Here is a 143,031-nt window from a genome sequence, read left to right as displayed (position 1 = left end):
GTGTTCATCGCAGCACTGTTTATAAGAGCCAGAACATGGAAGCAACCTAGATGTCCATTGGCAGATGAATGGATAAGAAAGCTGTGGTACATATACACAGTGGAATATTCAGTTCAGTTCAGTTCAGTTCAGTCACTCAGTCGCATCCGACTCTTTGCGATCCCATGAATTGCAGCACGCCAGGCCTCCCTGTTCATCACCAACTCCTGGAGTTCACTCAAACTCACGTCCATCGAGTCGGTGATGCCATCCAGCCATCTCATCCTCTGTCATCCCCTTCTCCTCCTGCCCCCAATCCCTCCCAGCATCAGAGTCTTTTCCAATGAGTCAACTCTTCGCATGAGGTGGCCCAAGTACTGGAGTTTCAGCTTTAGCGTCATTCCTTCCAAAGAAATCCCAGGGCTGATCTCCTTGCAGTCCAAGGGACTCTCAAGAGTCTTCTCCAACACCACATTTCAAAAGCATCAATTCTTCGGCGCTCATCTTTCTTCACAGTCCAACTCTCGCATCCATACATGACCACTTACTCAGCCATTAAAAAGAATACATTTGAATCAGTTCTAATGAGGTGGATGAATCTGGAGCCTGTTATACAGAGTGAAGTAAGTCAGAGAAACACCAAAATACTATACTAATGCACAAAAATGGAATTTAGAAAGATGGTAACAATGACCCTATATTTGAGACAACAAAAGAGACACAGATGTATAGAACAGTCTTTTGGACTCTATGGGAGAAGGTGAGGGTGGAATGATTTGAGAGAAAAGCATTGAAACATGTATATTATCATATGTGAAACAGATCGCCAGTCCAGGTTCGATGCATGAGACAGGGTGCTCAGGGCTGGTGCACTGGGATGACCCTGAGGGATGGGATGGGGAGGGAGGTGGGAGGGGGTTCAGGATGGGGAACACATGTACACCCATGGCTGATTCATGTCAATGTATGGCAAAACCCACTACAATATTGTAAAGTAATTAGCCTCCAATTAAAATAAATAAATTTTAAAAAAAGAAAGAAAAAAAAGAAAAAACCCAGACAACCTGATTTAAAAATAGGGAAAAGAACTGAATAGGCATTTTTCTAAAGAAGACATATAGATGGCCAACAGGCACATGAAAATATATTGAATATCACTAATCATCAGAGGAATGCAAATCAAAACCACAAAGAGATATCATCTCGCATCGGTCAGAATGGTGATCATCAAAAAGACCACAAGTAACAAACGTTGGCGAGGCTGTAGAGAAAGAGGAACCCTCATACACCGTTGGTATGAATGTAAATTGGTGCGGCAACTGTGGAAAGCAGTATGAAGATTTCTCAAAAAACTAAAAATAGAACTGCCATGTGATCCAGCAGTTGCACTGTTGGGTATATATCTGAAAAAAACAAAACCACTAATTTGAAATGATACATGAACCCCAATATTAACAGCAGCATTATTTATAATTGCCAAATATGGAAGCAACCTCAGTGTCCATCAAAACATGAATAGATAAAGAAGATGTGACACACACACACACTGGAATACTACTCAGCCAAAAAAAAAAGAATAAAATTCTCCTATATCCAACAACATGAATGGATTTGGAAGGTATTATGCTAAATGAAATAAATCAGACAAAGAAAGACAAATACTCCGTAACATTACTTATATGTGAAATCTAAAAATATATATAAAACAAACTAGTGAATATAACAAAACAGAAACAGACTCATAGATATGGAAATTAAACTAATGGTTACCGGTGGAGGAAGAAGTGTGGGGCAAGATAGGGGTAGGGGATTAAGAGGTAGAAGCTACCATGTATGAAGTAAATAAGCTACAAGAATATATTGTACAACACAGAGAATATAGTCAATATTTCATAACTATAAATGGAATATAACCTTTAAAATTATAAATCAATGTGATGTACACCTGAAACATATGATATTATTTATCAACTATACCTCAATAAAAAGTTTTATGACTATAGCTTTTATTTTAGCTCACCCATTTTGACTTCATTTTTTAAATGTATGGTGTAGATAAGGGCCTAAAATTATCTTCTTGCTTGTGAATCTCTAGTTGTCCTAGCTCTATTTGTTGAAAAAACTGTCATTTCCACACTGAATTGCTTTGGCACCTTCGTCAGAAATATATTGACCATTATATAAGGGTTCATTTATGGACTTCATTCTGTTCCATTGATCTATATTTCTATCTTTATGTTATTATCATACTGTCAATAGCTGTGACTTTATAGTAAGTTTTTGAAATATGGAAATGAAAATTCTCCCATTGACTCTTTTTCACCATTGTTTTGGCTATACTGGATCCTTTGCATTTTCATATACATTTCAGGGTAAGCTTATTAATTTCCAAAAAAATAAAAAAGGCTGGTGGGCTTTTTTTGGGGGTTTTGTTTTGGCCACGCCTAGCGGACATGACTGGAGTGACTTAGCAGCAGCAGCAGCAGCAGCAGTGGCATACAGGATCTTAGTTCCCCAACCAGGGATTTGAACCCACCCCCATCCCCCCTGCAGTAGAAGCATTGAGTCTTAACTACTAGACCACCAGAGAAGTCCTGGACTTTTTATAGGGATTTCATTTTATTGATTTCAATTTATAGATCAATTTGGTAAGAATTCCCATCTTTCATGACATGGAATGTCTCTTAACTTATGTAGATCTTCAACTTCTCTCAACAATATTTTTTATAGTTTTTTGTGTAAATTTATTTCTAAATATTTTATTCTTTTTGATGCTTTTGTGAATAGAATTATCTTTCTTTTTTATTTTCACATTTTCATTGCTTGTGTATAGAATTGCAATTCATTTTTTTTTTTTTTTAGTTTTTATCTCACATCCTTACTGAACTCATTAGTCTCATAGGTTTTTTGTGGCTTTCATTCAACTTTTTATATTAATGATTGTTATCTGCCAAAAAAGCCACTTTTACTTCTTCCTTTCCAATCTGGATGCTTTTTATTTCTTTTTCCTTGATTGATTACCCTGGCATAGAATCTCCAGTACAGTATTTAATGTAAGTGACAGGAGTGGGCATCCTTGACTTGTTTCTAATCATAGAGAGCATTCACTCTTTCATTGTTGATGCTAAGATGATGTTATGATGTGAGCTATAGACTTTGCTCATCTCCTTTATCAGTTTGACAAATTTACTTCCTATTCTTTGTTGATAATTTAAAAGAATTGTGGTAAACTATACATAAGATAGAATTTACCATTTTAACCATTTTTAAGTGTATGTATGGATGTGAGAGTAAAGAAAGCTGAGCACTGAAGAATTGATGCTTTTGAACTGTGGTGTTGGAGAACACTCTTGAGAGTCCCTTGGACTGCAAGGAGATCAAACCAGTCAATCCTAAAGGAAATCAGTCCTGAATATTCATTGGAAGGACTGATGCTGAAGCTGAAACTTCAATACTTTGGCCACCTGATAAGAAGAACTGACTGATTGGAAAAGACCCTGATGCTGGGAAAGATTGAAGGCAGGAGGAGAAGGGGACAACAGAGAATGAGATGGTTGGATGGCATCACTGACTCGGTGGACATGAGTTTGAGCAAACTCTGGGAGATGGTGAAGGACAGGGAAGCCTGGCGTGCTGCAGTCCATGGGGTCATAAAGAGTTGGACATGACTGACTGACTGAACTGAACTGAGAGGGTATACTTCACTGGCATTAAGTACATTCACATTGTCATGCAGTCATCATCACCATCTGGCTCCAGAACTTTTTCCTCTTCCCAAACTGAAACTCTGTAAACAGTAACTCCCCACTTCGCCTCCCCGAGCCCCTGACAACCACTATTCTATTGATAGTTTCTATCTCTGGACTTTGATTATTCTAGGTCCCTCATATAAGTGGAATCATTTATGTGTCCTTTTGTGATTGGCTATTTCACTTAGCATAGTATCTTCAAAGTTAATTCATATTGCAGCATGTGTCAGGATTTCCTTCCTTTATAAGACTGAATCATATTCCATTGTGTGTATATAGCACGTTTTATTTATCCATTCATCTGTTGATGTATACTTGGTTTGCTTGCCCCCTGTCAGTCCATTCAGGATGCTGTAACAAAATACCACAGACTAGGTAGCTTATAAACAACAGACATTTCTTTCTCACGTTTCTGGAGGCTAGAGGTCCAACATTAAGGTGCCAGTATGTCCAGGTGAAGGCCCTCTTCCTGGTGACAACTGGAACCTTTTCTCTGGGTCCTCATATGGTGGAAGGAACTAAGGATCACTGTGGGATCTCTTTTATTTTTTTTTAGTGTTTCATTTGATATTTATTAGATAAAAAGATCTCAGGACTTGGTCTTTTGAGTATTGAATACAGAAGTCAATTTCTCTTCTCAAACTTTAAGTCAAACAGTAGAGAGGGAGGTTCAAAATACACAGTAATATTCCGGGAAAGCAGCTCTCTGGAAGTAATCCTGCCTTTTAGCAATTGCAGATTTCTCTGGTATAAATACTCCTGCTGCTGCTGCTAAGTCGCATCAGTCGTGTCCGACTCTGTGTGACCCCATAGACAGCAGCCCACCAGGCTCCCCCGTCCCTGGGATTCTCCTGGAATCCACTGGAGTGGGTTGCCATTTCCTTCTCCATTGCGTGAAAGTGAAAAGTGAAAGTGAAGTCGCTCAGCTGCGTCCGACTCGTAGCTACCCCATGGACTGCAGCCTACCAGGCTCCTCCACCCATGGGATTTTCCAGGCAAGAGTACTGGAGTGGCTTGCCATTGCCTTCTCCATGGGATCTCTTTTATAAAAGCACTGATATCACTCATGAGGGCTCCACCTTCATGAACTAATCATCTCCCAAATACTCATCTACTAATAAATTAATATGAATGGGGGAGGCGATGGACTCAGCCATTCAGCCCACAGCACCGCCTTTAGGCTATTGTGAATAATGCTTGAATATGGGTGTACAAATATCTGTTGGAGTCCTTGCTTTCAATTCTTCTGGATATATACACAGAGGTGGAATTGCTGGATTGTATGGTAAACCTACGTTTGATTTTTTTTGAGGAACTGCCATATCATTTTTCACAGCAGCTGCACCAGTTTACATTCCCACCAACAATGACATAGTAGAAAGTTCTAATTTCTCTAAATCCTTGCCAACACTCTATTTTCTTTTCCTTCCTTCCCTCCTCTTCCTCCTTCCCTCCCTCCCTCTCTTCTTTTCTTCTTCTCCTGCTTCCCCTGACCTTCTTCTTCTTCTCTCTCTTTCTTTCCCTTTTTCTTTTTCTCCTAAGTGCCATCCCAGTCAGTATCACATTGTTCTGTGCCTGGGTCTTCATTTATAAAGGCAACTGAATGGTGGCACAGAGAGAACAATGCCATTGAAGGAAAAGTTTAATATTACTTACAGTTCCTCTAGAAACAAGAAACAATAGTCCTCTGCCTTAATCATCCCAGGGCTGGATACTAAGCAACTAGAAATCACCACTATAGTTTGGAACCCACCAAAATTATTCAAACTAGCCAATTGGAAACTGTTTTCCCTCCCCTGTCTTGCCTTTCCCTCAGAAATCCCAATAAAGGCTGTGGCTGAAGTCTATCCCTCCCTCAACACTCAGACACCTTTATAAATTAAGACTTTGGCAGAGAACCATTGGTGCAGTGTGCAAGGTGACTCAGCGTTCATTGGAGGGGGATTGCCTTTAGACTGCTCTTGGTTTACTAACTGGATGGGAAGCCTGGTGGGCTGCCGTCTATGGGTCGCACAGAGTCGGACACGACTGAAGCGACTTAGCAGCAGCAGCAGAGTCCTTCCCAGGTGGCGCTAGTGGTAAAGAATCTGCCTGCAATGCAGGAGATGCAAGAGACAAGGGTTTGATCCCTGGGTCGGGAAGATCCCCTGGTGAAGGGAATGGCAACTCACTCTGGTATTCTTGACTGGAGAACCCCATGGACAGAGGAGCCTGGCAGGCTACCATCCATGGGGTCGCAAAGAATCAGACGCGACTGAGCATACACACACTGAGTACTGCCTGGGAAGGCATGGCTGGCTGTTGGCACACTGGCACTCTGGCTGCCACTGCTTCATGCCGTATCTGCTGTATGCTGCCATGACCCACCAACTAAATCTAAGAGGATCTCAAAGGCCTCTACGGTACTCCTCACTTAGTTTCAGGTGCTGAAGTTTCCATTGGTTGTTGCCAAAATTCCATATTTGTCATCTTACCTTGGACAGCTGGGTCCACTGAGTCAAACCTGGTTTCCCTGGTTTGACATACCTAAGTCCTGGGCAGTGACATTGGGGGTGATTAGGATCACTGGCTAATTTAGAAGATCTAGCTCCCTGCCCAAGGGAGTGAAGAAAGGCTTCCTCTGATGAGACCGTGTTGGGTGTCACTCTGATCCATTGACCCAACAGGGCTGAAGTCAGCAGTGGGCTGAAGTCTTCCCTCCCAATAAGTGAGTAGACTCTAGGCGTTGGTCCCTGGTACACTTTACAGATGTACTGGCAGTACAGCTCAGGGTTCCTTTTCACAGCAAACCATGGTATATGTGTATAGTTGCTTCAGTTGTGTCTGACTCTTTGCAACCCTAGGGACCCTACCCCACCAATCTCCTCTGTCCATGGTGATTCTCCAGGTAAGAATACTGCAGTTGGTTGCCATGCCCTCCTCTAGAGGATCTTCCCAACCCAGGGATTGAACCCGCGTCTCTTACACCTCCTGCATTGGCCGGGAGGTTCCTTACCGCTAGCATACCTGGGAAGCCCCAAACCTTAAAGTTCATTTCAAAGGCAAATCCTTTTGTTGTTGCTTGCTTTGCTGCTGTCATATTTGTTCTTCAACTAAGTGGGATTTAAGAAATCCATCCTTGGAGACCAGTGGCTCAATGTTTGATTTAAAAAAGGGGATATGAAGGAAAAGGGGCACTTTAATCCCACTCCCTATAAAACACATGAGGAGGAGATGGTAAATGTCCAGGTCCATGTGCTTGGGCTGTTTATGGATATGCTGAATCTCCTCTTTATAACAAAACCACCACAAAACAAAACACTGAAAAGGTAAAGCTGAGGTCACCATTGCTGTCCTAGATGTCACCCCTTTGAGGTGGGGTACCCTAGGAAGAGAGGCCACTACTCACAGCAGAGGCTACTGGGGATCCCCAAAGAGCTTATCAGGTAAATGTCCAGAAGAGAAAAAAGAAGGGGAGAGGTTTAGCTGCCTATAAATTCTACAGACCATTCTAAAAAAAAAAAAAGTCCAGTGGGGATACAGGTGGTCCCAGGGAGTGGTTGCTTAAATACAAGGGGTCCCCTTTTTCTCCCCTCTTTCTCTCTTCTCAGTTGGAAGCAAAAACTAGACTGTAGCTTTGGTTGGGTGGCGACAAGCCTAAAACAGAAGAGAGAAAAAAGATAAAGATAAAAGACTGCTGCTTTAGGTGGCTACAATCCCGAGGGAAAATAAAGGGGAACTTTAAACCTTATGTACTGAGCAAATGCCAGTTCTAACAAGCATAATGCTAGTCCTAGATTACTTATTGATTTTGAAACAAATCCCTAGCTAGACACAGGAGGAGAAAATAGAAGGTAATTAAATTAGGTAAACATAATATTTTAATATCAATAGATAATATATGAATTGTGGATATATAAAATATATAGCTAAATTAAAACCAAATCCCACAATTTGACCCAATTGGAAATTTGCAATGTATACATTAAAGAATTTATGTAGCAAAATGATAGAAACAATGCTGATTGGCTTTTGTGCCTCTATAGCCTTGGTTCTAAATTAAGTTTAACATTTGCTAAAATACATCAATTGACAAGAACTTTTATGAACTTAATCCAGATGGGGCTTAAATTACAGTTGTGCCTGGGGATCCCAGTAAATTTACACATTGTGTCCCCTAAAAATCTAAAGAAGGTAACTAAATATAAAATGAAGAAAAAATGGGTATACCTCACTCTAATCGTAGCCTTGGCTAAATTTCCAGTCACAATATCTATTGCCCTGAAATATTCTATATTGGGCATAGATGCTCGATGGAACATAATAAATTCAAACTAAAGTAAGTCTTTGAGAACTTACAATTTGGCTTAATAAAATGGGACCCATGGACCCCCAGATAAAATAACTTGGTTCAATATAAGTTGAAACAAGGAACTCAAGGATTAAAACTTATTATTTAAACTTATTAATGAGAAAAGCTAATTAATAAAGGAGTGGTTATCCCCATTTCTTCTCCCTTTGATAGTGCAATTTTGCCCGTTCTTAAATCTTAAAAAATAAGAGGGGATGTACCTCAAGGTGGATTATCACTACCTTTATGCTGTGGGCCCCTCCACCAAGGACCCCATACAAGTTATCCAATATTATCAAAATCACTGATTGTATTCATTTGACAACTGGGAAATATTTTAAAAAAATATTTTGCTTTAGCTCTGGCTACCATTTTCTGTCCAGTGCCCATTCAACAGCCTCTGAGTGGTCATTTGCCTTTACCCTAAAGGGACATTATACATCTTCTCCAGCCTACCCATGGGGCACCTCAGAAGCTTTGCCATGACATGCAGTCCTTACAGACAAGATCTTAACTACATCCACCTTTCTCCAGGAGCACAGGTATGGCATCCCATTGATAACATGCTCCTCCAGAGTAATTCATTAGACATACTCATTAAGGACATACAAATCCAAATATAAATTTAGCCCTTCTTGGGTTCTAATGACAACATATATCTCATTCACAAATTTTACTCCCAAATGAAAATCAACAGGTACTCCTGTTAATGCCCCCCTGCAAGTGCCTTCACTAAAGGGACTTTGGCAACCTCTTCTAATACCTCCCATCATCTATGCACAACTTGTTTTTTGAGGGGATGTGGTGTCTTAGTTCCCTTACCAGGAATGGAACCCAAGCCCCCCTGCAGTGGAAGTGCGGAGTCTTAACCACTGGACCGCCAAGGAAGTCCTGTCTGTACCATTTCTGATGGTCATAGGTGGCCCAAGGGTTTCTGGTGCAACATACGTGCGTGAAATTGTTTCAGTTGTGTCTGACTCTTTCCAACCCTATGGACGGTAGCATGCCAGGCTCTTCTGGCCATGGGATTCTCCAGGCAAGAATACTGGAGTGGGTTGCCATGCCTACCTCCAGGGGATCTTCCCAACCCAGGGACTGGACTCACATCTCATGTCTCCTACATTGGCAGGCATTACCACTAGCGCCACCTGGGAAGCCCTCTGCTGCAATATACTGCCCCTGAAAAAAAGTGCCTGGCTACCTACCAGGATTTTCTAAAAACAGGTTCTCACAGATCTTGAGCCTGTAACCCTCCATACTCAGTAGCCCATTATGCTTTGAGTCATGGAAACAGCACCTCACCAACTCAGCACAGCTATGGGGGCCTTCTTAATCAAGACGCCACCACACCTGGGCCCTGTGACATGTTCTACTTGCAGGAGGGGATGGGTTCCTCTGTGCTTAGTCCCTTGCCAGATTCCAGGGTGCTAGAGGAAGTCACCCCTCCCCCAGGCCCTTGGCTACCTGGGAAACCCCTTGGGATTAACTGTACAAGCAACAATAGACTATGCAAATAGCCTTGCTAACCATCCTACAAGATGGAAGCTCAATGGAATGTTGCTGTTTTCTGTCCCTTAACCAGAATGGCTCTAAAAAAGGACAGGACTCCCCAAACCACACACTTGGCCAAACTTCAGGCAGCCATTTTAGCACTGGATGCCCTGGCTAGCAAATAGTTCCATCTTTAAATTTATTATAAACTGGTGGACATTGTCTAAAAAGCATATCTGTCAGGCTAAAGAACTCTGCAAAATCTTGCCTCACAGATAGCCAAAATATAAAATCGCATATTTCTCTATATATTCAGTTCAGTTCAGTTCAGTTGCTCAGTCGTGTCTGACTTTTTGTGACCCCATGGAGAAGGCAATGGCACCCCACTCCAGTACTCTTGCCTGGAAACCCCATGGATGGAGGAGCCTTGTAGGCTGCTGTCTATGGGGTCACAAAGAGTTGGACATGACTGAGCGACTTCACTTTCACTTTTCACTTTCACGCATTGGAGAAGGAAATGGCAAACCACTCCAGTGTTCTTGCCTGGAGAATCCTAGGGATGGGGGAGCCTGGTGGACTGCGGTCTATGGGGTCACACAGAGTCAGACACGACTGAAGCGACTTAGCAGCAGCAGCAGCTACAGGACTACAGCACGCCAGGCCTCCCTGTCCATCACCAACTTCCGAAGTTTATTCAAACTCATGTCCATTGAGTCGGTGATGCCATCCAACCATCTCATCCTCAGTTGTCCCCTTCTCCTCCCGCCTTCAATCTCTCCCAGCATCAGGGTATTTTCAAATGGGTCAGCTCTTCTCATCAGGTGGCCAAAGTATTGGAGTTTCAGCTTCAACATCAGTCCTTCCAAAGAAATCTCAGGGCTGATCTCCTTCAGAATGGACTGGTTGGATCTCCCTGCAGTCCAAGGGACTCTCAAGAGTCTTCTCCAACACCACAGTTCAAAAGCATCAATTCTTCGGTGCTCAGCTTTCTTTATAGTCCAACTCTCACATCCATACATGACTACTGGAAAAACCACAGCTTTGACTAGATGGACCTTTGTTGACAAAGTAATGTTTCTGCTTTTTAATATGCTGTCTAGGTTGGTCATAACTTTCCTTCCAAGGTCACAATATAAGGCTTTGCCAAGAGCTCAGTACTCATTATCAACACTATTAATAGTAACCAAGGCACAAATTTCACTACTCAAAATGCACAGTGTTGGGCTCTTGGAAAAAACAATAGAAATTTCATGTCCCTCCTGCAGAGTCAGACATGACTGAGTGACTAAGCACACACACACACATATATATATCATGTACCCTATTTAAATTACACTGCTCACTCTTCTCTAAATATGATATGCATTTCCATTCTTCTGTGTTATTGATTGTGTCTCACAAATATGTAAAAATATCAAATACGCACAGCTTTCTTAAGTGAAAGTATCAGTCGCTCATTCATGTCCAACTATTTGTGACCCTATGGACTGCACCCTGCCAGGCTCCTCTGTCCATGGGATTCTCCAGGCAAGAATACTGGAGTGGGTTACCATGCCCTTCTACAGGGAATCTTCCCAATCTAGGGATTGAACCCAGGTCTTCTGCATCTTCCTGCATTAGCAGGAGGATTCTTTACTACTGCACCACCTGGGAAGCCCACCCCTTAAGATATTTGAATGTTAAACCAACTGGACATTCCTGGGAAAAAAATCTCATTTAGTCATGATGTCATGATGTCATGATGTCATTTAGTCATGATATATCAATACTCCTGATATATTGCTGTGCTTAGTTGCTCAGTCATGTCCAACTCTTTGTGACCCCATGTACTGTAGCCTGCCAGGCTCCTCTGCCCATGGAATTCTCCAGGCAAGAAAACTGGAGTGGGTTGGCGTGCCCTCCTCCAGGGGAATCTTCCCAACCCAGGGATCGAACCCACGTCTCCCATATCGCAGGTGAATTCTTTACCCTGAGCCACCAGGGAATTTGGTTTAATTTTCAAAGGCATTTTCGTCTCTATTCATGAAGGATATTGATGTATAGTTTTCTTTTCCTTTGCTATCTTTGTCTGGCTTTAGTGTGACCTAATATTGGGCTTGTAGAGGGAGTTGGGAAGTGTTCTTTCCTTTTGTACTTTGTAAAATATGGTTATTATTTATCCTTTAAATGTTTGATAGAATTCACTAGTGGACTCATCTGGTTCTTGGGTTTTTCATGTGGAAAGAATTTAAATTACAAATTTAATTCCTTTACCTATTACAATCTTTCAGATTTTCTATTTTTTCTTGAGTCAGTTTTGGTAAATTATGTCTTTCCAGGAATTTGTCCATTTCATCTAAGGTATGTAATTTGCCAGTATAAAGCAGTTAAATAATATTCTCTTATAAACTTTAAAAAAATTTATTTACTTATTTATCTATTTTTGGTTGCACTGGGTCTTTGTTGCTGCGTGTGCGCTTTCTTTAATGGTGGTGAGTAGGAGGCTAGTCTTCATTGAGGGGCACGGGCTTTAGCACTTACAGCATGTGAACTCAATAGTTGTGGTGCAGAGGCCCAGATGCTCTGCGGCGTGTGGAACCTTCCTAGACCAGGGATTGAACCTGTGTCCCCTGCACTGGCAGGCAGACTCCTATCCACTGTACCACCAGGGATGTCTGTCCATCTTATAAACTGTTTATTGCTGTAGAGTCAGTTGTGATATCTGCTTCTTCCTTCTTGATTTTAGGAATTTAAGTCTTTTTATCTTCATTGTCTATCTAGCTAAAGGTATACCAACTTTGTTGGTCTCAAAGAACTAACTTTTGTTTTCATTAATTTCTCTCTACTGTTTTTCCATTTTCTACTTTATTGATTTCTGCTGGAATTTTATTATTCTTATCTTTTAAGAAGCATATTTATATATTCTTATTATTTTTTGGCTGTGCTGGGTCTTTGTTTGGGTGTGCGAATCCTCTCCAGTTGTAGTGCATGGGCTTCTCACTGCAGTGGTCTCTCTTGCTGTGGAGCACAGGCTCCAGGGAGCCTGACTTCAGTTCTTGCCACACATGAGCTCAGCAGTTGCAGTTTGTGGGCTCTAGAGCATGGGCTCAGCCCCATTGCCCTGTGGCATGTGGGATCTCCCCTGATCAGGGATTGAACCAGTATCCCCTGCATTACAAGGCAGACTCAACCACTTGACCACCAGGGAAGCCCCTATTATTCCTATCTATGCTGTGGATCACAACAAACTGGAAAATTCTTCAAGAGATGGGAATACCAGACCACCTGACCTGCCTCTTGAGAAACCTGTATGCAGGTCAGGAAGCAACAGTTAGAACTGGACATGGAACAACAGACTGGTTCCAAATAGGAAAAGGAGTACGTCAAGGCTGTATATTGTCACCCTGCTTATTTAACTTCTATGCAGAGTACATCATGAGAAACGCTGGGCTGGAAGAAGCACAAGCTGGAATCAAGATTGCCAGGAGAAATATCAATAACCTCAGATATGCAGATGACACCACCCTTATGGCAGAAAGTGAAGAGGAACTAAAAAGCCTCTTGATGAAGGTGAAAGAGGAGAGTGAAAAAGTTGGCTTAAAGCTCAACATTCAGAAAACGAAGATCATGGCATCTGGTCCCATCACTTCATGGGAAATAGATGGGAAAACAGTGGAAACAGCGGCAGACTTTATTTTGGGGGCTCCAAAATCACTGCGGATGGTGATTGCAGCCATGAAATTAAAAGACACTTACTCCTTGGAAGGAAAGTTATGACCAACCTAGATAGCATATTCAAAAGCAGAGACATTACTTTGCCAACAAAGGTCCGTCTAGTCAAGGCTATGGTTTTTCCAGTGGTCATGTATGGATGTGAGAGTTGGACTATGAAGAAAGCTGAGTGCTGAAGAATTGATGCTTTTGAACTGTGGTGTTGGAGAAGATTCTTGAGAGTCCCTTGGACTGCAAGGAGATCCAACCAGTCCATCCTAAAGGAGGTCGGTCCTGGGTGTTCATTGGAAGGACTGATGCTAAACCTCAAACTCTAATACTTTGGCCACCTCATACGAAGAGTTGACTCATTGGAAAAGACCCTGATGGTGGGAAGGATTGAGGGCAGGAGGAGAAGGGGACGACAGAGGATGAGATGGCTGGGTGGCATCACCGACTCGATGGACGTGAGTCTGAGTAAACTCTGGGAGTTGGTGATGGACAGGGAGGCCTGGTGTGCTGCGATTCATGGGGTCGCAAAGAGTCGGACACGACTGAGCGACTGAACTGAACTCAGCTGATGCCTGCCTTATGTTTAGTTTGCTCTACATTTTTCTAGATTCTTAAGGTGAAAACTTAGCCATTTTAGTTTCCATTGTTTATTCTACGTGTTGAATTATTTTTTAGTGGTTGCTCTGGGTTTCCCTTGTGGCTCAGCTGGTAAAGAATCTGCCTGCAATGTGGGAGACCTCGGTTCAATCCCTGGGTTGAGAATATGCCCTGGAGAAGGGAAAGGCTACCCGGTCCAGTATTCTGACCTGGAGAATTCCATGGACTGTATAGTCCATGGGGTCTCAAAGAGTTGGACACGAATGAATGACTTTCACTGAGGATTGTGGTAGATATTTTAAAACAATGCCCTTCACATTGATGCTAATTTATTTCTCGTAGTGTATTGAAACTTTGCTCTAACATTGCTCCCTTTCCTCTGCCCTCCTTTGTGCTATTATTGTTATATACACTACATCTTATATATTCTCAACACTATTTTTTTAGGCCCTAACCTGGCCACCTTCACCCCCTACAGCTAAACTTGGGCCCCTGGCTCTCCCTGCCACTAATTCATGAACAATGTTTTAATAATATTGGTTCATGCAGATATCTTTTAAATCAGTTTTGAGAAGGAAATAAAAACATATTTGTATTTTGTTTTCCTATGTAATTAACATTGAAGTGAAAGTTGATCAGTTGTGTCCGACTCTTTGTGACCCCATGGACTATTCAGTCCATGGAGTTCTCCAAGCAAGAATACTGGAGTGAGTAGCCTTTCCCTTCTCCAGGGGATCTTCCTAACCCAGGGATCGAACCCAGGTCTCCCGCTTTGCAGGTGGATTCTTTACCAGCTGAGCCACAAGGGAAACCCTAATTAACATTGCTTATGCTTAGTCACTTCAGTCGTGTCTGACTCTCTGAGACCCCATGGACCATGGCCCACCAGGCTCCTCTGTCCATGGGATTCTCCAGGCAAGAATCCTAGAGTGGGTTGCCATTTGTCGCTCTATTTCTTTGTGGGGACTCCAGTTACAATTCCTCTTCAGCCTGATCAAGCAAGTCTGATAGCAATTTGTTTTCTTAGGCTTTTTTTCCCCTCTGTCTTTGTTTGTGGGGCTTTTTGATTTTTAAAGGTTATTTTTCTGCATATAGAATTATTTTTTAAATAACAGAATTATTGAGACATCAATCATATTCCATATGATTAACCCATTTAAATTGTACAGTTCAATGGTTTTTAGCAGTATATTCACAGAGTTGTGCAGTCATCACCACAATCAATTTTAGAAATTTTCATCATTTGAGAGAGAAACCCTGTACCCTTTGCAGTCACTCTTCATCCTCTCAGTGATTCTACCAGCCCCAGGCAACAGCTCATCTCCTTTCTGTCTTTATGGATTTGCCTCTTCTGGACATTTTATGTAAATGGAATTATGCAATGTGTGGTATTTTTTGTGACTGGCTTCTTTCACTTAAGATATTGCTTTCAAGGTTTGTCCATGTCATAGCATATACCAGTACTTCATTTCTTTATACTGTTGAATGATATTCCATTGTTTGACTATACTACATTTTGTTTATCCAATCATTAATTAGTAGACATTTGAGATGTTTCCACTTTTTGGCTATTATAAATAATACTGCTATAAACATTTGTGGACAAGTTTTTATGTGGTCATATTTTTTTCTCTTGGCTGTATACATAGGAGTGGAATTGCCTGGTCATGTGTTAACTCTATGTTTAACCTTGTGAAGAATTGCCAGACTGTTTTCCAAAGTGGCTGTACCATTTTCCATCTCCACCAGCAATGTATAAGGGCTCCCATTTCTCCATATCCTCACCAAGACAATTATTACCTATCTTTTTGATTATAGCAATATTTGTTTTATAAATGGTATTTCTTCATATTCTGTGATACATATAGATATTTTAGATTTTGAAATATATTAAATATTCTTTTCCTGATTTTTTTGCTTAATGAATTCTGAGCTTAAATACTGATATTAATACACATTTCAGTGTTAAGCCAAAAGGGACCCCAAATTTTCATTTTTTCTCTGATTATTATTGCTATTTTTAATTGAAATATAGTTGACTTACCACATTATATTAGTTTCAGGTGTAGAACACCATGATTCAATATTTTCATAGATTATACTCCCTTTTGTATTTATTACAAAATAATGGCTTTAATTCCCAGTACTGTACAGTATATCCTTGTTGCCTATCTATTTTATGCATAGCAGTTTGTATTTCTTAATCCCATTCCCCTATATTGGCCCCTGCTCTGATTATTGCAGTAAATAACTGCATTTTCTCATAAAACCTCACATGGAAAATTATCTTCAGAAATAGAACTAGATCAAACTTTTCATTTGCTTGTATATTCCTTCTACAGAAAAGAGAGAGAGCTGTTTAACTTGTTCCTTCTTTGTACTGGCTGCTAGAAACCTTAAAACGAGAGTTTTTCTCAATCTTGAATTCTTGCAAAACTTTTATTTTCATCTTTTGTCTTACGAGTGTTGTTTTTATACCTCTAAATTTAGTAAAAACTAACTCACTTTTTTTAAAGTGGTAAAGAAGTTACAAAGAAGTAAATAAATAATTATTTACTAAATATCCTTGACCTGCACAGCAATTACAAGGCAGTAGTTAGAATAAATATTCCCTCCCCATTCTATAAATGATGAAAGTGACTCAATGAAAAGTGATCTACTCAAAGTAAAAGCTTAGAAGTGGCAAAACTTCTAACTTCTGATACCAGAACACAGATCTGAGAGAGTCTCCCATTTCAGTTCTTTATATTATCCCACGAACATCTCATCACTCTGGTTAAGACAGAGACTTAAAAAAAAGATAATTTGTCACATATGAAAGTATTTCAACATAGCTCTTGCAGAGCTAACACTTAAATGTGATAGAGTCCCCATGATAATATGTTCAACTAATACAACCATCACAATGATTGAGATAATTTTAAATGTTCCTCAATCTAATCCCTATAATAGCCTACCTTCCTCTGCATGATATTAATAGAAACAAGCTTGTTAATTCTTCAGTGATGATCTGTAATATTCAGAGTATTAATTTGCTGCTAATGATATGAAAGATAATATAAAACATAAAAATCTAGTATTTGTTTACTAATATAGGTCATAGTGGGCTTCCCAGGTGGCTCAGATGGTAAAGAATCTGTCTGCAATGCAGGAGACCCTGGTTCAATCCCTGGGTTGGGAAGATCCCCTGGAGAAGGAAATGGCAACCCACTCCAGTATTCTTGCCTGGGAAATCCCATGGACAGAGGAGCCTGGCAGGCTATAGTCCATGGGGTCACAAAGAATTGGGCACGACTGAGTGACTAACACATCAGTTCAGTTTCAGTTCAGTTGCTCAGTCATGACCCCATGAAACGCAGCATGCCAGGCCTCTCTGTCCATCACAAACTCCCAGAGTTTACTCAAACTCATGTCCATTGAGTCGGTGATGCCATCCAACCATCTCATCCTCTGTTGTCCCCTTCTCCTCCAGCCTTTAATCTTTCCCAGAATTGGAAATGAGTCAGTTCTTGGCATCGGGTGGCCAAAGTATAGGAGTTTCAGCTTCAGCATCAGTCCTTCCAATGAATATTCAGGACTGATTTCCTCTAGGATGAACTGGTTGGATCTCCTTGCTGTCAATATATAATATTTGTAGTTAGCTTAAGAACGGGGAAATATTTCCAAAAACTCCAATGTGGAATAATTAATAGGAAGTTGCTTTATATTTCACTGCATTGCATTTTAAAGTCATATAAAAGAATTATTTGGCTGTATGAAATTTATGCATTCTTCCTTAAAAAAAAGAAAGTGAACGTCTATAGAGATCGTTATAGAAATGTATTTGGTATTCAATACTGGCAATTCTGAATAGAAAGAATTTAGGTTTTAGGATATCAGGTGAGAACAACATAAGCTAGAAACTATAATTGCCATTGGATGATTTCTGGAAATTTAAAGGCTAACAGTTTCGTTTATTATTAAGTTGGGAGAATAAATTATATTTATGTTGCAGACCTATGTGACAGTTGCAAAAATAGTCTAAACATGAATAAGAGAATTCAATATATTTTCTAAATGCCTTAAAAGAACCTTTTTTCCTATCTTTATTCAATCTCCACTTCTTGAATATTGTGGACAATTGCAAAGTTTGCTCCAAAAAACTAGGCCATCACTATGAATTAATAAACATCCCAAAATGACATATATCACCCACCATATACTAAGTGGCAAGTCCTTGCAGTAGTTGAATAAGCATTCATTTTCTAGAATGGTAAGAAGCCTTTGAAGTTGCATAGTTTGCCTCATTTAATTTACAGGTGTGGAAAATAAAGACTAGGTGAGGAGACTTTCTCAAGTTCTCATAATTTTACAGCAGAAGGGGACTGTGGCTTCCCTGGTGGCTCAGTTGGTAGAGTCTGCCTGCAGTGCAGGAGACCTGGGTTGGATCCCTGGGTCGGGAAGATCCCCTGGAGAAGGAAATGGCAACCCACTCTATTCTTGCCTGGAGAATTCCAGGGACAGAAGAGCCTGGTGGGCTACAGTCCGTAGGGTCACAAAGAAAATAAAGATGAGGTGAAGAGACTTTCCCAAGTTCTCATAAATTTACAGCAGAAGGGGACTATAGCCAAGCTGACTCCTGATTGGAGACTATTTCCACAATACCATGATGCTTCAAGTCAAAGTTGAAAATGCTTTGGGTTTGTAGCTTTACTTAAACCTTGGGTTTTAAAAAATGAGCATGATATAGCCTAAAATAGCACACAGTTTTGATGAACTCACATATTTAAGCCAACAGCCAACTATAAACCAATTATAATAACAATATTAGTATCAGAGTAGATAAAGGATATATTATTAAAATCAAGTGTAAGATAACAGCATTCAGGTTTCCTAGGATATTTTATGAATCACAAACACTGCTACTACATATTTTAGGGTCACTAAAATTACTTTCTAAAATATTTTTTGTAACTAGACTAAATTACTAAGAAAATTTCTTTTAGGCAGACAAAAGAACACACTACTGGAAGAGGAGCTTAAAGAGGTTTAATAGCTCTTTCTCATCTACCTCATTTCTTGAAAAATGTGTTGAACAGTAACTTCACAGTTTGAATATTACAAATGAAAAAAGGGAAGACATAGAGAACTCCATCCAGTTTTGGAATCATGGATTGAGTTTTGGAAGATGATTTGATCTTGTAATCTTTTTTTCTGGGCCTCTCTTGGCATTTACCATCTTCTGATTAGCAGGATTAGATCTCCCTATTTTCACTGGATCCTCTTTCATTCTATGCAGATTCACTGGTTGTCCTTTAGAAGACTGGGGTGAGTCAGAGAGCTGAGACATTTTAGCTAGGTACATACGATGTTCATCCTTCACCTTGCGGTAAGCCTTTGATTCTCGTTCCAGTCTAAGTGCACACTCTCTCACTTGACTTTCAAGCCTCCTTTTTTCTTTTTCTAGCTGTTTAAGTAAGGTACTTAATGATTCCACTGACATCCGTTCATAGACACGAATAGAAGATAGTCTATCTGAAGGATTTCCACGGATTTTTTCCACTTTCTCTCTGAGACTAGCAATTTGCTTTTGTAGGTGATCATTCAGTTCAAGTTGTGCCTCATAACGGGCTTTCCATTCACTGCCTTCATAGTTAGAATTGAGTTTGTCTTCCAGTTCCACTATCTTTTGTCTTAATTCAAGTATTGAGATTTGCACTAAGTCTTTCATATGGATTTCTTCCAGTAACTCCAGTTTAAGGCAGTCAGTGCTCATACCTTCGAATCTGTCACCTCCTCTGTCCCCCATAGTGTCAGCTCAAGAGCTCTCCCACACGGTTCCCTTCAGCAGAGCTTACAGCAGAAGACTTGAAGGGACACTTGGAAGTTGGGGAGGACAAAGTGTTGTCATGAGCTGTTGCTATGGTGAAATGATTCTTAGAATCCTAGGTTGAATTTCTTTCCCTCAGCACTTTGAATATGTCATAAGATTGCCTTCTTGTCTCCACTGTTTCTGATTATAAATCAGCTATTAATTTTATTGTGGTTTCTTTATATAAGGAATATAATTTTCTTCTCGCTGTTTTTGGGCTTCTCTCTTTGGCTTTGGCTTTCAGTAGTTTTTCTATGACCTCTCTAGCTGTAAATATCTTTGACTTTGTGCTACTTGGAATTCATTGAGCTTCTTGAATGTGTAATCTTTGAAATCTGAGAAGTTTTCATCCAATGTTTCTTCAAATACTTTTTATGTTCCTTTTTTTCTCCACTCCTCTTCTGGAACTTCCATTATGCATGAGTGGTGTTCGATGGTATCTCAGTGGCCTTTGAGGTTCTTCAATTTTCTTCATTCTTTTTACTTTCTGTTCGTTAGATTGCTGTTGTTGTTTAGTTACTAAGTTGTGTCCGACTCTTTTGCGAATCTTTTGTGACCCCATGGAGACACAGGTTTGATCCCTGGGTCAGGAAGATCCCCTGGAGGAGGACATAACAACCCACTCCACTCTTCTTGCCTGGGAAATCCCATGGACAGAGGAGCATGGCAGGGTACAGTCCATGGGGTCCCAAAGAGTTGGACATGACTGAACAACTAAACAACAACAGTGACAGCAATTTGAAGTCTTTATGTACTAAATCTATCACCTAGGCCCTCTTAGAGACAATTTATATAAGCTTCCTTTTTTTTTTTTTTTCCGTGTAAGGGCTGCCCCTTGTTTAATTGTTTTTTAATTTTAATTTTTTGTTTTTGTTTAGTGATGTGCTTGGACTAATTATGTAGTGTCTATTTCCCCTGTAGTGTGTGAGAACTGCCATCTGTGCTCAGTTGTTTTTTAGAAATTCTTGTTCTTATTTTTAATTTCTTCTTTCCCTTGTTCTCATTTTTAAGCCTAGATACCTAGAGTTAACCCTTAGGTTACCATAGTTTAGTGGTCAGCCAACTATTGGTCCAAGATCTTGTTTAAACACTTTGAGCCAGTAAGATTGTATATTTGTCAGGTCAAGTTGATTGAGCATGTTGTCCAATCTTCTATATGCTTAACTGTTTTTTATTTGCCTTTTATGCCAATTACTGGGGGAGATGTGTATGAATCTCCCAATCTGATTGTGAATTTTTAAAATTTCTTCTTTTAGTTCTGTTACTTTTTATATATTTTCTGACTCTGTTATTTAGGGTACATATAAATTTAAGATTGCTATCATCTCCTATTGAATCAAATCTTCTGTCATTATGGAAAGTCCCTGTTTATAATGCCAGCTCCCTTAAACTCTATTCTGTCTGATATTCACATAGTTATCCTGATTTGTTGTTTGGATGATATTGTTTTGTTATTTGTTTATTTTTGACCATTTTGAATCATGTCATTTAAAATGTGTTTCTTACAAATAAAATGAAATGTGTTTCTTGCAAGCAGCGTGTGGCTGACTCTTTCATAAACTGAACTATATTTTTAATTGGAATATTAATCCAATTACTATAATTATTGACACATTAAAGTTTATATCTGCCATCCTTCTGTTTCTTTCCTGTCTGTCATATCTATTGTTTCCTTTTTTTCCTTTTCTTATCTACTTTTGGATTTATTAAGTTTCTTTTAAATAAGCTTTTAATTTCGGAATAATTTTAGATTCACAGAAAAGTGGCAAAGTAATACAGAAAGTTTCCATACACCCTTCACTCAGTTTCAAATTCCTGTAATGCTATCATTTATTGAAATTTTTAAAATAACATTGTTAACTAAACTTCAGATGTTGTTCTTATTTCACTAGTTTTTCCATTCATGTTCTTTATCTGCTTCAGGATCCTATCATCACTACCACATTGCATTTAGTTATCCTGTCTTCTTAATCTCCTCTAATTGGTGACAGTTTCTCAGTCTTTGTTTTTCATAACCTTAACAATTTTGAGCAGAATTTGTCATATACTAAGTAAAATATCCTTCAGTTTGGGTTTCTTTAATGTTTTTCTCATGATTAGATTGGGATATTGGGCTTTGGGAAAGAATACCTCAGAGATGAAATGCCTTTCTAATCACATCATATCGAAGGGTACATGTTATCAACATGACTTATCATTGGTCACATTAACCTTGACTAAGGTGGCGCCTGTCAGGTTACTCCACAGTAAAGTTACTATTTTTTCCCCTTCCCATGCTCTATTATTTTAAAGTGAGTCACTAAGCATGATGTGTTTTTTATTATTCTAGTTTCCATCTTTTCAAAGAAGGCAATGGCACCCCACTCCAGTACTCTTGCCTGGAAAATCCCATGGACGGAGGAGCCTGGTGGGCCACAGTCCATGGGGTCGCTAGGAGTCGGACACGACTGAGCGACTTCACTTTCACTTTTCACTTTCATGCATTGGAGAAGGAAATGGCAACCCACTCCAGTGTTCTTGCCTGGAGAATCCCAGGGACGGGGGAGCCTGGTGGGCTGCCGTCTATGGGGTTGCACAGAGTCAGACACGACTGATGTGACGCAGCAGCAGCAGCAGTAATACATTCTTTTTCTTTCTTTTTTTTTTTTTCTTTTATTTTTTTTCTTTTTCTTTTTTCTTTTATTTTTTAACTTTACAATATTGTATTGGTTTTGCCATATATCAACATGAATCCGCCACAGGATGGGGAACACATGTATACATTCTTTTTCTTAACCATTAAATATTTTTCTTCCAGTTTTGTTGAGATATAATGAATACATAGCACTGTATTAGTTTAAAGTGCACAGCATAATGATTTGACATACGTACATCATGAAATGATTATCACAATAAATTTATTGAACATCAATTATCTCATATAGATACAAAATTACAGAATTAGAAAAACACTTTTTTGTGTGTATGATAAGAACTCTGAGGATTCACTGTTAACTAACTTTTGTACATACAGCAATGCTAATTATATTTACCATGTTGACATTACATCCCTAGTGCTTATTTATCTTACAGCTGACAGCTTGTACTTTTTGACTGCCTTTATCCAATTCCTTCTTTCCCCACCCCTTGCCTCTGGTAACCACAAATTTGACTTCTTTTTTCTATGAGTTTGTTTTTGAAGCATAATCGGCCTACTACACTATGTTACTGCCTGTTACACAACATAGTGATTCGCTATTTTGGTACATTTCAAAATGATCACCAAGATAAGTCTAGTTATTGATATGATATGTCACCATACAAGATATTAGTTATTGACTGTATTCCTCACACTGTACATTTCATACCATGACGTTTATTTTGCAGATGGAAGTTTGTACCTCTTAATTTCCATCACCTATTTCTTTTCTCCTCCCATCCCTCTCCCCTCTGGTAACAACTTGTTTGTTCTCTGCATCTATTACTGTTTCTGTTTTGGTATGTTTGTTTATGTATTTTGTTTTTTTAATATTTGACAGATAAGTGAAATTATACAATATTTGTCTTTGTCTGACATTTCCCTTAGCATAATACTCTCTTGTTGTTGTTTAGTTGCTACATCGTGTACAACTCTTTTGCAACCCCATGGATTGCAGCCCACCAGGATCCTCTGTCCATGGGGTTTCCCAGGCCAGAATACTGAAACGGGCTGCCATTTCCGCCTCCAGGGGATCTTGCTGACACAGGGATTGAACCTGCGACTCTTGCATTGGCAGGCAGGTTCTTTACCACTGAGCCAGCAAGGAAGCCCATGATACCCTCTAGGTCCATCCATACTGTTGTAAATGGCAAGGTTTAATTCTTTTCTTGGCTAAGTTACACTCCATTGTGTGTATATATACACCCCACATCTTCTGTATCCATTCATCTATCAATGCACAATTAGGCTGCTTCTGTGTCTTGGCTATTTTAAATAATGCCACAATAAACATAAGGTGCGTACATCTTTCCTAATTAATGTTTTGTCTTCATCAGATAAATACCCAGAAGTGGAATTACTGGATTGTATGATAGTTCTACTTTTAATTTTTTGAGGAATCTCCATACTACTTTCTATAATGGCTTCACCAATTTACATTTCCATCAACAGTGCAAAAGGGTTCCCTTTTCTCCATGACCTTGTCAACACTTGTTACTTGTTGTCTTTTTTGATAAAAGCCATTCTGACAGGTGTGAGGTGTAATTTCTTTGTGATTTTGATTAGCATTTCCCCAATGATTAGTGACGACTTCCCAGGTGGCTCAGTGGTAAAGACTCTGCCTGCCAATGCAGGAGACACAGGTTCGATCCCTAGGTCAGGAAATGGCAACCCATTCCAGTATTCTTGCCTCGGAAATCCCACGGACAGAGGAGCCTGGCGGGCTATAGTCCACGGGGTCACAAAGAGTTGGACATGACTGAAGTGACTGAGTACCCATACACACATGGTGACTGGTGATATTGAGTGTCTTTTCATGTGCTTGCTGGCCATGTGTATGTCTTCTTTGGAAAAATGTTTACTCAGATCCTCTACCTATTTTTCAATCAGGTTGTTTGTTTTTTTTGATGTTGAGTTAGTACATTAACTCTTTGTATGTTTTGGATATTAACCCCTTATCTGATGTATCGTTTGAAAATATCTTCTCCCATTCAGTAGGTGGCCTTTGCTGCTTGATAGTTTCCTTCACTCTGCAAAGATCTTTTAGTTTGATGTAGTCCCATTTGTTTATTTTTGCTTTTGTTTCCCTTGCCTGAGGAAATATATACACACAAAAAAATTACTAAGACTGATGTCAAAGAGCTTACTGCTTTTTTTAAAAGAAGTTTTATGGTTTCAGGTCTTACATTTAAGTGTTAAACTGTTTTGAATTTATTTTTTCATATGATGTGAGAAAGTAGTCCAGTTTGATTCCTTACCACGTAGCTGTCCAGTTTTCCCAATACCAGTTACTGAAGAGGTTGTTTTTTTCCCTATTGTATATTCTTGCCTCCAGTATTGTAGATTAATTGCCCATGTAAGTGTGGGTTCATTTCTGGGCACTGTATTCTATTCCACTGATATTCATGTCTGATTTGTACTAGTATCATACTGCTTTGATGGCTGTAACTGTTGTATAGTTTGAAATCAGGGACCGTCATACCGCCAGTTTTGTTATTCTTTCTTGAAGTTGTTTTGTCTATCCAGGGTAATTTTTGTTTCCATAAACATTTTAGAATTATTTGTTCTGCTTCTGTGAAAAATGTCATTGGTATTTGATAGGGATTACATTGAATCTGTAGGTTGCCTTGGGTAATATGATCATTTTGACAATATTAATTCTTCCAATCTATGAGCACAGTACATCTTTCCATTCATTTGAGTCCTCTTCAGTTTCTTTCATCAGTACCTTATACTTTTCCAAGTACAGTTCTTTTACCTCTTTAGGTAGGTAAAAGATATCGCAGATATCTTATTCTTTTTGATGTAACTGTAAATGGAATTGTTTTATTAATTTCTCTCTCTGATTATTTGTTGTTAGTGTATAGAAATGTCTCAGATTTCTGTGCATTAATTTTGTATCTTGCAACTTTATTAAGTTCATCATGAATTCTAGTAGTTTATTGGTAGCATCTTTAGGATTTCTATGTATAGTATCATGTCATCTGAAGATAGTGACAGTTTTAGTTCTTCTTTCCCAATTTAGGCTCCTTTTATTTCTTTTTCTTGTTTGCTATGGCTAGGCCTTCCAATATTATGTTGAATAAAAGTGATGAAAATGGACATCCTTGTCTTGTTCCTGATCTTAGAGGAAATGCTTTCAGCTTTTCACTGTTGAGTATAATGTTAGCTGTGGGTTGGTCATATATAGCCTTTATTATGCTGAGGTATGTTCTCTCTTCTTTGTTGAGAGTTTTTTTTGTTTGTTTTTAAACTGATTATATTTTATTTTTTTCTGTGCTGGGTCTTTGTTGCTGCACACACTTTTCTCTAATTCTGGACAGCAGGGCCTACTCTCTAGCTGAAGTGTGCAAATTTCTCAGCGCAGTAGTTTCTCTTATTGTGGAGCAGGGCCTGTAGAGCACTCAGGCTTCAGCAGTTACAGCACATGGGCTCAGTAGTTGTGGCTCCCAAGCTGTAGAGCACAGCTTCAATAGTTGTGGGACACAGCCTTAGTTGCTCACGGCATGTAGGATTGTCCCAGATCAGGGATCGAACCTGTGTCTCCTGCACTGGCAGGTGGATTCTTTACCACTGAGCCACCAGGGAGCCCAAGAGAGCTGTTTATTTTTTATTTTTATTTTTTTAAATCATAAATTGATGTTTAATTTTGTTGAAAGCTTTTTCTATATCAAGATGATCATATGATTTTTTTCTTTTAATTTGTTAATACGGTGTATCACATTAATTGATTTATGGATATTAAACCATCCTTGCAGTCCTGGAATAAATTTCAGAATATTTGCATCTATGTTCATCAGTTATATTGGCTTGCAATTTTGTTTTTGTGACACCTTTGGTTTTGGTGTCATATATACATATGAAAAATTTAAATTACTGATTTCTTAAGTTCAAATGCATTTTAACTCCTGCATTTTTACTCCCTCCTCCTGCACCATTTAACATTTTTAATGTCATATCTTACATGTTTGTTGTTTTGTGTATTCCTCAATTATTTGCTGTAGATATAGATGATTTTATTACCTTTGTTTAATACCTTCCTAATACCTTTATACACGGTTGATTTTCTACCTTTAACTATATATTTGCCTTTACCAATGAAATTTTTCCATTCATAATTTTCATGTTTCTAGTGTGGTCTTTTCTTTTTCCTGTAGAAGTCCCTTTAACTTTTCTTATAAAGCTGGTTTGATGATTCTGAACTCTTACATTTGCTTCTCTGACAAATTTTTGATCTCTCCAGCAAGTCTGAATGAAAGCCTTGCCAGGTAGGGTATTCTTGGTTGTAGGCTTTTCCCCTCCATCACTTTAAATATAACATGCCACTCCCTTCTTGCCTGCAGAGTTTCTACTGAAAAGTCAGTCGATAGCCTTGTGAGAGTTCCCTTGTATATAATTTGTGCTTTTTCCTTGCTGTTTTTAATATTCCTTATCTTTAATTTTTTGCCATTTTAATTATACTCTAATTATACTATAGTCTTCTTTGGTTTGATCCTGTTTGGGACTCTCTATGCTTACTGTATTGGGATGTCTCTTTTCTTTCCCAAGTTAAGGAAATTTTTAGTTTATTATGCCTTCGAATATGTTTTCTGCCCCTTTCTTTCTCTCTTCTCTTTTTGGGACCCTTATAATGCAAATAGTAGTATGCTTGATGTTGTCCCAGAAGTCTCTTAAACTGCCCTCATTTCTTTTTATTCTTTATTCTTTTTTCTGTTCAGCATCCATGATTTCCACTACTCTGTCTTCCAGTTTAGTGATCCATACCTCTGTATCATCTAATCTACCATGGATTCCTCCTCCTAGTGTATATTTTATTTCAGTTATTGTATTCTTCATCTCTGTCTCTTCTTTATATTTTATAACACGTTGTCAAAATTTCTAACTTCTCATTCTGTTCATCCAATCTTTTCTTGAATTTTTTAACATCTTTACAATAATTGCTTGAACTCTTTATTGGGTAGATTGCTTATTCCACCACTTAGTTCTTCTGGGGTTTTATCTTGTTCTTTCATTTGGAAAATATTCCCCTGTTGCCTCATTTTGCCTAAGTTGCTGTTTTTATTTCTGTGTATTTGGTAGTTTGTTTATGCTTCCAGACCTTGGATAAGTGACCTTTTGTAGAAGGCGTCCTATGTGTTCTAACAGCACAATCCTCTCTGTTCACCAGAGCTATATGCTCTAGGAATGCCTCTTATATGGGCTGCATGGGTCCTTCTGTTGGGCTGAGCTATACTATTATGCATGGTCTGGTAGATGTGTCTGCCCCCACTCTGGTTAGTTACTGCTGTGCCTGGTGCAAAGGCTTGCTAGCCTTGGGTGGGTGGCATCAGGTCATGAGGTGGCTTTCTGCAGGGCCGCAAGTGTCCTGGATCTAGTGTCAGCCCACTTGTGTGTGGGACCAGATTCCAGAGCAACTGTCTGAGAGGCCCAAGTTGTCCCAGAGCTGGTGTTCAGGCCTTCTGTGGTGGGGCTAGTTCCTGACATGGCAGGCTGCATGGTTGTGGTAGTCTTGAGGCTGATGGCTGATCCTTGGTGGGTGAGATCAGGTCTTAGGTCGAGTGTTGGCCTACTGGTGGGCAAAGCTGGTCCTGGGGTCTCTGGCTGCAAGGCCCAGGTGCCCTGGAGCTGGCATCAGTACAATGGTGGGCAAGACTGAAGCCAGTGTCCTAGGACTAGTGTTAGCTCACTGGAGGGTAGAGTTGGTCCCAGGGTTTCTGGCTGCAGGGTCCTAATGGTCCCAGAGTTGTTTGACCTGCTGGTGGGTGGGGCTAGGCCCAGGAGGTCCTGGAGCTGATGCCTGCCCACTAGTGGGTGAGGCTGGTCCCAAGGCTAGTGCTGGCCCAGTGGTAGGCTGAACTGAATCACAAGTTCTCTGGTTGCAGGGCCCTGGATGTCTCAGGGCTTAGGCTGGTGCACTGGTGTGCAGGGCTGTGTCTGGGTCCTCTGGTGGATGGGACCCTGTCCTGTGGCAGCTGTGGGTTCAGGAGGTCTTAAGCCAGCAGGCCTGCTTGTGGGTGTGGCTATGTCCCTGCCAAGCTAGTTGCTTGGCCTGAGTTGTCCTAGCACTGGGTGCTGACAGGCTGGTAACAAGCTGGAGCGAGGATCCCCAAATGGGTCTTGCCTGCACTAGAGTCCTTATGATAGAATGAGCTCCCCTAAATAGCTTCCATCAATGTCTGTGTCCCCAGGGTGAGCTGCAGCTGCCCCCTGCCTTTTCAGGAGGTGCTCCAAGATCAGCAGGTAGGTCCCACTCAGGCTTCTTTCAAATTACTTCTGCCCTGGGTCCCAGAATCGATGAAATATTGTTTGTGCCCTTTATGAATGAATAGAATCTCTTACTTCCCACAGCCCTCTGGCTCTACTGAAATTAAATTCTGCTTTTCTTCAAAGCAAGATGTTCTGGGGATTGCCTTCTCAGTGCAGGACCCTTGGACTGGGGAGTCCGATGTGGGGCTCAGATCCTTCACTCCTTTAGGAGAACCTCTGCAATTCTTATTATCCTCTATGCTGCATCTCTGCCCCTCCTACCCATCTCATTGTGGTTTCTTTATAGCTTTAGTTTTAGAAGATCTTTTCTGTGAGTCTCCAGGTCTTTCTCATCAATAGTTGCTCTGTGAATAGTTGTCATTTTTGTGTGGGAGGAGGTGAACTTGGGGTTTTCCTACTCTGTCATCTTGGCCACTCTCCTAACAACACTTTCTTTTATTACTCTTTTAGTTGTTAACCTAGAAAATTACAACATGCATTCTTGACTAAAGCCTGCCTGCAATTAGTACTTTTACCACTGCTTAGTGTAAGCACCTTTCAACATTTTAAGTCACTTCATTCCCTTTTAAGTTGAGTTATTGTCATGTGCAGTTAATGTCATAAATTTTAATTCACTTAAATTCACTTTAATTTTTTTAAAACCTAGACATTTTTTAAAAAATTTGAAACAATCTCAAACATACAGAACAGTTTCAACTACACTACAAAAACTTTTTTCCCTGAACCTTTTATGTGTAAGTCACTGATATGATTTCAAAATATTTCCATGTGTATTTCAAAGAAAGCAAAGACCATTCTCTTACAAAACTAAATATAACAATCAAATCAGAAAATTAACATTGATATATCATTAATATCCAGTATTCAAATCCCATTAAAGTTGCTGATTTTGCCAATAATATCCTTTATAGCCAAAGAATACAATTCAGAACAAAACATGGCAGTTTTTGGTCATGTCTATTCGTCAGTTCGTCAACCTGAAATGGTTCCTCTCTTTCCTTGACTTTCATGACCTTGACATTTGAGGATTATTATTTTGTAAATGTCCTGGTTATTTCATAAAATGTCCCACAACCTGGGTTTATCTCATATTTCCTCATGATCATATTAATTTATAATTTTTTGGCAGGAATATCACTGAAGTGATGCTTTGATCTTTCATTACATTAAGGTGTATCTTCTGGGCTATACACATCTATTTAGCCCCAGTTGCTAATCAAACTACTTATTCATTCATTCAGATCAATATGGACTCACAATTTCTCACTTTATTCAGTGGGTTTTAATCTAATACTATCATTATTTACTGTAATTTTTAAGTTTAGCCAGTGGGAGCCCTTTTAGGGAACTTCTGTGTCCTACTGATGTTTCCCCATCTTTCTTTGAGCAATTCTTTACTTTTAGGGACAAAAACACATTTCGAGCTGCTTATTCTCAGTCCATAGTTTACACCAGGCTTCACTGTTGATGTTGTAAACAAGGGATTTATTTTTTGCTCTGGCAAGCGCTCAAGGTAGGGATGGATCATCTTAATTAGATTAGAGATTGAGACTGACCTTCAGTCTTTATTAGGGTTGATCGGTTTCCCATTCCCTTTTACCCCTGCTAACTGCTAAGTCACTTCATTCGTGTCCGACTCTGTGCGACCCCATAGACAGCAGCCCACCAGGCTCCCCCGTCCCTGGGATTCTCCAGGCAAGAACACTGGAGTGGGTTGCCATTTCCTTCTCCAATGCATGAAAGTGAAAAGTGAAAGTGAAGTCGCTCAGTCGTGTCTGACTCCTAGCGACCCCATGGACTGCAGCCCACCAGGCTCCTCCGTCCATGGGATTTTCCAGGCAAGAGTACTGGAGTGGGTTGCCATTGCCTTCTCCGCTTTTACCCCTAGGTAATGGCTATTTGGGGGAATCAGCTGAAATTCTGTGGTGTTTATCAGGGCTCCTCCTCCTTCATGGGCACTCAACTCCAGTCTTAGCCCTCCCCTCTCCACTCCCCTCTTTTACCCCTCTCTTGTCCACGATGTCTCTGAAATCTCTGCTCGGCTTCTCAGACTCCCAACCACTATTTTCTGCACTGTTTTCTGCTTGGCTTATTAGCTTCTCAGTTGACAGCTTTCACACTGGCAAATGTCCTAAAAGCAAAAATGCAGCCAGATGTCTGGCTCATTTCTCTCTATCTAGATTCTCCAGAATCTCGCACTCTCAATTCCTTGCTGCCTTGCTGGCCCTTCGAAATGACCAAAAAATGTTTTTTCCTGTGTTGATCAGCTTTTGTAGTTGTTCTCAGTTAGATGGTTAGTCTGAAGCAAGTTGTTTCACCACTGACAGAAGCAGAAATTGCATTAAACTTATAAGAGATCACTCTGGCTATTGTTAAGGGGGGCAAGAATGGAAATAAGGACACTAGTTAGGAGGCTTGATAAGATGATGGCTTGGACACGTGTGAAAATAGAGGTGTAAGAGAATGGACGTAGATTGAGAGATAAGAGTGAAAAGAAGTAGAGAGAACTATGGGAGACTAGTGTCTTTATCTTGCAAAGTGCAGGGAGGGAGGGAAATACCTCTGGTTTGGTCAAATAAGAAATACATGTTTAAACATATTATTTAAAGTAAAAAAGATAATCATTAGCAGAAATAATAATAATGTGAAAATTATATTGCAAAGATGGATGGGAAGTGGGAGCGGTGGAAGTGAACTTAATCTTCGTCTTTCATTGCGTTATGTAATAGGTAATGTCAAAAAAGAAATATAGAGAAGGGGCCAAATGTGAAGAATTTTTAGGAGATAAGATGTGCAGGGCTTGGTGCTTGATTTAATTTAGTGAATAAGGGAGGAGGGGAGGCAAAGGTGATCTGTAGATTTCTTGTCTTGAGTGATTGGATGCATGTGGCATTACAACTGAGGTAAGGAAAATGGAGGAGTATCTAGTTTCAGAGAAGATGATAAACTCAGTTTTAGTTGTATGTGGTACATTGTGGTTGAGAATGTATAGTTAGGTACACACACACACACACACACACACACGTGGTCGAAGTTCCTTACCACAGTAAAGTTAAAAAGAGAATTAACTGTAAAACTATAGCAAAAAAAAAAAAAAAAAAATCTGACCACTTGGAAATTTAAAATGACTTGTCTAAGAACACTTGGATTAAAGTGGAAATGAAACAAATTGCAAAATGTTTATAAATACATGATATTTAAAGCAAACAAAGAAAAGAACCCATGCTACTATTAAAGATAAGCATCTTTGCTTTGTAGACTGCTTTATATCTCTGCTATAGACTGAATGTTTGTGTCCCCCACAAATGCATATGTTGGAACCTAACCCCCAAGGTGATGATATTAGGAGATGGGGTCTTTGGGAGGTGCTTAAGTCATTGGGTGGTGCCATCATGAATAAGATTAGTGCCCTAGAGAATTCCTTGGTGGTCCACTGGTTAGGACTGCTTTCACTGCTGTGGCTGGGGTTCAATCCCTGTTCCATCCCTGGTTGGGGAACTAAGATTCTGAAAGCCATGTGGCACAAACAAACAAACACAAGTATTGGTACCCTTATGAAAGACACTCCAGAGAGCTCCCTTGCCCCTTCCACCATGTGAGAATGCAGTGAAAAGATGTTAACTGTCTAGGAGGCAGGTTCCCACCAGACACTGGATATACTGCCTCCCTGTCTTGGATTTCCCAACCTCCAGAACTGTCAGAAATAAGTGTTGGTTGTTTAAAAGTCCCTCAGTTAAAAAAAAAAAAAAAGTCCCTCAGTTTATGATATTTTGTTATAGCAACACCGATGGACCTAGACAACCTCATTGATAACTACAGCTGGATTTCTGTACACAGAATGGGCCAAGGAGATGAGCCTTACCCCTTCTGTGATGCTAAGTGAGGACCGCGTTTGTCTGATAGTGCCACACATTTCATTCTGTCTTGCATTCATTTATAACCCTCAGCAATAACTCCCTCTCCCAATAACCTTGATGTAAATTGGCTTCATACTCTAACAGAACTTGGGAATGTTGATATGCTCAACTATAGCATCCCAATGTTTCCATAGTAACTAATGCACAACCAGGGAGAAAAGATGGAAAATAAATGAGAAGAGCATTTTAACAAAATAAGTGAGGGCGAAGAGCCTTTAGACATGTGATTACCTCTGATTTAGGAATATGAAGATATTCATCTCCTTAATAATGGGGTTATAAAAGTTGTTACAATGAAACATGTCAGTAGCCATTTATATTCCATTTTTCTCTATAATCATCACCGTTGAAAGCATTTAAATGCCTTTTTTCCCAATAATGCTGTAGAAAGTGAGTTAGAAGGACATAGTTGCTGTTCTTCCGTGAGCGTGCAATCAGGATGAGATAGATTAGGCCAATGTTCATAGTCCAGCCTGCCAGACAGAGCTTTGCCCCTGTGAATATTGGGAGGAGTGTGTACTCAAAGCAGTTTATTCAAGCCTGTGGAATTTGTTTGCTTTGATGCAAGGCTTCGCTAGCAACTCAACACTCTCCTGGTTAAAGATTGCCAGTATAGTTGCTGCCCCTCTTCCTCTCTTCCTTTCTTATTCTACCAGTTGACTTTTCCCATTCTTCTCTAACATCCTTATTCTTCCCTTTCCAAATGCATTCTATGCACCATCTTGACCAATTCCAAAACAATCTGTTCACTTTGCCTCTTGCCCAGTTGTAATGTTCTCAATGTGTGTATATATGTAGGTAGATACGTTGAATATTCAACCCTGAATATTCATTGGAAGAACTGATGCTAAAGCTGAAACTCTAATACTTTGGCCCACCTGATGCGAAGAGCCAACTCATTGGAAAAGACCCTGGTGCTGGGAAAGATTGAAGGCAGGAGGAGAAGGGGACTACAGAGGATGAGATGGTTGGATGGTATCACTGACTCAATGGACATGAGTTTGAGCAAGCTCCAGGAGATGGTGAAGGACAGGGAAGCCTGGTGTGCTGCAGTCCATAGGGTCACAAAGAGTCGGACACGACTGAGCGACTAAACAACAAGGTAGATACATGTTCCCTATAATATCTCCAATAAACTGATAATTTCCTAAAATATGAAGCAGTCTGTTTTAGTGTTAAACCAGTTGGTAAGATCTGAATTGTGTCCCTCCAACTCATCTGAATTGTGTCCCTCCAACTCAATTCACATATTTTTTAAATGTATTATTTATTTATTTTTGGCTGTGCTGGGTCTTCATTCCTGCACAGACTTTCTCTAGTTGTAGTGAGTGGGAGCTACTCTCTAGTTGCAGTGTTTGGGCTTCTCATTGCCGTGGCCTCTCTTTTCAGCTCCCGGGCTTTACAGCACAGGCTCAGCAGTTGTAGCATGTGGGTTTAGTAGCCCCATGTGGAATCTTACCAGACCAGGGATTGAACCCATATGCCCTGCACTGGCAGACAAATTTTTAACCACCGAACCACCAGAGAAGTCCCTCAGTTCACATATTGAAGCCCTAACCTTCACTGTGACTATATTTGGAGACACGGCCTCTAAGGAGGTAATAAAGGTTAAGTGAGGTCATAAGGGTGGGACTGTAGTCTAATAGGACTAGCATCCTTATAAAAAGAGGAAGAAAGACCAGATCTCTCCCTGCCCCTGCACCCCCTTTCTTTCTCTTTCTGCATGCCAGAGAGGAAAAGACCACGTAAGCACACAGCAAGAACACAGCTGTCTGCAAGTCAGGAAGAGAGGTCTCACCAGGAACCTAATCAAGCTGGCACCTTGATCTGGGACTTCTAGCCTCTAGAATTGTAAGAAAATAAATCTCTGTGTTTAAACAACCCGTCTATATATTTTGTTACGGCAGACCAAGCAGACGAACATACCAGAATGACATATACAACCAATTAAACTGTTATCATGTAGGAACAGACTTTGTAAGATTGAAGAGATATCTTTCTAAATTTTAGAATAGCAGAGATCAAATTTCTAGAGATAAATATAGTAACTAATGGGATATTATTCAACCCAGAACAGAAACACAGAGTGTAGAAGGGCAGAAGTAGACTGAACCTGTCCAGGTCATTAGATAGCCTGGTTTAGCTGATTCAGCTTGGCCTGATTTCTTCCCCATTTAGAAGAGAAGTTAAGAAGCACACTCCAGTATTCATTTTTTTTTTAACACACTCATATCACCTTTTGAAAATTAGTCTTCAGTTTACCTTCTATGCAAAAGATTTCAAGGGTTAAAAGCAAGATGTGATAGGAGCTGCCAGTGGGGAAGAGGTTCCTCAGTGGGAATGAAAGTCAATTTCCTGGAGTTTCCAGGGGAAGATACATCAGAATAGTAAAGACTATTTATCTTGGATGGCCAGAGATCTGGTAGACATTCTTAAGTCCAGAAGAATCTTAGAAGTCAGATTAAAAAAAGGAGTATATCTTCATACTAGAGGCTCAGTTTGGACAAGGGATGTTTCTATTTTGTTTCGTTTTTGACTTGTGACATTTGGTTTTGCAGTCCCTGGATAATGTGGAAATTTTCAGGAAATGAAGTTCTCAATAAAGCATTCTCTCTTCCCAAGGGATTTGGTCTCTATCATTATTATATCCTAATTAAAACAAGGCAGAGACTATTTATTCCTGGATAGAATGGCCTTCTCTTGTCATCTATAACCAACACAGAGTGCTAAAAGCTCCTGGCCAATCAATTACATATCATTAAAATGTAATTAAAATTTTGTCACTGCGTTTTTTCAGACCTCTAAATATCCTTAAAATTAATGCTTTAGTGACGTAGATGAACATTATAGTTTACTATAGACAATTTTCTTCTGCCTATATCAGGGCAATTTAAAGAAAAATCATATCAACAGGGAACATATCTTTGCAGACATTAATTTCTTTTTAGTTTTTTTCTCAGTGTGGGATTCAGTCTAACAGGTTGTCTGAGTATATACATAATACTTCAGTTCTGAATATAAGAGATGGGATAATTTTATATCCATTTGTGGCTGGGTAGAGGTTTGGCTTGAAATCCAAGTACTGTAGTTTTGTACAGTATATTGATGTAAAAATTAATTAAAATTTCTGTATAGGTAATATATGCACATGGAGCAAAATTCCAAAGCAGTAAGAGAGTGTATACTGAAAATTCTCTCCCACCTTTATACAAGTTCTCCAGTTTCTACCCCTGGAGGCAAGCACTGTTACCGGTCTCTTGTGTTTCCTGTTATAGATCTTCCACAGTGCATTGATGGTGGAACAGATCTTTCCCCTTCTCTAGCTGGCACTCAGTACCTGGCAACATGAAAATGCTGTGCTTTGAGGTGGAAAGTGATGCTCTAAGTAGTAGCATGGAACAGTGACTGCCCGTGTTCCTTCTCACATCCATCCTGGAAACCATATACCCAAAGCAGATCACATTTGTCCAAACCACTTCTAACTGGACATTAACACTAACACAGATGCACTTATCAGAAATACACAGCAACAGAAACAGCTAACAGATCCATTAAATATTTACTTATGTATGTGAACAAGTAGATGCTTTTGCTAGCTGTCAAGCGGCTTCTGTTTTTATGCAGTGTGGACTCAGTCAGAGATTGTTCACTCTTTTCCAAGGAGATGGAGAAGGTGTCATCAGAGAGGGGCTGTGTAGATGACAGAGGGAGACCTTGCCTCGAAGGTGCAGGAAAGGCATCCCAGCACGAGTTGTGGTCTGCGGGAAATCTTGAGATTGGAGTTTGGGATAAAAGAAAGAAGGAAATGTTGAATGGTGATTTGTGAAGAGCTGAGAAGATGGATTGAACTGGCTGGACGAGGCAGTGTAGTGAGAGTGAAGAAATATGGGATGAACGGCCATTTGCCTTTGTTTGTAGTGAAGTTTTATATAAGGATCTATGGGCAGAGGTCAGTCAGTCCCTCTATACTTACTATGCCCTCCATGTTCCTAGCACTGCCATCGTTCAGTCCAGAATTTTTCTCTCACAGAGGCATCAAAGAATAGATTGTAGAATAGTATGGTAGTTTCTCCCCAGTACGTTCTTGCACTGGTTATTTCTATTAACATTGTAGAGGTTAATTCTATTTCCTCAGCAGCCATAACTTCCCTTAATAATTTGTTATGGATCCATCACCCACACATCTATGTAAAACAGTTTCTCATCGTCAGCACTCTTGGCGCTCTGGGTGGAATAATCCTGCGAGGAGGCACTGTCCCTTGTGTCGTAAGATGTTTGGCAGTGTCCCAGGCCTTGGCCCACTTGATGTCAGTAGCACCCCACCCCCACTTGTGACAACCAAAAATGTCTTGACATTGACAAATGTCCCCTGGGGCAAAATCATCACCAGTGGGGACCCAATAATATAAAGCCTCATGAACTTAATATCATTTCTTGTTGTTCTGTAAAAACCCCCTTTTAAAAATGACCATTTATAAATGTTTATCAAAGTGATACATTTCATGTGGACAAAAACGAAGTAGTGCCAAAGGACTTCCTTATAAGAAAACGCAACTGTCTCCTGCCACACTCCTCCCCACCTGTGGTCCCATCCTCTGAGGGTTACCACTTTAACTGTTTCTGGTTTGAGTTTTTCTAATGCTCCTGTTGTATCCATCGACCTGTTTATTCATTCACTCAAACCACATATTTATTGAACACTGCAATAGTGCTGGTATAACAACATACCGCAGACTGGGAGGCTTAATCAGCAGAAATTTGTTCTCTCACAGTTCTGGAGCCTGGAGGTCCAAGATCAAGGTTCCGGAAAGTTTGGTTTCCTCTGAGGGCCATTTGGGAAAGATACGTTCCAGGCCTCTCTCCTGGGCTTAAAAATGGCCACCCTCTTGCTGCCTCTTCATGTGACTGTTCCTCTTCTTATAACGACACCAGTCATCTTGGATTAGGACTCTTCCAACAGCCTTGTTTTAATGTGATCACATCTTTAAAGACCTTATTTCCAAATACTGTTGTTGTTCAGTCACTAAGTCATGTCTGACTCTTTGTAAAGACTCCATGGAACTGCAGCACGCCAGGCCTCCCTGTCCATCACCAACTTCCGGAGCTTGCTCAAACTCATGTCCATCGAGTTGGTGATGTCATCCAACCATCTCATCCTCTGTCTCCCCCTCCTCCTGCCTTCAATCTTTCCCAGCACCAGGGTCTTTTCCAATGAGTCAGCTCTTCGCATCAGGTGGCCAAAGTATTGGAGCTTCAGAATTTCAGTCCTTAAATATGGTTACATTCTGAAATAGTGGAATTTGGGAGTCCAGCATGTAAATTTGGGGAGCATACAATTGAGTCCATACCAAGCACCTTCTGTGTGCCAGTCACTGTTCTCAGCACCTGGGATAGAGCAGTGAACAAAACACAAAAATCCCTGCTCTTATTGACTTTACATTTTGGTGGCAGAGAGCAACAATAAACAAGATAATTAAGATATACAGTATGTTAAACGACAGTAATTGTGGTGGAGAAAAATAAAGCAGGAAAAGGAGCTAGGGAGCTCTTAGAGGCAGAGTCTGCAATTTCAAATAGTGTAGGCAGGGAAAATCTCTCTGAGAAGGGGACATTTGAGTAAGGACCTGAAGGAAGTAATAGATTAGGCCATGCAAGTATCTGAAGAATACCCCCTCCAGTATTCTTGCCTGGGAAATCCCATGGACAAGAGGAGCCTGGCAGGCTACAGTCCATGGGGTTGCAAAGAGTCGGACACAACTGAGCGACTGAATAAACAACAAATGCAAATATCTAGGGAAAGAGCAGACAGAAGAGCTGGTACAAAAGGGTCCTGCAGGAGGACATGTCCCGTTTGCTCAAGGAATGGCAAAGAGGGCTGACACAGCACCAGCAAGGGAGTGTAGCAGGAGATGCAGGGCTTGGGGAGTGCTGAGACAGATGGCTGGGTGAGGTCTAGCATGCCTGTGTAATGACTGGCTTTTGTTCCAAGTGAGATGGTAAGTTAGAAAAACCTTTTCCCTCCCCATGTTTCTCCTTTATTTGTCACATGACTGCCACACTCACAACATTTCTGACACCAGTTGTGTGCATGTGGGTTTCACTGCAACGAGCCATTGGCTGGGAGTCCTATCCTTGAACTCAAGACCACGCTTTCTACCCGGAGAGAGCATCAGGTCCCACAGGTTAAGGGCTCAGTCCCACAAAACTGCTGCCCTCCCCCGCCAAATTCAGATGGCGAGTCCAGGTTGCCACCTCTCCTTCTGTCTGATGGGCTGTAAATCTGAGGTTTCTATGACCCTCTCCTTGGGTTCAATTAATTTGCTAGAGCGGCTCACAGAACTGTTCTAGCAGTTACAACTCATGTTCCCTATGTTTACCAGTTTATTATACAAGTATGTGATAAAGGATACAGATCACATAGGCGTGATTGATTACTAACTCCATTTTCAGCCCTTCTCCTTTCTCAAGAGAATGGGAGGTGATGCCCAAAATCCCAAGTTTCTAATCATGGTGTGGTCTTTCTGGTGACCAGTCTTCCTCCAGGAGCCCCCCAGAGTTGCCTCATTAGAGCAAAAGACATTCCTATCACCCAGGAAATGACAAGGGTTTCAAGGGCTCTGTGTCAGGAACTGGGGTCAAAAGCCAAATATTGAAACCAAAATGTTCCTAGTGCTCTTACCACTCAGGAATTTACACGAGTTTTAGGAAGTCTTTGCCAGAAACTGGGAGACAGAGACCAATAAAAAATTTTCTGTTATTTCACAGATGGGAAGCCATTGGACAAGCTGAGGCTGGCAAGGTCTGAGTTAACTTTTAAAAGAACCTCTTTAGCTGCTGTGTTAATAATAGACTAAAAGGGGACAAGGGTGGAAGCAGAGAGATCAGTAAGGGGGGGGGTGTAATCCATTTTCTCTAAATGATATGCCTTTCTTTGATTTACCAGCTCTAGACATCATCTATCTAGTGACTTCCTGGTCTAATAAATGGGAATTTAGCTCACTTATGGGCTTCCCTGGTGGCTCAGATGGTAAAGAATCCGCCTGCAATGCAGGAGACCTGGGTTCGATCCCTGGGTTGGGAAGATCCCCTGGAGGAGGGCATGGCAGCCCACTCCAGTATTCTTTCCTGGAGAATCCCCATGGACAGAGGAGCCTGGCGGGCTACAGTCCATGGGGTTGCAAAGAGCCTGACACAACTGAGTGACTGAGCACACACACAACTCACTTAAATAAACTGCAGCAACCACTTCTCTCTTTTCTCCTGATACATCACTCCTTTTAGTTCCTTTACTTTGTTCCCCTCTCAACTGACAACCATTTTAGTGTGTATCTTTTCTGTTCACAAATCTTTTTTGGTTATCTTTGTGCCTTTATATAAGACACATAAATATTTCTTGTTCCATCATCTATAGATAGTATCTCTTGATTCTATACTTTCTAAAATTAGAATATTAGTGCCTCTATGCATTCTTCCACCTCCCCTAAATGTGTCTACTTTCCAGTTTCTGTATGCTATGCTTTAAAACTATTTGTTAACATTTATCTTACACTTTGTAATTATAATTGTTTCCTGTGGTTGTCTCTAGATTGGATTCCAAAGGTTGAAAAGCAATAAAGATAGTGTTTGTATTATTATGATTGTATACTTTTCAGTGATTATATTTTCATGTTACAACTTCCATCAATTATTCTACATCACTCCATGTTCTAGTTGGTCATCATTATTGGAAAATGACATTTTTAAACAGTTTTGTATTTGAATTTTTGATTGCCCCCCATTTTTTTTTTTTTTGCTGTGAGTTGACTAAACATGTGCTGTCTTTCAGTTCAGTTCAGTTCAGTCACTCAGTCATGTCCGACTCTTTGCGTCCCCATGAATCGCAGCACGCCAGGCCTCCCTGTCCATCACCAACTCCCGGAGTTCACTCAGACTCACATCCATTGAGCTGGTGATGCCATCCAGCCATCTCATCCTCTGTCATCCCCTTCTCCTCCTGCCCCCAATCCCTCCCAGCATCAGAGTGTTTTCCAATGAGTCAACTCTTCACATGAGGTGGCCAAAGTACTGGAGTTTCAGCTTTAGCATCATTCCTTCCAAAGAAATCCCAGGGCTGATCTCCTTTAGAATGGACTGGTTGGATCTCCTTGCAGTCCAAGGGACTCTCAAGAGTCTTCTCCAACACCACAGTTCAAAAGCATCAATTCTTCGGCGCTCAGCTTTCTTCACAGCCCAACTCTCACATCCATACATGACCACTGGAAAAACCATAGCCTTGACTAGACGGACCTTTGTTGGCAAAGTAATGTCTCTGCTTTTCAATATGTTATCTAGTTTGGTGCTGTCTTTACCATATCTCTATTCTCCAGCTTTCTCATTTTGTCTAGTACTCAGAATAAATTCTATTCATCTAGAAGCCCACTTTCTGTGTTAATTCTATCTGATTCTTCACATTTGATCCATGACTTCTTGTACAGATTTTATTTTTCTTGGATTTCTTCATTGCCTCTTTTTGGATTATTTCTTGCCTTCTATGCTTTTATTGTATCCTAAATTTCCCTAGCTCTTAACCATATTATCTCTTTTTCCAACTTCCCTTTTCCCTGGATGCCTCTTTTTCTGTTATCTATGGTGCTTTTCTGGATTCACTGGTTCCAAATCAGCGTGTGTTCAGTCAATATCCTTTCCTCCAATTTCTGTCTTCCAAACATTTGTAAAATACAGTATCATCTGAGTCCTTCTTCTCTTCTTTGTTATGAGCTTATGCCTTTTCAACCCCTTTATTATAATTCTAATAGTGTCTTAGGAGAGAGTGGATATAAATGCATGTGGCCTTTCTGCCATATTGAATGAAAGATATACAGCCTTATAATATAAATATTTCTTTTAAAGTTCTAAAATTAATAACACTTTTTGTAACTAATTCAGACATGAAAGACCTGTATAAAGTAAAACTTAAAAGTTTGTTCACCGCTCTCACTTGCCAGAGATAACTACTCTTCAGTAAATATCCTTCCAGACTTTAAAAACTATACATATGATATATAAAGTCATACACATACAAAATGAGATTTTTATTTTACAAAGTTTGTATTTTAGAAAAGTTTAGATACTTGGTTTTTAAACTTAATATATATTGAGCATACTTGCTTGTCAGCTGATGCTTACTTTTTTAATGTAAAAATCTTTATTGAAATATATACACCTACAGAAAGATGATAGTCTTCTCTTTCCTGTGTATACAGTTAATGAACTTTTGGTTGCTGCTAACTATTTCATTGACAAGCAATGTTATAGTGAATGTCTTTGTACATATATCTTTGAACACTTGTGCTAGTATTTCTTAGTAGAAGTAGGATTGTTGGGTCAATGGTTATGCAATATGAAAATATTAAGAGATACTACTGAACAGCCCTACTGAGAGATTTTTCCAATTTACTCTTCTATCAGCAGTATTTGAGAGGGAACACCCTTCTGAGGCAAGCTGTCCTTAAAAGATTGGAAACTCTGTGGTGCATGGTTGAGAATTGGACTCTGCCCTGTTTCATGTTTATCTTTAATGACTTCACATGAGCTACTCTGTTCTCCCTTAGAATACTTGAAGTTCTTTAGAGCCTGGGATCATGTTGTTTAGTTCTTGGATATTTCCCATAGTGCTTGGTATAGGCTGAGCAAACTGTGGGTGCTTGCCACAGTTTAATGATTGACCATAAACCAGTTTATAGTTTTGGGCTAACACAATCCCTTGAGGTCAGCTCGTGGAATGAGAGGGCTGGGCAGAGCGGGAGGCTAGGGCTGTGCTGGGTTTGTATCATATGCTCTCACTTAGACATCAAGTTTAGACCATAATCTAGGGACCTAAACTGTGAACACCTAGCACAATCCTTGGCTCAGAGGAGGTCCTTAATAAATGGTCTCCATTGATGTGATTATGACTCCCGTTTAGTGAAAGGGGGGTCAGCAGTAAAGAATCAGCCTGCCAATCCAGAAGACGTGGATTTGATCCCTGGGTTGGGAAGATCCCCTAGAGAAGGGAATGGCTACCCACTCCAGTATTCTTGCCTGGGAAATCCCCCAGGCAGAGGAGCCTGGTGGGCTACAGTCCACAGGGTCACAAAGAGTGGGACACGAGTGAGCAACTAAATAACAACAAGAAGTCTTAGGATTAATGTTGAGGGCTCCGGCACAGCATCTAAAATCATTCTGGGTGGAGTCAAAGCTCCACAGTCTAGAGATGAAATAAAATTCACAACTGTCAAGAGCAGACAGGCATCAGAGGCAGGAGCAGAGACTGGGTTTGAGCAGTTTAGTTGCACTGTCATAGGATCTTCCTGGCACCCAGGCAGTTTTTACTGGACTTTTTGTATTGTATTTGTTATACAAATATTACCTATTTGTAAAATGTTTCATTTTCACATGGTGGCATCCTAAAGGTGCTTCTCAGTCTCTGACAGGAGCCAACAATCCCAACACAGTGATGTGAACACAGAAGGTATATAATGACAGAGATACCAGTGGTCTCTTACTTATTGAAACACATAATATTCAGGCAATATTGAGGATTCACTGGAGATGATGGTGCTACAGAACAGCCACTCTACTAGACCAAGATTATAGCCCAAGCTTTTCCCAAGCAGAAGCAAGGTTCCCTGGGGACTGGGAAGCCAAGGGGCCAGTTAGATAAGGATTAATTCCAAGTGACAGATTTAGAGGGTCTGTAAACACACAGCACATGGATGACAAGGGTTCCACAAAGTGAAGAATGGGTCTGTTTCTTCTTACAGTTCTACCCCAGTCATCAGTGCAGATAAAGGAGGGAGGTGAGAAACGGCAGTTACCTACAGATATCATCAGAACATACATCATTGATTGTGTTTCTCCTATATGCCAGACATTTAGCACACATCATCTCCCATTCCCTTTATAACTCTACGAAGTAGGCATTAGCTCTGTTTTACAGCCGAGGAAATTGACTCAGAAACGAGAAATTACTTGACATAATTTACACGAGCTCCTGAGTAGCGAAGTCAGGATTTGAACCTAAGTCGTCTGGCTATAAAAGCTTTGGCGCTTTCTACTATGCATACCATCTTGCCTCTTCTGACTCACGGAGAGCAGCCCAGCCCCCAGGGAATAGCTATTGCTTAAGAACACTAAGTTGGTCCCTGTGGACAGGATGCCTGTGGTTCTTTCCTTTGTTCATCAATTCATTCTACAAATATATGTTTATTTATAGCCAGAAAGTAAGGAGAAGAGAGCAGGCCAGATGGGTGAGCTGGAAAGGGATACTTGTGTGGGTCGGAGGGCAAGGTGGCCTGAAAGGGTTGAGGCTAAAGTAAACAGACAAAAAAACAAAAATGGGGCCAACAAGAGCTTAAATGCAGGATGGGGACTAAGTTTGGGGATCTGTTTTGGATACAGTACTGAAGGGGTCTCTGGGTGTTTACAGGAGCAACACTAAGAGGCAAGTTGCAACTCCATGGCAGCACTCAGGATCTGAGGCCGTTGACACCTCCACACCACGAACACACGCAGGAACTGTCAATATGGAGACAGGTATTTTTAAAAAAGCACACCAGAATGTGTGTGACCACACAATGGAGGCCTACGCCTTTATTCCATGCCGGTTTGAGTGCTCACCACGTGACTGCAACTCCCCTTCAAAGCAGCCAACACCCCTTTGGATGCATAAAGTCTAGAGGTTTGTGGAAAAGAGAAAAAGAGAAAACAATCTTCATTTATAGTCACAGTGTAGTTAAGGATGTGTATTAAGACCTTGGGGATAATATGAAATGATGTAATGACATAGAAGGAATTGGTATGGAGGGTTTGTCCATATCCATTTTCCTTATTTTTCTTTCAGAGGTGAGCACAAATGATAACAGATTGTAGTAAAGCAAGCCTGACCTACACAATCACTTAATAATCCCAGAGGGGAATGTGACCCAGAGCAGGGAGGGGCAGAGCTCAGGAATGTGTTGCTGTGACTCATTCCAGGACTCCCAGGGCTTCACCTACACCTGAGACGTTTGGGTGCTGTGGAGGTTTATTTTTGTCCACTCCCCAGTTGGGAGGATGACAGCTGGGGTGACTGTGAGACTCCTAAGGGCCTCTGGTATACACAGGCTTGGGAACCCAGGGGCCTGCTGGGCTGTTCCTCTCCTTTCCATACCAAATGAATGCAAAACCAGCAGCCTCCAGGATTTAAAGGGGAGAACTGGAGGTGATGATACTGATCATACAGTTTATAAAAACTACACCGATGATTATAATCAGCATGAGTGCTGGGGAACAATAAAAGATGTATAAAGATGTACTTTCTCCTACAAATGAATTATAACAAATCTCTCATAAGAGAATTACCTAGTAATTTTTTTATCCTTTAAAATTTTTGATTGAAGGGTACCATGAATGTGTCAAATGTAACTATCATTAGGTAGAATTTTGCTTCATATCTTGTGGGACCCAAATCCCATAAAAGGAGAAATAGTTCTTGACCTGGCACGTGGTCCTTCAACTAACACAAAAAAAACTGCCTTGGGAAGAGCTTCGGCAGTCTCTTTTGTATTCATTGCAAATACCTTCACCCCAGAGAAACTCTGTTCAAGCTTAGGAAAACAGCTGACAGTCTGGGCACTCTCCCCGATGGTGTGACAGGTAAGGAAAGACCACCTTCCACCCTCTCTCATATTTCCCCTTATATTTGGAAGCCAAGTGCCACACTAGCAGAAACAGACCCAGTATCTTTTAAAGTCTGTTGTAGAATATTGATGCCGTAATTCTCAATTGTTTTCCCTACTCCAATCTTATGCTAAAGGATGCGACTCACTCAGATCAGTAGCAGTGGCTCATTGTGGTAATAACTGCCCTGTCAGAGAGGTGGCAGAAAGATAGAATCAATGTAGTTGGTATGTAGAGTTTCTGCTGCTCCCCTCTGAGCCCCATTCAGCACCTCATTATCTTAAGCTCTTCAAATCTAATAGTCATTTACAAGCTTTTGAAGCAATCTTTACTTCATCACCTACCTGAAAGAATTTATGTCCTGTCAGTAGAGTTTCAGCGTCAATTTTTTGTTTACGATACTTCAAAATGATTCTACCTTCTTGGGGACAGTTATCCCTTTCAAGTTCCTTTTTATATCTGTTTGTTTTGTTCCTAAAGCCAGAGATGCAGGCCAGGGTGACTAGTACAGATGTGGGATCCCTACCTCGTGAATAGGACTTGGGAGGCAGAGGACTTATTTTTACGCGGGTGCAGAGTGAAATCCCAAGTCGCGATTGATTTCATGTAAGTACGGCTGGAGAGGCCCAAGGAGGATCCAGTTTGGGGTGAGCACCGGGATCTGTGAGCCAGGGTTCCTTCAGCGTCTCATGGTACGTGTGGGGCGGGGGGGGAGGCAGGTCCCCCGTTCCTCCTAGCCCCATTGACACTAAGCTTCATCCCAGTCCCTGCGGAACTATATTAATAGAAAGCGACACTTCACACATCGGTGCTCAGACCCCAAAGGGAGGCTGGCAAAGGCTTGGCAGGTGGGCACGAAGCCGGGAGATGGGTGGGGGAATGGGGCGGAGGCATCGTCGAGTGGCGTTCTGCGCAGCCAATGGTAGCTCGGGGCAGGGGTGGCAGGGGCGGAGGCGCCGAGGCGGATCAGCCAATAGAGGGCTAGCAACTACTGGAACGACCTGGTGACGTGAGGAGCGTTCCATTTGGCCAGCGGTGGGCGGTTGCCACAGCTGGTTTAGGGCCCCGACCATTGGGGCCCCTTGTCAGGAGGAGGCAGCCTCCAGGCTGGGGAGAAGCCGCTGCCACCTCTGGCAGCCGACGCGGTCCCCTGGGACATTGCACTTCCTGGCTTCGGTTCCCGGCCGAGTTCGGTCTCCGGGGTTCAGGTAACAAGGGGGTGGGTGGGGGTGGGGGTCTCCGGGGCTCTGCCGCGTGGTGGGTTGCAGCCCCCTCGGCTGCACCGGGACGCGCGGAGCCTGCTCTGCCCTTCTCGGTTCGGCGATTGCCGAGCCCCTGGCCGGGGGTGACTACACGTGGCGGGGCGTGTGTGTGTACGAGCGTGCGGAGGTGGCGCGCGTCCCATCCTGCCCGGGGCGGTGGTCGGCGGCGTGGCTGAGGCTGGGCGGGCCTCTCGAGGCCGCGCCCGCCGCCCGTCCGGGACTCGGGCCTCGGGCCCCGAGCCGCTGGGCTGGTCGCTGGTTCTCGACGGATTTTGATCTTTGTTCTCCCAGGCCCGGCTCCCCTTCCTGGTCTCTCCTCCCGCTGGGGCGGTTTATCAGGAGAAGATTGTTGTCCAGGTTAGTTTTACACAAAGGAAGTGTTCTCTGCACCTCCGATGCCCCCTCCCCTTTCCCAAGCCTTCCAGCTTCTTTCCCTGCTCAGCTCCTAGTCTCTCTTTGGACCGTTGCCCTCTCCAGCCCAGTTGGTTATTTCTCATCAGTCAGTCGAGCTGCAGGTTTCCGCCTCTTTCTTGCCAGCGTGAGGCATGCGGTATCGGTAAATAGAGGCCACAGCACCACACCTGAGAGGAGAAGGGTGACAGTGGTGAGAAAGGCTGGGCCTGGGGATTCAGGATGCTAAGTGGAGATGGTACTTCTGAAATGTCCCAGAAAGCACCTTTATGACTTTTCTTAACTGCTGCCACCCGCCCCCACTCCCCCACCCCGTTGGGCCCCTCCTCCTCCCAGCCATATCAGAATCTCTCTGGCTTAAGTCAGCCTTTCACCTACAGGTCTGTGATGTGGTTTCATTAAGATTCCCACAAATGTTAGGCTAGACCGGCAAAGTTGGTTCATTTCCCAGCCTCAGGAAGTTAGGAGGGTTTGATTAGGCGAAATCTGTTTTGAGTAAATACAACCTGGGTTTGTGTACAGTGTCCAAAACCTCCTAGCTCTCCCAAAGGATGACTTGTTCCCTGGTGTGATTCAGATTCCAGTGGCTAATTGAAGAAGGACGGTGAAGAAGTGGAGGAGGGGAGGGAATGGCCCTTAAGGATAGAAATTCCATTATTTTTAGAGTCTTCTTCATGATGATTATACAATAGTATGGTATAGTGGAGAGCGCCCTGGACTGAAAGTCAACAGACCTGTTTTCTTGGCTTAGCTTCATGGCTTTGTGACCCAGAGAAGTGATTTCCCCACTTCAGTCTTCAGTTTACTTATTTCCAAAAAAAGTAATTGGGGCTGTCACCTATAAAACCTCTTCTAGTTCCTAGTTCTGTGATAATCAAATCATCAGTATTATACTGAAAGTAAAGGGATGTATTTAAGATATACTAGCGTCTTTCTCTTTTTGAGAACCTTTAACCTTTTCTTCTTTTAGGGGACAAAAACAGATTGGAAATAAACTCTTCCATTTCTTCACTCTCAACCCTTGAGGCAGTGCTCATCGTTCTGCCTCTGGGAAAGGAAGATTGAACTGCATTTTCTTGTTCTTGCCTCATTTTTTTTTTTTCTTTTTGTGTTTTTCTTAGGACTAGAAATTGGACTTCTGATGATGTTTGACCCAGTGGCAGCAATAGCATACAACGTGATTTCAAAGCTGGGCTCAGCTTCTGTTTCTTCCCTCTTATAATCACAAACCCATTTTGGACCAGGAATTCCAATCATGTCTGTGATGGTGGTGAGAAAGAAGGTGACACGGAAATGGGAGAAACTCCCAGGCAGGAACACCTTCTGCTGTGATGGCCGCGTCATGATGGCCCGGCAAAAGGGCATCTTCTATTTGACCCTCTTCCTCATCCTGGGGACATGTACACTCTTCTTCGCCTTCGAGTGAGTTTCCATTGAGTACTGTTGCCTGATTATGGTTACTTTGGACCCAGGGGAAGAACCTTCTTTCTGGGGAGTTTGTGGCTAGTCCTTGGAAGGTTGTCACTGTCCTCTTGAGCAGTGTCTGTAGATCATGTCAACTGAATTCATTGCTTTGTATGTGCCTCCTTAAAAGACCAAGACGTTTCATAACCAATTTTATGGCACTGATTTGGGGCCACCCCTGGAACACTTAGGAAATAAAAGAATTCATCTTCATTACTCACCTCCCCTTTTCAGTGGTCTCCTTAGGTGGTTAGTGACAGATTGCTTCTTCTCCACCCCTCCTGAGCCTAGGAGCACTCCCTGTGGTCGTAACTCCACCCCATGATACTTACCTATTCTGTTATTCTGGGTCCTATTTCCTTAGGGCTCAGCTCTCAGCTCGCTGTTAAATTGAAAAGCCAACTGAATTGGGAACCTGCAGATTGGTTCCATCCTCAGCTGTGCCACAGTCTAGCTGCCTGTGTGGCACGTATGTGCTTATTAAATGTGAGTTGCTCTTTCTTTCAGTCAAAATCACTCAACATAAACAACTCTCTATTCTGTGTGTGCCTGATACCAGCCTTGGAGTTATTTTTTTCTGTGATGTAACAGCCAGTACTAGAGGCAGTTTAAAATCTGTGTCGGTCACTGCTCTAGGGAGGTGACCAGTTGACTACTGTGGCATGACTCCTGGGTATGCTGAGAATGTGGTACATTCCAGGGATGAGAGCAATGCTAATTGGTTTGGGGATTATTATGAGGAAGGCCTTGAAGGAGCCAAGAGATGTGTTTGTAGACCGTGAGCCATACCTAATATGAACCTGCTACAGTTCATGCACTCCAGTGACCTGGAAATGGAACTCCCCTCAGGGGGTGTGGCCATGGGATGAAGGAGGGGGCTTCTTGGCTTGCCTTTGTGGATAATTAAAATGAACTCTGATCTTTGGGGGCTCATTTTTGTCTTTCTTCTGTAATGGCTTCAGGCTTTCCCAGTGCATCAAGAGTGATTTTTGGGGGGCTGGTTTGCCAGACTTTGGGATAAGTGCAAATGGCTTGAGTAACAGCAGGGGAAGGAGAGGGATGTAGTTTATAACAGGGCCAGGAAAGTAAGGTCAGAGGACTTTTTTGTCAAAGGCACTTTTTTTGCTGCTGCTGCTACCAAGTTGTAAAATATTTGGCAAAATTAGACAGGTTGATCATGGCTTCCTAGCTGCTTTCCAGTCAGAGTTTCATGGCTGAGTGTGTGTGTGTATACTTTGTGTGGTACAAGTGAGCGTGTGCAGGCGGGCAGGCGTAACATAACATTTAAAAAAATATTTCCCCACTTCTTACTCTTGTCTCCAAGTTAGCTTTGTTTCTTCCTTGCTTGTTTATGGACGTGCAGAGCTGAAATCTGCTTTCTGTCATTCTCACTCCTTCCTCTGCTAAATCACTAGCTTTTTTTGCCTCTCTCCCCTCCCCAACTCAGGGTTAAATTTTTGTGGTTGAAACCATTCAAAACAGAGATGAGATTTGTTTCCAGGTCCTGAGTGAGCTGGTAATTCTGGGCCCAGGAACCCTCTGGTTTGACTGGCCAAGGGAACTTGAAATTTGGAGCTACTGGCATTTGGCCCTTTTTGTATCTGGGAGCCAGACAGAGTATGATTTGGATGTGTTCTGTTCGGCCCTGAAGGCCTCTGAAGAAAACTGCCTGTGGGATGAAGCTTATAATTAACCAAGTTACTGTTTGACAGAGGCACATTGGGTTTTCTGGTGAGACGACTTTTCTCCCCGAGTTATTTCTTGTGCCTTGCCCTCAGATATGAAGGGTGAGGTTGTTTGTAAACTGCCCTGGGTTCCAGCTGTGTGTGTGGTAGAGTAAATAGTTTTGAGGGTAGGGCTGGTTGAGGGAATAGGAAAGGGGGAAGGGAGAAGGAAGTAAAAGTGTTAGCTGAGAAGTGGAATGGGGAAGTTTCCATCTGACCAAAGGGGAGAGGGCCCCGTCAATGAATCCTTCTTACTAAGAATGGTGGAATCTGTGTTTGTGAGCATGTATGTATGTCTGCATATATGTGTGCACATGCATGCATCTGTCTGTCAAATGCAGACACGTGGGCACTCTAGGTGGCAGCCGCCTTGACCCTAGCCACTGACAGGCTGTACAGAGGATACCAGCCTGCCTCTGAGGAATGAAGTCTCTTTCTGGTGGACCTTTTTCTTTGGGGGTCTATAATTTACTATCTACCACACGGTGGAGGATAGGGTTTGGGGGCAGAATATGGGCTCCTTTGCTAGTATGAGAACTTACAGAGACCTTAGGAAATCACCTGGTTTAGTCCCCTGCCTTCAGGCAGTTGAGGGTGTCTGAACCAGCAGTGACAAAGGACTGTCTCTTTTCATGTTTAAATTGTATAGGAGCATAGACTGTACATTCTCCGGCTGCTGCATTTTGGCCTTGAGGAAGAAAGTTCAGATCTTGAGGCACATCTGGACCTGCATTTTAGTAACAGAGTCCTGCTTGCAGCAGGTGTGCAGGAATGAGTGAGAGGTGATTTATAACCCCCTGTGGCACAGCCCTGGGTTGGCCAGATGGCTTGAGAAATCTGGTCAGGCGTGTGGGCGCCCCTTGATGAAAAACATGCAGTGTTAGTGGTGTCAGTGGACATCTTTTTATTTTTGGATTTCACTTTTACATGTTTAGATTTCTCAAAGGAGGGTCCTGTGATTTTTCAGTGAACAGACAGTAGGTTAACTACATAAAATGAGAAGAAGTGGTCCATACAGGTGCTCGTTAGCTCTGTGTTGTTAGAAGCGTTTCCAAAGAAGCTGGGTAGCCATCTCTCAGAGCTGCTGTCATAGAGTGAATTCCTGCCCAGGATGGGAAATAGGGCTAGATTATCACTAAGCCTCTTGCAGCTCTGAGAGTCTGAAATTCTATATAACTCTTGTGTCTGTCTGGAAGATTCTAATACACACATAGAAAAGGAGAGGATAGAAGATTACCAGTAGATAGCTGTATTTTAAATGTAATTGTATCTATTGTATCTATAGTAAATGTATTTGAATTTAGAAGCAGAGTATACATTGTACAGTGCTTAAAAAAAGAATTTCCTTGCAAGTAGAGATTATCATACTAAGTGAAGTAAGTCAGAAAGAGAAAGACAAATACCATATGCTATCCCTTATATATGTGGACTCTAAAATGTGACACAAATGAACCTATCTACAAAACAGAAACAGACTCGGGGACATAGAGAAAAGACTTGTGGTTGCCATGGGGGGTGGGGTTAGGGAAGAAATGGAGTGGGAGGTTGGGGTTAGCAGATGTAAGCTATTATATGTAGAATGGATAAACAACAGGGTCCTACTGTATAGCCCAGGGAACTGTATTCAATACCCTGGAATTAATCATAATGGAAAAGAATGTGTATGTAACTGAATCACTTTGCTGTACAGCAGAAATTAACACAACATTATAAATCAGCTATACTTTAATCAAGTGTATTCTAGTTTAAAAAAAGAGGAATTTCCTAATGTATTCTTAGGATGAGGTATTTAGGAAATGTGAGCTTTAAGCACATGAACCATTCTCCATCCTTTCTGCCCAAACCCTGTCCAGCTTGTGTGATGAACACATAGCCAACAGCTGGGCTAGGAATGTCAGGACACTATAGCAGACTGACACTGACAACCTGTGAACTGTCCAACTACTGAAAGGCTATTGTGGTATTTAGTCAAATTCAACTTTCTGATAAAGCTTGGGGAAAAGACCAAGTGCACTGTGTTCTGAAAGTGGCTTCCTAGCTTTCTCTTTTAACTGTGTGACCAGATCACTACTGGGGTCAAGGTCTCTTGTGGCATGAATGATTGTGTGACTCTTGACCCCTGAAGTAGGAAGGCGTTTACTGCTGTGATCAGTGCTTATGCCTCACTGTGCCGTATCTAGCGGATATCGTATCAAGGCATTATCAAACCCTGTTGGACTGACCCTCCTGGGTGCTTCTGATGTACAGAGGAGTCATTGAATTGGATGAACTGAAAAAAGCTTTGTAGCGCTGCTTAATAATTGTCCCACTTCTAGCCTATTCAGACTCTACCTCTTTTTCAAGTCCCTTCTTGACTCTTCCTTCGTGAAATTTTTCTAGTAATTTCTGCATTCATAGGACTAATTGTACATACCAGTCATTTAACACATAATTACATGACATTTTTAATGTTCTTTAATTCTGTGGATATTACAGTTTGAGTTCTTTCAGGGTCAGGGACTATCCTCTGCATGTGTGTGGCCCCCACAATGCCTTCTACTTGGCCTTAAGCAGAGTATGTAATCAATAAATGTAGCTGAATTGATACATTCTGGATGCACTTAAGATGTAGCAGTCTTGACTCACAGAATCATAGAATGATAGATCTGAAAGGGGCCTTGGAGACCATGCCCATCCTTTTGCGGGTGACAAAACCAGGTCTACAGAAATGGATTTCAGCAAGGTCAGTCAGCTAGCCAGTGCCTTTATACGACACTGCCTTTCATCTCATTGTTACCTTTTGAATACGGAATCCTGAAGACATGCAGATTACTCAAGCTATGCATAGTGCCAAATGCTGGACTGGCATATTCTGGAGTCTTGCTAGCTAGTGTTTGTGTTGCCTTAGTGGATTCTGGGTTACCTTGGCCTCCTTAACTCATGCTCCTAGTGGCTCAGATGGTAAAGCGTCTGCCCGCAATGCTGGAGACCCAGGTTTGATCCCTGGGTTGGGAAGATCCCCTGGAGAAGGAAATGGCAACCCACTCCAGTATTCTTGCCTGGGGGATCCCATGGGCAGAGGACCCTGGTAGCCTACAGTCCATGGGGTCGCAAAGAGTCGGACGTGACTGAGCGATTTCACTCACTAGAAAACGAAGACATGTTTGTGCAAAACTGACTGTATTCTAGCATGGCATTCTGGTAGCCTTGCAGGAACAAGGAACCTCTTCCTTTAAATGTGAACTTAGAGAGTAAGCTTTTGAGTTACAAGGGATCATCACCCCTGTTGCTGCTCCTAGTCCCTGCTTCCAAGATGAGGACAGCTCTGAGAAAAATTAGGTAATGTGTGCTCCTTACCATGTTAGTGGGTGATGGTGATGAAAGGGGCACCGTGTCCCCATGTCAGACAGAAGGGAAAAGGCAGTCTGATAACAAAGTTACCGGGTTTGAGGAGACACAGGGCTAGGTAGACCAAGGCCAGACTCTGACATGGAGGGGTATCCCTGTCTATAGGACAAAGTCCAGGTCCCTGAATTCCTTAGGTGAGATTAGGAAGAAGAAAAAATGACTTTATCATGATCTCTAATCAAGAGAGTATTCTCTGAAGAATTGCCCTGTGGAGGTTCAGTCTTGTGCAGATAAGCACAAGCCCTATTCTGTGACTCTGCCAACCAAAGACAGTTTTAGAAAGGCATAGTTGCCTCTTTGATATCAATCTCTTACAGTACTTAGCTAAACTCAACTTCCTGATAAAGCACATCCCCTGGAGAAGGATTGGGCTATGTCTCCTGAACAATGTGTTTCCCTTTACCAATTATTTATGCTTCTGTCATTCAGAATTCATCTGTGTATTTTCAGCCTTTACTACCTTTTGTGGTGGTGAGGTAGGTTCACACCGTCAGTCTCCACTGAACGTATCTCCCATCTTTTGAGAATGTCTTAGTTGAGTATAATGATCGTCTGCTTTGGGAAAAGTGAACACAAAGGACAGGGGTGTCCCAAGCATGCTGACAATAGTTGAGATGCTTATTGAGGGAAAGGAGTCTTAAATCTTCCTCCTCAGAGATGCCAGAGCTGGTATTGTGTTTAACAACAAAAAAGACACTTTATGCCTCCTCTTGCGGTAGCAAGAGGCTAATGAATTCAGGGTAATGAGGAAGATGTGTCTGGAATGGAAAGGAAGAGGCAAGAAAGAACTCATGATGATGATCAGATAAGGCCAGTTAAAGGAGGGCTTCAGAATACTGGCCTGAGGAGGTAGAGTCTTAATATAATAGATAGCAGGGAACTGTTCTAAGTTCTTGATCAGGAACATATTATAGTTGAAATTTGTTACTTGTTATTTTTGAAATTGGTTATATTTGTAACAGTTGAAATGTGAAATGTATTGTTACAACTGAAATTTGGGAACTACTTAACAGGTTTGCTTCTATAGAGATTTTGGCCTTCCTCAGTGAGAGGATGGCTCATTGCCTCAGAATTGAAAATGTCCTTGTTTGTTTAATTTTCCTATTGCTGCTGGAGCAAAACAGGGTTATACATTTTCAAAACTCTGACCTTCACATAGCAGTAAATCTTGAAGCTGATATTAAATTATGTTTTTAGTGTCCATGGAAACTTTGTCCCTCATGCAAACTCTGAATGTCATCAGCAAGAATGTTGAACTGGTCCTATGGGTGGTTCTACATGTTTACTATGCTCTAGAGATAGGATCAGAGAAGACAATGGCACCCCACTCCAGCACTCTTGCCTGGAAAATCCCATGGACAGAGGAGCCTGGTGGGCTGCAGTTCATGAGGTCGCTAAGAGTCGGACACGACTGAGCGACTTCACTTTCACTTTTCACTTTCATGCATTGGAGAAGGAAATGGCAACCCACTCCATTGTTCTTGCCTGGAGAATCCCAGGGACGGGGGAGCCTCGTGGGCTGCCGTCTATGGGGTGGCAGAGAGTTGGACACGACTGAAGTGACTTAGCAGCAGCAGCAGCAGAGATAGGACGTATGTATAAGGACAGATGGCGGTCCCTGTCAGGGAGGACTTACAGCAGAGGCTTATTTCTGTTATGTGGGCTCAAGGGCCATTGTGGAGCTCTAATCCTTGGCCCTTCCTGCTGTGCCAAGCTTCCTTAAAGCCACCCTTAATGACTGCTATGGGAGCAGTTTCAAACAGCCCCCAGATTCCCAAGAGAGCTCTTCTCTGACCACTTACAGTCCTTAGAGTCTGACTCACCATCCGTACACTTGATTATTGGTCTTATCTTATTTAGCTGTTTCATATGTTAGTTATGTTTCTCCAACAAAATTAAGTTCCATTTCTCTTGTTCTTCATTTGTGAGACCCATAAATACTTGTTGGCTGATTGTGCTGATAAAAGAACAACAGCAGAAAACATAGCAAGAAAGCTAGTAGGGAGACAGAATCAGAGCACAGAACACTAGTGCACACTGCTGGTCTGAGGCAGCCCTGTCGTGGGAACTGTCTGGTTTCTTACCACTTCCACTCATGAATCTCTTTTGAAGTTTTTTGTGTGAATTGAAGTCTATGTCATTATGATTGTCCTTCCAATGAACTCTGGTGTGCTAGAGATGGGGGATGGGATATGGCACACCAGCCCAGCCTGGCACTGCTGGTTACTGCTGGTCAGTACCATCATGTGGCCCATGAGACATGTGGGAGTCCTGTCATGTAGTCCAGCTGTGGAAGCCTGAAGCTGATCAAGAGGTTGAAAGAAGATGGCTTAAAGTGATGATGTCTCTGCAGGTGGCAGAAATGGAGATTTGGTGGGGACATAGTTGCATTTATAAAATTCACAAGGGAGAAAAGTCACTTCTAACTGCCTGGTATTCTGAAGACAAAGGAGAGTTCTGTTTCAAGAAGTGTATGGATATCATTATTCATATCAATATAGATAGAAAGTACCACAGGGTTTCAAAGATAGTTTATATTTGTGGATGATAGATCCAGTCTTTCTCTAGGACAAATTAGTGATGTTTGAGGATACTCCTGACTTTTGAGGTTGATACTGGGAATTACCACCAAATCTTTGCATAGCTTCTTCTTATTTAAGAGAAATCGCTAGCTTACTGCAATTATGAGGCTAACCCAGGTGGATATTAAAGGCAGACAGATGGGTTGTAGTTTGCAGTGGTCTTAGCCTCTGGCTTTCTTATTTCCTCTTATTCTGGGTAGAAAGGCCTCCTGGTCCCACATCTGCCTTCCCAGCCACACCCACTCACTAGTGACAACTGGCTGCCAGTAGCCTTGTCTCCGAAGAACAATACAATGGGCCTGTTGTGTACTTGTTGACACACAGAGTGGATTGTTTTAGCAGGTGCAGAAGATATTCTGTGTGGAGATTACAGAGACCTTTATCCTTGATGGTGAAGCGTAATTCAAATCTAAGTTGTCCTTTGTCCGGTCAACAAGCAGGTGTTGAAATGAGACTTTAGTTAAGCTCAGTCCTTCAGGGCGTGGGGGCATCATTAATGTGTATGTTTGTGTTCTACTCTCTCTGTATCTTTTCCCTCGAATAAAACAGTTTTAAACTCCCTTTGGTGGCCAATCAGATGGCTCTGATTTTTCTAAGGCTTTTCATTGGCAATGATACACCCAGGGCAGTCTGAATTCTGGAGATGTCACTTCTTTGTTTTCAAGAGTGATTTTAGGGATGGGCAGTGATGAGGAAGATGGCTATTTTCTGCCAGTGTGGTAATTTCATTTGGCTTGTCTCAGAGATGGAGCCTTGTGTTTCTCCTATGTCCTTTTGGGTCCCTGATGAGTGCAGGTGACTTTTCTGAATTCATTTCTTGATTATCTGTACCAGTGAAGGGGAGCAGTGGAAAAGAGGGTAATCCGCAAGCTCGTGCTATGCAAGGACCTTCATTACCCTGAACTCAGTTAGCCAGACCCTACCCTTGGATTTTAGGAGAAGGAAGAAAATCATACAAAAGCAAGCTGAGAGCAAGGATTTTGTTAAAAAACAAACAAGCAGGCAAGCAAACAAAAAGCCGCAGAAATCATTTGCAAATTCACTCCGTATGTTCACCTTCATGGCAAATTGCTCAGCCAAGCAGTACGGTTGGTTCCCACGCGCCATGCAGTTGAGTGTGTGGCAGGGAGGCAGGAGAAGGATCTCATGGGGATTGTTCCAAACATGCAGCGAAGGTACAGCCTGGGGTTAAAGGTCTGCTCCGAGTGGACAGCGGCATGCTTAATCCCCATGCTGATGAGGTAAGCCTTTTTCCTAGCTTATTCTCTTCACTCTCCCTCTGGTCCTTGTTCATCTACTTATAGTCAGCTTCCAAGACAAGATTTCTGTGTTGAAGGAGGAAATATGCATCAGGAGAAGGAGAATAAAAAATAGGTCAGTGATAACTCTCATCACATATTCCCATTTATTTGGTTTGATGTTCAGTTCAACTGGACAAGTATTTGTTGATAGCTTCTTTGTTCCCATACTTGTATTAGGCTCAGGGAGATAGAGATCCATGATGATAATGCTAATAGCTGACATTTACTTAGCATTTACTATGTGTCAAGGGCAGTTCTAAGCATTTTATTTATATTCATGCATTTGAGCCACACAACCACCCTATGAAATACTACTATTATCATCTTCATTTCATAGATAAGGAGACAGAAGTTAACTCAGTTACCGCAACTATGAGCTGGTAGAGCTCAAACCCAGGCGTTCCCACTCCTAAAAGGCAAAGTTCTTGCTCTTCGGAAGTTTAACTGGGGGAGATGAAGTCAACGTAGCGAAAAACAGTGCAGTTTAGGATAGGCCTTTGGAAGAGGCAAGACCTCACTAAATCCCAGATTCTTTAGCTATCACAGATGTAGTGTGAGAAGTAGATGCTACAGTGCGTCTGAAGAGCCAAGTGCATATGGTGTGTCCTCAATAAATTGTGGTTGTAATGATGACAGTGATGGCATTGATGCATTGATGGCTTTGGATCTGAAAGGCCAGTAGAGCTGGGATATCCAGAGAGGGAGAGGAATGGCCTTCCAGGTGAGTTAAGGGAACAGAGGGAAGAAATATGATATTGAGAAGGGGTGCTAAAGAGATACAGTTTTCTTATTTACTTGCTTATGGTCACTGGTCACCTACTGGCTGAGCTAATTGAGGAAGGTAGAGGAGTAAGTGGATGTTGCAGAGTCAGGCAGCATCTCTGAAGCTTTTCAGTGGCCTTTGAACACACTGGACACACCACCTGTTTGACACTGGGACTCTGCTTCATAGCTGGTCCTCATCTTTTCTTCCCTCTCCTTGGGCTCAGGCCCAATGTCAGATGAGTGAGTACGAAAAACTCTAGACATTCCCAGAGTGAAAGCAACCTGTGGTGCTTACAATCCAGGCTCAGTTACGTCCCAGACCTTAACAGGTATGAGCCTTTGCTGAAGTGCATAGGAAATGTGGCTCCCAGCAGGCTGATGGAAGGGACTGGGCTTGGGGGTATTGGAGGTCCCTTAGACTGTCTCCTGTATATTATAGGTAGCATCAATCAGTGATGTATTTGTTGAGCTCCTAGTATGTGCAGAACCATGTGTTAGGAGGTTTTGGTAATTTGAGAAAAGCAAAAAATATGTCCCTGCCCTTGAAGTACTGTGATTTTGTTGTGGAGACCAGAGTGACACACTGGTAGTAATTCGAGGTCGGTACTGTGTAGGAGTAACCAAGTGTTCAATTGTCTGCTTTCTGCAGATGCCGCTACCTGGCTGTTCAGCTGTCTCCTGCCATCCCTGTGTTCGCTGCCATGCTGTTCCTTTTCTCCATGGCTACCCTGCTGAGGACCAGCTTCAGTGATCCTGGAGTGATCCCTCGGGCCCTACCAGATGAAGCAGCTTTCATAGAAATGGAGATAGGTGGGTTTTCTGACCAGCTGGCAAGATGCTGTACAATGAGTGGCTTTGATTGGTAAGGGAGTGGAATCATAATTATAGTTGCAGATTAATACTCACTTCCAGCCTTTTCCCCCAGGGATCCTGAATCTGAGATTGTTACCACTCAGTAAAGAATGTGAACTTCATTCTTCCCTCTTTTGGGTTGCATTTCAGGAAAGATTTCTTACCAAGGTCCTGCTACACTGTTTCCAAGAGGATTTTTTTTAAATTAAGAAAATAAAAACTTTTGGAGGGTCATCAATTCATTTGATTTTTTTAAATGAAAACTATAAACCTCTTCATAAAAATATTTTTATATGCATCACACATATACAATTTTTTAATATTTATTTTTATTTATTTTATTTGGCTGCACTGGGTCTTAGTTGTGGCACATGGGATTTTTGTTGGGGCGTGCAAGATCTTTTTAGTTTTCAGCATGTAGGATCTAGTTCCCTGACCAGGAATTGAACCTGGGCCCCCTGCATTGGGAGCTCAGAGTCTTAACTGCTGGACCACCAGGGAAGTCCCTGGATATAATTTCAGGACTTCATAGGTCTTCTGAAGCACTTGCATGGGTTTCTAACTAAGAATTCCTGCTTTAGGGAAACACAGGATGAAAGGGGACACTTATGGTACCAGGAACCATTGAGAATTCTAGGAATGGTAAAGGAAGTAGTTACAAGCTCATCACAGTGCAGTCTGCAGCTCAGGGTGGGGCTCTTTGGGACAGAGATGAACTGCTGTACTAACCAGGAGCCAGCCAGGGTGCCCTCATGAATTGAAGCAGAACATTCCAGAACTCGAGGAGGGGATATCCTAGGAGCTCACACTGCAAAAGAAGGCTCTGATGCCAGTACTCCGAGAGACTGGGAGCCCACCGGATCCAATAGCAGTCGGTGCCTGCCTAAGTTATTCTCAAGTCTGATACTCAAGCAGCTAGAGTCAGCATCCAAGTCATGTAGAGTAGAAGAAAGGGACCCAGGACTTCTAAGACTAAAGCTGTGCCAGTGGAGCACCGACCCGTGGTTAGCCTTTAGTTTCTTCAGGTGCTTTGTTATTGTTGCTTGTTTGTTGGGATTTTATTAATAATAATATTATTTTATTTAATTAGAAAGATACAAACATGTTAGAGTTCTAATAGGTATTATATTGCATTTATATCTTATTTTTGAGAGAATCTATATTTGTATAAATATTATATGCCTCTCCAAGAGGATAGTATATTTTTCTGTATTTTCAGACTGAATTTTGTACCCTTTGATACAATTTTTATCATTTTTAATATAATTTCTGTACTTCTCATCCTGAGTTTATTCCTAATGTTTATATGCGTGCTGCTGTCAAGGAAATGTTTTCTCCCAGTTCTAGTTGGTTTCTTTTTCCCCCCAGTTTTATTGAGATATAATTGACATGTGACATTGTGTAAGTTTAAGATGTACAGTGTTTTTATTTGATATTCTTGCTTTGAAAGCTTCCAGCTTTTGTATTTCTTTTGTTTATTTAACTGTGGTTATCTTGCTTCCTAGTGGATTTCTTTTCAAAAAATTTCAGCCTGTTTAGTTGTGCTAAGGGGACACATGTTTGTGCACATCTGAGCTCAGACTACTTAGGGACGCAGTGAGGGTGGGAGTTGTGGGAAGGAAGCAGAGGTGGGGCTTGTTGCCACAGCTGGAGTTGGGGAAGACCTGGGCTAGTTAGCAGCAAGATAGGAAGGGACAGCTGTGAGTGTAGTCTTTGCTCTCTCTGGGTTATTCTTTCATCATCCTCTTTCCATTCACATATGGAGAAACTGAAGGTCAAGGCAGTGCTTTGACGTGGTCTTTCCTCTCACAGCAGACGGTTAGCAAGGTTAGCTCTGTTTTGCCAGATTGCTGGGCCCAGGGCCCAGTCTTGAGCTGTCAGGTTGTTACCTCTGCATTTAGCACGTTTCTCTCAATAGTAGAGTGTATTCTTGAGTTCATACATATGTTTATGTTAACAAGTTTTTGTCAACTTGCATTTGGCCCTGTACTAGGCATGCTGTGGGTGGGGTCTGGGTAGGGGAGAGAAGACGACATGTGGCTCCCTTGCATAGTAGCCCGCCTCATGGGGAGGGTGAGCCATGCACTGTCTCCCAGGTGCCTTCATGCAAAGCACATGCAGAAGAAGGTTAAGGTGACGTGCTGGTACTTATTATCATCCTCTAATGAATAGCTCTCCCCATTCTTTTAAGACTTATGTCACACTGTTATTGTTTGATTTCACAGCATCCACCCCACTCTGCAAAAAAAGGAAAAAAGTTCCATATGGCAGATATTTTTAAAATCAAAGTGAATTGAAAAAAATCTGTTTTTAGAATTATCCTGCACAGCAAGGGTGCAATGAGGCAAGCACTCTCACATGCTACAGATGGGCGGGCATTAAATTGATACAATCTGTCTGGGAGGCAGTTTGGCAATAAGTGACATGGGCTTTAAGGGTTCTTACACTTTGACTCAGTCATTTCACTTCTCTCAGGATTAGCTAAAGGAAATAAATCTGGGATGTACTCAAATAATCGTAGAAGGATTTTTAATGCATCATTTTTTTCTTTTTCCTAGCTATTTTAATGACAGCAACTTAATATATTACTGCCCAGACTTCAACATGTTTTCCTTTTTTTCTTTATGATTTAGCAATAAATTTTAACACATAAACATATTCTTGAGGAAAAGGAGGAGATTGTGATTAGGGTGGAGATCAAAGGGAACAAGCTTTATCTTTAATGTTTTAAGTTTTTGCATACAACATCATTTAAATAGCAAAATTCCAGAGACAGCTTAAATGCCCGATAACATGGATTGGTTAAAATAATTGCAGTACATGCATATGATACAATATAGATAATGATGTTTTCAGAAAAAAACAATTAACAACTGTGGAAAAAAAATGCCTGTTGTATAATGTTAAGTGAAAAATACAAAGTATAAAATTGTATCTATAATATAATCTCAAATTTAAAAAATTATGAATGTTTGTTTATCTGTTGAATAGAGGGAAATACACCAAAATGCATAAATATCCCTGAGTTGAGAGATTGTCAGTGGTTTTTCTTATCTCCTATTCGTATTTTCTGTTTTTTCAAATTTTTTTGCAATAAGCATGTATCACTTATTTTTAAATGATTGTTTTTCTGATTCTAAATATTGCCATTTTTTTCATGCATATATTTACTTTTGCAAGATAAAATCCTTTATACCTGTTTCTTTTTAGCATACATTTTCATTTTTCAGTATGTTGTGAACATTTTCCTGTATCATTTAAAATGCACGCATCATTTAAAATGGCTACATAATATTTCACCCCATGTGTGTATCATAATTTACTTAACCGATCTCCTACTATGATATTGAGGTTATTTTCAGTCTTTCACTATTAAAAGGGACTTCTGTGACAAATATCCTGCTTTAACATCTTTTGTACATCTCTTTGTAATTTGGTAAGTTCCTAGAAGTTGAATTGCTGGGTCAAAAGTATACACATTTAAAATTTTGGTAGTCACTGCCATATTGCTTACTGGTACCTCCTCCCCATCCTTGCCAACACTGGGTATTTTTCTTTCTAATATTTGTTAATATAGAAAGTGGAAATGGTAACTTTGTGTTAATTTTTTATTTCTTTGGTTATAGGTAAAGTTGGATGTTTTCATTTCATGTATTTTTTAGCCATTTTTATTTCTTCTTATATGAATGTTTTTCTTTGTTATCAGCCAAAAAGCTTGAAGAAACACTTTTTTACGTGTAAACAAAATAATTGAATGGCGCTCAGTGGAGTTTTGGAAAGATACCCTTGTGATGTTGAGAGTCTAGTCTGGAGATGATAGTGGGCCTAGGGAACCTTTGATTATTCTCATTGCTCTTGGAGAGGTGGTATTAACTGTCTTTACTGATCTACAGAAGCTACCAATGGTGCGGTGCCCCAAGGCCAGCGACCACCCCCTCGTATCAAGAATTTCCAGATAAACAACCAGATTGTGAAACTGAAATACTGTTATACATGCAAGATCTTCCGGCCTCCCCGGGCCTCTCATTGCAGCATCTGTGACAACTGTGTGGGTGAGTGAAACTAAAGGGGCTTTGCCTGGGGGAAAGGCTGACTTGAAGAGGATCAGAGTGATTTTTCTCAGGAAAAATCAGTGGGGATGGGAAAATAGATTTAGATAGAAAATGAGCTAGATTTAGTTAAGAAACTTTAGATAGGAAACAAGCTTCTGAACAGTTGTAAATCAACTGTACTTCTGTAGATCAGATCATAATTTAAATATCCTCTAGTCTAAAAATTAAAAAAAAAAAACCTCTTGTAAATGAAGAGATGAACTTTACCTGTTTTTCAAATCTGAATTTTCCTCTGCTGAATCTGTTTCAAGTGGAAGCCACCTTGCAAAGGGGGAGGAGAATCCTAGTCCACTGGAGGGCAGCATCGAGGAAGGAAGGGCTAAATAAGAAGTGGTGTTCCCAAGAAGAAAAAAGTTGCTAGCACTTATTGAATTTCTCATATATATTAGGCACTGTGCTAAGTGCTTTCTCTTTCTCTCATTTAAGACTTATAAAAACACCATAAGATATATATTATTCCCATTGTACAGATGAGGAAATAGGTGAAGCACCTTTGTGTAGGTTCGTATGAAGCTGGAAAGGGTCTAATTCCAAAATCCTCATTTGTTCTTTCTCTGCTTCTGCTTCAAGTGTGGCAGGTGTATGTGTACATAATACAGGGGTCCGTGCTTCTATTTGCATATATATGTGACTTAGTTGTAATCACTGCCTACTGTATGCTGAGCCCTGGAAAAGATCAAAAACAGACAGTAAATACGTCTGTTGAAAGGCAGATGTATGCTGTTCCTTATATTATCAATAGGCATTCTTCCAGCATTCTTTGTATATGCCATGGAGTATGCCTGAGTACATTGCTTTCCTCTTATTAGCCAATTCTTTTTAGTTTAAGGGTGGGAAGATGTATCTTACTTTAAATGGTAAAAGCTATATGTAGATAGGATTTTTATAAATTGAAACATTTTAAGTGAACCAGGAAACGTGGTATTTCAAGAAAGTCTGATGTGACGGTTTTCAGAAAGAATTTCCTCTCCTTATTAATATTCTTAAAGATAAAGAACTCATGCAAGTTGATTTTTTAAAGAAGAAGCCCTAATACTTCAGTAGAAATATGGACAGCAGATAAAACAGGAAATGCATTTACTTAGTTAACATGAAAAAAATGTTCATCTCTACTCAACATCAAAGAAAACAATTAAACCAAGATCTTTTTAAATCTAGGAATTCAGCAAGGAAAACTTGATAATGCTTCATCCTATACTAGTGAGAGTATACATTGGAATGAACTTTCTGGAAGGCAACCTAGTAAGACTCATGCCTTGGAACATGTATGCTCTATGATGCCACTAACTTGCTTTCTAGGGATCTATCCCAAGAAAGTAGTTAGGGATATGGTAAAAGATTTAGGTATGCACATATTTACCTCCAGATTATTATAATAATGAAAAATTGGAAAGAACCTTATTGTTCACCAGTAGATAGATGGTCAAATAAATTGTGGGACATTCATGCAGTAGACTTCTGTCTATGGGAAAAGCTCATCCTAGAGAGTGGAATGAAATAAAATAGAAGATAGGCTACATTTATAGTGCAATCTCAGTTACCCATTGAAAAAAATAAAAGTATGTATAAAGAATTATGCATGGAAGTACTCCAGAATGCTTATTGTCTATTATCTATAGGTTGTGGGGTTATAAGGGATTTTGTTTCCCTCATTAGAAAAAAAATTTCAAGTTTTCTACAATGAGCATGTACTGGTTGTATTATTAGAAAAAAGTGTGATTTTAATATAATAAAAATATATCTGTATAAATATATATTTTCCAATGTTTTTTATATGGTGGGTTTGTTTAAAGTAAGGCTATCTTCATTCCTTTTTCTGAAAAGATATTGCAGCCCTTTAACTAGGAGATGCACCATTCTTAACACTTATATTTTTGACTGGTACACAGCTCATTGTGCTTTAAAAATGATGTATTTTATTCTTTGTGGGTTTTTTTGATTCATTAAAATAATACACATTCATTATAGAAAAGATGGAAAGTACAGGTATAAATAAAACTTAATACCAAGCTCATTCTCCATTTTGTTGTATTTCCTTCTAGTCTTTCTCTTGTTTGTAAAATTGGATCATACATGATAGAGTTTTTAGTCCTGCCTTTGTATATGTACTTAATGTGAATATAACTTAATGTTATATCCTGAGCATTTTTCTACATCTTTAATAAATGTTTTTTTAATATATTATTGTTATTATTTTGACCTCACTGCATGGCCTGTGGGATCTTAGTTCCCCGACTAGGGACCGAACCCACATCCCTGCATTGGAAGGCAGTGTCTTTACCACTGGACTGCCAGGGAAGTCCCAGAATATGTTATTTTAATGACTGCATAATCTATCATATGACTATATTCTAGTTTATTTAGGCAATCTGCTATCAGTATATATTATTCACAGTCCTATTTCATTCATTATTATAACACATTAATCAAAATTATTAAGTTTAGGGATGTGGTGAAATTGGAACCTTCATACTTTTCTGGTGGGAATTGTAAAATGGTGCTGCCACTGTGAATACTACTTTGGCAGTTCTTCAAAAAGTTAAAATTATATGGCTCAGCAATTCCACTCCTGGATATATACCTGTATTAGTGTGCTTGGGCTGCCATAACAGAATACCACAGACTGAGTAACTTAAATAACAGAAATTAATTCCGTCATAGTGCTGGGTGTTAGTGGTCCAAAATCACAGAGCCAACTGGGTGGATTTCTGGTGAGGATTGCAGGTGGCCACCTTCTGGCTGTGTCCTCATCTGGCCTTTTCTCTGTGCTCGCATACTTCTGGTGTCACTTCCTTTTCTTATAAGGCTACCAGTCGTATTGGATTAGGGCCCCACCCTTATGATCTCATTTAACTTTAGTTATTTCCTTAGAGGACATATCTCCAAATATAGTCATATTGGGGCTTAGGGCTTCAACATATAAATTTTAGGGAGGAGGGAGATGACACAATTCTGTCCATAGCAATACCAAAAAGAACTGAAAAACAGAAACTCAAACATGTTTGTACATCAGTGTTCACAATAGCCAAAAGATGGAGGCAATCCAAGTGTCCCTCAACAAATGAACAGATAAGCAAAAATGTGGTATAGCTATACAATGGAATATTTTTCAGTCGTAAGGAGGAATGAAGTGCTGATACATGCTACAACATGGATGAGTCTTGAAAACATGCTGGGTGAGAGAAGTCAGACGCAAAAGGCCATATATTGTATGATTCCACTTAAGTGAGATATCTAGAATAAGCAAATTCATAGAGATAGAAAGAAGATTAGAGGTTACCAGGGGCTGGGAGAAGGGGAAAATGGAAAGTTACTACTTAATGAGTACAGAGTTTCTGTTTAGGAGTGATGAAAATTTTTGGAAATAAGTATTTGTGATGGTTGTACAACACTGTAAATGTAATTAATGCCAGTGAATTTTACACTTAAAATTGGTTAAAATGGAAAATTGTATGTTTTATATATTTTACCACAATAAAAAGTTTAATGAAAAAGTATTGACCCTAAATTTCTGTGCCCTTCTCTATTTCCTTGTAAAAAATTACTGAAAATGGATTTATTCTGCCAAAGGGATGTGAACATTATTAAGGCTCTTGATACATGTGCCCAAATTGCTTTCCAGAAAGGTTCTCTCAATTTGTAGTTCCACAAACAGTATATTATACATTTTACCCTGTTCTCACTAGCATTGAATATTATTTTATATAACCTTATTTTGATAGGCAGAAACTTTCTTATTGTTGTATTAGTATTGCACTGGCTTATTAATGAATCAGAAGACTAAATATATGTTTATGTGGTATTATTAACTGTTTTGCTTTTTGACTATTTTCTTGAAGGAGTATTTGTATTTAATAATTGATTTATAAGGACTTTTAATACACTAAGTTTCAAAATTCAAATATATTCCTGTTGGGTTTTATTCCTCTTTAATTTTCCTGATAGTATTTTTAACATATAGGAAATATTTTTTAAAGTGTATGAAGTCAAATAATTTCTTTGTCATCTGTGTTTTTTTCCATTACTTTTATGCTTAGAAAACCCTTCTCCATTCAGGAGACAAATGTTCACCTAGTATTTTTGGTTATTTTAAGGTTTCACTTTGTTTTTACATTTAACTCTTTAATTCAGCTGGAATGACTTTTGATAAATAGTGTGAGGAAAAAAGATTGAACCTTATTTTCAGTCAAGTAACCAATTGTTTATGGAATGATACTGCCTTTCACCACTGGTTTTGTAGCACTCCTTTTCCCAGACATCTATTCTATTTCTGGGCTATTTCCATTCCATTAAGCTATGCCACACCGTTGAAGGTGTATAATTTTTTACTAACTGGAGTTTAAGAAAAACCACACTACTCATTTTTCAAAATTTCCTTGGCTATTTATACCGATTTATTCTTCCTGCACTTAGTAGACTCACGTACCAAGACTTTTCTTTGGAAAAACAAGCTCTGTGCTGTTAACTGACGGTGAGACAGATCACTTAACCCCTCAGTATCCCAGTTTCCTTATCTGTAAAATGGAGAAAAGAACATCTTCTTTTGCCTAATTTCCAGGGTGATTGTGGGGATCGAAGGAGATGGCTGTGAAAACATTGCAAAAAGTAAAAACCAGTATTTTTTACAGTTGCAGTACACAAGGATCCTAGGGGTCTGGGAATTAGGTATGAAGTGGATGGTAGGGTTGTGCTTCATCTTGGAGGCTTTGGTGCTGGACTCTCTCTTTCTCCCACAGAACGCTTCGACCATCACTGCCCCTGGGTGGGGAATTGTGTTGGAAAGAGGAACTACCGCTACTTCTACCTCTTCATCCTGTCTCTCTCCCTCCTCACGATCTATGTCTTCGCCTTCAACATCGTCTATGTGGCCCTCAGTGAGTATACAGGGCAGTGTCTGTTGGTGGAAGGGTGGGTGGGGGGAGAAGACTTGAAGACAGCTTAGGGGAGTGGTTCCATATCCTGGGGGGACTTTCCCATTGCAAAGGCACCTTAGGACCAGTTAGAAGTGAGCACCACTGTCTGCTCCTGAGCAGAGCTCCAAACCTCAGGATTTACTGAGCATGTCGGCCTTCTCAGTGGCCCTCTGCTGGGGATCAGGACCATAATTACTGGTTTGTCCCTAGAGCACCTGGCATGTCCCAGGTGATCTCAAAGGTTGGGGATGTACTTTTGGTGTATGTGTCCTCTCTTCTGCCTCATAAGACCTGCTTGGTGCGAGGTGGTAGAAGGGGTTATACCAGAGAAATGTTTTTAGTGGCTCATGGTCTGCTTCAGAAGATAGAAAACACACACTTGTGCACGTGCACACACCCCCACACATCCAGCAACCCAAGAACAGACAGGATGTGGAGTTACAGGAGTGGTCTTCCTCAGGGTAGCTCCCTGGGAAGAGATGAGTTCTGAGCTGGGTTTTGAACAGTGGAGAGATATAGATTGGTGAAAACAGAGGATTTTTCTGGGATATCTGGTTTCTTTCACCTATGAATGCATTTTCCCCCTCCATGCCCATAGCTGGAGGTTAGGGAGAAGGGAGGGGAGCCAGATGCTGGGCTTGTGGCTGACTCTCTAGTCGTGTTGGGTCCTGCATTGGAAAGGTGAACCCTTTAGTCAAGAAAGCACCAGCTTGCAGGTGAGTCCCTTACCTGAATGAGGGCTTATATCTTGCCAGCTTGTAACAAGGATAGGGAGGGAAGAAGGTGAGTAGGCACTAGAGTATGAGGGTATTTTTTACTGAAGTTACTAATCTTTCTTTCTACTCCTCCTCCCAATTTCACAGAATCCTTGAAAATTGGCTTCCTGGAGACATTGAAAGAAACTCCTGGAACATATCCTCCCCTGGCAGTAGGTCCCTGTGCAGCCCTCTTAAACTACTTTTCAGCGTGCTTTCTGTCTGCAGTTCTCCACCATCTCATTTTTCAGACGTCAGAGAGTGCCAATGTCTAAAATTGAAAAATGTAGTCTTAGTGGTGGCAACCAGAATGGAAAATGGCTGGGGCTTAAAGGGAGGTCTTTTTTCACCCTTGTCTCCACTGCTTCCCTCCCAAGTCCTTCTGATCCCAGGCTCAGCTGTGCCTTCTCTAGTGGGCTGTACTTTGCTCTCAATAGACCTCTTGTGTCACTAGAAGTCCCACCTTCCTGTTACAGCTAAGGCTTATTTTGTACAGCAGTTACATTTCTGAGAAGGAGATTCAATTGGGATTTCTAGAATTCACATTCTGGTTTTTTTCCCATCAATTTTTTTGTTTATAGAGTTTGTTTTCCAGTGGCAGAGATGACCATCATTGTTTTGCTTTGGACCCCTCCTAAATGTCCCTTTCAAAGAGCCAATGATGAATAAACAGACAAACGTCTAAATACACTAAATCTGTTAGAGAGCTCCTTGTAGTGTATAAACAGGAGTCTGTTACTTTTCGTGAGGGATAGAGCCAGTGAGTTTAGAATTCATCCATTGTTATAAATGGATATATATTTGTGATGTATGTTCCAAGGGCTAAAGATGGTGTTATTGGTGCCATGAGCATCGGCCAAGGCATTAAGTCCCCTGGTGTGGCTTCTTCAACATTCCTTAACAGCACCTCACTGTTCTAGAAGTACTCATTTGCTTCTTCACGCTCTGGTCCGTCGTGGGACTGACTGGATTCCACACTTTCCTTGTGGCTCTCAACCAGACAACCAATGAAGACGTGAGTCAGCTTTTCCTCTCCTCATCACATATGCTTGTACCAAAAGCCTATTCTCTAATTACCTGCTAGAGAACTGTCTCCAGGGCCTGGGAGGTTGAGGCAGGCAGAAGCCAGGTGTGGGAGATGGTTAAACCAGGTGTGTAGAACAAGCAGACTGCTTTGTTTGGAGCTGAATGCCTATAGGGAATGAGGAAGAAGAGGTTGAATGGTTGGGTGGGCACAAGGTCTTCAAACGTTCATACGTCCTTAAAAGTTAACTAACTGGATTTGGAATGGAGAGGGATAGTTGCATTGAATTACATCCTTGCTTTTAAAAAGTTACTGATTAATCCATATTTACTGTAGAAAATCAGAAACTACAGATAAACAAAAAATAGCTAATAAGTCCCTGTAATTTTACCTCCTGCTGCTGCTAAGTTGCTTCAGTCGTGTCTGACTCTGTGCGACCCCATAGACGGCAGCCCAACAGGCTCCTCTGTCCCTGGGATTCTCCAGGCAAGAACACTGGAGTGGGTTGCCATTTCCTTCTCCAATGCATGAAAGTGAAAAGTGAAAGTGAAGTTGCTCAGTCGTGTCCGACTCTTAGCGACCCCATGGACTGCAGCCTACCAGGCTCTTCTGTCCATGGGATTTTCCAGGCAAGAGTACTGGAGTGGGGTGCCATTGCCTTCTCCTAATTTTACCTCCTAGGCCTCACCATTGTTATGGTATGGTCTATAGTCTTCTAGACTTGTCTAGACTTGTTCCCATGTTTGTTTATGTGAGTATATTATGTTTTTTTCCAGTCTGGATTTTTTTTTCTTTTTTTAAATAAATTTATTTATTTTAATTGGAGGCTAATTACTTTACAATATTGTAGTGGTTTTGCCATACATTGACATGAATATTATGTATTTTTAAATGGAAATAATGTATAACACACAGGTATCTACATTTTCAACTCTATTGTGAATATTTTTCCATGGCTATGCATATATTTTTTTTCTATTGTGGTAAAAGACATATAGCATAAAATGCACCATCTTAAACCATTTTTAAGTGTACAATTAATTGGCATTAGTACATTGACATTGTTGTGCAACCATTGCCACCATCCATCTCTAGAACTTTTCCATCTTCCCATTCTCTATGTAGTTCTTCAACATAATGTTTAATGTAAGCCTTGGCTTTTGTCTTGCAGATCAAAGGCTCATGGACAGGGAAGAATCGTGTCCAGAATCCCTATAGCCATGGAAACATTGTGAAGAACTGCTGTGAAGTGCTGTGTGGCCCCTTGCCCCCCAGGTACTCAAAGGACTGGAAGGTTCTGGAACTCTTGGGACAAGCAGTTAGACCCAATCCTGTCACCTGGTCTGATGGGTTCTTCTGAACATGGCCTCTTGGTGTCAAAAGAAGGCTTCGATTGTCCCTGGGTGCCATATTTACATGAACCGTAGACCACAGGCTGGTTGTTTTGAAGGGATGACCTTTCATTCTTATTTCATCTGTTTATTCCTTTGTTAATGTGGTATTCCATGATTTGTGGAAGAAAAAAGTGAATGGAAGGCAGGAGGTGCGTGCTTGGATCAGGCTAGACTGCCAAAGGGCAGATTTGTGTTTTCCAGCACACACAGCAAGCAGATGTGGGTGGATGTACAGGTGGATGTGAAGTGTTTTGTTAACTCTGCTATCTCCTTCAGTGTGCTGGATCGAAGGGGTATTTTGCCACTGGAGGAAAGTGGAAGTCGACCCCCCAGTACTCAAGAGGCGAGTACCAGCCTTTTGCCTCAGGGCCCAGTAAGTGTTCCTGACTTTTTTTAAAGCTTTTAGACTTTAAGACTGATTCAGTGATAGAGGGTATAGGCTAAATTTATACCTTAGCGATATAATTAGGCAATTTTGTGTCCAATCACTCCAGCTTCCCTGTGTCTGCTTCTGTGCTGACATTTTCTTAAGATCTTTGTGCCCTTGACATAGATTAAGATCTAGTCATTTCTCCAACATTTTGTGCCAGCCAATGTGCTAAGGATACACCAATGAACAAGGCATCCAATGTCCCTGCTCTTACGGACCTCATTGTGTAGTGGGGATGAGAGACAATAAAACAGGCTGTTAGTTGGTACAGTGACAAGTGTCTTGATGAGGGAAGAATAAAATGCTATAGGAGCAATGGTAGTGGTCAGGAGAGTGGGTTGGAGTTAGTGGTTTGGTTACCTTAATAGAAGGGGGCTTCTCTGAAATATGCAGGTGTTACGGAAACTCTCCCAGCTATACTGCTCAGATATGTTTTAATAAAGTATGTTCCTAAGAAGTTATTAGTTGAACTTTCTTCTTAAATAATAGCTCTATTGAGATATGATTCAGATACCATAAAATCTCAGTTAAAAATGTAGGATTCACTGGTTTGTAATATATTCACAGAATTGTGCTATCATCACAACAATCAATTTTAAAACATTTTCATTGCCCTTCCCCCCCCCAAAAAAAAACCCTGTACCCATTAGCAGTCACTGTCCCTTTCCCCCCAGTTCCCTCAGCCCCATCCCTAGGCAACTGTTAATCTGTTTTCTTTTGCTGTAGACTTCTTTCTTCAGTACATTTCATGTGAATGCAGTCGTATTATATGTGGTCTTTTGAGACTGGCTTCTTTCATTTAGGATTGTATTTTCAAGGTTCATCCATGTTGTAGCTTGTGGCGGTACTTTTTTCCCTTATATGGTTGGATAATATTCCATTATATGGATAGACCACATTTTATTTATACGTTCATCAATTGATAGACATTTAGATTGTTTCCACCTTTTGGTTATTATGAATAATGCGGAAATGAACATGTGTATGCAAGTTTTTACATGGACTTATGTTTTCATTTCTCTTGGCTATATACATGAAATTACTGGGTCATATAATAATTTTATGTTTAACCTTTTGAGGAATGGCTGTACTGTTTTCCAAAGTAGCTGTACCATTTTTTCACCCCCACCAGTTGCATATGAGGGTTCCCGTTTCTCCATATCTTGGGCAACACTTGTTATTATCATCCACCATTTTGATTCTAGCCATCCTTGTGTATGTACAGCCATATATCGTGGTAGTTTTGATTTGCATTTCCCTGATGCATTGATATTGAACATCTTTTCATTAGTTTATTGGCCAGTTGTGTATCTTCTTCTTTGGAGAAGTGTCTATTCAGATCCTTTGTCCATTTTTAAATTGGATTGTTTGGGATTTTTTTTTTTAATTTTTGAGTTGTAAGAGTTTTTTGTTCTGTATGTAAGTCCCTTATCAGAGATTTGATTTGCAAAGATTCTCCAATTTTGTATATTGTCTTTTCACGTTCTTGTTGGTGTCCTTTCAAGCACAAAAGATTTCAGTTTTGTGTGGTCTAGTTTATCTATTTTGGTTGTTTTTGCTTGTGCTTTCACTGTCAGATCTAAGAAACCATTGCCTAATCCAAGGTCGTGAAGATTTATACTCTGTTTTCTTCTAAGAGTTTTATAGTTTTAGCTCTTACATTTAGGTCTCTGATCCATTTTGAGTTAAATTTTGTATATTGTATGAAGTAGAGGGTTCAAATTCTTTATTTTGCATGTGGATATCCAGTTGTCTTGGCACAGTTTATTGAAAATTATCCTTACTCTGTTGAATTGTTGTGGTACCCTTGTCAAAAATCAGTTGATCATAAATGTGAGAATCTGTTTCTGGACTTTCAGTCCTATTCCACTGATCAATAAGTTTATTCCTATGCCAGTATCACACTATCTGGGTTACTGTAGCATTGTAGTAAGTTTTGAGATTGTGAAGTGTGAGTCCTCCAAATTTATTCTTTATTCAGTTGTTTTAGTTGTGGTACTTCTAATTTCCATATGACTCCTAGAATCAACTTAATAAATTTCTGCAGATGTACCAGCTGAAATTTTGATGGGGATTGTATTGAATCTGTAGATTAATTTGGAGAATATTATCCTCCTAACATGATTAAGTCTTCTGAGCCAATAATATGGTCTGTAATCTCATTTATGTAGGTCTTTTAAAATTTCTTTCAACAATGTTCTGTAGTTTTCAGAGTATAAGTTTTATATTTCTTTTGTTACCCTTATTCATAAGTATTTTATTCTTTTTGATGTTATTATAATATAAATGGGCTTCCTTGGTGGCTCAGGTCATAAAGAATCCACGTGCTGTGCGGGAGACCTGGGTTTGATCCCTGGGTTTGGAAGATCCCCTGGAGAAGGGAATGGCTACCCACTCCAGTATTCTTTCCTGGAGAATTCCATGGACAGAGGAGCCTGGCGGGCTACAGTCCATGGAGTCCCGAAGAGTTGGACACGACTGAGAGACTTTCACTTTCACATAATATAAACGGAATTATTTTGGAGACTTCCCTGACTGTATCATTCAGGAGATATTTTCAAAGCAGATATACCATCTGAAAATTTAGCCACCCTACCCTCTTTGGTTTAGAATCACTGTTCTAGTGAGCCACGTATTAGGGCCCAAAGAAGATTGAGAGCCACTGTGCCAGACCTTGTGAGACATGTATGTTATAATATTCTGTTGTGAAAGAGGGAAGGTGATCTGTGTAATTATTTGTGGTCCCATTTATTAGTATCATGAATAATAATGGAAACATCTGTCCACAACAGACAGTTAAGAGTAGAACTCAAACTTCAATTGCCTTCTGTTGAGAAGACAATAGTCTAGTTTTGGTTCTGAGTTTCAGGCTGGTGGGAGCATATCTCTAGCCATGAGTGTGGTTAATGGGTTCAGAGGATGAGTTCAGTGTGTATGGATTATCTCCATTTGGATTCTGTATTGACTTTGATATCTTTTCCTTCTCAGGCTCCAATAGACCATCTAAGCAATGAGATGCCGGAGGACACCAGCACTCCTGAAGAGATGCCACCCCCAGAGCCCCCAGAGCCCCCACAGGAGGTGACGGAAGCTGAGAAGTAGCCTATGTATGGAAGAGACTTTCGTTGTGTTTGATTAGGGCTGTGAGAGATTTAAGGGGAGAAGGTAAACCTGAGACAGAGAGAGAGTAAGCTGTTCCTCTCACTGTTTTTCTTTGGTCTTTATTCACCCTGTTGTAAACTGACATTTTCTTGCTGCAAGCTTTTTTAATTTCTGGACTCTAAGCAGTCACAGAAGATGTCAGTCACCTCTGGTAACTGGACAAATGGGTCTCTTGGGCCCTGGCGCTGGTTTTCCATGGCCTCAGCCACGGAGTCTCTTTGGACTCCCCTCTCTTCCCTCCAGATCCCAGCTCTCTTGCTTGGGGTCACTGGCCCAATCCTGGGGTAAAGGTCCTTGAGACTGGCTCAAATCCCCTCAAGTTGCTGCATGTCACGAGTCCAGAGGCAGTCACAGAGACTGCTGGCCAGGGCATTCTCCCTGGATTCTTGAGGCCTTCAGAATGGAGGATGATGGAGAGTAGGGTTGGAGGATTCTCACGGCTCCAAAGTGCCAACATTGCCAGCAAATCCTTTCAGGAACGGGGCAGGTAGCTTCCAGTTGTTGTATTTATTCGTGTAGCTTCTCCTTTGTCCCCTGTCCACTCTCTTAACACCTAAGCCCCACTCTTTTCCCGTGAGATATATGTAAGTAGTTGCAGTATAGATAACAATTTACATTTCTTGTAGACTACCCAGAAACTTTTTACTACCTGTGCCATTCTCAATAAGAACTTACGAGATGCCAATGGCATGGCCCCTCACACTCTCTGTCTCATCTCTCCTCCTCTCTCACTAGCCCCTTTTAATTTGTTTTCCTTTTGACTCTTGTTCCCGTTGGGAGCAGGAACGGCAGTAATAAAAGTGTGCACTTTGGTGGTTCCTTTTCCTCAGAGGAAGCCCGAGTGCTCACTTAAACACTACCCCCTCAGACTCCCTGTGTGAGGCCTGTAGAGGCCCTGTATGCACAAATGGGGAAACCAAGGCACAGAGAGGCTCTCCTCTCCTCTCCTCTCCCCCTGTATCCCCTCAAAACAGAAAAAGAATAATAGAAAAAGAGGATAACAAGTACTTCCATTAGGCCTCGGCTGAGTGAGGAGGGAAAGCCCCGCACTGCTGCCCTCCTGGGTAACCCACTCCAAGGCCTTGGCCCATCTCGGGCTTGGTAACCACACCAGGGGCTTCCTCCAGGCCCCACTCTTCCAGCACTTCCACCGGCAGAGTCCCAGAGTCGCTTCACCCTGGGGGTGGGTTGTGGCCCCCAGTCAGCTCTGCTCAGGACCTGCTCTATTTCAGGGAAGAAAATTTATGTATTATATGTGGCTATATTTCCTAGAGCACCTGTGTTTTTCTCTTTCTAAGCCAGGGTCCTGTCTGGATGACTTCTGGGGAGGGGGGGAGTGTAAACCAGAACTTTTAATCTATTTGAAGGTGATTAAACTGTGTCTAATGCAAACTGCCTGCCTCCTCCTTCCCCTTCCACTTCAGGAACCACTGTGGGGTGTTTCTTTGTGTGGCGGCGGGGGGGTGGGGGTGGGGGTTGAAGGGGTTGCTTGTCACTACTGCCCATACTCCCCTTTTCCAGGGGACCTTGGGTTGGAGAGATTGCTCCCAAATTATCCACTGATCTATATTACACTCTGGGTTGAAGTTTACCTTATTCTGAACTAGGGAAAAAAAAGCCTTTCAAGGCCATGGACAGTGTTGGAAAGCTTGGGAGGGTCAAGGGTTATATTAAAGTAAGAGAAAAAGTTCTTTATTAGGATATTGTTTTTATGCAAATGGATGGTTTTAATTGCAGATGAGTCTTGGTTATTAAAGCAGGCTCATCAGCCTCCTGCCCCCGGAAATATTTTGTTAGTGATCTTTTACGAGTGATGGTATATATTTCTTTTTAAATGGTCTCTAATCAAAATTCCTTACCAATTCCTGTTTCGCTCTCCCCAATTAATCAAAAGTAATGAAACTTGGCTGCTCACAGATTTTTCTCTGTCTTCCTATTTTCCTTGTAGTAGGGTTTGACGTTAGCAGTCCTTGGAGAGACAGAGAGACTGGGACTGTGACCGACTCTGATTCCTGTCCTATCTGCCTCTGCTTTCCCATTCTTTTTCTGGCTCTCTCGGTTTTGTCCTTGTAGTTAGATTTTAGTCAGTTCAAAATAAAGCCAAGCCTGGAAAGTTGGGAAGATAACTAGATTTTTTTCAGTTAACTTGCCACTCAGATGAAACAGTTTTTAGTCAGTTCTCAGCCCGTCTTGTCTCAGCCCATGTCCTCTCTCCTCCTTCAATTTACCTCAGCAATCTTCTGTTGACCCTTGGGTGCATTAGATAAGCTGTCTTTTCCTGAGGTGAAGGGTCAAAATGGAAACCCCTTATCACTAGTGTGAAATGATTTTTTTAAAGCTTCTGGTTTTCCCTACTCCCTGCCCTTGTTCTTTTGCTTTATAAATCTTCTATTTTTAAGACCTTGGCCTGAAGATCTGTCCATTCATACCATGCACCAGCTGGGACTGTTCCTAGTCTGAGTTCTGATCAGAGTGGAGATTGATGAATTGGTCCTTCCCAGGGGAATAGGCTTTAAATTGTTTACTCTTTTCAATGGCTGACATTCTTTCCACCTCTCCCCTTCCTCCCCATTCCTTAAGTTTCCTATGTTCCCCACTTCCCCAGGCCAGGATGGTTGGCATGAATCCCAAACCTCTGGGGGCTGGTGGAATTTGACTCTTTGGGGCCTTTTTATTTTTCATGTCCCTTTGGCCCTGGGGTCCCCTTTGCCCTAGATGAGAACACCATCTCCCCCTTTGCTTTTTTCACCAGTGGCAGCAGTGGGTTCTAAATCTATAGCAGCTAAACTCCATTCTTCCTGTCCTGACCTTCCTGCCTTTACCCATAAGTCCCTTTTTCCTGCTGAATGAATCTCGTTACCTTGTTGAGGCAAAAAAAATTATTTTGTTTTTAAATCTGTTTTCTAACTTAAATGCAATTTAATATGTAAATCTCAGCACTTTTGTGTGAGCCTACAAATGTGTGTGTGTGTGTTGTGTGTGTATGGTGGGATTTTCACTGTCTGGTGTTGTTTTTTTTTCCCCCCCCCCCTCTGGTGTTTCTTAATAAAGAAATCCTTCTTTCCGGGGGGAAGCCAGTTAATGAAGGAGACTTGAATAGTTGTAGAAATAGAAGGATGTCTGTTTCTTTGTGCTTCTGCCTCATTTCTTTACTTGTGCCTAGTGTGAATGACCAGACCCCTCCACCACCTTTTGACCCCCTCCCTTTTAGAGAGCCCTCAGCCTAGTGGGGCAGAGAGAGGGACCTGTACTGTGTCTGGTGCCGCTCTGGGACCACTTGGATTGGCTCAAGCGGTAACCTAGCAACCTAGCTCCCCTCCCTCTCCCCAAGGCCTGGCCCTGTTAGTCCTTTTCTTCCAGCTCAATTCACTTTATACCTCTGAAGCTTGGGGCTGGGCTAGGGAAAATCACCAAGGGATCACAGTAAATGTTTTTTTTTAATAATTTTCTCTCGTGCCTTGGTGCTACTATAGAAGACCAGTGCTTCCAGTGATTCAAAAAGCATTTGTGTCACTTTTGAGAACACATTCTAGGAATTGCTTGCTGTTCTTTGGCAATATGCTTTAGAAATAGTTTCAAAGGCTACAACTGCAAATATCATTAGTTTTAAAGGATGCAAGGCCTACTCCCTAAAAAGGGAGTCATTGTGGATTTCATGTTTTGGATAAATATGAAAGGGAAATGGGAACTAGAAATCTTCTGTAAACCATCAGATGCCCTATAGAACATCAGTATAGGTAGAAAAACCTAGTACAACTATCTGGGCCTAATCGTTACACAAATAAACACAAAACATATTTTTATAGTTTTAATATTATACACTGAGTTTCCAGTAATGCAGCAATTGTGTAAATTGAGTAAAGATGGTCCTTTATTTTATTCAGAAATTTACCAAGAGTTGTGACTTTTGAAAATCAGATCACCAACAGGAGTGCCGTTCATGGTTTTTAAGTCTCCAATGTTTAGTCTTCCTTTGTAGCATTTGCATTTGCAGTGAATCTGCATGTATAGTGGAAGCATTGGACTCTTAGATCTTTTAGTATAGTCTTATAAAGGCATTCGCATCTGAAGTATAGTTCTCTGATTCTAAATGACTTTTCTTTTGTTTCTTCTTTGTACTATAGTTACTGTATTATATTGCTATTCTGGAAATTATGTGTATAAGCAGTTTATATTAACTATGAAATGCATTTCAGGCCAAGGGTATATTATAAAATATTATATATACCAAGGGAGGGTTGAGAACCCCTGGACTAGATTATCTCAAAGGTCCCTTTCTACCTCTAAATAGTTGGAAGACTTAGAAAATCAACAATGCCCCTCATCTCCTTATACCTTTAGTGTGCTTTTTAAATTTTAAAAGTAACACATGTTGAAATTTTGAAAATACAGGAATGTAAGAGGATTGAAAAAAATCACTCATAAAATTATCACCAAATATATTAATCACTGTTAATGTTTTTTATTTCTTTCTGGTCTTTCTTCTTGTGCATATATATATATATATATATATATATACATATTTTTGAACATGACTGGAATTCAACTATCAATATAGTTTTGTAATCCAGCTTTTTTTACTTAGTATTTTTCATACCATTATAAATTATTTGAAAATGTTTTTTAATGACTCCATGATATATATATAATCTTTCCCCTATTGTCAGACATTTTTTAGGCATCTCCAGTTTTTCCTTATTATAAATATTGCTATGATGAACTTCCTTATATATGGGCATATCTGTGATTATTTTTTTAGGATAAATTCCTAAAGGTGGAATTACTGAGTTTAATGGCTCTTGATGTGTGCTATGCTAAGTCACTTTAGTCGTGTGACCCCATGGACTGTAGCCCGCCAGGCTTCTCTGTCCATGGGATTTTCCAGGCAAGAATACTGGAGTGAGTTGCCACTTCCTCCTCCAATGGCTTTTGATAAATATGGCCAAATTACTTTACAGAAAGGCTGACCCAGTTTGTCCTACCACCTCTGTATCAGAGAGCCTCCTTCAACACACCTTATTTAAACACTCGATCATCTGATAGCTAGTTATTAACTGATATCTCCATGCCTTCATTTCCTAATTCCGTTAATTATGAGGTAAAACATTTTCTGCACCTCCCATCTGCCTTATGTTTCTTGCCATTTTTATTCTGTGAATTGGCTAAGTCCTTTGTTTATCTTTCTTCTGGCATTAGGGGTTTTTCTTGTTGTTTAGTCACTAAGTTGTGTCCGACTTTTTGTGACTCTTTGAATTGTAGCCCACCAGGTTCCTCTGCCCATGGGATTCTCCAGGCAAGAGTACTGGACTGGGTTGTCATTAATAAATGGAAGCTTGGAGCTCATCCTCCACCATAGGCCAGGAAGTAAGGGAGCCTTGAGTTAGAAGTGTCTTTACAACTCTGGAGCACAGCATAGATTTACCACCCTAACATTCCATGTCTCTTCACTTTCTTCAAGCCCCCCTCCCACTACCTTTTCTGCCAGCCACTGCTGGTCGTCAGCTATCACCATTCCAACTTGCCTGCATGGGTGGTAGTTTTGTGCCCCAACTAGAGACATGGTTGTCATAAAACCTGGCCTCTGTCCATGACATTCCTAAAAGGAAAACACCAATCATGTAGTTCATATTGCTTGTGCTCACTTTTGTGAGCCCTCTCTGTCTCTTATCAGAAAGTACCACGACTTATCTAAGGTCACATGGACAGTTACTGGTAAAGCCAAGACCAGAACCCAGGTGTCCTCAGTCCCAGTCCAGAGAGTTTTCCAGCATAACCCCCTACCCCTCAGTCGAGCAGGTATAGACAGAGAAAGCGGTTTGAATAATTCCAAGTGCCACTGAAATGAAATGAGCCTTTCCTTTATTTAACATTCAATAAATACTTGTTGAAAACTGACCACTGCTGCTGCTAAGTCGCTTCAGTCATGTCTGAATCTGTGCGACCCCAGAGACGGCAGCCCACCAGGCTCCCCTGTCCCTGGGATTCTCCAGGCAAGAACACTGGAGTGGGTTGCCATTTCCTTCTCCAATGCATGAAAGTGAAAGTGAAGTTGCTCTGTCGTGTCCGACTCTTGGTGACCCCATGGACTGCAGCCCACCAGGCTCCTCTGTCCATGGGATTTTCCAGGCAAGAGTACTGGAGTGGGTTGCTATTGCCTTCTCCGGAAAACTGACCACATTCTAGGGCTAACTTTAGGCGAAATTGCATTGTTGACCCCGTTCTCTTGAGAGTTGAGAAGCAGCGATGATTTTAGGATTTTATTTTATTTTATTTTATTTTGCCATTTTGGATGAATTTTACCAATGATGTCTCCATTTTAGGCAGGCAGAGGGCTGACTATATATAGTCGAGCTGGTCTGGGGGTAGTTGTTGGGTTTTTGTTTTAAACTTAAATCTCTTAAATCTCTCTTCAGACACCTGCGCTTAGGTTGAACTGATGGTGGGGTTTCTTTAGCACAGAAAGTCAGGAAGTTGCCTAGCCGGGTTCCCACAGTCAAATTGTCTGTCCCTTTGTGAGGGCCATTGCCCTGGGCCCTTTCTGACGCTATCCCTGGCAGCTCCCGGAGGCAGTGGTATACAAATGCTATATTGGTAACTGTGAAGTTATAGGAAAAGGTGAAGTCTACATATCAAGTGCTATAGAATTGCGTTTATTTAGGGCTTTCCTGGAGGAGGAGTGTCGGCTGGGTCTACAGGGGAGGCAGTTCCTTCCCACTTGATTGTGTTGTTTGTTGGCCAAGCAACATAGAATGTGGCTGACGTTGTGTGAGAAGTGAAGGTAGCCTTTATTGTGAAGGAGGGGTGGGAGAGCCACTTCTTTTCCCCAGCTGGGAAACCTCATACCTCATCCTGAATTTCCTGCCTGGGAGGCTGCGGGGGAAGGCGGTGAACCTCACGGAGACTACCGTGATCAGGGCCCATTTTTCCCTTTACAGACCTCTGTTAGCTTGGTTTTAATGCCCGTTGTCTCCCATGGCTCCACCGAGGCCTCCACTTCTGTGAAAAAACCCTTCTGGGCAGGGTTTCTATGAGTCAGAAACAGCAGCTGGGGCCAGTGTCAGACCACCTTGCTCTAGGGTCTGGGCAGGGACAAAAGAGGGAATTTGTGGAGGCAAGAGCTGTTGTGGGGGTGGGGGGTAGCTGATCAGGACCTACCTTGGGAAAGAGAGGTGGCGAATGACAGGGGAGATGGTTTAGGAGGAAGGTGCTGATACCACCGACTGCTTGCCCTAACTGCTTCAGCCTCTAATCCTGACTTGATGCTCTTTCTTTTTGAATCTGGCTTTTATCCACTTCTTTCTGGCAGCACATGGACGTCCAAGGGAGTTGCCTAAAATAAGGCTGGTACCCAGGGCTGATCATCTTCCTATGGGCTGGGCACAGCAAGGGCTGTCCTGGGCTTCCCAGGTGGACTTTCTCCCATCACCAGCCTCTCCACACACCAGAGCTGGAACCCCCTACCCTGAATGCTAGCACCCTCTGGAAGCTTCGAGATAGCTTGTCTCTGAGCTACAGCAGTTAGCCTGCAGACAAGCACATGTCAGCATGGCCTTTGTGCCCATTCTTGAGCTCAGTACCTTTAAGGTTACAAAAAATGTAAAACTCCACGATTTATTGTCACTATGTGCCAGGAACTTTATACACTATCTCATTTCTTTCTCTGCCAACCCCAAGAGGTAGGTATTATTAGCTGATTATCCTTTTTTGTTAAATTTAATTTTTATTTATTTTAAATTATTTTAAAATTGAGATTTAATTAACATAGCGTTGTGTGAGTTTAAGGTGTATAAAGTGTTCACTGGATATATTTATCACAATATAGATCATTATTTTATAGACAAGAAATGTATGTGTATGTAATTACCTCAAATTGTATAACTAGCTAGTAAGTGGTGGAGCCAGGATTTGAAGACACTTTAGTAACTCCAAAGCCTTTGCTCTGGGTCACTGCACTAACTAGGGGGTCCAAGGAGAGATGGGCCTTAAAGGGAGTGAAAAGGAGGTCACAGGATGGTGACATGATATCATTCATTGTGCATGAATTTTGTGCTCAACGCTATGCCAAGTATTTTGCATACACTACTTCAGTCAATCTACCTAACAGCCCCATCATGGGGGCTAGTACTATTATCCCCACTGTACTGATGTGGAAAGTAAGGTTCAAGGAGGTTTAACGATTTGTCCGGGATGATCCAGCTAATGAGTAAGAGACCCAATACTTGAAGTCAGGTTGGCCAGAGCTGCTAACTGCTAGTACTCTCCTTTCTGCCCTAGAGGAGCTTCCACTGGCTGGAAGAACCCCATTGCCCTCTTGGCCTAGGCCTCCCCCACCTTCCAAGGGGAGCTAGAGGCTTGGCCTTTGACATCCTGGGCTGGGGGTATCTGCTCTCCAGCTGTGAAGATTCTGCCTCCTAGACACCAGCCCTTGGTTTGCTGGGCCCGGGGCTCCACTTGACATCTTCTAGATGTCCCTGGGGCTGGACAGGAGCTTCCAGCAGCCCTTCCTGGACAAGGGGCTGCAGGCTGTGGGCTGCAGACCTACAGAAGCGCACTGCCTTTCTCCCCCTGGCCTGTAGTCTACATTTCCTCATTGCCCTTCTTCACGGCCCACTCCCTAAATCTGATGATCATTGGAGCCCTTGCACAACTACTTACTTTCAGCCTATATTCGGCTTACAGACCAAACTGAAGCCCAGTAGCTGTGAGACACGTTCCCATCCCCCGCTCCAGGGCGGGGCAAGATTTCAAAACATCGTGTTCTGAGTCATTCCTCTTTTTCTGAAGTTTTCCTTTCCCCAGCTGGGAGTTAATAGGGGGTTTGAAAATTGTAGGACTCTCCTCTGATAGGCTCCCCTTGGTGTATGTGGATTTTAAGTACTTTGGGTCTTATTCACCCCGACTCCCCATCTTTCCAAAAGCCTGCATAGAAAAGCAGCAGGAGAACGACTTTGCTGCCACCCTAAACTGGAGGCTTAGGCCTGTTAGTTCCATTGTTTTCAAACATTAAAACTTTGGTCCTTTTTTATAGATACAAAAATCATTGTTTTGAAATTCAAATAAGACAAGAATGTATTAGGTGAATACTCCTCTTGCTCACTCCCCTAATCCCACCCACCCTCCTCACAAGATCACCACTGGTTAACCATTTGGTGCAGATTTGTCTGGTCTTTATTCTTGTGTATATTTCCTTTTCATAAATAAAAATGGAATCACTCTATAAATAAGGTTTATTACTCACTTTCCCCCCATGATATTGCTCAGACTTCTTTTACAAGAACGTTTGTACGTTATTTGTATAGTTTTAACATTTCAAGTGAAACAATAAAAAATCACAAAGATTTTTCCTGTGTCATTAAATATTTTTCTACAACACTGTGTTTAATGACATTGTATGAATGAACCATAATGTATCTAACTAATTCCCCATTTGCATTGTTTCCCATTTTTTACACACAGCTGGCCTGAATATCTTTGTCCATATATCTGTGCGCACTCATGTGGCTCTTTGTACAGATGGAATCCTAGGAAGGGAATGGCTGGGTCAAAGGACGTCAGAGGCACATCACAGAGGGATAGACTGCCCTCTGGAGGGCTGGCCAGGCTTTGAAAGCTTATTGGGTTTCCCACTCAACCTGTTGCCTCTGTAAATTGGGAAGATGACGGAAGATATCCCCTCAGAGGGAGGGGATAGCATGAGGATGCATGCAAAGCCCGTGTTGGCGCTTTTGAAATGACAGCAACTATTCAGCACCCCTCGGGTGGTGAGGCCATTTGGGCTGCCCAGACACTCACGGTAGTTGGATGACTGTGGCTGGGAACAAAGCATGGAAGCGGAGTGGCCTCATCCTCACGCTGGTGGGAGCTCACATTCCAGTTTGCTGTCCCTAAAGCAGTTCATGTTGGAGAAACAAAGCCAAGGGTCCTAGTCTCCAGTCCACCTCCCAGGAGACAGTGGAGCTTCACTGGGTACATGGTGGGACCCGAGAAGAGGTGACCTTGGAGAAAAGGCCATGATGACTGCAAGTCTCCCCCTCTTGGGCCTGGACAGCCCCCAGGACAGGCTCCTCAGTCACTGGGGGTGGGGAATGAGTAGTTCTAAGGAGAGAGCTATTGCCCCCCACCCTCAGACCTGAGCACGGCTGGTGGCCACAGGAGCCTGGGCTCTGAGAAGGGTTGGTTAGCCATCAGCAGGATCAAGGGCACAAGCATCTTTTGGGTAAGGGACAGATGGCCCTGACAGTGAAGGAAATTCTGCTGAGTCTAGTTTTGAAGGAGACTGATCTGTTCCATCCCCCCACACCCTGCCCCTTACCTCCCTGCCTCCTCCATAGCAAAGACAGGAGACAGTAATTTAGTTCTACCAGTTTATTGCTACCAACCCATGACCCTCCACCCTCATGCACACATGCTCAGTCATGTAACCCCATGGACTGCAGCCTGCCAGGCTCCTCTGTCCATGGACTTTTCCAGGCAAGAATACTGGAGTGGGTTGCCATTTCCTTCTCCAGGGGATCTTCCCAACCCAGGGACCAAATCCGTGTCTCCTGCATTGGTAGGCAGATTCTTTACCACTGAGCCACCTTGGAAGCACCCCCCCTCATATTTACACTGAAACCGTCCCCCCAAGATGGCTTCTACCAGAGTTTCTGGTTCTGGGTCCAAGTGTGTCTGCGAAGCAGGCAGTCCAAGACATGGTGGGCAGTGTTTGCCCTCAGGCCAGTTGGGCCCTGGGAAAGAGTTACTCGGGGAATTCTGGGCACAAACTTGGTACTGGGGTCAAGGGAGGCCCCCTACCAACACTCTGTCCCTTCTGGAGCTCAAGGTCTATCAAAACCTTTAGCAGAGTAAAGGTGGAGTAGCAGACTCCACAATGTTAAGCTTTGCGCTTTCTTTGCTTTTAAGGACCCACGTGAGAGGCCAGGTCTGGGCCTGGACCTCTGAGGGGCCAGTCTGTCCTTGGAAGCCAGGTCTGGCTCAGCCTTGGGAAAGTGTCATTTGAGGGGCTCGGAGGGTGCTTATTGAGGTGTGGGCATTGACTTAAGCTGGGGCGGTTACAGCTTGGCTTGAGTTATATGGGAAGGTATGGAACGGATGAGCAGGAGCCATTTCATTTGGGAGCCCAAAGCCCCTCCAGCCCCCTCAGTAAACCCCACTGGTGTCCTGGGCCATAGTAACAGGACAGCAGATATTTAACCATCACAGAATGTCAGAGTTAGCAAGGCCCTCAGAAACTATACATTCTTATCCTGACCCCATCCTAGACCGAGACTGAAGAAAGCACTCGGTTGAAGTGGCACAATGATTTAGTGGCTAAACCTGTAAGAAAACTAAGGTGAAGGAAAGTAGGAAAGACACACGTGGCTTTCTTCAAACCTTTGAGAATCTGGATTCATCTGTGATCAGTTAGAGTCCTTTGCAATGGTCACCTTTCCCAGGGTGTTGAGAGATTGGATCTGAACCACTGACTTGGCCCCCTTTTCAGGATCATCACGACAAAGGAAGATGGTGTGGAGGCAAGGAGGGTTTGGAGGCCTTGGTGGCCTCTTGGTACCCCCCTTGCCTTGGCCGCAGCTGGAATAGCTGTGCTGTCAGTAGCTGGTGGAGGGAGGCGGCCAGGCTTGTGTGGCCTGTCATGCACTCCAGTTGCATCTGTAAGGCCTGGCCGGCCTCTGCTGCCCTAGGGGCCCCTGGGGGAGCAGGGCCGGGATCAGTGCCAGTCCTCCGGCCTAGGGCCACCACAGGAGGCCAGGTCCATCCCCGCTCTGGCCTCAAGGGGCCCCAGACAGGGAGAGGCCATGCAGTTGCTCCTCAGTGCCCGCGAGCTCTGCCTCATCACGCCCGCTCTCAGAGCCCTCGAAGCAGCCAGAGTCACGTGGGATGTCCACCTTGGGGTCTGCCACTGTGCTCACCGCTGGCTCCTGGCCACTCTCCGTGCCCTCTTCCGCCTCCTCGCTGCCAGCTGCCAGAGGCCAGGGAGGAAGAGGAATTTGGGGGGGCTCAGGCTTTAGCGGTGAGGGGGCTTCAGAAATCCTAGGGGCTCCTTGTGGGTGGAGGGACCCTGGGAAGCCCACTGGAGGCTGTCTCTCCCTCTGGGGGCCCACCACTACCCTCCCCCTGCCCCGAGTACTGTCCAGGCCAGCTCTCCTGTCCAGGAGTGCAAACACCTTCAGCACTGAGCTAGTAGCCAGGAAGCCTGCTCTTGCATCCTGGCACCATCATTACCCAACACTGAGGCCTAAAGTCTGTGCCTCACCTCCTCTGGCCTCAAGTCTCTCCCTTTGATCTCACAGGATGTTGTAGAGGTTGAGAAAACTCTCCTAAAACCCCTTCTCCTCACAAGCTCTGCCCAGAGATGGGAATTCAAGTGTAGAAAGCGCCTGCCCACTGCAGAGGGGCGCCAGGGCAGGACTGGGGCAGGCCTCCCTGCCCCACCCCCCCACCCCCCCACTCCTAAGCCCACTCACTGTCGTAGTCCAGCAGCAGCTCGGCGGCCGTGAGCAGCTTGGCCCGATGCTGCGGGTCCATGATGTTCAGCTCATTGAGGTGTGTTTCCCGTAGCTCTTTGAAGTCCTCCAGTGTCTGGTAGCCGTTGAGCAGCAGAGTGGACGTGTGCTCCTGTGGGCAGAAGCAGGCTACTTGCCAGCCACCCCCACGACGACCCAGCTCTCCACCCAGAACTGACTTGCCCTGGCCCCCATCCCTTGGTCCTAGACATGCGCGCAGGCCCCCAACTCAAACCTCAAGGCCGATGCGCTCCAGCAGCTCATGCAGAGTCTTGGGCTTGGGCCTCTTGCCCTTGCTCTGTCGGCGGCTGGGGCGAGCAGGCCCCACAGCCTCCTCGGGCAGCACATCCACGTAGATGAACTTGAAAGAGCCCATCCTGCCATTGAGCAGGCCCAGCCATGTGCCCACGGGCGGCTTTTCAACGATCTGGATCACGTCTCCTTTCTGTGGGAGGAGAGGAGAGTAGAACGGATGGAGGATGAGGGGGCCCCTTGGCCTCTTGTGGACACCACCTAACCCTGGCTCAGTGCAGCCTCCTGTATGGGTACAGCCTGCCAGGCTCAGCAGACCTTACCTGCAGTTTCAGTGAGTCACGGTCATAGGGGCTGGGAGTGAAGTCAGTGTGGACTCGTGCCCGGCCACAGAAGGGGCCCGTGTATTGCGGTGCAGTCGATTCCTCCCCAAGGTTTCCAGAACCTGGGCTGGGGCTGCAGAGTTCACTGCCTGCAGGAAATGGGGCGGGGAGGAAGGTCATCTTTGTCCCCAGGACAGCTGGGGCAGTGCCCAGCTGGTACCTTTCAGGGGGTCTGGCTAGAAATCCCAAGGGAAGAAAACTGAGCTCCTAGAAGTCTCACACTGCAGAAGTGATTCTGAACCAACCTCTCCGCCACCCTGACGAGCATAGCTTCAGGGGCCCCAGGCATGAAAATAGTTGATCATAAGAGGATCAAAGACTGGGCAAATTGGGAGGGTCTCTAGAAACCAACTGGGCCAACACCCAATGAGCAGATGAGGAAAACTGAGACCAGACAGGCTAAGTGAACTGCCCAAGGCATCTCACCTTATAATTGGCAGCCCTGGGTCTGTTAGACTCCAGGATTCCTGACTCCCACTCCAGGGCTCCTGGAAGTCACCTTCCAACAAGAAGCCATACCGTGCATCAATATTTTTCTTTGTCTACTTAATAAGACTCAGTGTCTAGCTACATCACATGGAAACTCAGATTCTGAGAAGGGCAGGATGAAGGGCAGAAGTGACTTTTAGTTGGGGTAAGGAGGTGTCTTTGGAGCAAGAGAAACATCAGAGAATTTGGAACTAATCATAAGGGTGAGAAAGGCAGTGCCTCTGTAGGTCTGCAGCCCACAGCTTGCAGAACCTCATTCAGGCAGGGCTGCTGAAAGCTCCTGTCCAGCCCCAGGGACATCTAGACGATGCCAAGTGGAGCCCCGGGCCCAGCAAACCAAGGGCTCGTGTCCAGGAGGTGGAGTCTTCACAGCAGGAGAGCCAATACCCTGACCCCCAGCCTGGGATGTCAGAGGCCCAGGGAGCCCATAGCCTCTAGCTTCCCTTGGAAGGTGGAGGAGGCCTAGACCAAGAGGGCAATGAGGTTCTTCCAGTCAGCGGAGGCTCCTGGAGGGCAGAACTAAATTCAAGACTGGGTCACTTTGCGCAAGTCACTCAATTTGCCTGAGCCTCAGTTTTCACATCAACGAAGTGGGGATAATAATATTACCGCCCCATGAGATTGTTAGGAAGATTTCATTTCAAGAGACTGGGAAAGGTCCCAGCAGATTAACAGGAAAGATTCATTTCTTTTACCACCCCCTCCCAGACAGTCACCCTGTATGGTGTTCACCCTGTCCTTTCCTCCAGGGTCAGCACGTGTGCCCCCACCTCCCACACTCACCTGTGGAGGCCTGGCGGCTGAGAGCTGGGAGCTCCCGCTCCTCCTGCTCAGAAAAAGCCAGCGCCATCTTCTCAGGGCCGGGGCTGTCCAGGCTGCAGTCTGGAGACGTCGGGGACGCTGAGCCCTCCTCCAGAGTATCTCCCTGGAGGGGAGGAGAGGCAGGAAGCCCTGAGTAGCATCAGTTGAGGTGCCCATGGGGCCGGCCCGGGTGCAGAGGAAGTGAGCCGGGCCTCCCGGGAGAGCTGGGGCCTGGCTGCCACCCCAGCCATGCCTCTTGCAAGGCTGCAGGGCACCCTCTGGGCCCTAGTTTCCTCTTCTGTGAAGTGGGACTGAGAGTGCTTGCCCTGCCGGTGGAATGAGGCTCCCTTGGTACCATGTGAATGTGCTGTGTCAGCCTGAAGTGCCCATGTACACACGCAAAGTCTTGGTGCTGGAGTCTGAACTCAGACGTGTTAGTAGCGCATAGCCAGGCAGGTCACAGTGCTGAAGAGACTACTTTTAACTATGTTCCTATGTGCCACACAGAGGATTTCCGTTCATCCTCACTTGAGGACAGGTGCTTGATCCTCCCAAGCTCACAGGTGAGAAGTCATGGAGGAACGTTCTCAAGGCCACGCAGGAACTCACAGCCCTGTCAGCCTGACTCCACAGCTGCCGGGCCTCCCCAGTTGTAGTCCCCACTCCCACTGGGCCTCCTCCTCAGTGCAGTTGTAACTCTTTCACTAGTTGACTGCTGCTACTGCTAAGTCACTCAGTCGTGTCTGACTCTGTGCGACCCCATAGACCGCAGCCCACCAGGCTCCCCCGTCCCTGGGATTCTCCAGGCAAGAACACTGGAGTGGGTTGCCATTTCCTTCTCCAGTGCACAAAAGTGAAAAGTGAAAGTGAAGTCACTCAGTCATGTCCGACCCTCAGAGATTCCATGGACTGCAGCCTACCAGGCTCCTCCGTCCATGGGATTTTCCAGGCAAGAGTATTGGAGTGGGGTGCCATTGCCTTCTCCGCTAGTTGACTGAGTGGGAATAAAAACCCTGAGTTGTAGGGGTTGCCAGCTTCTGTGTTGTAGATACTTCCCACAATGGCCAACCGATCTACCGCCTAAATGAGCAGCGTGCATGCATTCACAGTTGTGTTAAACTCTTTGTGACCCCATGGACTAGCCCACCAGGCTCCTCTGTCCATGGGATAGCCCAGGCAGGAATACTGGAGTGGGTTGCCATGCCCTTCTCCAGGGGTTCTTCCTGACCCAGGGATCAAACCCGCATCTCCTATGGCTCCTGCATCGGCAGGCACCACCACGGAAGCCAGCATGAGCGGCAGCATTGGCTATTTGCACCCCCCAGCCACTGGGACAAGGGCACAGAGCACAGTGAAAGGCAGGACAAGAGTTAGGAAATGAATTTTGAAGACTGACTTTACTCTTTTTCTTCTTAAAATAATTGATTTAATTCTAAGTTGATATAAATTAATTTTCAATAATGCTTGTATCTCACACCTGGCTCATGAAATTACTGAAGATTTGAGCAACTGCTGTCTTGAGCTGGCGGAGTCTGCTAGCGGGAGCTAACTCCAGCACACTGCTGCCAGGGCACCTCCTCCGAGAGCCAGGAGCAAACCAGACGCCTGGTGTGACTTTAGCTACTTGGATGTGCCTGCCCCACAGCTGTCTGTCTTGCCCTCCCTCCCTGGGCCAAGGCCAGCCTTTTTTTTTGTTTTTTTTTTTTAACTTTTTATTTTTTATTGGAATATAGCCAATGAACAATGTTGTGATCATTTCAGGTGGACAGCGAAGGGACTCAGCCATACGTGTATGTACTCTGCCCCAAACCCCGTCCCCACGGCCAGCCTTCTCGATTTTCTTTCTTCAGGCTTCTTTGAATCAAGCCTTCCCAATCCCAGTGGCTCTTTTCAAGTAAAACTTCGTGATGGATGAATATGCCCCAGGCTATCTCATCTCCTCAGGCCTGTGTCCCGAGGAAGCTTGTTTCCCAGACCTTCATCCCTCCTCAGACCCCACTCCTGCTCCCTTCCTGCCACATGCTTGACTGGGGGAGCTCCCTTCCCACGGTGACCTTCCTGCTTGTATGGGGCCAGGCAGTGTGCCCGGGCAGTGGCTCTCCTGAAGGCCATGCTCACCCACTACTAGACCGCTGCTTTTCCTTGTGGCACCCTCCCCAACCCGCGGTGAACCTGAGTCCCAGGCCTCACCATCTCCTCCGACAGGGCCTTCACCATCTTCTTGCCTGTCTTCCTGTTCATGGTTCGGGAAATCACTGCCCTCCACTTCTTCCCCAGCTTCTTGCCGCTCTTCTCGGCATCCTCTGGGGTCGGCACACTTGACTCATCTTCTGGAATCTGTGACAAGAAATGTGGAAATTCGGGAACCCAGGTCTGGGTTCAGGACTTGGGAGCAGAAGGAGGCCTTGGGGTCCAGGTAGACCCTGGAGGGGTGGGAAGGAGAGGTCCCCATCCTCATTTTAGCCTCAGACCTATTCTTGGCCCTATTCATTCATACTTAAATTAGCAATTTGCAAACGAAAAGAATGCAGGTGAAGCTTTAGGGCCCAGAATTTTGGTAGGTGCAGAGGTAGGCCCGTCGTGTTTAAAAAGGCTTTGCTTCCACAATCCTAAAATCCTCTTTCCCCTACTTCCCTCCCTCCCCTCCACTCCCCAATCCAGGGCCCGCAGCCAGATCCCCCAAGGAGGCTCTGGAACTCACATTATCATCCAGATTAAATTCCTTCTCGCTCACCACAGGGGAGCTGGGTTTGGATTTGGCAAAATCTTTGAAGCTGCTGGAGCGCTGAAGGGAGAGCTGGGAGAAGCAGAGGTGTTACCAGGAGTTAAATTGTGTTGCATTACAATTGTGGTCAGTAAGGAGCACAGAGCTGTTCTTGCTCCCTGCACATCGCGTTTAACCCAGGGCTGGGCCCAGAGCTGAGAGGTGACGCTGCAAGTCCTCATCCTGTCTTCAGCAGCGAGCGGTCCCCTGAAGCAGGCTCCTCACCTCAGGAGCCTCAACCCGGTCAGGCCACAGGCTGAGCCCACTGTTCCACCAGAACCTTGGTTCTGGTCCCCAGAACCCTGTAGTAAAAGACTAAATGTGTCTGAGGAAACGCGTGTCTACTACTGGAGACCTACCTCATGTACAACAGCATCAGCTCTTCATATAGTAGAGCAAACCCTCCAAAACCCTGCAGCCCGGCCTCCAGGCTCTCTCTTCCCCAGGCGTGGTTTCCTGTGACTGATCGTGGGAAACACACTGGGGCTTTCAGCCTGACACATCGATATCCCAAGAAGAGAGAGGGCCGTGACACATAGGTGTCCCATGCAAGGGCCAGTAAGACTGGCATTATGCGTTCAGGAAAGCCATGGTACAGACTGAATGAGTAAAGGTTTAGGACACCAATGATTGGTTCTAACATAATAAAAGAACACTGCCATTTTCTGTCTTCATCTCTGCTTTTAATCTCAGCTGCTAATGAGCTGGCTATTCTACACACTTGCCAGTGTTCAGATTTGTTGTTGTTTAGTCACTAAGTCCTGTCCAATTCATTGTGACCCCCATGGGACCCCTATGGACTGTAGCCCACCAGGCTCCTCTGTCCTTGGCTCAACCTATTGTTTGTGCTGTGAATGAAAACTCTTGCCCATCTCCGCTGTATCAGCAAGCAAAGCATGCCACGGCCATCCAACCATCAGTCACCCCATGGTGAGCCTGAAGGCACCAGGATGGAGACTGGCGGCTGGCTGCCAGGCCCTTAGCCACTTCAACCACCCCTGATGATGCTCCCTGAAGGGACGCAGGATGGGAAAGAACAATACTGGCCCTTATCTTTGCATAGCAAAGGAATGACTTCGATAGCAGACTCTTGCCATCTTCCCATAACACAGAGAAGTGCTACATTTATTTACTTGGGTTGTCTAGTTTCCTTTAACTAACGGTAACCTTTTGATATTCTGACTACCTGGTCTTTGTTACAAAACTCCTTTGTATTCTGGCTCCTCCCTTACCTCTTGGGAGCTGTCCCTCGGAGCTATCTGAGAGGCTTCCCCCATCCCCCACCCCCCAAGTCCTCAGCAAGTCCACTCAATAAACCATAATTCTCAACTTTTAGGTTATGCATTTATTTTCAGTCGACAGCACTGATAAGCCTGTTTTCAGGAAATGAGCTTTCTTAACTGCACACGCATGCACATGGCAAGATAGCAGGAGAAAGTCGGGCCAGGTAAGGAGAGCTGACTTGAGACACAAGAAGGGGAGGCTGAACCCGAATCAAGTCAAGACCAGAGGTGCACACAGGAACCAGGGTTCACAGATGGCCAGACAGATAGAGTGGGGTCGGCTGCAGACACCAGAGATAAGGGCTTGAGGAACCGAAGCCCCAAACCTGCACAAAGTTGAAAGTTTCACATCCTCTTTCCTACAAAAGGGGGGTCCAGTGACAATCCCCCAGGGCAGGGGCAGCATCACACTCCCCCCCATACACACAATTGGTCCCCCGCTCCCAGGGACTACAGTGGAGCACTTCAGTTCCCTTGGTCTTGACCAAGAGCAAGTCAGCGATCAGTGGCAGTGGCCACACCTTCTGAGAGGTCACAGCAAGCTAGCGGACCAGAAACCAGGTCAGCGGCCAGGTCAAGCAGATACCACCACCATTAAGGCCTCCTGGGTGAGGTGCCTGCATCCTTAGGGAGAAAGCCCCTTGCATGTGATGCTGGGGAGCTGGGAAAGGGACCTGAGTGGTACAGGGCGGTGGTGGGGTGACTGCTCCTATTCCCATGCATCTCCTCCATCCTCCTTCCCTGGTTTTCCCTACCCACTATTTTTTCCTCTTTTTCTCCTTCGTTCTCCCCTTCTCTTCTCCACCTTCCATTCATTTCCCCCCTCTTGTATAGCTAGTATGCAGCTGCCTGGATAACTTCTTCCTCTTATTGCCTGGAAAAGAGGGAACAGAGAGAGGGTGGGCACCAGGCTGGTCCGGGCCCAAGGAGGGTAGGCTGGGCGCCTATATTTAGGCTGATCAGGCCTATTGTGGCTTTCCCTTCACCAAGCCCGAGTCTGGTCTGCAGACCAGGAGGCTGAGAGTCGCCCCTGAAGCCCCAGGGACCAGTGAGCCTGGAAAGCCCGCAGCAGGGAAGGCGTGGGGCCGGAAGTGGGCTTTGTTGAGGAAGAGTAAACTGACCACTAGGCTGCCCTCTAATTGCAGTTCTTTCCTTTTCCTGTCATTAATCTGCCGTCGTCGGGGTTTGGGGGTGGCTGGGAGGGCGGCTTTTTGGCTCCTGGGACCTCTGTCCCAGCTTTAGCTCGAAATGGGAGAAAACAATCTAAAAGGCCCATGAGGACTGTGCTGGAACGTGGGCCTGGCCGGGTGCTCCTCAACCCTGGCCTGCGTACACAGAAAGGACTAGAAAATTTCTTTGGGGGACTAAGGATAAGGGTCTTTTGCCCCACCCACCTCTAAACTCAGGAGCACCCCAAATATCCTCAATGCCTTTCAGTAAGTCTGAAGTGATCCCCTACCCAGGTATGAGTGGAAATCCTTGAGTCCTTTTGGATTTTCTGCCTGGCCTCCCTTTAGGGTGAGGCCCTCCTGGGGGCCCTGGGAGGGAGGTGGTACCATACACTGTAAGCCCCATTTTCACGTCTAAGGGGAGTATGCGGGCCTCTCGGAAAGAACTACTGTTTGGGCGTCACACATTGCTGAGTGTGACCTTCGGTAAGTTTCTTTATCTTCCCCAAACCTCAGTCTCTTTATTTGGCGTCAGCTGGCAAGAGTTCACATCTTGCTTCTGCCATGGAGCAGCTGTGTAAAGCTGGGTGAATTTCTCAACTTCTCTGGGCTCCTGTTTCCTCATGGGTGAAATGAAGAGCACAGCACCCATCTCACTGGGTTGTTGTGAGGCGGAGAGGGGTGAGCACGGGACACGGCAGCCCCTCGCAGCTCCTACCCCTCGCCTTCCCTACAATCAACCATAGCTTTTCCCATCATTCAGAACCCAGTTTAACTGGAAACAACTCAAACACTCATCAGCTGTAGAGAGGACCTGTGAACTGTGGCAGAGTCACATGAGGGGATAGCACACGGCAGTGAACTTTGTGCAACTCTCCCCAGCAATATGGTGATGCTCACAGCTACACTGTTGGGCAGAAGGGATCTGCCACCAGGGTATACTGTATGGTTCCCTGTACAGAAAGTTCAAAACTAATCCATGCAGTTGGAAGTCAGGAGAATGGCTGGTTACCTTTGGGGGAGAAGGGGCATGCAGTGACTGGCAGGGGCATGAGGGAAACTTCTGGAGTGTTGGAAGTGTTCTGTGTGATTCAGGGGCTGCCTACATGGGGATGCTCACTTTACAGAAATCCACTGAGTGTTACATTTGTGATGTACACGCTTCTTTGTATGGATATTATACTTCAATAAAAAGGATTTTCAAATCTAGTTTTAAAGGCGCCACCCCCCTGCAGGAAGCTTCCCCCATCACCCCCTCAGAGGCTCACCCTGCTGGGCCTGGCGTCTTCTTCCCTGCTTTCTAAGTAAGCACAGCTTTCCAGCGTCCCCCCCAACCCCATCCCAGGTGTCTCTGCTGCTATGCTGTCTGCTCCTTCAGCATACCGGTTGCATACTGAGCACCCTCTGGGCTCTGGACGCTGGCCTGTGCATGTGTGGGAATCCAGTAACGAGAGGTCGAGTACCTTCCCTGTGCCCTGTGCCTTGCCAAGCACTGTGTATGTGTTCACTCACTTCAGCCTCCCTGCAGCCCCGTCTTACACCCACTCTTTCCAGCTGGGGACACTGAAACTGGGAGAAATGAAGCATCCTAGATGGAGTGACGCAGTAGGTGGAGGCCAGCATCAAGCCCATGTCCGCGATTCTGGAAGCTTCTGCTTGTTACTGTGCTCAGAGCTCACGAAGTTGCCCCTTTTTCAGAAGTAGATGAAGGGTAATGGCGACTGCAGGTGGGATTTGGAAGAAGCTACCAGGAGAGCAGGTGGGAATATGGAGGGAGAAGGGCTCTGGAGGGCTTCGTGGAGGAAGAGGCACGTTTGAGCTGGGCTGTCCTGGGGATCCAGGATTGCTCCAGGTGAAGCTGGGAAGGGTTTGATCAAAAGTGATGATGGAATGGTGGGTATACCAGTGTTTGGGGTGAATGGTGGAGCAGAAAAGGCCATGGAAGGCCCTTGCCAGCCACGGTGTTCACCTGTGGGCAATGAGGAGCCATGGAAAATATGAAGTGCATGCTAGTGGTGGGGGTGGGGGGTGGCACACCAAGGTGTGCTGTAGGAAGGGAGCCAGCAAAAGTAATGTGCCAAGATTGGAGAAGAGAGGGGCAGGGAGAGACTGGAAGGAGTGGACAAGTGACCCCTCAGATGGGAGCCTTGAGTTCTCTCCATTTTCCCTGGTGGCAGGTCTGGGATGTAGTGAAGAGTAGGTGTGTGATGGGGTAGGACTATCCTTAGGGGAGGCAGGTCCGAGGACAAACTCCTGCCCACTGCCTATACTCCAACAGATCAGAGAGAGTGCAAAGAGATGCTTTGATGGAGGCAAGAGCCTCCGAAAGGCAGCCAAGGGGTATTGCCTCCCCCAACCTCCCTCCCCCCTCAACCTGGGCATCTCCTCAGTCCTTCATGACACACACATCCTGACCCCACCACCCTAGAAGGCTTGTTCCTGACTCTGCTTGGGGCTCCTTGGAAGGTCACTCAGTCCATAGCCATCTGGGCCTGCCCTGCAGAGCCGTTCTGCTGATAGGTTGAGTCTTTTATGTGCATCAGACTTCTCCAGTGGTTTTGAGGTCAGTAGGGAGATGAGAGTAGAGGGGGAAAGGGTTAAGACTCTGGACACTGACAGATCTTGGCTTCACTCCCTGCTTGGCAGCTTCCTAGCTGTGTGTCCTTGAGTAAATCACTTCACCTCTCTGCGCCTTGGCCATAAAGTAAAAACAACACTGGCCCCCACCTCACAAGGCTGTTGTGAAGCGCCAACGAGCTAAGAGATGAGTGCATAGCATAGCACCCAGCATCTGGTGAGCTACGAGGTCTTGTTTTCTCCACTTTAAGGCTTGTTTTTGGCAGTGGGCTCTCTGCCCCCACCCACGGCTTCAGCGTGCACCCCTTCATGTGCACAGGCACACATGTGATAGCACACTCGCATGTACTGTTGCAGGTGATCCATACAACCTGCTGAGGTGGGGAGGTCAGGACCTATCCCTCTTTGTCAAGGTTCCCAGCACATCCTCCACTTACTTCACACTAGCCTTTGTACTATTCCCTCCACCACGTTGCCTTGGCCTCTGAGGGGTAGGGACGTGCCCAAGTCACAGAGCTGGAGCTGTGCTGCTGCCTCCCAGCCTGGGGAAGCTGCTGTGTCTGCCTTCTGGAAAGCTGGCTTGTCTAAGAGTGTTTCCAGGGGATGCGGCTGGGAGGGTGGCTCTGGGGGCTGGCCCAGGCTCTGATGGGCTGAGGCAGGGTTTGCCAGGCCGATGTTGCCCTAGAGGACATGGCCCTCAGAGGGCTGCAACAGCCAGGACTCTCATGGGAGAGGCCTGTGGGGAATCCCAGAAATCCACCAAACCCAGAATCTGGATGATGGAAGTGGGGAGAGAAAACGGGATTTCTGGCTCCTGTGAGCCTCCAGGCCCCTCCACCTGAGACGGCACAGGCTGCTGGTGTGGAAGTGTCAGCTCTTTTTCAGACTCTTTTCTCCGCTCAGCTCCCCTGTAGTTTGAGGCCCAGCAGTGTCTTGGGCGGTCTCTGTTTCCCACCCCCGTCAGCCGAAGAGCAAGGGGAAGTGGACCCACTCGCTGAGGAGGGCCAGCCAATGGCAAGTCTGCCAGGTTAGTCTGCCGGGGCTGGCGCTGTGTGGGGCTTGGACAGGGGTGACAGAGCCTGTGTGAAGAGTGGTGAATCTCTTTCCCACCCGCCCACCTCCACTGCAACCTCAGCGAAGCGGCTGGGGTGGGGGAGAATACAGCCGGAAGTGGCAGCCACCCCAGGACTTGAGGGGGAGCAGGATATACACCCCAGTGCCCTGAGGCTCGGCTTCTCAGCTGGTTCGGTCTGTGCCTGGGAGCCGCTCCTCTGACAAAGGGGCTTCCCCACGGAGCACCTGGGCTAGGCTCCAGGGGAAAGCAGCAGGGCACCATGGGGGCCTGGAGGCCCCTGACCTTGGCCTGTGGCTATGCCTGGCCTCTCCGACCTGCTCAGGCCTAGTTGGGATGGTCCTAGGATCCTGCTGGGTGTGTGGGATGTACCTGCTGATGGATGGGGAGAATCTGACAATTGAGTCCAAGATTGAAGTCTAGAAATCCTCAAATTCAACTAGAGAAACCTAAATGTGGCAGAGCCTTCAAGGAATCTTCTAGGCTGGCCTCAAAACTCCAGGAAGATGAGCAGCTGCTTTTCTTCCTGGCCTTTAAAATATGCCTGCTCCCCACCCACGGAATTTTTCCCCCTCAGCCCTCACTCCCACGCCTCATCTCAGCAGCTTCATTTCTTATTCTTCACAAATAATTTCTCCCCAGCTGGGAAGAACCTGCACGCCCCCTTTGGAGGCCCTTTCCCTGAATCTGGAAATCTGGGCTGCGTCTTCAGGTGGCCCCCTCTTCTGTGGGCCCCCGGGAGCTACAACAAAGCTGAATGAAGATGGCCAAGCTCAGGCTAGGGCCAAAGGGCGGGGGCTCTGGGAGCATCATGGCTCCTGGCTGGGCAGCCCAGTGGAGCCCTGTGAGTGAGATGGCTCCTGAGAGGCAGGCTCGCGAGGGACCGCTGTAGGGGAGAGACTAAATAGTCTTAGGTTCAACTTGAGAATTGTATTCTATAATTCTTAAATTCTAGTCTAGGATTCTAGTCCCAATTTTAAGTCTCTTACCCTGGTAGTGTTGAATCCTGCAACTCAAGGCTTCCGAGAGTGTATTCTATAACTCTGTTTCTCTACAATTTGGGAAGTCTCTCCTGGACTTCTGTTACTAGTCCCATGCCCTTGGGAGAATGGCCCTCACCTACAGACCCAACAGAAGGTCTTTGGCTCTTCCCACTTCTGTGAGTTCTGGAGAGGATGGGCTGAGAGAGCAGAGGGAAGGAAGCAACAAGTTCCCAAAGATGCTCCTCACCTTTTTCTTCTGAGTAGGCTCCTTCTCGCTGGCGTTGGAGGGCTTACGGCGCAACATGGTCCTCTATCCTGATGATACTCTGTGCTTGCTCTCCTAGGTGTCGAGATGTGGAGGCCTCTTGCTCAGCCTCGCCAGTACCGTCCAGGGGGCACGGCATGGACTGAGCCTGTGGCTGCCACTCTGACTGCTGCACTGGCAGCTTGGGGGTGCGGGCCATGGACACCCGGCGGCAGCGGCATACAGGAAGCCCCGTCACGTGACCTACTCTTACAGCAATCGCAGCCCCTGCCGGCCCCTGGGGAGGAAGGAAGTCCCAGCTTCAGTCTCCAGAGATTCTGATGCAGACAGCTTTTGGGTTGAACAAGCAGAGAAAAGTCCCTACCCTGCCATCTCATGGCAATCCTTGCCAATCCTTCAGCCAATCGACCTAATGTTATATAGCCTACTCAAGCCTTTAATCTCACTGACCAGAATCCAGATACTGGAAGTGGGACCATCTCTCTGCTGGTGTTGGGCCAATGCTCCCAGTCACCTTGTATCACCAAGATCATCACTGCTATCACTACCTCTACCATCACCCTAGAGTCATCATTCCTATCTACAGCCATCACCTTACAGATCAGCCCTGAAGTCATCCCCACTGCCGTCAGCACATCTACAGCCATTATTGCTAGAACAACCACAGCCATCACCCCTACAGTCGTCATCACTGCCTCTGTGACTGTCACAACTGTTATCCTTTCAGCTGTTACCCTTACATTACAACCAGTCATCCCCATGACACTCTTCCCCATACGACCATCAGCTCTACCACCATGAGCACTTTCCTGCAGCCAACACCTTCGGGTTCTCATCCCTGCCGTCAACACACCTGGGTCATCTGTCTGTATCTGCCTCCCAACTGCCACTGTCATCCATGCTACCACCCTTCCAGACACCATCACTAGAGCCAGTCATGCCCAGTGATGCCCTCACCCCTACAACCATAACTCCTAGAGCCATATACCCTCCGTCATCATTACCCTGCAGCTGTCATCCCCACCACCACCGGCATACCTCCAGCCATCCTCACAGAGCAGTCACACCCAGAGTCAACATCCCTTGGCCATCACACTTATATTTATCACCACCACAGTCATCATCACACACAAAAAAATGCAATTGCAAGTCAGTCCACACCACCAGCAAACATCCCTTTCGGCAGGCATTTCTCGAACATCTGTATGCTAAGTTTAGAATGTTCACTTTCTGGGTCTTTGGTGGCAGACATTTCAATAACATTAAAAACAATCTTATCACAAAAGTGATTCATTTGTATCATATACAATTTAGAAAAGAAAGATAAACAAAGAGAAGAAAGTTCAAATATCCCTTTCTGTTCTCTCTCTCTCTCTCTCTCTCTCTCTCTCTCTGCAGTACAATTTGCACAGAAAGCAGATTAGTGGTTTGGGGCGTTGGGGAAGGAAGGGAGCGATCAGGAGGGACCCAAGGATGCTTTGGGGGGTGATGGATAGTTTACACTCTCGGTCGTGGAGATGGTTCATCATTATATACAAATGTAAAAACTCAACAAACCGTATACTTTTCAAAAGTGCAAATTATTGTACTTCAATTGTATCTAAATAAAGTTGTTTTTAAATTTTCAAAAGTTCAAGTCCCACTTCACACAGTGCATTGGTATCTGCTTGTCAAGCTGACCACAGTATCAAGATTTTCTGGCGCTATGCACGCTCTGCTAGAGGTGATTTGTAATGGCCGCCGAGAAGCCCAGGCATAATGCACCACGATTATTTCACCAGGCCTCTACAGATGCATTTACGTTGGCTTGATATTTTGACTCTTCATCGTACATCCTTAAAGGAAATATTCATAGCTACATTTTATTTATTTATTTATTTTTTTCCCCTTAGGATACATTTCCAGAAGGGGAATCCTTGGGGGAAAAGATGTGCACCTTTCAAGGCTTTCCATTACGCGGCACTTGTGAAATTCGAGGTTGTTCCCAAGATGTTCTGTTGACTTCCTCCCCCTACTCTCCAGCCTGCCCTATGCCCTCCCACCATCCATCGGTGGGGGTGAGCTCAGGAAAGCCTAGGTCCTTTCCCCTCAAGCTGAAAGCATACTTTTTTGGCTCCGTCCTACTCAGCCTGCCCGGTAGACTCGCAAAAAGACCAGCGCTGCCAGCTCGCACCCCTTCCTCTATCCTCCACGGGGCCTGCGCTTTCCAGCCCCAAAGTCCTTTCCAGACCGACCCCGGGCCACGGGAACTGCCGAGCCACGGTGCGCGGTGTGGGGGACCTGGCGGGCCTTGGGGGACAGGGTACGGCGATCAGGGGCGCCAGGCGCGGGACACGCGGCTGCGGGGCTTGGGGCATATGGGTCTCGGGCGGCCGGAGCGGAGCAGCCGGGGAGGAGCCGCTGGCCCAACCTTCCCGGCCCTCGCCGCGAGCGCGCGTCCCGGGCCCGCGCAGGATGTGCCGGCTTCCTGTTTGCTCAGCCCCGGCCGCGAGCCGAGCTCACACACTAACCGCAGTCTTCAAAGGCAGCCACCTCAGCCCGGCGCTAGGCGCCGCGACCGCCTCGTCGAGGCAGGGAGAAGGCAGAGGAGTGGGGGAGGGGGTGAAGGGACCTCGAGAGAAGTACAGCGGGGCGACTCGCCCGCGGGACAGAAGGGAGCGGGGGTTTTCGGCCCTTCCCCTCTGGCTTCTTTTCAGATCTCTCTCTCCTGGTCCGCTGTGTCCTCTCAGGGGGTCCTGGGCTCCCTTCTCCGCACTTGCCTTCTCGGAACGTTAGTCCCAGCAGACTGCCCTGGCCCCGGTCCCATTAGGTCAGGCCCCAGCTGGCTAATGGGCCCTAAACACGTTTTTAATAGGTGTTGCCTTCCGGGCAACACATTTGTATTTTATAGTTTCTGTTCCAGGTACACAAAGCCCTCAGTTGAAAAAGCGATCCAGGTCAGTAGTTCAGAGAACAAGGCCACCTCCAACTTGATAATGGGCTGGCAAACAGGACCCAGGATAGAGCTCTCTGCCCAGAGCCTTGTGCCAGGTATTCTGAGGAGATGTGAGATAATAGCTGTCAGGGTCCCTTGCACCTGGGAGCTTCCATCTTAGGTAGGAGTGGCAAGCTTACATCTGCCCAGCACTGTTCTTTGCCAAGCACGACAGGAGGCACTTCAGAAACGTTTAATGCCACCACAGGCCCTGCCATCCCCAACCAGGGGAAGCAGTTTAAATTGGGGTCATTATGGCAAAGATATGTAGAGTATAATAGGTGGGGCAGGAGTATTGTGGTGTGTGTGTATGTGTTGTGGGGTAGGGGGAGTATTCCACAAGTAGCGAGATCTTCAGAGAACCTTCAGAGGGCAGATCCTGGGCTTCCATAGACACAAAGGTCACTGTAGACTGCATTCACATAGAGCAGCCCCTGACTTGCACCTCATCCCAAGAGATTCTAATTAGCTAGATGATCACGGGTGGAATATCTGTGGCTGATGCGACCCAGACTTGTATGAACGCATCCGTCACTCTGCAAATGGGTACAAGCCTGCTGTGAGAGAGTAAGAGTTTAGATAAGCGCTATCTAAATTTGGAAAACTTCCCAAATGATTCTGATTCTCACCTCTCCCTGACACCCACACACATCCAGTTGAAAATAAGAACACTATGTGGCAGGCAGTGGGCTCTACAACAACCCTATAAAGCAGGCACTGCTGTTATCCTCATTTCCAGGGAGGAAGCCAAGACTCAGAGGGGTTCAGCAGACTGTGTAGGCCAACACAGCTAAGAAGTAACAGAGCTAACTTAAACACAGGCTTGGTCTGGGTTCAAGGCCCGTGCTATTCGCCCCTAGGTTCAAGTGCCTCTGATATAGAGTTTCTGAACAAGAAGGTGAGAGAACTGCCACCCTATCCTGGTTGGGGTACCACAGGGCTACCTTGAAACAAAGCAGGGGTGAAGAGGATGCGGAGGGCATCTGGGAGGGGCATCACATACACAATAGCTGGAGAGTTAGGGTTGATTAAATGCAGGCGATCTGCCGGGGCATCCTTGTCAACCTAAGGAGTATTCACATCTGTAATACCTGGCTTAGAGGGTTGGGATGGGGAAGCAAACCAACTTCAAACAGTTGTTGTATAGATGAAAGGGCAGTATTCTAGGTGGCCAGGAATGATGGGGAAGAGATAAATGGAAGATTTGGGTTCATTTCATGGAAGACATTTTTTGATATTCAGTTGGTACTAGCTCAGCCCTGGTAAATAGTGATCTTCCTGTCTCTAGAAACATTCAAGTGGAGACCACACAGTCCCTTGGAAATACCTGGGCATTTCCAAGGTAAAGTCCATCTTGGTAGCCAGAGCCGTTGTCACACTTCATGATGGTCATTTTAGGCGGGGTCAAGGGCAAGGACAGCAGAAGTGCAAGTGAGAGGAGGGCAGAAGAGAGCCAAGAGCCTGGGCAGGAAGCCACCATCCCCGCACATATAGACAGCACATGGGGAGCTCGCAGCTCTGGGAAGGCCGGGGAGCCCCTGGCAGCAGGGGCTGATGGGAGGGAAAGACAGTCATCTCTGAATCTCTGAACTCATGATAAGGTCTGGGTTTAAAAACAAAAAAACACCTGCAGGCAGCTGTGGCAATTACCATCAGAGGAAGAGGCTGGGCTCTGTGACCTTGGGCAAGTGACTCTGGGCCATGAGCTCTAATGAAGAGAATGACAATGATAATGTGGGCCTTGCGCGGGGGTTGGAGGGAAGGAGTGTGGGGGGGTGTGTGTGTGTGTGTGTGTGTATGCCTCTGTGTGTGTGTGTGTGTGTGTGTAAGTATAACCAGCGTTACTCAGATGACACGTATAGAGAAAGCGCTCTTGGCTCAGTGTCCAGTGCTTGGAAAGCTTGGTCCCTGCTGGGTGACTCCATCTCAATTCCCTCCAGGCTCCACCCAGAGTTTCTCTTCCAGCCTTGGCACATCTTATCTGGACCCCAGCTAAAATCTCCACTTCGTGACCTAGTGGCCCATATCCTGCGTGTCTCCACCTTGTCAAGGGCAGGGTCTTTCAGCCCAAGCAATTCTAAAACACAGGAGGTATGACAAGCAAGAAGTCCTAGGACTACTCAGGACCAATGGGAGGGAAATCAGCTTTTCAGCTTCAGGGTCTTGCCATGGACCACTGGGACTTTCTCAACCACCAGCCTACCTCACTTGAACTGCTTGCTCAGTTCCTGTTTCACAAAGAAACTAGGAAGTGAAGAGATGGGCCGGCGACGGGGCAAGGGTTGGCTGGGCGGAGCAGGGCTGGGGAGTGCCTCCCACTAACTGCTGAGAGAACCTTGAGGGACAAGATGGACTGAGAGGAAACGGTTGTTATTGAATCTTTCATATTTCTATTTTTTGGCACCAAGAGGGTCCAATCACTGATTGAGGAAGTACCCAGTGAGTTGGTAACGTTCACTGCTGACGTGGTTTAGCTGGGTGAAGGGTGGCTAGCCCCGCCCCTTCTGTGGTTCTAGCCCATGAACAGCTGGAGCAGCTGGTGGGCAAGTGAGAGAGGACTAAGTCATAATTTTGAAAATGAACCGTTTAGTCTCTGTTTACATATAGAGGTATGTCATCTTACCCACGTTCTTTTGTATTCCAGAAAGGATATAAAGGGTCAAAAATGGAGGTCAATCCCATCATCACTACAGCCGTCACAGCTCTGTGACCTCAAAGAGGTCTCCGTGTGCCTCAGTTTGCTCATTAGCACCAGAAGGGGAGTAACTGAGGCCCACCCTGGGAGTCAGAGGGGAGCTAGCTCAGAGCTGAGTCAGGAGTACTGGGGGCTTCATCTGAGCTCCTACCCCAAAGAACAGTGTCACCTTGGGTAAGTCCCTTCTTTTTTTCTGGACTGCTGTTGCAGTTTCCCCATCTGGATACTGAAAAGGTCAAACCTGCTTTTTATTTGGTCCTGGAGCTATTAGTCAGGACTGGCTATGGCATTTGTGGGGCCTTGTGCAAAGTGAAAGGCTGGGTTTTTCAGTTGCTAAGTTGAGTCTGACTCTCTGCGACCTCATGGACTGCAGCATGCCAGGCTTCCTTGTCCTTCATTCTCTTCCCAGAGTTTGCTCGAAGTCATGTCCACTGAGTCGGTGATGCCATCCAACCATCCCCTTGTTAAAAAAAAAAATCTTAAAGATTTCAAGATGATGACATCAGAATATCACATCAAGTTTGGGGCCTTTCTAAGCACAAGGCCTCAGGCAACTGCACAGGTCAATCAGTCAGAATGTGGCCCTGCAATTGCTTCCAATACAACTGTATGGGAAACCCCTTCGGCTGCTTTTCTCTTAATTGAAGTATGGTTGATTGACAACATAGCATCAGTTTCTGGTGAATTGGCACTCTGCTTTGCCCTGTGGCATTTCTGAGGAGCCCTGGGCTCCAGGGAGCATAGCTGGGAAAACACAGAGACTTGTTCAAAAGCCTGTCTGGTTTTGACAATTTATATGTAAAAGTTGAGCCCAAACCTTTTCCTTACCTCCCTCCAAAGGTGGGCAGATGATGGCGTTTTCATCTGTGAGGCTTCCTGGCTTACAGGGCGCTGTCACATCCGGATCTCATGGGCCTCTCATCATAACCTCATGAGTAAGGTGGGCCAGGGAGTTAACAGCAGGGATAACTGAAGACCAGAGAGGTGTGGTGACTTGAGCAAGGCCACACAGCTGGTACAAGAACTCTAGAATCCTAACTCCTAGGAAAAGGGAGTTTTCCACATGGCCCGCTCCACAGTGGCGATTGGCAGGTGAGGAGGGGTTTGGCAAGCTCTATTCTCCAAGGACCAGAGCCCAAGGGGACATTTATTTATCTTTGGTTCCTAATGATATCTCAAGCGCCCTGGGTTAGCCCTGCTGTGTGCCCTGAACGTCTCCCTGCCTGATCCAGAGGGAAGCCCTTGAAGCAAGATGCTCTGCAGGCCGGGCATCTGAGGCCCAGGAAGGGAGGTGGTGAGGGGCTGTGGCCCCCTCTGCAGCTAGGATTCTGGGGCCAGGGTTCTGAACCCCAAAATGGTGGGCTGGAATAGGCAGTTAAGTTGTGGGGAGATGAGGCAAAGCCCTGGGTCTTGCGCGAAAGGGAGGAAAGGGGTGTGAGCTGCCCTAGGTAGGGTGAAAGCCTTGTGAGGGGGTCTTGGCCAGGCACTAGGGCCCCCCTGCTGCCCAGGAGCCCCAGGAGCAAGTGTCAGGGGTCAAAGGTAAAGGCCAGGGCGGGCAGGCCCTGGGGAAGCAGGATGGTGTGAAGAACGTGAGCTAAGTCCCAACTCACCAGCCGTGTGATCCTGGTTGAACCTGTTTTCTCATCTGTCAAACAGTGAGAACCAGAACTTTTTTCCCTTTTTAAGGGAATGGGTTCTGGAGTCCTTTGCTTGGTTTAAATCCTGCTTTTTTCATTTCCTTGACAAGTGACCTTGACAACTTGGTTAATCTCTATGAACCTAGCTTCCGTTCTCTCATTTTAAAATGGAAACAATATAAGTACCTTCTCAGACTGTGGGGATGAAATGGGAAAATGTGATAATGTATGGTACACTTAAAAATTTAAGAGAGTAGAACGGAAACGTGGACCCAGAGCCAGCCTAGCGGCGCAGCTATGGGTGCTCCAAGTGGAAAGATCAATGGGCCGCGAACGGAGCTGAAGAAGAAGCTGTTCAAGCGACGACAAGTGTTGAACCGGGAGTGGCGACTGAAGCATTGGGTGGTCGGAGCTGTGATAGACGAAGGACTGATTACGCGGCACCACCTCAAGAAGCGGGCGTCCAGTGCACGTGCCAACATTACTCTGTCTGGGAAGATGTGCAGGAAACTCCTCCAGCAGATCCGACTTGCCCAGAAAGAGAAAGCAGCCATGGAAGTGGAAGCCCCTCCCAAGCCAACCAGGACTAGTGACCCACAGCCCAGATCAAAAAAGAAGACAAAAGCCCCCCAGGATGTAGATATGGAGGACCTTGAAGATAAGAGCTAAATTTGAATCTCACACCCTTTCCACCAGAAGATTCTCAAGCTGGAGCCAAGAGGACTCGATGGTTATTTCAGATGATTTTGGAGAAAGCATTGCTCCTTTTAATTTTCCCCGTATACCTCTTCCCTAATGGCCTACTGACCTGCCCTGGAGGGATGTATTGAGAAAAAGAGAGTAGAAAAGAAAAATTGGAGAGGGAGTCCTAAGCAGTCAACTGCATTTGTAATAAAGCCCCCTCGTTCTCAAAAAAAAAAAAAAAAAAAAAAATTTAAGAGAGTAGATCTCACGTTTAATGTTCTTAGCACAATAAAATTAAAAAAATGTAAAACACAGTGCCTGGTACATGGTTAACACTCAGTGGATGATAGGTTTGATGACCATGATGGTGGTGGCGGCGACTCATTATGACTACCTGTCTTTGTGGGGTGAGCTTGTGAGGGATCAAATGACTCAGCAAACAGGGGCCCACCATGGGGTGCTACAGGCTCTCAGTGAGGATGGCTCAGAGCTGGGGACTTTGGGTGCAAGCATTGGTGGTGATAACTGTCACAGGTCACTCTCACACTTGGTGGTGCCGCCCGGGGGACCCCTCAGCCAGGTGCCCTTGCTCAGCACTCTGCCCCCGAGTTCTCCTTTTCTCCTCCCCTGACTGTGCTCCCTTGGTGCTGGCCCCAACTTTCCGGGACCACCTTTGACAAGTCCCCCAGCATGGGCTCCCCTGGTCCTGTCCACAAAGCTACAACCTTTACCACAGGAGGTGGTTGGCTGGGCATGGCATGCATGAGAATCCACGTACGCGCACGCATGCTCACTTGCACCTTCTCAAGCACATGTGCTCCCCAACTGAGCTTCTGGGAGCCTCACATCCCCGCCCCCACCTCACCTCCTCCCCTTCCTCCCCCACCACAAAAGCCACAGGTAACAGCAGTCCCCGGCTGCACAGCAGACAATGCAAAACCCAGAAGCAGGCTTCATTGCCAGGCTGTTTCAAGCTTTTAGCAGGATGTGAGCCCAGGTGGCTAACGGTTCGGCTGGCCAGGGACAGCCCTTCCCTATCCTCCCCACTGCCCCAGCCGCTGGTTCGGCGAACCTGGAAAGGGCTGGCAGGTAGGCTATGGCATTCTGCATGATACCAAGGGGCAAAAGATCTGGACTGCTGATCCATTTTGGCCCCACCATGTTCCCACCAAGCACAGTGTGTCCTTGGGCAGGTCTTACCCCATCGGGAACTCAGTTCTCCTATCTGTAAAATGGGGAGACCAGATTTCACCCACACAGGTTAATGACCACCCAAGGATGCTGGAGGATTTTTCAGCATGGTCCCAGTGGCTGTGCTTTGGAAAGCTCACTGGGTGACCCACGTGCTGGGAAGTCTGGGGTAGTGATTGGGTAGAGTTGCTCAGGTTGTTCCCAACTTCGAGTAGGGCCATATTCCAGAGTCCCCTCCTACCCCTGGCCAGATTCCTATGGCTTAACTCCCTATGCTGTCAGTAGTAGGCATGGGTTTAGGAGTGATGGGCTTACACATGGGTGGGTAGGGGGGCTGGTCTGTCTGACCCTGGAGTGGCAGTAATACAGCCAAAGGCCTCATCTGCCATCCCTTCCTCTCCCTCCAGGGGTGCAGCAGCCTGGAGGCAGCAACTGTTCCTTCAGCCTGTGGACTGCACCCAGGAGGCCACTGTAGGGTCAGGGCCAGGGCAGGAGGCCAGTGGCAGCCTCAAGGGTGTGGGAATACCCACAAGTCAGGAACCAGTGTAGGTCAGGCTGTATCCAGCAGGTGTGACAGAGTGGGGCTCTCACAGGGCCTTGGAGCTCCTGGGAGGTAGGGTGCTGTCTTGTATTGATCTTTTGAAGTGGGGGAGGAGGTGGGTCTGCCAAGTCAGTGGCTGGTCTGCCAGACTCATAGGAGGAAAGGGGACCACCTGGCTCTTGTATCCAGGGGCTAGGGGTTGGGAGCTGAGGGTGACATGCCCCAGCCTGAGGGTGGGAGTGTAGGGTGGAGAGGGGGTCGGGGGAGGTGCTGACAGTGACCAAGAAGCCGCACACCCCTAGGGCTTGGTTCCGGAGGAGGAGGGTGAGGGTGGTGGTTTCCAGGCAATGGGTGGGCGGGGGCTCTTGGGCATGGGTGTTGTGGGGTGAGGGGAGTTGAGTGAGAGGGTCAGAAGGGGAGTCTCAGACACTAGACACTCCAGCCTAGGATAGCGAGAGCAGAGACTGTCACCAGAGGGGCCAAGGAGGCGGTGGGCGCTGCCCTGGCGGTCAGGGGCTCTGTGTGCCACTGTAGCCAGGAGAACTCCTCCTGAAGCTGGCGTCGCTGCAGCTCCGGGCCCACCTTCTCACGGATGATTTGGTAGTAGCGGTTCAGGTACTGGAGCTGCAAGACATAGGAGGAGTGAGGGCCTCGCAGGCCAAGGTGTGGGAGCTTGGTGCCAGCTTGGCCCAGGTCCCCAGCCATCCTCAGGTGAGCAGGGGAGGGATGCCCCAGTGTGAGCCTATAGGTGCCACTCGTGTGGACCCTCCCAAAGTGAGGGAAGAGGCAGAGGGTCTTAGGGTAGGGGGAGCAGAGGCGAGAGAGGGCCAGGGCCAGGGAGAAGGCAGTCAGTGGCTCGAGGGCTGGAGCTAGACAGCGCCAAGGGGTGCCCGCTCACCTGCTCAGGGGACAGCAGGCTGACATCAATGAGGTTGCGATCGTAGGGCACCAAGGACACCACTTCAAAGGTCAGGTAGGTCCCTGGGTACTGGGGGACCCACAGGTAAAGGAGGAAAGCAGGAAGTGAGCGAGGCTAGATGGAGAGAGAGAACACTCCGCCCAGAAGCCCGGGGCACAGGGAACTGGCCTTGTCAAGCCTGAGCCCCCACAGTGCCCTTGGCCACCCCTGTGTCCACCACTTAGCCACCTGCCTTTGGTGCTTCCCTCATGATTCCTGAAGTTTACTTAGGCCTATGTTTCTCAGATGTAGAGATCTAATTTCCATCTCTACATCTCTCTATCTGTCTATCCATATCTCTGTTTCTATCAATTGATGTATCTATGGAGACAAGCATAAAGAAGAAATAGCCCATAATTCCCATCTCCCAGAGAGCTCTTGCATGTATGTACTTAGAAAATTCAAACTACAAAAAGAGACTCAATAAAAATGGAAAGATTCCTCCTTGCCTGGTTTCTTTCCTGAAAACGTTTTTGGCATATATAATATATATACACATATATTCTAAAAAAAATTCAAGCATAATGGATCCTACTATACACTTTCCTGCACCTTCCCCCACTCTGTCCCCCCCATAGTAAACTTAGGAGAGTGCTCCATATTAGCACAGGAACGTCTACCTCCTTTTTTTTTTTTTTTTCTTGTGGAGTTTTAAGTTAAATGTCTTTATTTATTTATTTATTTATTTATTTTCTGGTTCTGTTGTTGTTGTTGTTGTTTTTTCTTTTAAAATTTTATTTTTAAACTTTACATAATTGTATTAGTTTACCTCCTTCTTTTTAAGGGCCCATAGTATGTGGATGATAATTTATTTAACCAATGATGGATATTTTGGCTGTTTCCATTTTTTAAACTATTACTGTGAATGCAACAATCAACATCATCATATAAACATCTTTATACAGAAGTGACATTTTGGGACTATAGCCAGAAGGTACACATCTGGCAGTGGGATGGCTGAGACAAAAAGTACAGGTATTTTTAGTATAAATTTTGATATATATTATCAAGCTGCCTTCCTGAAAGGTGGTAGGTATTTGTACCCACCCAAGCAACGCATGAGAGTGTCTTTTTCCCCACAAACTCACAAGCACTGGGTACCATCAAAGTCTTTTGCTTTTGTCAATCAGGTGGTACTCCATTGTTACTTTGATTTGTATCTTTTTAACAATAAAGTTGAGCATCTTTTCGAATTTATGGAACATCTGTGTGGATTTTAGTTAATTGCCTCTTTATGTCTTTTAACCATTTTCTTCTGTCTTCCCTATTTTGGTCTTACTAATTTTTTTTTTAAGTCGCGGTTGTGTCCGACTCTTAGTCCATGGAATTCTCCAGGACAGAATACTGGAGTGGGTAGCCTTTCCCTTTTCCAGGGGATTTTCCCAACCCAGGGATCTAACCCAGGTCTCCCGCATTGCAGGTGGATTTTTTACCAGCTGAGCCACAAGGGAAGCCTGGTCTTACTGATTTTTAAAAGCTTGTGGTAAATGAAGGGCATACCCCCTTTTTCAGATATATGGGCTATACCTGTCATACATCTTTTGACTTCATTTTGGCATTGTTCCCATATAGATGTTCTTTGTTGAACTGAGTCAGAGTTATAAAGGCCCTTTTCTGCCCTGGGATTATAAATGAATTCATATAGGTTTTCTTCTAGATCTTTTATGGTTTCACCTTTAAACCTTGATCCATTTGCAATTTTTTTTAGAGTAACAAGGAGGTTCTTCAGTTTAATTCCCCCAACCAAATGATTAGCCATTTGTCTCCCCTGCCCAGTGATCAAACAATCTCTCTTCCTGACTGTTTTGAGGCAACAGCTTTATAGTAAACTAAATTCCCATCTTGTTTATGGAAAATTAGAGGGTCAGTTTCTGGACTAACTCTTCTGTCCCACTGTTTCATCTGTCTTTCCCATCTCTATTGTCTTACTGTTTTAGTGATGGCAGCTTTGTAGTGTGGGCTAGTATCTGCAAGAGCTAGTTTTCCTTATTGTTCTTTTCCAGAATTATCCTAGCTACTGAGCTATCTTTGTATGTTTATCTTTACAAATAAACTTTACCATCATTTTGTGAAGTTACAAAAGCATCCAGTTAACGTTGAAATTGCAGTTGTCTTGAATTTGTAGATTAATTTAGGGAGAAATGACATCTTCATAATATTGAGGCTTATTTCCAGAGAGCACTGTTTACTTAAATCTTTTTTTATGTCCCTCAGTAGAGATTTTCTGCACGTAAGTCTTTTAAAGTTTATATCTAGGCATTTTATCTTCTTGGTTGTTGTTATACAGAATCTTTATACCTAACAAGCTCCCCTGGTGCTTATTATGGGCATGGAGAACCAATGATTTAGGGCAGGGCTAGTGATTCATTTGGCTCAGAGTGAGACCTGGGCATTGGCTTGAAAAAAAACTCCAGATGATTCAAATATTCTAATGTGCAAACAGGTTTGAGAAACTGATTAATGGAATTATTCTGGTGCTAAGGAAGACTCTTAAAGAAATTCATGCCCATACATTGAGTTCTCCTTTGACCTTCCTCACCCCCGATGCAGCCTAAAGTCCCTGCCACACTGTCTACCCCTCCAGCCTGTCTTTACCTTGGTCTTTGCTTCTACCACAAGGGCCACATCTTCCAGACGGATCCCAAATTCTCCATCCAGATAGTAGCCAGGTTCTGGGAGACAGAAGAGCCATTAAGTAGGGGGAAGACCCAAGCCCAGGTTTACTGTACTGAATGAGGAGTGGCAGTCCTACTCTTGTTAGATGTTAGAAGGGGCTTGGTGTTATGGTGGGACACACTATTTGGGACTGGGGAGGTGGGTGAGGGAGTACAGCAGTGGGGTCTGGGCAGGCCTGTGTGGGGTTGTGCTCCCTGAAGGCTGGCATTTGCTAGAATGAAGTTGTGGAGGAGCCCGAGAACCGTACCAATGGAAGTGAACATGCCCTTGGCCATGGCAATATTGCTGGACTGGAATCCCACTGGCCCTGGAAAGGGAGAGAGGGAGAGGCAAGGCCAGTGTCAGCTCTCCTGCACTCACCAGCATGGCATCCAGCAGGTTCCATGGCATCTAGCAGGTTCTGGGGAAGAGCAGGTAACTGGGTACCCCCAGCAGCGTGCATCCACCACATCCTCGTCTACCAGTGATTGGTATGGACCGGGTTGGCTCTGGCTTTTATTTCTCTGGGGTCTAGGCCACTCAGCCACTGTGTCTTGACCTGCCTCTCTTCTTTCTGGAGCTATCCTGGATGTCAGTTGGAGTGGCCGACTGCCAGCATTTCTCACTTACCCTGTGGAGTCCCAACTTCCCACCAGCTGGGTCCCCTGGCCTGGGTCACTGCCCCTCCATGGGTCCCAGTCCTTTCCATACCTGTGAAATACTCCACCTCTCTCATAAGAGGGGGGACTGCAGGGGAGTGCCAAAGAGATACCTACACTCGTGCACACATAGGAAGTTGCCAATGCCATGGCCTGTCCCGTGACCATAATTGAGCCCAACATCCCACAAGGCTTTGCGGGCAAAGGCCTCCACCATTCGCCCTGGAAGAGAGACGACCTCCAGTCAATTGGCTGGACACCATAGTATTGGCTTTGCCCCTTCTGGCTAACTTTTCCCAGACTAACCACCAGGATGGTGCATGAGGAGAGGGGCCCGAGAGGCAGGTAGGCATCCCCTGTCTCCAGTCTATTCTATGTTGTACCCATTACCCAGACCTCCCCATGTCTCAAGACAACTGCTTCCTCTCAGAATCCTCCCATGACTGCTGCAGCACACTGGCCGCCCCCGCCTCTGAGCTCAAGGCCTGGCTCTCCACTAACCCTCTGTGTGATCTTGCGCAAGTGGCTTTCTCTCTCTGGGCTGGACTGGATCTATACAGTGGAGGGGATGATGATGTAAACCCTGCCCCACTGGCCTCCCATGGTCTGGCTGCAGTGGAATCAGGGCCTGAGGCTCTGGGTCCAGCCTGGTTTCCAAAACCCACCTGAGGTAGCAGCTGGGAAGACGAGTCTGGACAGGTCGATATTTCCTATCAACACGCGGGTGTACGCCTCCTGATGGAGAGAAGGCGACAAAATATGCACAAAGCCCAAGTAGCTAGAAACTAATATGTGGGCCCAGGCCAGGGTAGGGGGATACGGGGGGACCCATGCATGCTTGTGTGTGGGCACACGGGTTCCGGAAGACGGCCAGAGGAAGCTGAGGGGCACCTGCCCAAAGCTGGGGCTTGGTCCACGTGGTTCCCTTTGGCTGGTCTAGGTCGGGGGAGAGCTGAGGCTGCGACAGTAAGGGTTTAGAAGGCAAACTCCCTGGGCTAGAATCCTAACATGGCCACTCACAAACTTGACCTTGATCAAGTGTTTTGAGCTTCTTCGTGCCTCAGTTTTGTGGTCTGTAATGGGATGATCATAGCACCAGCTCAGAAGGTTGTTGGGAGGAGCGGGTAGACTTGTGCATGTAGGGTGCTCTCGACAAAGTAAATGGGTCAAATAGAGGCCAGTGCCCCTCATTGCCCTTATTATGATCACCCTTGAGTCTTCTTAGAGCCTTATGATTAAATTGAGGCCTGACAACGGGCAGGTCAGTCTTGCTCTGTTTGGGCTGTTACCTTGTGGAAAGAGGGAGGGAGGCATCTTCTCCCAGTCACTCCCTGTGGTGATGTGGTGAGGCCCCTTCACCACACACATACACACACATACCCCCCACACACAGGGCTTGTCATCTTGAGCATGACAGCCTGGGGCACTGGATCTACCCGCTAAACTGAGCTCCTGGAGGTCTGACCAGTGTTTGTTTTCTCTGTCTCTGTTTCAGGTGCAATGTCTGAGCCACAGTCCACATGCTGAATGCACAAATGTGGTCCCAGAGGTGCACAGACCGTGTCCCCACACCTACCCCCAGCGGACCAGCCCTCATCGTTTCCTGAACAGTGAAGTCCCTTTCGCCAGTCCCTTTCCACCTCTGAGACTGTGTTGGTGCCGGTTTTTACCCCTGGAATGGAATGCCGGTCTTCTTCCTTTCTGCTCAGCACAGGGCTAGGCTCACAGACTGCACTAAATAAATATTTGTTCATTGAGTTTCTGAAATGGGATGATGACAAGCTTGGGCTGAGGCCCTGCCGGGGGCCTGAAGTATCTCTGGGGAAGTAGTCTGGGGCACTGGATTTCCTGGTACTAATCCGCTGTGTGACCTACGGTGAACTACTTAACCTCCCTGGGCTTCAGTTTCAGACTCTATATAATCAAACGGCTCTTGCAGGAGTGGTTGCTTGGGTGTCCCTTGGGTGAGCGTGGGCAGGGAAATATGGTCTGATGCCTACCTTTTGGAAAGCTGAGGGGGTGCCCCAGTGGACTGTCCTGGTGACGTCTGTTGTCCCATCCCTGTGGAGAAGGACAATCATCAGGTCCAGCTCAGGTGAACACTTTGGGGTAAGGATCGTGGCCATGTTCTTCTGGAGTGTTCACCACTGGGGTTTGAGTGGCAGGACTGGGATGGGGGTGGGGAAGGAGGCCAAGGGAAGAAGATGGCAGCCATGATGCAGTTCCCATCCTCAGCATGTGCGTCTGAAGGAGCTCTGCAAAGTTCTCAGGAATCCTGAGTCCCCACATACATCCTCCACCCCAATCCCACCCATTTTGACCAAAAGTTTCCTTGGGCCAGTCTGGCTCTAAAAGAAAGGCTCCCTCCAGGCTTCCTGTGAGGCAGGAAGGGATTGTCGCACTCTTACAGATGGGGAAACTGAGAGATCATAACACTCTCACACATTCATACACTTATTTACTATTAACAGAATAAGGGATGCAGAACAAACCTCATTATCCCCGTTTCATAGGCGAGGCAACTAAGGCCACGAGGCCCTCTCCCTCACTGGCCTCACGGAGGCCGGGCCTGGCTCAAGCAGTGGCTTTATACAGTTCTCTCCATTGTAAACATGAATCTGCCCCAGGGATTTGCTCAGTGAACTGAAGCTGCCAGAAGGCAAACAATCTGACTGCCAACCACCACCTGCAGTCGTTACCCCAGAATGGCCCCTGTGGCTACCCCCTGCCCCCAGGGAAGTGGGGAATGGTCCCAGGGCCTTTGGGACTCCAGCTTGGGAGCAGGTCACAGGATGTGGCTGACTTCTTCAGAAGGAGAGAAGAGGAAGTGAGGTGACTGTTTCCCTGGCCTCACCCTGCTTGAGCACGCCCCGATCCAGCAACACACCGAAAATTCACTTCCCCTTTGCACATCAGCCATCTCAAGTCTGCACTGTACCATACTGGTGACTGCAAAGGCTGCTAGGCTGAACACCTGCCAGGCTGGCTCCCAGTGAAGGGCCTTTGTCATTAGCACATTCACCACAGGATAGATGATGGGAAACGATTCCTGGCTCCTGCATCAGTTCAGCACATCCCTTCCTTTCCCCCAAGTTTCCCAGAGTCCGACTGCTTCCTAGATGAGAAGGGAAAATCTTCCAGCCCATTTCAACTCAGCTCCTGTGTGAATGACTGGTCATACATTTGGAAGGAATGGGCTTAGCTTATTCTTATAGTTATCATGGGCTTCCCTGGTAGCTCAGCTGAAAAAGAATCTGCCTGCCATGCAGGAGACCTGGGTTCGATTCCTGAGTTGGGAAGATCCCCTGGAGGAGGGCATGGCAGCCCACTCCAGTAGTCCATAATGGGGCTTCCCAGGTGGTGCTAGTGTTAAAGAACCCATCTGTCAATGCAGGAGACATAAGAGATGTGAGTTCGATCCCTGGGTCAGGAAGATCCTCTGGAGGAGGATAGGCAGCCCACGCCAGTATTCTTGCCTGCAGAATCCCACGGACAGGGGAGACTGGTGGGTTACAGTCCATGTGGTCGCAAAGAGTCAGACATGACTGAATCGACTTAGCACACGTGGCTATCACGTCTAGGTATTCACTGTACAAAAGTAACACATCTTAAAAAATGCCATTCACTGAATGGGTATATACTAATTTAAGTGAGAGCACACAAGTAGACATGCAGATTGTGGAGTCGTGGAGCAGGGGACAGTGCCCTCCCACATAACCCTATCTGTGGTCATGCACATACTCAGAACACACACACGTCTACTCACAAACATCCCATGCTGATGGGAGTGCCTTGTCCCCGCTGTGCTGCTGGTTGTCCTCTGATGCTGCATCACTCACCTGCCTACTTCTCCTGAAGGTCTGATCCTGCCCCCACTCCACATGATGCGGTCACCTCACCAAGCACGCAGTGAGGGGCGGGGTGGGGGTATGCACTGTGCTGTCACGGCATGCAGGTTGTGTCCAGGGTATTTGGGTGAGAATACGGGCATACTGTTTGCACAGTCAAGCAGGGCAGTTCGGACTGTGTAATAATGTTCGGGCTTAAAAAAACCTTTTACTTTCACAAGGGGAGTCTTTTCCTGATTCTTACAGGGTGGCATCTGTGGGCAGCCCCATTTTTGGCCTCTGTCGGTTGCCCACCGGGCAGGGATTCCCACGTGTGAAAATGGACAGGCTACTTAAGCAATTCAATCCAGGCCTCTCCTTTCTCAGATGCAGGATCCACGCCCAGGAAGGGAAACCTTTGGCCAGCTCTTGTCTGAGCTGACACAGCCGGGCCAGGGTGGGGGCGGGGTGGAGTACATACCAGTATTGTCCTCCAGAATCCACCAGGTATATCTCGTCTGAGGACAGCTTGCGGTGCAGCTCTTTGGTGGGGCTGGGAAGGGCAGAGATGCTGAGAAAGGAGCAGCCTGACACTGAGCCAGGTAGGGAGGGGTCCTGAGTGAAAGCAGAGGAACCCCTTCCTCCCTGTGGGTTGGCTTTTCAGCTAACTCCTTTGGGGACGTCATCATCTCTCAAAGGGCCCTGGAAGACTAATGAGCTTCTGCTGCTAATGTCCTCAGCGCACATCTGTGTATCCTACATCTCCCCAGGCCAGGCCCTGGTCCCCAAGGAGGGACAAAGGAAAGAACCCTGAATGTGGGAGATGAGAAGGCCTTAGCGAGCACCCGGTCCAGCCATCTTTTAGATCAGGAGGCCCCTCGGGAGAGCCATGAGGGAACTGGGCCTGGACCCAGATGCTCAGTCTAGGGCTTTCTCTAACTTCCTGCTGCCTTTGGGAGCAGAGGGCCCCAAGAAGCCAGGGCACAGGAAGGGAGGGAACTCAAGGGTGCGGCTGGAGAGCAGCAGTTGGTAGAGCTGAGGAGTTCCTACCCTGCTCCTCTCTAGTAGGGAGAGGGGGCTGGGCCAAGGCAGCCAAAGGCTTGGGGCCACCAGGAGAAGGAAGTCTGGGATAGGCTAGGCCAACCACTGGAGGGTCTCTGCCCTCTTCCAGTTTTGCCCTTGCCAGCCGGAGGCATCTGGTGAGCATGACCACTCCCCTTCCCCAATTTCACCAGGCTGGCTGCAGGTGTTTGTTTTCTATGGAGCCAAACATCTGCCCAGCCTATATACGGGGCCCACCTTAGTTGGTTCAGGGAGAGTGAATGGGTCCTTCTTCTCCACATGCTTGTGAGCTTTAAGAATTAAGTAACTCACAGGAAGCAAAGGAAAAACATCCAGCAGCAGTCCCACCATCTGCCTTCCAGATCCTTCTGCCCTAAGTGCTCATAAAGTGCCAGCCTCCTGGGCAGTGAAATTACTCAAGTCTTTTAATTCAAAGGAGACTCCCAACACCTGACTGGGCTCTATTCCCCACCCCCAGCTCCCACAGTGCTAAACACCTTAAAGCTTAAATGTGGACTCAAGTCCTCCAGAGGGCCCCAGAAAATTCTTCCTCCTGACGTACCTGTAGTGGGCCAGGGCGGCATTCAGGCCACTTGCAGAGATGGTTTCAAAACTGGATCCAGAGAAGAACTCTTCCTCTCTGGAAAGGACAAGGTAGGAATGGTCAATGAATGGGCTCAGGGACTAGGCTGGGCCCAGGAGAGCCAGGAAAGGCAAGTGAAAAGTCATGTTCTCCTCTACCTCGGCCAGGCTCCATTTGGCTTTCCCAGTCCCACCTCCTGTCCTTTCCCGAGCCCTGACCTGTCACTTATAGACCACTCAATGTCAGAGAAGGAGAGACTGCAGACACCAATTATTCCTCCTCCACCTCCATTTTACAGATGGGGAAACCAAGGCTTTGTGTCCCAAACTGAGTTCCTAGTAAAGCAAGTGTGAAGAAATCTAGCTCCCTGTATCTGAAAACTCCCCCAGCTCAGGAGCAGCATTTTGGGCTAAGTATGCCCTCAGGGAATCTCCCTCCTCAGCCTGACATTCTCAAGTGGTCCAAGGTCCTACCGGCCTGAGCTGGCCTCCCCTCAGAGGCCTGTGCCTGAAGCAGGCACTAGGGGGTGCTGTTGGGTTGTGGCCCTTCTAGGTGTCCAGCTCTCAGCAGAGTTGGGGAATGTCATCCAATACCCCTGCCCAGCTTCCTGACCACTCAAGAACCTGTCACTCCTTATTCCAGAGAGCCCTCAAATACAAGGAGGGTCTTCCTGCCCCAGTAAGTAAGGAGACCAGACTCCCCTCCCTGCCCCCACTCCCACACTTAGACAGTCAGCCGAAAAGGATGGCTGTGGTCATTCACCCTCGGAACTTCTCCAGTTGTTCTGCCCCCGAGAACTCATCCACGGTGCCTTGGGGCACATTCTTCTCCAGCCAGACCAAGTAGCGGATCACAGCCACAGCATCCCGCACCTGGAGCAGGGCAAGCAGAAAGGCAGACGGAGGAACGGTCTCAGCTGGGGCTCCAGAATGCAGGAGGTGGGGTGACTGCTCTGGGAGCTGAGCTTTAAAAACGTGAGGGTTTAACTGCTTTGTGATACTATTAAGGGGTTCTTATTCACGTCTATATACATGATCAGAGTATGGTCATGTTTTGAAAAGAGTTCTTGTCAGAAATACTGAAATGTTGCTAGAAGAAACAATGTGATAGATGGCATTTGCTTTAAAATCATCCAGCAGCAGAGGATGGGGAGTGGAGGTAATGACTGTGGGGTTGTAGAGGAAATGAGAGTGGCCTTGAGTTGATGATTATCAAAGCTGGATGATAGTGACGGGGATCACTAAGCTATTTCCTCTACTTTTGTACATGCTTAACATTTTCCACAAGAAAAGTTTTAAAAAATGAAGCAGCATATCCCAGTTTTAACAGGAATATCCAAAGGGGCAAGCCATCCTCTCCCCAGGGTGAAGAAATTATAATAGCTGACACATTTAAGACTTGGAATGTGCCAGGTGGCGGTATTAAAAGCTATATATATATTTAATATATATAAGTACATAACTGTATTTATCCGAGAAGGCAATGGCACCCCACTCCAGTACTCTTGCCTGGAAAATCCCATGGACGGAGGAGCCTGGTGGGCTGCAATCCATGGGGTCACTAAGAGTCAGACACGGCTTCACTTTCACTTTTCACTTTCATGCATTGGAGAAGGAAACGGCAACCCACTCCAGTGTTCTTGCCTGGAGAATCCCAGGGACGGGGGAGCCTGGCGGGTTGCCGTCTATGGGGTCGCACAGAGTCGGACACGACTGAAGAGACTTAGCAGCAGCAGCAGCAACTGTATTTAGACAAATGCTATGCTAAGTCTCTTCAGTCGTGTTCGACTCTGTGCGACCCCGTAGACGGCAACCTGCCAGGCTCCCCCGTCCCTGGGATTCTCCAGGCAAAAACACTGGAGTGGGTTGCCGTTTCCTTCTCCAATGCATGAAAGTGAAAAGAGAAAGTGAAGTCGCTCAGTCGTGTCCGACTCGTAGCGACCCCATGGACTGCAGCCTACCAGGCTCCTCCATCCATGGGATTTTCCAGGCAAGAGTACTGGAGTGCGGTGCCATTGCCTTCTCCAATTTATACACATAGAACTCTATAATTATTATATAAGTATCATATATTTACATAATTATTATATATTTATAGGTATATTTTGCACATATACATAGATGTATATAAATGCATGTATGTATACTGTATATATTTAGGGCTTCTGAGGTGGTGCAGTGGTAAAGAACCTGCCTGCCAATGTAGGAGACGCAAGAGATGCAGGTTCAATCCTTGGGTTGGGAAGATACCCTGGAGGAGGAAATGATAACCTACTCCAGTGCTCTTGCCTGGTGGGCTACAGTTTAAGGGGTCACAAAGAGTCAGACACAACTGAGTGATTAAGCACGCACATGTTGTATATATTTATATTATGTATTACAATTAATATATTTAAACATTTTATTATTTATACTATATAATGTAGATATATATGTCTTTAATTATCATAACAATCCTTTGCTGCTATGATAGTTACATAGTTACAGCTATGATCCTCATTTCATAGAGGAGGTAACTAGGCCCAGAGAGGTGAAGTGACTTACCTAAGGTCACACAGCTAGGAGGTAGCTAGAGGAACTAGGATTTGAACTCAGACACTATAGCTCTGGGGCTCAGGTTCTAAACCACCGAACCAAGCTGTGAGTGAGGGGGTGGAGCATAAGTGGGTGTCCAGGAGTTTGGTGTCCACTTCTGTGTTTCACTAAGGACCTTCTTGAGGCTCCTTGCACATGGTCTCCTTTCTAACCCATCAGACTGGGAGCTCCCCAGAGGCCTGTGTGTCTGCCTGCCCATGGACTTACGTGACTGGCCCTGAGGAGGGTTTGCTCCTTGCTGTTTTTCACCGCCTTGGTTACCATCACTGGGGAGTAGGTGTCTTCTAGGAGCTTCTCCTGTGAGGAGCAGAGAGGAGATGGTCTGGGAGGCCTGTCTAGGGCATGGTGGGGTTTGAAAACGATTGGCAGGAAATCCTGGCTTAGATGAGAGTTGCCATTTCCTGGAGTGGCAGTGCCCTTCCTGTGTGTGCTTTCTGACTATGCAGGGCTTTCCTAGTCTTCTCTGTCCAGCCTAACCTTCCCTCTCTCCCTCCCTCCCTTGCTTCCTCCTCCCTCCCTGGTCCTGGATCCCCACAGTGCTCTGGGATGGATGCGAGCCTGGCCCTTGCCAGTTGTGGGCTGTTCGGACAGTCTACTTCCTGCACATCTCGTATCATAACAGCTGCCACTTACTGAGAGCCTGCCCTGCTGCAGGCACTGGGCTTTATATGCACTGTCTCCTTTTAAGCTCCTCAGAGCAATTCTTTTGAGGTTGTGACTCTTAGTGCCACTTTACAGGTGAGGAAGCAGAGGCCTGGACTGACAAAGTCACTCATCCAAGGTCCTGGCACAGTCAGTTCTCCGTTTCTCATTTGGTGACCTCAGAGCCTCTGCTTCCCCAGCCTTTGTGACAATGTCTAGGCTCTCTGTGGACAATGTCCTGCTGCTGTTTCTCCTGTCTCTTTCCAGGGAGGCCTAGAAGGGGACTCACTGCACCACTGCTGACTGACCAACTGCCAGAATGGCCAAGGGGCTGTCCCCCCTTCCCTGTTAGATTGAGACTTATCGGGGCTCTTGGTGGGGGTAAGGGGGATGGTGCCTGGCATGAGCCGGGGCCTGGCAAACCCACCTTGGGTATCACTTCATAGAGCCCATATGAGGTATAGCTGGTCCCGATCCAGACCTTCACGTCTCCTGAGGTGTAAGCCTGGACACTGTCACGGACTTGGCCATAGTCTTCGACTTGTACACACAGGGGACCCGTGCAGCTAGAGTTCAGGTACTGCAAGGTCTCAGAGCTGAAGCGACTCTTGTTTGCAAATAACCTGGGTGGATAGGGAAGACCAGGAGGGTCCAGAAGTCTCTAAGGGCAATGCAAAAGACCAGAGGCCCTGTATTCCTGGAGGTCAGAGGTGGCCCGTACCAGGCAACTGTGCAGACCAGATTTGGAGTATGTGGGAACAGAGGTCAAGGGGGTCAGGAAAAGGTGATCAGAGGCTTCATAGAGGGTCCTGCAGGGGCAGGCACCCCACTTCTGGGAAGGCTGCAGGTCGGGGCTGTGAGGGGTTGGAGGAAGTCACTAACCGCAAGCGAAGGACAAGTCCTACCTGATGGAGGAGTCAGTGAGCAGCGTGTAGGAATAGAAGAAGGGATTATAAGGGATGTCACTGCCACGCAGGTTGAAGAGCCCTGGGGAAAAGAATGGATGGGGCCTACCTGAAGCTGACCCGCCTGAGGCAATTGCAAATGGCGCCTTTTGCCCTCTAGCTTGCTTTGGCGCCCAAAGATCCCCAGCAGCATGCCTACTCGCATCTTCTACCCCTGAATGTTTCTAAGTCTTTCTGGAGAGGGGCAGGTCTTTGAAGCACTAATGAGCTCTAGGGACTCTTTCTCCCAGGAAAAGCAGATACCCAGCCAGTAGTCTGCGCAGGGTGTCAGTGGGCTTCCAGCCCAGAGCTGGGGTCGAGTGAGAAGCGCTGAGCCATGCTGGGACAGTTGGGCTGCATGGGGTGCTAAAGCTGGGTGTGTGAGCACCCTGGACTCATGGCCAGGCGGTAAGAGATGTTTGCTGGGCCTCCTCCCCTTCATGAGACAGAAATCTCTACTGCTTTGGGCACCTGGTCCTCCAGTGGCCGGCGGGCTGGCCCCAGATCACATGGGGCTTCCTGGTTTCCTTACTGGGTAGGCATAAGCTACTGCCCTCACCTCAGTTCCTACAGGTCAAGGCCAAGGAGCTCTCAGAACCCACAGGTACATGGTCATTGCTGCAGGGCCCAGGAAGCTTAGGGGTTCCGGGGCAAGCCAGGCCCTCCCTGTACCCACAGATCTATACTCACAGGCTGTCTCATCCAGTGCGGACAGAAGGACAGCAGTTGGGGCCTTATGATGCTTCTGCATCTGGCTGCGGATGCCAGCTACTTTCTCCTGCCAGGTGCTCCCTGGAAATGAAAGAGCCCAAAGAAAGCATGAGTGACCTACCTTCTCTTTGCCACTCTTCCTGAGAGGGCTCCCTTAGGGCAATCGTTTCCCATTCCTTTAAAAAGCAATAGAACCCTTTCTTTAACCAGACTCTTACTTGTGTAGTCAGTAAGGATATGGGGCTCTTGATCCAGACTGTTTGGGTTCAAATTCCAGCTCTGTGATTACTTGCTGGGTGACCTTGGGAAAACTACTGAACTGCTCTGTGCCCTATTTTGCAGATCTGTAAAATGGAGATGGATTATAATAATAGTGTCTACCTCAATAGAGTTGTTGTGAGGGTCAAATTAACTAAGATTTGTAATATATGTAGAATGGTGTCTTGCTGTGTAGAAAGCCTAGTATAACTTTCTGAATAATAAATAGGCATGCAGAAGAGAGATCAGCAGAGCAGCCTGAGGTGAAGGGCAAACGGATAGGGCTTGGCCATGTTTAATCCTCTTCTCTGTGGTAACCCCAGCACTTACTAAAGCCACTTGGGTCTGAGCTAAACACTCTGTGTACATTGTTTTAATCCTTACTTGGCCCATTTTACAGATAAGGAAGTTGAGGCTTTAGAGAGGTAAAGTGATTTATCTATGGTTTTTCAAAACTGGCAAGGGGTGGAACTTAGACTTGACCCCAGATCTGTTTGACTACATGGCTTGCACTCTTACTGATACAGACATTGGATGACCTTGCTAACTGCGTTAGTCTCCACCTTGTCCTTAAACTCTATGTCACAGAGCTGTCCTTTCGGAGACGCTTGTATACTGGTTCTAAGACTTTGATTTTCATCTTTTTTTCTTGCTCCCTGCAATCCCTCTAAAGAGTCTGCCCCTCTGCAGGGCCAGGAATTTGCTGGCGGAAGATCATAAGCATGAAGGGTTCTAGCTGGGCTTGGAGATTAGCATAAATAACACAATTCAATTTAAAAAATCTTTATGCAAACAGGTAAAACTATTCAACAAGAACCAAAGCTTTGGGTGTAATACTGTTTTTTTAAGGTTGATTCTATTTTACTGTGGTAAAATACACATACCATGAAATGTATCATTTTAACCATTTTAAAGTGCACAACTCAGTGCCTTTAAGAACATTCACGAGATTGTGCAACCACCAGCACTAATTCCAGAACATTCTCATCATCCCAAAAGGAAACTCTGCCCTCCAGCTGTCCCTCTCATTCGTTTCTCCCCCCAGCTCCAGCAACCACTGATCTGCTTTCTGTCTCCACGGACTTGCCTATGCTGGATATTTTACACAGATGGAATCATAAAACATGGGGCTTTCGCTGGCTTCTTTCACTTAGAATGATGTTTTCAAGGTTCATGGATGTGATACATTTTTGAGACGACAAATGAAAGCCAACTTCAATGGCTCGATACACAGAGGTATCTTTGAGTAACTACTTTTCGTGTTCTTTACTTCATCCCCTTTAAAACCTGTGAGTGACTGGAGAGAAAGTCTCTCTTATAAGCTTAGAAAGACTCTGTTCTTGGGCTTCCAGGCCCAATTCTGGCTCCGCGTGGCCTTTCCTTAAAGGCTAGCAGCCTGCAATGGCTCAGTTTCCTTTCACTTGTGGGAAGTGATGAAACGCTTGTGAATTCTTTCCCAGCCCCTGGAAGGTTTTCCCTCTTTATCCCCTCCTCGTCCTGATGGAACTGCAGCCTTCCTTATCTGAATGGGATGAGTTTTATTTATGATGGAACTGTCTTGGATAGCAAGTTTCTTTAAAAACTGTGTCAAGCAGCAGAAATATTCTGCAAGTTACATCAGAATGGATAAAGAAAATTGGACCCAACTGTGACTTGTTTCATCAGACCCAATATTTTGAAATTTCTCTCCTGTTTTCCAGATTCCTTTCCAAACAAGAAGTATGCATAGACCTGTGTATGGAAATGGGCCTCTCAGATTGCCCAATGTTCCCAGGAATCCAAGTCAAGGGCTTGTATCAGTATTCCTAGGAAGGTAGGGAGTGGTGGTGGTCAAGATACTGATTCATAATCAGCAGCCTGGGTCCGGTCAGGAGCTTAGTTACTACTTACAAGAATCATAGAGCATACTGTTCTCTTATGACATATTTAGATGGTGTCAAGATTTTTGATGTTAAAACTTTAGGGGGTCAGTTAACTTTCTTTTGTGGTTTGGCCAAAACTTGAATCTTAATCTGTGCCACAGATTGATCTTGAGTTTAGTTTATGCTTCCTTTGTCCACACCAGCCCATCTGACCCCAGCCATCTTACATCTGAATTCCTCATCACAGGAGGGCCAGAAGTCAACGTCGAATGATTCAATACAAAGCAGTCTTCAGCACCAGAGAAGAAACTCATGTTTTTTCTCTCTACAAAGGGGTAGGGATTTTTTCATCATTCTCTGACTCCCTTGTTTCCTCCCTTCCTGTTCCCTCCTGCTTTAAATTGTAACACTCTTTATTCCAGCATTTTCTAAGTATGGTCTGAGGACCCTCTGATTCAGATTCTCTGAGGAGAGGGGGCCTAGAAACCTGCATTAAACGTGCACATGATACCATTGCTTTGGAACCTTTTAGGATGAATTTTCCAGCCAAAGGAGCAGCACTGCGGGTCGGTGCTGCTTCAAGCTGGGAAAGAGGACCAGCGTAGGAAATTACCTGTGAATGCCTCCTGCAGGGCATAAATGGGCTCGCTTGGCACTGGAGGCCTCTCTGACCCCCACACCAGGTCCACAAGGTTGACGGTGATGGACACCAGCTCTCTGTCAGAGTCTTGTAGGGCCTTGTCATAACTCTCCCAGGAGTCTACAGAGACAGGAAGGAGTTTAGACTTCAGGAAAAATTGTGACTAGGGCAAAGTTAGCTCTTGTCCCCTCTGTCTCTCATTCCACTCCTGCAGCCTGGCTGCCAGAGCCTGTCCAAGCAGTCTGAACCTTCTGAGCTCTGCCCTTTCACCTTCTTCCTTCACTTTTCAAAGCTCAGTTGCCCTGAGCCCACCCCAATGCTGTCCACAGTCAGCTGGCTAAGCTTATCTTTTTAAGTGTCAATGGCTGTGGGGCCCTCTTTTCAGTCCTGTCTGCATGCCACAGCCCAAAGGAATGGCAAGGTTCAGGCCACTGGAAAGGCTGGCAGAGAAACCAGGTCTCAAGTGGGAGCCTTCCAGTACATATTCATGAGGATGCCACCTTTGGGGGCAGGCTGGCCAGTGGTGGGGGCACCAGGGCTCAAGAAGCCATGTTTCTAGAGGGGAGAAGACGGGACTGTGCTGCTGCTTCTTTTTATTTATTTTTTGGCCATGCCACACAGCACACAGGATCTTAGTTCCCAGACCAGGGATTGAACCCATGCCCCTTGCAGTGGAAGTGCAGAGTCTTAACCACTGAATTACCAGAGAAGTCCCAGGGACTGTGCTTCTTTACTCAGAAACCCTTCCAACTCCTCCAACCCTTCCAAGCTGCCTTCCAGAAGAGGGCTCTCAAGTGATTCTAGTGCCCCAATCAGTAGAGTTCCAGGGTACAGAGGATGGTTCTAGGTTGAAGACCATCTTAGCCTACTCATTGATTAGGTCTTAACAACTCCCTGAATCTTCTAGTTTGGGTCTCTGCACTCCTGACTTTTAAAAAACTCTATTTATTCTTTTAAATGTATTTTCATTACACAATCCCGGAATACAGCCTTGTTGCAAAATACTCTGCAACCACAAATTCAAACACTCTATTTTTAGAGTCCCCCTGCACCTCCTTCTGCCAGGATGGGTTTCTTTACATCCCGAGGGCCTGAGTCTCCCTCGATGGTATGGACACACACGGGAACTGAGGGAAGAACGTACTGATGGAGAAGAGGAAGGGGTCGACGCCCACACGTGCTCCAACAGGAATCTCGGTGAGGAGCCAGGTGACGATGGGAGTGGTGCCAACTGAGAGAAAGACAAGGAGGGACACTGAGGTTACCACAGCCCTCCAGCCAGGCTTCTGTCTGTGACACTCCTGTCAGGTCTGTCCTCCATGATATCCATCTCAAAGGTTAGGGATGGCTCCAAATTTCCCGAGCTCTTCACAGCAGCCCAGAATGGCCTTGCAGGCACGCCCTCACCTGTAGCTTCCCCAGCGGAGTCTCTCACCTTCCTTATGAAGCTCCCAGTTGCAGTCCATCTGCCGCTCAGCCTGGGTCCAGTAGCGGCTGTCGGTCCAGAGAGAGGCTTTCTCCATGGTCACCACCGCGACTCCTGGGGCAGAACAGAGACTCTTGGATGGGAGGCGGACAGCGCAGAGCATGGCTTTAGTTAGCACATGCGCGATGCGGTGCAGTCTCTGACAGTGTCACAAGGGGCCTCTGGAAAGAGTTTCTCTCTTCCCTTGGAAGGAAGTGAGCCAGGAGATGTTAAAGAGAGTGTTGGGGGGAAGACTGATGTGGACACTAACCCAGGAGCTTTGCTGAGGACAGGCAGAGAAGCCAAACCTGCTGACTTTAGCAAAAAGAAGAAGGGCCAGTGATAGGCAAGCCAGGCAGCTAGAAGCCCAGGGGAGGGATGTTTAAGCATCAGCAAGGGAAGCTTAGATTTCACTCAAAGAGCCAGGATCAGGGTGAGAGGCCCATTCCGAGATCGCTACCCCAGAAAGGGTCTCTGTGTTTGTGTCTCATTGGACCACGTGAGGCGATGCGTCCATAAAGGGACCAGCAAATGGAGCCCAGGGAGCGTGTGAGGCTGGGCCTGGCTATGGCCGAGGCTGTGAGCACAGGAAAGAAGTCAGGAGGGCCATTTGCCTCATGCAGAACTGTGGCTGGTGGGCTTTAAGATGTGCCCTGGTGACCCCTTTAGGAGTGATGGAGGGGAGACAGAGAGTAGCAGGGGCCTCTGGACACTAAGTCCTGGGGTCCTGGCTGCTAAGAATTAGTCACACTAGGGCCTCTCTGGCCACTCTTGGTCTCCCAACAGAAGCAATGAGGGGCAGGTAATAGCTGTTACCTGCAGACCCTGTAAAGCCTGTAATCCATGCACGCCTCTGGTCATATTCACCAATGTACTCGCTCTAGGAAATCAACAACACTGTCATTAGTCTCCTTCATGGAGTCACACCCGACCTGGAAGGCCCCCAACCACATCAGTTGTTTCTGTCTGCTGCTGCTGCTAAGTCGCTTCAGTTGTGTCCGACTCTGTGCCACGCCATAGACGGCAGCCCACCAGGCTCCCCCGTCCTTGGGATTCTCCAGACAAGAACACTGGAGTGGGTTGCCATTTCCTTCTCCAATGCATGAAAGTGAAAAGTGAAAATGAAGTTGCTCAGTCATGTCCGACTCTTCTCGATCCCATGGACTGCAGCCTACCAGGCTTCTCCGTCCATGGGATTTTCCAGGCAAGAGTACTGGAGTGGGGTGCCATTGCCTTCTCTGTGTTTCTGTCTAGTCAGAATCAATCAGTCCTACAAGCCTGAGCACAATGGATACCTCTTTCAGGAAGCCCTCTGGAACTCCCCCAGCTCTCAGGATCTTCCCTTCCTTTGAACAACTGTATTTCTTGGCATCGAAACCCCACAATCCTGCACTGGATTGTTTCGCCACTAAGTTTTGTCTCCCCAGCCAGGATGCAAATGCTCTACAGTTGGGATCATGCCTTTTTGTTCTACTGGGTTCTCCCCTGCAGTTGTCCCCCTCCCCAGTCTAGCACAGTATAATGGGTATATCATAAATAACTTCTGCAGAGAGCTTTATACATTATTGTATTTTGGTCCCCATAATTCTTGAAGACAGATCTCATTATTCCCATTTTGCAGTAGAGAAAACTGAGGCTCTGAGAAGTTCAGATCCTTACCCAAGCTTCTTAGCCCTTTTCAGCAGGTGGGGAAACTAATTCAAGGAGTGGTATTGACACTAAAAATGCCTTCTCTTCCAACTGGGTTGGTGCTGGCAGGGTGAATGGGGTGGAGGCTGAGCCAGGGTGGGCAAGAGTGGGATGGGTGGGCAGCTCTGGTTCAGACCAGCATCTTCCCTGACTACTCCCCCTCTTTCAGCCTGTACCTCATACTTTTGGACTTGTGATCATTTCAGCACTCCATCCATCAGCTCATGGGAACGGCTGAGCCAGAAGGCAGCTCAGGGTTCCTCTAATTCAATTTCCAGCCTATATGCTAACCTCCTAGGGCAGGGGTATCCTAAACATTCATTCTGGATCCACCATCTAGGAACTGATCAAAATTGTTCTGAAGTTGTTTATAGTTTCTTGGCCTGAGGTCAAGGAAATTGGGCAATGTCTTCTGTCCTATGTAAAGGAATACATTCTTTCAGTTGCCCTAAAACACCCATGTCCAGCTTCCCCACTTCCTTTCCTTTGCCTGTCAAACCCTTTCTCTGTCTTCCATCTTCTGAGTCTCAACAGTCCTGTTTGTGGCCTGGGTAGCAGAGAGGGTGGGGGTGGGGGGAGGAGTCATCCCTCACCATGTGGGCATCCGTGTCGGGGACGATGTAGGCAGACAGATTCTGGGTGTACATCTGCTGGCGGAGGGCTGTGAGCTGCGCTGTGGTATTGACCGCAGTAACTGGAAGGTACTGACAGGTGACAGGAAGACACCAAGACACACACACACACACACACACACGCACACACACACACACACATTGCTTTGAGAAAATGATGGATGCAGGGGCCTCCAGCCTCCCTTTAGGTAGGGGTTGGGGGTGCCTAGGCTGGGGCAGCCTGGACAGAGATGGGGCAGCAGCGGATGTTATGGATTATTCTAGATTAAGGTGCCTGGATGGAGATGTTTATGAGTTTGGACAGGGACTTTCTGTGACAGTGATGAGACCTGAGGTGGGAAGGGGCGGGTAAGAACTGTAGGGGTCTGAGCCCTGGCACTGGGCCAGGCCAGGGGATGGTCCCTCTTTGGATACCAGTTGAGCAAATAAACATACAGGATGTTCACCCAGTCACATCTGAATTTCAGGTCAACAGTGAATCATGTTTTAGTATAAGGAAGTCCCATGTACTATTTGGGCATATTTACATTAAAAACACGATTCACTATCTGCAAATCAAATGTAATTGGGCTGTCCTGTATTTCACCTGGCAGCCCTACCTTGTTAAAGGTTATATTATTTTAAAAATAAAAAGTGTGGGTTTTTGTTTGGCTTTGCCTTCCACTCAAGGACACACCCGTGTTGGCTGTAATGTAAAAGCGCCCACCGACCTGCCCGTCCCAGGGGTCACATACGGTGGGCACAGCACGCACACGTGTCCCATGTGTCTTGAGACTGTAGTGACCTGCTGGCAGGCCCGAGAGCCCTCACGTCTGGGCTGCTCCTGCCCGGGCAGCTCTTGCTCACTCTCATCTAGCTGTGGAAGAATTGCTCTGGTCTCCAAGTAGGAGCTGACGACCGTTCAGCTCCAATGTGCTGGGCCTTCTCACCAGTCTTCACACCCGAGGCCTCCCTTTCTTGACCTTCCGGGGGCTCTTCTAGCCCTCGGTCTTCCACCCTCCTCCCAGTTCCTCCAGAACTGTTGTTTTCTTTCCTCCCCTCCTCCTCCTGGCCTCTGCCTAGCCTTTAGGCTAGCTAGGGGCCTCCCGCCTCCTTACCGCCCCTCTTCCCACCCCCTCCCTCTCCCAGGGGCTGCCCAGGCCCAAGCCAGGAGGGAAGGCGATAACCTGCCGTGGGAATGGCTGAGAGGGCGGGATGGAGGCGGATGTCAGACACCTGAGAATGTGCCGCCCGCCCCGGGGGAGGTTAATCAGAAACTGTGGCCCCGGAGTCCGGAAATCGGGAGGAAGGCTGGCAGAGGGCGAGGCTAGCAGCTGGGCCCGTGGGGGATGGGCAGGAAGGTGGGAGCGGTGGGGCGGGGCGAAGGGAGGGCCTCACCGGAGGGCTGCTGGAACAGTTTCTCACATCTTCTCTCTGGTCCAGTGACTTTGGGTGGCCCCAGGCATAAGCTAGAAACCGGAGAAAAATCCAGGGTCACTCAGAGACCAGATAGGTCCTAGACAGCACGGGGACATGTTCCCCCAGCCCCCCTCTGAACCCCGGCAGAGCCGCCATCCTTTGTAGCACTGAGATGCTGTCCAACTCTACTTGAGGATAAAAATAATCACATTTCATAGGAAATCAGGCTGAATTGCATGGCACCCTGGGTCACAATCAAAGAAACCTGTTTCATCGACAAATGATTACTTTTGGATGGGTTTTAGTGCTCATTAAATCAATTTTTCCCTTCTAATCTAATTGGGTCTTTTCAGGGTCTACCGAACTGGAAAAGTTGTGTGTAAATTAAATTTTTGTAATCAGATTTTCCCTTAAATGCTCTAGAGGATCTCGCTAAATAATCACCCCACCTTCGTTTTACCCTTCTATAAATCTAATTATATATATATTGGGTTTACTTAAATTCAAGGCCCACTTATACCATTTCTTACACTCCAAATCACGGCGGCTCATTCCAGGCCACAGAAGACAAGCAATCCCAGGCTGACATCGTCCCCTGGTGGGGTAAGGTGGGTTAGCATTTAAAGAGCTCCTACTATGTGCTAGACACTGAACTCTGCTACCTATCTATATAGTATTAGATTACAGCCCCATCTGCCGTAACAGAGAAACCCAAACGAACTTTTTGGCCAACTCTATATATCATCTGACACTTGCAACAACCCTGTGAGTTGGGTATTATTGTCTGCTTTCTACAGAGGAGAAAGTCGAAGCCTAGATATGTTTAGTTACTCACCCAAGTTTTGCCACAGTGAGTCTGTGGCAGAGCAGGAATTTGAACCTGGGCCATCTGAGTACAAAAGAGCCAACCATGGAACCATGGAAGGCTGGTGTCCCAGAAGGGACAGAATGTATGGAGACCTAGTTTCCATTTGAGGCTCTGCCACGGGCTTCCCTTGTAGCTTAGTCGGTAAAGAATCTGCCTGCAGTTCAGGAAACCCAGGTTCAATCCCTGGGTTGGGAAGATCCCCTGGAGAAGGAAATAGCAACCCACTCCAGTATCTTTGCCTGGAAAATTTCATGGACAGAGGAGCCTGGTGGGCTGTAGTCTGTGGGGTTGCAAAGAATCGGGCACAACTGAGTGACTAACACTTCCTTATTTACTTACTTGAGGCTCTGCCACAAATTTGGTGTGTCCCAAGAAGAGTCACCCAGTATTCATGGAGCAAACATTTCCTAAGTGCCTGCTGTGTGCCAGGTCCTGGGCTAGCTCCTGCAGGCTCTGGGCCTTCACGCTCTGAAAGTCCAGTAGTCTCTGATAGGCCTTCCTTCCAGCCCCCCATGTTTTGGGGGAATCCTTTCTGAGTACAGAAGTACAGCTGGGTTCTAACACTGTGAATGCCACGCCTGGCTGTCTCTCTCAGTCACACAAACTCAAGGAGGAGATGAGACCCACCCTGTTGATTTCAGAAAGTGAGTACTTGTTTCCATAGGAACTGCTGCTGCTGCTGCTAAGTCACGTTAGTCGTGTCCAACTCTGTGCGACCCCATAGAAGGCAGCCCAACAGGCTCCTCTGTCCCTGGGATTCTCCAGGCAAGAACACTGGAGTGGGTTGCCATTTCCTTCTCCAATGCAGGAAAGTGAAAAGTGAAAGTGAAGTCGCTCAGATGTGCCCAACTCTTAGCGACACCATGGACTGTGGCCTACCAGGCTCCTCCGTCCATGGGATTCTCCAGGCAAGAGTACTGGAGTGGGGAACAGATCCATAGGAACAGATCTGGCAAAATGGTGGGGCTAAAACACCTACATAAGAAAGACACAGCCAACCTGTGTCCCTCCAGACACCCCAATTACTGTTCTCTGAGGCCTGGGCTGTGGCTCACAAGGGCCAGCTCTGCAGCCTGTGGTCCCTGGCACAGGGCCTGGCACTGGGGAGGTGTCAGGAGCTGGGTACTGAATGAACAGGGACCTGCTGCCACAGAGCAAAGGGAAGGAGGCCTCCCTAAGGTCAGCATGGAGTGGGTGTGGAGGATGTTGAGCTGGGCACTTGACTGTGAACAAAGAGATCAAGCAGGACACCATAATGGTGACAAAGACCAAACTGTAGTTAAGCTCCTCCAAGCCCTCTTCTCCATTAGGCCTGGAGTTCCACCTCTGTCCTGTCCTTACTGAGCCTGCATGCCCAGCCTTAGCAAGAATCCTGGTAAGTCACTTTAGAGAGAATCACTCACCTTTTGTATCTTATCAGCCTTGAAATCTGATCAAATTCCTCATCTCCCACCCTTGATATCTCATCACCCCGCCTTCAGCAAGAATCCTATGAAGTCAATTTAGTAAAAATCGCTTCACCCTTGGTAGTTTTACATCCACTGACCCTCTCACTCTGCTCAAGAAGTTCTCATCCATCTTTACTGTTTTCAGAGTTGAGCCCTTTGTCCCCTATTGCAGTAGAGGGTTTCTTTGCTAGCTCAGTGGGTAAAGAATCTGCCTGCAATTCAGGAGACCTGGGTTTGATCCCTGGGTCAGGGAGATCCCCTGGAGAAGAAAATGACAACCCACTGCAGTATTCCTGCTGGGAGAATTCCACGGACAGAGGAGCCTGGTGGGCTACAATCCATGGGGTCGTAGAGAGTCAGACAGGACTAAGCGATTAACAATTTAGGGCATCCCTGGTGGCTCAGACAGTAAAGAATCCACCTGCAATCCGCCTGGGTTGGGAAGACCCCTGGAGAAAGAAACGGCTACCCACTCCAGTATTCTTGCTAGGGTCGCAAAGAGCTGGACACGACTGAGTGACTAACTTAGCTTACTGCAATAAAGTAAAAGTGAAGTTGCTCAGTCGTGTCCTACTCTTTGCGACCCCATGGACTGTAGCCTACCAGGCTCCTCTGTCCATGGGATTTTCTAGGCAAGAATACTAGAGTGGGTTGCCATTTCTTTCTCCAGGAGATCTTCCCGACCCAGGGATTGAACCCAGGTCTCCCACATTGTAGGCAGACGCTTTACTGTCTGAGCCACCAGGAAAGTCCGGTAGTTGGACTATAAGTCCAGTAGTCTTATTGCAATAGTTTTGAATAAAATCTTCCTTACTCTTTTACCAAGTGCCAGAATCATTTTTTCTTTAACAGGTGGGAATGGAAAGGGGCCAAACCAGACTTGAGATGGGTCTTGAGGGTCCCCAGGACTGTCCTGGGGTTCCTCTTGCTCAAGACAGAGAGAGGAATCAAGAAAAGAGAGACAACCTGGGCCCAGCCTTCATGCCAACCCTTTCTGAGCCCAGTGCGGGGAGGCCAGGGTGCACATACCACAGAGGAGGACAAGCCAGGGGTGGCCACCCCAGCGAGCCCAGGCCATGGGGTCTTCAGATGCCGGTGCTGGGTGGATGTAGGGTTAAGGGAGAGTGGACAAGGCTGTTTCCTTGGCCTCTTCCTCCAGGTCTTTCCGGGGCAGCAGCAGCCAGAGGGTGGGGGCTGGCAATGGGGAGGAGGCGTCCAGCTGGTGGATGGAGAGTCTTCTTCTGGTCTTTCGTTTATGAGGATTCCAGGAGTTGGGCTGGGTGGAGAAGACTCAACTGCCCCAGGCAGCCTCTGCTGGCTCCCAGTCATCCAGAATAGGGTATGAGCCCGCCCCGGGCAGAGTCCAAAGATCTGAGACAGAGGAGCGGCAGCTGGTCTCAATCAGCTTGCTTCTCCCAGCCCCCTCTTCAGCAGCCAGCCTCGGCCATTCCCGAATTCTGTCCCCCTCCCTCCTGCAAGCTGTTTCCCATTAGCTCCCCCACCCAGGCTCTGGCTACGGCCCCACTTTTGCTTCGAGATGGAGATGGATGTTTATCCTTCCGCCTCTTCTGAGTTGGCCTGACTTAGAAAAAGCCAGTGTCCTCTCTCCCCAGTGCTTGTGAAGCACCACAGCACCCTCAGGGAAGTTAGTTACGGCCGGAGACTGACTTTCCTGAACTGAGGGCTGAATCACCTCAGGAAAGCCCCTTCTGCAAAAGTGGCAGTAGCCGCTGGCTGAGGGGAAGATTCCCTTCTCTTGGGATGACCGGGATGGTGGAGTCCATTCAGCTGCTAGTCCCATTTGCACCCGAGGGAACGGAGTCCTGTTCGGGGGGATCAGGGGATGACATTGAAGAGGGAACACCCAGAAAGAGGAGTTTGGGACCTGTCGAAGGAAGGGAGTCTAAATGAGTGAGGGGGTTCAGGAAACTCCACCTCCAGGAATAAAAGTAGAGGCAGAGCCCAGGGCCTCAGAGGACAGACCAGGACTGGAGCTGAGGTTATGCCCAAGACCAGAGGACTGGGGAAATGCCCCCTCAAAGGCCTTTCCCTCTCCTGTGCACTGTATTTGCCATCCTCAACTGCAAGCAGGTAGACTTCATGGGTCACCCAGGGGAGGGGCCCTGAAGACAGTCTTCTAGGACAAGCAGCCCTGCCTGGACCAATGGCCTAGGAGCCAGACTGCCAGGGCTACCATCCCAGCTCTGTCACCCACTAGCCTCGTAGTGCTTTAGTCACTACGTCATGTCTGACTCTTGTGACCCCGAGGACTATAGCCCACCAGGCTCCTCTGTCCTTGGGATTTCCCAGGCAAGAATACTGGAGTGGGTTGCCATTTCCTTCTCTAGGTGATCTTCTCAACCCAGGGATCAAACCCCTGTCTCTTGCATCGCAAGTGGATTCTTTACTGCTGAGCCACCAGGGAAGGCTTTACCACTAGCCTCATGGTCTTGGGCAAATGATGCCACTTCTCTGAGCCCACAGTTTCATCACCTGTGAAATGGGTAATAGTTGTAGTATCTTCCTAGGGATATGATGAGGACAAAATGCATTCATGATTGTGAAGCTCTCAGAATGTGCATTGCCACAAGGAGTAAATGCTGTCTAAGTGTTTGTTAAATCAAACGTATAACTAGAACTCAAACCATTCTCATCTGTACCTGGTGCTTTCTGCCCTTGGCATCTAGTACTGCTGAAATGGCAGTTAATGTTTTAGCCAAGATCAGCTGGAAAAAATAACCTGAGCAGACATCCCTCCCCCATCTTCTGGACTCTGCCCTGGGATGGTCCCAAGGCTGCACACAGGACTCAGCCCTCTGATTTTGTCCCCACTGTCCCTGTCTTGGCCCTGGTGGTAAAGATGACCTCATCTCCCTTCACCCTCAGCTCCTCCCTTATCTCAAAAGCAATGGGGATGTGAACCCACATTGGCAATAGGCCTGATGTGGAAAAGAGTAACTCAGGGTGGAGAGGGTGAATGGCCAAGAGTCTTTGTATCAGTGTTGTTCGGATGATCCATTGCTCACTGGAGTCTGGCCGTGACAGTGCAGGCAGCCAAGTCCTCAGAGTCCAGCTGAAAGGCCAAATTCTGAAATGGGAGAAGGTGTTCTTCAGGGTCCTTCCTGTCCGTATCTCTTTTTTGGCACCCTGATCCCAAAAAAGGGTTGGGATTGCCACTCTGCCTTTTGACCTGGATCTGCCTGATCTGGGCACCCAGGATGGCCTGACTTCATCAGAACGTACCTTCATAAATTGCATCTTCTCCCACTGGGTGAAAATAGATGTCCTGAGTCACTGTCTCGATCACTACTACAGCCCATCTCATGTGTGTGACTGAGAAAAATGCATGTAAAGTGACTAGCATGCCAGGAGGTCTAGCACCAGGGTGACAAGCAGTCCTGCTGTGGGACTGTCTGGAAGAGTGGAATCCAAGGATGGCCCAAGAGCAAAGGGAGAGCCAGCAGGACAGAGCTGCAGAGAGCATCCTGGCAGCCTCGCGCAGTACCAGTGAGGTGAGCGTTGGCAGGAGAGGCGTGGAAACAGCACCGCAGGCAGTGGTCATGGGGGTCAGGGCCAGATTGGTGGTGCTGACATAAACAACAGCCCGAGAGAGCACAGGCAGGTGGCACCATGACCTGGAGCAGCCTGTGGCAGCTGGAAAGTCAGAGACCCAAAGGGTGCGCACTTGGAGCATTGTGAAACAGCATGCTGGGGATGTCCCAAGATACTGAGGATGAAGCCTGAAAGGGGACCTGTGGTCCTGCGGTTCTGCAGGTGGGAGGGGACTTTGGATCTAACTTCTGATGTGACCTCTGAGGCGAGAGACCAGCCCCCCTTGCCATGTGGGTGGAGCCCATGTCTGCTGCTTCCCAAGCCCCTTTCCACTCTTCCATCATGGTAGTCCACCATCTTGCAAAACAGGGTGGTCCTCACCTGCAGAAAAGGAGGCAGGCTGGAGAAAAGAAGTGGTGTGGCCCAGGTCCAAGCTGATCAGTGGCAGAACTGGGACTCAAATCTGGATTTGGGGGCTTCAAAGCCCCTGCTCCCTCCATTAGACCTTACTGTCACCCCCATCTGAAATTCCTCTATGGCTCCCACTGTCCTCAGGATAGAAGTCAATCTCTCCAGCTGAGCAGTCAAGGCCTTCCTCCCTGATATGTCCCATCATCCATCTCTTTTTTCCCACATTCTCTCCAACCATCAGAGTCTAGTTCAAAGGTCACCTTGTCCAGCAGTCCTGACCCCTATCTCAAATTCATCCCTCCACTGTGGAGGCTCCCAAAGCATTTCATTTGAGCTTCTATATTAAAAGCTTTCATTGACCCTTTGCTTTCTTGACTCTCTCTTCCTAGGTCACCATCCCTGAGGGCAAGAACCTGCTTTTATAAACCACTGTATGCACCAAGTCATCCAAGACAGAGCCCAGCAAAGAGTGGGCTCAAAACGAGCCTGGTGAATTGAACTCACCCCAGCTCACCAAGGTTCTTGTCAATTCCACTTTAGGATCCTTTTCGTGGTCCTTGGGCACTCTCCCAACCAGCCCGAGCCCTTTACTTGTCTGTCCTCTGCCTCTGTCCTCTCCAGTCACAGTGCCCTTCCAGTAGTGCCTCTTACTCACAGTGCTCTCTCTGCCACAGGACCTTTGCTCTGCCTTCAATGCTCTTCCTGCCTCTCTTGCCCTGTGAATTTCTTCTCCTTCAGGTCTCGTCTCATGTCCCTTCATCTGGGAAGCTTTCCTTAACCCCCTGGCTAGGTCGAATCTCCCACTGGTCTTCTTGCTGCCATTGTCATGGTTCCTGCCGCCTGCTTCCTAGCACCTCCCCAGCCGTGGAGATGACCATGGCAACCAGCTCCTGGCTGCCTTTCCCCCACATGTCTGCCTTTACTATGGGTGACATCAAGGTTCCGGTCCATGATCTACTTCATGTCCTAGTTTTTCAAGTTCAGAGACCTTTCTCCTCCACTCCTCTTCAACACCCCGCCCCGCCCCCCCAAGGCAGCATTCTCTGGCCTCATCATTTCTTGGGATCACCATCCTCTGATATGAACTCTGGCCTCCCATTTTCTGACCACATCCTCTTACCCTTCTGGCAAGAGTCCTCCTTCCCTCACTTCTATTACACCTGCTTTTCAATGTCACCAAAACTTCCTGTCACCAAACTTCCTTATGCTCTTCCTCTCCATTTATCAGCATCCCCTGGTCTCTCTTCCCTCCTTAGGTTCAAATGATGGAACCCATCACTGCAGCCTTTTTCCCGGCACATTTAACTCTCCTGTCCCTTCCTCCTTCCACCACATCCATCCTGCCAGTCTCCACGCTCAAGCAAAGTGTGCTTCTATTGCAGGGCCTTTGCATACACTGTTCCACTAATAGGCATGCTCTTTTTTTCAAATATCAACGTGGCTCACTCTGCTTCATTCAGACTTCCATTCACATGTCACCTCTGCAAAGAGGCTTTCCTTAATCTCATTATCTAAACAGTACCTCTGTCATTCTGTATCCCCTTATTCTGCTTTATCTTCAGAGGGTTTCCCTGACATTATATTTTGTATCTGTTTATTGTTGTCCATCTCTCTTACTAGTATGCAAGCTCCACGAGAGCAGGGACCCTGCTTATTTTGTTCACTGCTGTATCCCAGAGCCCAGAACACTGCCTAGCACTTAGTAAGCACTCAGATATTTGTTTAATGACTGAGTGAACCCCAGGGCTTTTGAACCATGTGTCTTCTCCACAGGAGAAAATATCACAACTCTATTGGTTGGAGCCACTCCAAATGCATGGTGTCCAACCTCAGCAGGTCTCAATGCTTCCTGGCAATCCTTTTACTTGTCCTGCCTTAGCTCCCTTTCTTGTTCCCATATCTAGAAGTAGAAAAGTGTACATTTTTCACTTTAATAGATTCTGCCAAACTGCCTGCCAAGAACAGCTGTACCAGTTCACACTCCTACCAACAGGGTATGAAAATAACTGTTTCTACAATCTCATCAACACTGGATCTCACCAATGTTTTATTTTTTATTTTGATGTGAGCCATTTTTAAAGACTTTTTTGAATTTGTTACAATATTGCTTCTGTTTTATATTTTGTTTATATTTCTGTTTATATTTTATATTTTGTTTTATATTTTGGCACCAAGTAATGCAGGATCTTAGCTTCCCAACCAGGGGTCAAACCCACACCCCCTGCATTGGAAAGTGAAGTCTTAACCACTGGGCTGCTGTTACCAGAGTCCAAGCTCTCTGCTCACTGCAGGATAAGCCAATAAATCTGAGAGACCAGGGGTTGAGGCAAGGAATACAACTTTATTTGGAAAGCCAGCGTCTCAAAAGAACCATCTTGTTGGGGCCTGGATGCCAAGTTCTTTTATGAATCAGAGGTGGAGGGAGGTGAGGAAACAAAGTAAAAAGACCATTCAATCCTCTAGGAGATATCCTTCAAATAAAATCTCCTAGAATGGCAAGCCTCAGGCAGGAGGATGTGTTACTTTCACTTCCTTACAGCCACTTCATGGGTAGTGTGAAACGGAGTATCTCCTATTATATCAACAAAGATGCCACATCTATCTGCGATTCAGGCCTCCCCAAATGTGAATTTCTGAGCCATGCCAGTAAACAGCAGACGAGGGGCGCAGTGCCATTTGCCACACAAAGAATGAAAGAATGTCACAGCCCTTCACAGGTGGGTGGGTTTAGGTTATCTCCCTGAGGCAGGTCATTATGTATGCCTATAATAACAAAAGCGGCAAAATAAGGGTTACTTACAGTCACAGAAGCAGATCCAGTGTGAATTCAAAATTAACCTTTGCAGTTACACTGCCAGGGAAGTCCCTCATCAATGTTTTAGAATTTTGTCAGTTTGATGGGTGAAAATTAGCCTCACATTCTTTTATTTACGCTTACCTGATTGCTAGTAAAGGTTAATTATATTTTTATATGTTTTATATGCTTTTATTTGCCCTTTACTTTTTTCATTCTGAGTACCAAGGAAAGCCTTGGCTCATTTTCCTATTGGGTGGTTTGTCTTTTTCTTATTGATTAGAAACATAAATCTTTGGGACTTACCTGGTGGTTCAGTGGTTAAGACTCCAAGCTTCCACTGCAGGGGGCATGGATTCAGTGTCTGGTGAGGGAACTAAGATCTCACATGCTGCATGACATGGCTAAAAAAGAGATCTTTATATACTTTGAATATTTTTCCATTATCTGTTTGACATATGACAAATATTTATAAACCACAAATATTTTCTTCCTTTTAGCTTTGTCTGTTTTTGATTTAAAAGACTTAAATTTTTTATGTAGTCAGATAATCTATCAAGAGATTATTTTATAATTTCTAGAATTTGTGACTTACTTGAAAATGAAATGTTATCTCATATTTTCTTCAGAGTTTTAGATTATTTTTTATGAGTGCATGTGTGCGTATAGCTCATTATTTCATCTGGAATTTATGTTTGGTGGAGGGATTGGGGGCAGGAGGAAAAGGGGACGACAGAGAATGAGATGGCTGGATGGCATCACCGATTTGATGGACGTGAGTTTGAGTGAACTCCGGGAGTTGGTGATGGACAGGGAGGCCTGGCGTGCTGCGATTCATGGGGTCGCAAAGACTCAGACACGACTGAGCGACTGAACTGAACTGACCTGATGGTAAGAGGTACAAATCCAATAGTACTGTGGCTTTCCCCTCCCCCCAGTTTGAGAACCAATTGTCGCAACACCATTTATTGACTATACGTGTGTGCGTGCTCAGTCACTTCAGTCATGTCTGACTCTTTGTGACCCCACGGACTGTAGCCTGACATGTTCCTCTGTCCATGGGATTCTCCAGGCAAGAATACTGGAGTGGGTTGCCATGCCTTCCTCCAGGGGATCTTCCTGACCCAGGGACCGAAACTGGGTCTCCTGAATGGCAGGCAGATTCTTTGTCATCTGAGCCACCAGGGAAGCCCATTGACTAGTTTACCTTTCCTCACTGATGTGCAATGCCTTTTTAGTGTGTATTGTATTCTCATACATACCTGAGACTGAACTAGACTGTTTTCTTCCATTGATCTGTTTGTTACTGTGCCATTACACTCTTTAAAAAAATTTTTTTTAATTTATTTTTGGCTGCCTTGGGTCTTTGTTGCTGCATGTGAGATTTCCCTAGTTGAGCCTAGCAGGGGCTACTCATCACTGTGGTGCATGAGCTTCCCATTGGGGTGACTTCTCTTGTGGCGGAGCACAGGCTCGAGTTCAAGGACTCAGTAGTTGTGGCACATGGGCTTAGTTGCCTGTTGACACGTGGCATTTTCCCAGACCAGAGATGGAACCCATGTCTCCTGCCTTGGCAGGCGGATTCTTAACCACTGGACCACCAGGGAAGTCGCACACTCTCTTAATTAGTAGAATCTGTGTTGCGTTTTGAGAGCCGGTAGTGCAAGCCTTCCCCCTCCCAGCCCTTTTCAAATACTTTTGTCATAATGACATATTTTCTGCTCTACATGATCTCAAGATCAGCTCCTCAAGTCCCTTAAAAATCTATGTCATGATTCAAGTTGAGATTGCCTTAAATGTATGGGTTAATCTGGGGGAAGTATCTGTCTTTCTAAGATGACTTCTTTTTATTCTGGAACATTTCATGTCTTTTTATTGATTCAGGTATTTTATGCCCTTTGGTTATGTTTTCAATCCTGATCCTCCTCCACTGTGGCCCGATTTTAGCCCCTACCACTCCACTCCAGCTGCTCTTGTTAGAGTCAGCCCTGAACTTTGGAGATTTGGGTGTTCCCCCACGGAGACTGGGGGACTGTGTCTACTCCCTTTGAAGCTGAACAGGTTTTTGTGACAATTTTGGCCAATAGCATGTGATGAAAGTGACACCATGTGGCTTCTGAGGAGAGGTCAGAAAAGGCTATATGGCTCATGCCCTGTTTGCTGGAACATTTTTTTAATGGAGGTGAAATTCACATAATATATAATTAATCATTTTAAAGTGAGCAATTCAGTGACATTTAGTACATTTACAGGGTTGTGCAACCACCACCTTTATCTAGTTCAAAACATTTCCACCACTCCAAGATGAAACCCCACACCCTTTAAACAGTTACACCCATT

General features: G+C 45.3%; 4 protein-coding genes and 1 pseudogene across 5 annotated transcripts; 2 read left to right on the top strand and 3 right to left on the bottom strand.

Moving 5' to 3' along the window:
* Positions 1 to 18,911: 18,911 nt before the first annotated feature.
* LOC100295281 (coiled-coil domain-containing protein 169-like) lies at positions 18,912 to 19,842 on the bottom strand. The gene has a single exon (XM_010821403.4). It carries the CDS (start codon positions 19,634 to 19,636, stop codon positions 18,995 to 18,997), a length of 642 nt encoding a protein of 213 aa, XP_010819705.1. The 5' UTR covers positions 19,637 to 19,842; the 3' UTR covers positions 18,912 to 18,994.
* Positions 19,843 to 46,717: 26,875 nt separating this feature from the next.
* On the top strand, positions 46,718 to 76,168 carry ZDHHC9 (zinc finger DHHC-type palmitoyltransferase 9). Its single transcript, NM_001034561.2, is given in 10 exon segments — positions 46,718 to 46,857; positions 48,033 to 48,333; positions 58,784 to 58,944; positions 62,880 to 63,038; positions 67,835 to 67,972; positions 68,875 to 68,923; positions 69,679 to 69,781; positions 70,962 to 71,065; positions 71,461 to 71,557; positions 74,603 to 76,168. Coding segments are annotated over 9 exon segments (1,092 nt in total). The 5' UTR covers positions 46,718 to 46,857; positions 48,033 to 48,166; the 3' UTR covers positions 74,717 to 76,168.
* A 7,817-nt stretch (positions 76,169 to 83,985) lies between these two features.
* Positions 83,986 to 99,507, bottom strand: SASH3 (SAM and SH3 domain containing 3). Of its 2 annotated transcripts, none has more exons than XM_010821398.4 (8): positions 99,300 to 99,507; positions 91,906 to 92,001; positions 91,395 to 91,541; positions 89,187 to 89,328; positions 87,855 to 88,003; positions 87,515 to 87,724; positions 87,241 to 87,391; positions 83,986 to 86,735 (listed from the first exon to the last, which is right to left on the bottom strand). In XM_010821398.4, the coding sequence occupies exons 1-8, from the start codon at positions 99,354 to 99,356 to the stop codon at positions 86,545 to 86,547; spliced, it is 1,143 nt and encodes a 380-aa protein (XP_010819700.1). In that variant the 5' UTR covers positions 99,357 to 99,507; the 3' UTR covers positions 83,986 to 86,544.
* A 7,398-nt stretch (positions 99,508 to 106,905) lies between these two features.
* Positions 106,906 to 107,553, top strand: LOC784970 (chromosome 29 open reading frame, human C11orf48 pseudogene; annotated as a pseudogene).
* A 1,285-nt stretch (positions 107,554 to 108,838) lies between these two features.
* On the bottom strand, positions 108,839 to 135,012 carry XPNPEP2 (X-prolyl aminopeptidase 2). The gene is made up of 21 exons (NM_001205555.1): positions 134,964 to 135,012; positions 131,598 to 131,668; positions 130,182 to 130,292; positions 128,716 to 128,779; positions 127,870 to 127,974; positions 127,579 to 127,665; positions 126,408 to 126,554; positions 123,654 to 123,755; positions 122,925 to 123,006; positions 122,447 to 122,642; positions 121,585 to 121,674; positions 119,546 to 119,655; positions 118,763 to 118,840; positions 117,620 to 117,691; positions 115,312 to 115,372; positions 113,977 to 114,046; positions 113,429 to 113,533; positions 112,921 to 112,980; positions 112,593 to 112,669; positions 109,938 to 110,027; positions 108,839 to 109,663 (listed from the first exon to the last, which is right to left on the bottom strand). Exons 1-21 carry the CDS (start codon positions 135,010 to 135,012, stop codon positions 109,469 to 109,471), a joined length of 2,022 nt encoding a protein of 673 aa, NP_001192484.1. The 3' UTR covers positions 108,839 to 109,468.
* Between the last annotated feature and the right edge of the window lie 8,019 nt (positions 135,013 to 143,031).

The sequence above is a fragment of the Bos taurus genome, chromosome X, assembly GCF_002263795.3.
Source record: "Bos taurus isolate L1 Dominette 01449 registration number 42190680 breed Hereford chromosome X, ARS-UCD2.0, whole genome shotgun sequence".
Lineage (NCBI taxonomy): Eukaryota > Metazoa > Chordata > Mammalia > Artiodactyla > Bovidae > Bos > Bos taurus.
Note: the sequence above shows the minus strand (reverse complement) of the source record. Positions and strands in the feature narration are given on the sequence as shown.

What these genes read in the sequence shown, in the direction of transcription:
- LOC100295281 (XM_010821403.4), bottom strand. Translation starts at nt 19,636, where the DNA reads ATGGGGGACAGAGGAGGTGACAGATTCGAAGGTATGAGCACTGACTGC.
- SASH3 (XM_010821398.4), bottom strand. Translation starts at nt 99,356, where the DNA reads ATGTTGCGCCGTAAGCCCTCCAACGCCAGCGAGAAGGAGCCTACTCAG. An exon ending in AATTTAATCTGGATGATAAT is followed by an intron (nt 91,542 to 91,905) that starts GTGAGTTCCAGA and finishes TTCTTGTCACAG; the next exon opens with ATTCCAGAAGATGAGTCAAG. An exon ending in AGGCCCTGTCGGAGGAGATG is followed by an intron (nt 89,329 to 91,394) that starts GTGAGGCCTGGG and finishes CCTCCCCTCCAG; the next exon opens with GGAGATACTCTGGAGGAGGG.
- XPNPEP2 (NM_001205555.1), bottom strand. Translation starts at nt 135,012, where the DNA reads ATGGCCTGGGCTCGCTGGGGTGGCCACCCCTGGCTTGTCCTCCTCTGT. An exon ending in AGGCTTTACAGGGTCTGCAG is followed by an intron (nt 127,975 to 128,715) that starts GTAACAGCTATT and finishes GTTCTGCCCCAG; the next exon opens with GAGTCGCGGTGGTGACCATG. An exon ending in CCCCCTCAGCTTTCCAAAAG is followed by an intron (nt 114,047 to 115,311) that starts GTAGGCATCAGA and finishes TCTCTCCATCAG; the next exon opens with GAGGCGTACACCCGCGTGTT.